At 36.7% G+C, this 137,353-nt stretch overlaps 3 protein-coding genes across 10 annotated transcripts; 2 read left to right on the forward strand and 1 right to left on the reverse strand.

Moving 5' to 3' along the window:
* The first annotated feature begins 11,856 nt into the window (after positions 1 to 11,856).
* On the forward strand, positions 11,857 to 18,285 carry LOC131168324 (ubiquitin-conjugating enzyme E2-17 kDa). The gene is made up of 5 exons (XM_058127664.1): positions 11,857 to 11,972; positions 12,797 to 12,905; positions 14,559 to 14,686; positions 17,442 to 17,546; positions 17,843 to 18,285. The coding sequence occupies exons 2-5, from the start codon at positions 12,836 to 12,838 to the stop codon at positions 17,984 to 17,986; spliced, it is 447 nt and encodes a 148-aa protein (XP_057983647.1). The 5' UTR covers positions 11,857 to 11,972; positions 12,797 to 12,835; the 3' UTR covers positions 17,987 to 18,285.
* Positions 18,286 to 21,092: 2,807 nt separating this feature from the next.
* LOC131168335 (phosphatidylinositol/phosphatidylcholine transfer protein SFH13-like) lies at positions 21,093 to 28,160 on the forward strand. 6 transcript variants are annotated; one of them, XM_058127702.1, is made up of 15 exons: positions 21,093 to 21,462; positions 21,979 to 22,271; positions 22,468 to 22,762; positions 22,896 to 22,995; positions 23,506 to 23,772; positions 24,151 to 24,228; positions 24,306 to 24,410; positions 24,488 to 24,537; positions 24,630 to 24,729; positions 25,228 to 25,326; positions 25,415 to 25,528; positions 25,699 to 25,861; positions 26,056 to 26,441; positions 26,529 to 26,603; positions 27,895 to 28,160. In XM_058127702.1, the coding sequence occupies exons 2-15, from the start codon at positions 22,265 to 22,267 to the stop codon at positions 27,910 to 27,912; spliced, it is 1,857 nt and encodes a 618-aa protein (XP_057983685.1). In that variant the 5' UTR covers positions 21,093 to 21,462; positions 21,979 to 22,264; the 3' UTR covers positions 27,913 to 28,160. The 6 variants fall into 6 exon arrangements, with proteins under 6 accessions (XP_057983685.1, XP_057983658.1, XP_057983675.1 ...); XM_058127718.1 differs by having other exon boundaries at positions 21,096 to 21,462; positions 22,204 to 22,271; XM_058127710.1 differs by having other exon boundaries at positions 21,105 to 21,462; positions 22,176 to 22,271.
* Positions 28,161 to 28,864: 704 nt separating this feature from the next.
* LOC131168361 (actin-related protein 8) lies at positions 28,865 to 98,711 on the reverse strand. 3 transcript variants are annotated; one of them, XM_058127730.1, is made up of 12 exons: positions 98,049 to 98,711; positions 97,671 to 97,756; positions 96,870 to 96,940; positions 96,635 to 96,702; positions 92,893 to 92,954; positions 75,767 to 75,864; positions 63,617 to 63,698; positions 46,655 to 46,797; positions 45,183 to 45,328; positions 30,035 to 30,168; positions 29,616 to 29,734; positions 28,865 to 29,201 (listed from the first exon to the last, which is right to left on the reverse strand). In XM_058127730.1, exons 1-12 carry the CDS (start codon positions 98,411 to 98,413, stop codon positions 29,112 to 29,114), a joined length of 1,464 nt encoding a protein of 487 aa, XP_057983713.1. In that variant the 5' UTR covers positions 98,414 to 98,711; the 3' UTR covers positions 28,865 to 29,111. The 3 variants fall into 3 exon arrangements, with proteins under 3 accessions (XP_057983713.1, XP_057983721.1, XP_057983727.1); XM_058127744.1 differs by lacking the exon at positions 28,865 to 29,201 and adding an exon at positions 29,830 to 29,867; XM_058127738.1 differs by lacking the exons at positions 63,617 to 63,698; positions 75,767 to 75,864.
* Positions 98,712 to 137,353: the final 38,642 nt, after the last annotated feature.

Below are 137,353 nucleotides of genomic sequence, written 5' to 3' on the forward strand. Positions count from 1 at the left end.
TTCTTTTTTTTTACTCCATTTAATTAATTAATTAATTAATTAATTTTTTTTTGGAATCACTCCACTAATCTTCTATAACCCTTTTTGGGGTTATTACATCAATTGTATTTGAAGAATGTTATTTTTACACAAGTGCGTGGATGGATATGCTCAATTTGTAAACAGGATTCTGCCGAAATTATTATAGTATTTTGATAGGTCGAATGTATACGAAACTTGTGAATGTAATGTTGTGAACATACTAGTATCAATTGTATTTGAAGAATGTTTTCTTTGTGTAAGTGCATGGATGGATATGCTTAATTTTTTAAGAGGACTTTGTCAAAATTTTTTTAGTATTTTGATAGGTTGAATGTGTACGAAACTGGTGAGTTGAATTTTTATATGCTCAATCTTCTTAGAAGATATATTACTTTTGTAATAGAGCTCTTAAGTATAAAACTAAATTGATTTTTTGAAACCTTAGCTTCTAACCTTAATGCTAGTTCCACTAACTTTTACCGCAGTTCCATTCCATGAGTCATAAACGTAATTGCAGAGTAATTAGTACAATTGTAAATATATTCTTTATTTTTGTTTATAGGTATTAAAGTGTTTTCCTCGATTTGTTTGACATTTTCTTGATTTTTATAATTGTGTTAAGTAAATTAGATAACATATAATTTCGTATCATCTAGGCATTTGCAAACTTCGATGTCTTCATACTTAATAATCTTAGGTACCAAGTCCATTAGCTTCCAATGTCTTCATGATTCTAAGCCTCTTCACTGTGTTGAGAAACATCCTATACACAAATCAACAAACATATGTTTACCATCTAAATTTTCAAAGACAATATTCTCTTTTCCAACGACATAGGTCTCTGCCTGTCCAAAGTACCTAGTAACTTGAATGAAACAGGCCTTAAAAGCATGGTCCAAAATGTTTAATATTACGTTACTAGTAGTGGAGCTACTGCTCCTACACCTTAAAATGTTGCTCGAGATAGACCAACTACTCTTCCATAAGGCTAGTCTTGTCATTTGATGGGATGCCATTTAGGGCTTAGTAGTGCATATACAAACATCAGTCATAAATATGTGCATATAGACACACAAAAACTCATTCACATAAACATATAGACATAAGTATAGATATATTGCACTTGTATAATCATTTAAAATGAAATGAAAGGTGCATACTCCCAAGGAACATCTCGTACGAGCATCAAGTCCCCCTCCTTATCTTCATAAGTGAGCACAAATTCCGATGATCCGTTTAAAAGCTTGGTGGCCTTTCTTGATTGCTCACTCTCTCCACTTGAACCTAGTTACACAATCATAATTACATTTTAAAACTAGAAAGGAATTATCTATGCAACTCATTACTGTCCTAGTCCTACTAATTTGACCTTGATTATCAAAATGTTTATATCATCTTAAACCATTTGGTTCTAAAAGTTAGTCGTTAGATTGAGGTGCAACAATGATTTAACAATAGTTTCACATCAAAACATTTAAGATTGAATTTATAGAAAATAAGTAAATTATACATTACTGATAAAAAATATAAAAAAGAAAGATTACACTCACGAATAGAAGTGATGCCTGTGGTTGGATTAGCGAACATGTCCTCCTGTGCTTGGGCTAAAGTCGCATATATAGAAGAAGCATTTAAATCCACTTTCCTCCCTATTGACAATCCATCCATGTTAACCTTAACAAACTTAAGATGTCCTTTTTCCATAGCAACATTATTGTTCTTATTGGTACCATTATACACTTTTTTCTTTGAAGTTTGCTTCAATTTATCATCCTCGCATGTCTCATCTTCTTTAGAGGTCAGAGTCTTTACCTGGTTAGCCAAGTTATTCATCCTATAAGCCATATAAGTGGTTTCCTGACCTGGTTAGCCAAGCAAGTTGTTCATCCTATAAGCCATATAGATGGTTATCCCACAACCTGACTGCTCCCAAGGAACAAAATTAATTATAGTAATGACTAATGAGTAATATATTAGTTGACACATGGAGAGACAAAATAATGGAGACAGCCATGATCCCAATCTTTTAACAATCCAAATTAATGGAGGCATATCCCAATCTTTTAGTTATCCTCATGATCAACATTTTATTCTCTACTCTTCATCATTCCAATTTTCTCAGTAATTTAAGAAAAAAACGATTAACCCTTAACAAAAGAAAATCAAAACACCCATATCAGTACAATAAAAATGACGTTAGAATTTATAGGGAAAATGGTTGAACAGAAACAGAGAGAGAGAGAGAGGATAATAAAGGAACAAACACAAAATACGAAATGCCAAAAATGCGGAAATTAAAATCTTAACTCCATCAAAATGAACAGTATGATAAATTGATTGATCATCGGCTCTCTTTGTGCTAGAGATAGCGGCAACAAATGAAACATGTTAATATTTAAATATTTCCTACTCAATAAAATATATAAAGATTTCCCTATTTAATTAAATATAATTAGTGTATATTTATAGTATATGACTGTTATAATAATTTTTTTATAAAAAAACATTTTTAACTAAATTACAAACTGTAAATGATAAGTGAAAATTTAAATTAATAATTGATTCTTCACTCAAATAATTCAGAAAACAATTTAATTAATAATGAAAACCTTGTGCACAAAAAATCTTGCTACTTGGAGTAGCGAGATTTAAATGCCAAGCCCATTCTCGCAAAGATGCGTGGCAACCAAATCTCGCTACTCCAAGTAGCGAGATTTGCTTAATGTCAACACGTGGCAAATCTCGCTACTTAGAGTCATTCTGGAAAATATTTCCCAGAAATAGGTATTATTTAATATATTTTTTCAAAAAAAAGATAATCCGGGAAAAAACTCATCCTTCGCATCCATTTTGTAAATTTAAAAAAAATTAGTGACAATTTATAATTTTAAAAAAATATATTAAAAAATAATCATATACAATGTATTATAGTATATTAGTTATTAATAAAATATAATTTAATTCTGAAATGAAGAAATTGATTTAAATTAATATTAAAAATTAAAAATATTAATTTAATTAATAATATTATTTTGACATAAATTAATATGAACATACTATAAATTAAGAATAAAATTATTATTAATCAAACAATAATATTATATTATTTTTACTTAATAAAAATATTTAAATATTAGTTAAAATAACATTAACATAAATATTAATTAAAAATTAATCATATATTATTTTATCATCCATTATAACCTATTAATTATTAATGAAATATAATTGAATTTTGAAATGAATAAAAAAACATCTATAAATTTAAATTAACATTAAATAAATTACAAATTTTAATTTAACTAATAATACTATTTTTAACATAAACTAATGTAATTATCATACATTACAAATATACATTAGTAATAAGATTATTTTTAATTGATAAATAATATTAAATTATTTTAGTTAATAAAAAATATTTAGATTTTAATTAAAAAATCAATATAATTATCATATAAATTTCAAGTTATAGAAATTTACATTCAAAATATATTTAAAAATAACTGCGCATTATTATAAATCAATTAGTGATTAAACAAAAATTATTTATTTACTTAAATTTGCATTAAATAAATTTAAATTTTGAATTTAAATTTTTTATCATAATTTATGTTATAAATATACATTAATGACAAGATTATTACTAATTAAAATACTAATTTAATATTATTCTTAATGAAAATATTAAAATTTTAATTATAAATAATAAAAATAATTATTAATGGAATTGTTAATTAAATAATATTAGTATTTTTAATTTAAAATATGTTTAATAATAATAATATAGCATCTAAGCATCGAAATATAACTTATTTAAAACATAATAAAATACTACTTATAACTTTAAACGCTTTTTCAATTTAAGCACTTATTATTAGCACTTTTTCTAGAAAAAATATTTTTACATAATATTATTTTGACATAAAAAGAGCTTTATTAAATAAAATTAAGAGTTTCAATAAATTTAAGCGAATAATATTTTACTATGGTTGACCAAAATTACCATAGATGAGGAGGTGGGCCACACTCACGCGTGGAGCGAGCACGAGCGGCCACCCCACCCCCATCTACACGAGCGACGGACACACTCGACGGGTCTAATGCGAGTTTTTGCCCGGATTATCTTTTTTTTTTTAAATATATTAAATAATACCTCTTTCTGGGAAATATTTCCCAAAATGACTCTGACATAATCTCGCTACTCGAAGTAGTGAGATTTGCCACGTGTTGACATTAAACAAATCTCGCTACTTGGAGTAGCGAGATTTTGCTGCCACGCGTCTCTGCGAGAATAAGTGTAACGACTCAGAAAATATTGATATTCAAATATTAAAGAGAGAGGAAAATGGAAACAAAAACAGAAGGAGGCAGTAGGTTTCGTCAACGAATATAGGGCTTCGTCGACGAGTGCATAAGGAAACTCGTCGACGAATACAAGGCTTTGTCGACGAGTACATAAGGAAATTCGTCGACGAATACAAGGCATCGTCGACGAGAAAATACCGAGAGGGGGTATGGAGCAGCTTGAATTTCGTCGACGAATTTAATGAAAGACTCGTCGACGAGGTGATGTGTCTCGTCGACGAATCTGGCAGTATAAATGGAGGGAAATCGGGAAATTTCGTAATTTTCAGCGCCTCTCTCTCTCTCTCTCTACGACTCTCTCTCACTTCTCTCTTCGTTTCCGGGCCCGTTTCTTGCCGGATTGAAGATCTGAAGCTACCACAACGCTCCTGGCGGAATTCTCTACAAGTCTGCTGAATAGATCGTCGGGAAAACGAAGTTGGATTTCATCCCAAATTCAGGGTAAGTTCTTTTATTCAGTTTTTGACTTCCTGGCAGACTGGTAGCTATAGGAAATGATGTAGGTTAAGAAATACTGATATTTTGTTCTGGGGGATTGTGTTTTCAGGATGTTGATCTAGGAATCCTGCGGGTATAGAGTCAGAATTTTATAAGGGATTTTCAAAGTTAAGGTAAGAGAAATATGCTATGCTAGGAGTTTTCATAATGCTATTAGAGAATTCATCGACACATGCTTATACCAGTTTATTATACAGTATTTACAGATTATGAGTTTAAATACTTGTGTGGCCTAAGTAGACTTTTATGTGACAATGCAATTTATATAACTTTTATAATATATATATCATACTATACTGAATGCATGAAAGTAGACAGTGTATACAGTTTACATAGTTTTTCCCAATGTATGGAGTTATACAGAATATGCAGATACAAATATATATTCACAGAAAATTACACAGAGAATTGTACATGCATACACAGCTTTTATACGAAGAGTTTCATGAAACAGAGATATATATATATATATATATATATACATATACATGTATACAATGTTATTCAGATCAGTATTTATATCACAGCTTTATACAGAACAGTATATACAGAGTTTAGTATGCCGTGTTGCTATTACCATAGCATACAAAGTATATAAACAGAGAATATAGACAGTGATATAGACAGATATATATATAGAGAGGTAGCATCAAGATGCCACAGATACAGTATACAGAGTTTATAGTATTTACAATACAAAAAGATAGCATGATGGTAATTTTGGAAACATGGCAAAAATAGTAAATGAGTATATATGTATATAGTATCAGATCCCTGTGGAAAGATTACAGACAAATACAGTACAGATATAGATTACAAAGCACGGTACCGTTGCTATATACAGATAGAGTGCAACCACATATCTCAGATAGTGTGTGGGTACCGTCTAACTGTGCTCGGAGAGGATGCAGCTCCCCAGTACGCTGGGTAGAGGGGGCCAGTTAGACGAGGTAGCAGCCAGTCCCGCGCCTAGGAGAGGATGCAGTTTGGCCGGGCTGAGGTAGTGTAGAGTATATTGACTTATCTGGAGGGCCGACCAGATAGAGTCCCGCCTATGGGCCGCACAACCTTATCATGAGGGGTCAAATCATGACGTACAGAGTCCCAGGGAATAAGCACAGATATGTATATGTATATAGTATTACAGTATATGATGAGTATAGTATGATATTATCAGTATGAAAAGTAGAAAATACAGACGTTACAGTATATTTTAAATTGAAAAAGATAGACATGCTTGAAAGATATGTTTTACAGATTGTTGCATTACAGTTCAGTTGCTATATTTTAAAGTACTTTTAACTTAGTTGCCACACACTAGTAATAGCATATTTCCACTTATTGAGCGTCGACTCACCCCATTACTCTTAACATTTTTCAGGTGAGCCAGTTAGGCGAGCAGATCAGGCTCACAGATAGAGAGAGTGTTTGATCACCCTGGTTTAGGGTGAGTTTTTGATAGAGTTGGGTATATTTTTTAGTAGATGATGATAGAAGGGCATTTTTGTATGGATATAGTTTGTAGATATTGGATTCTGGTGTTGTTTTGTACATATGTAAATGGTTATATGATTTGTGTTTCCGCTGCTTAGGTATGTATGTAAATGCACAGATATATTAAATATATATATGAATTTTGTGGATGTTACAATAAGGCTGGCATTTAAATCACGCTACTTGGAGTAGCGAGATTTGTTTAATTTAAAATTTGTAATTTAGTTAAAAATGTAATATATAACAGTCATACACTATAAATATACAGTAATTATATTTAATTAAATAGGAAAATCTTTATATATTTTATTATTGAGTAGGAAATATTTAAATGTTAACATGTTCCATTTATTGCCACTATCTCTAGCACAAAGAGAGTCGATGATCCATCAATTTATTATATTGTTCTTTTGATCGAAAAGTAAATATATTAATCAAAATGAGTATTTACATGGAACACTTGGCATATATAGGGGGGAGCTAGAATGATCGAGGTTATAGCAAATGGAAGAGCTAGAATGATCGAGGTCCCATTCCTCAAAAAGCTGAAGCACTTCATCTAGGTGGTTGGCACATCTTGACATAATCTGGTTGTTAATTCCAATGAGCTTTTTGTATAGTGGGGATTCATCATTTTTTATCCTGGCCTCCCACAGACTTGAACCTTTCAAGTAGATTTGATTGATCCATTTGGACCAGAGAGAGTCTTTTTTAGAGTGGATATTCCAAAGTGTTTTTGTGAGCAAGGAAAGATTCCAGGCTTTCAGATCCAGCACATCCAGACCATTTATCATTTCACAGTCCTTCTCCTTTCATTCAGTAGTAGTTGCAGGTCACCATCTGAGGGATTCTCATGCAGTTGCTGTTGTGAGCTCGATCACATCATTCCCAGCCTTCTCTGCTCTAGCCGAAATGTGGGAGAAATGGGATGCATTAAGAGCCTTAAGAGGTTTTTTCAGGTCCTGAAGTTTCCTCATCAATTTGAATTGCTCAAAGACCTGGACCTGTGCATCCCAACCTTGTTTGATAATGTGCAGAAAATTATGGTTTAGAGTCCACATGTTGAAAATTTTTAAAGATCGTCTTCCCAGACACCCTTCTTCAAACAGGGAAATGAGGCACACCGAGTGATCAGAGAGAATCCCAAGGAAAAGGAATTCAACCTTAGCCCTCAGATCCTCTAGAATCCATCTCTGATTAGCAATCACCTTGTCCAATTTGCTCTAAACCGTACCATTTGTCCAAGTAAGGAAACACCTTGATGATCTCAGATCAGATAGACTAGAGTTGAAGAAGCAATCACCCATATCTCTAGTATCATAATCAGAGACAGGCCGACCATTCTCCTTCTCAGCATCTGAAAGGACACAATTGAAATCCCCCTAGTAGAAGCCAATAGCTTATAATTACTAAATTTATAGGTTGCCTACACCTTCAAATCTTAACATTTTATTCATTACTCCTCCAATGACTACTACAATTATGCTTATCGAGTCTTCTGCTCATTTCAAAACTTATTGTTCTTGATGTTGGGAATTAACATGAAATTCCCCAAGTGCCAGCGAGGAAGAAAGTATCAAGGGCTGCAGCACAGAAAAAGCTGTTAACTGTTACAGAGATATCTGATGGGGAAGATGAAAATGATGCTTTTAGTGATGAAGATTTTAAGGTGGAGGTGGAAGTGGGAAAGAATGGGGGTAGAAGAAGACAAGCAGCAACAAATGCCAAATCGGCAGAGGCAGTAGCATGAAAGAAGAGAGGACAAGATAATAAGCAGCAGCCTCAGCTAGTAGGGTAGAAGCTGGTGACGGACATTTTGAAGCCTGCAAAGAATCCAGGGATTTCACCAGAGAAGAAAAGTAGTTCAGTGTTCGGCAAGGTAGATGGTAATGAAGAGAAGGCAGCGAGTAGTTGAGAGAAGCTAAATTCTGATTCTGCTTCTCCTTCAGACGACAATCCCCGCTTGGATTGTCTTTACATTTCCGACTGTTAAAACCCTTTCACCAAACGAATCGTACAAAATTTAGAGATTTGTAAATTATTTCCTTCTTCTATGCTATTAACATGTTCTAGCATACAGAGTTGGGACAACACTGTCCTGCATTTAATGTTTTTTAACTTTGATTTCTTCATCATATATGCCTCCATTATCGATAGGAGTTGATAGAACTTCCTCCTTTACAGATCGCAGGTTATTATTTCCGTCTGACTCATGTTTAACTTTCTACATTTTGGATTGTCATTACATTTCTGATTTTATGATTGGTTATATTATGCCTTTGCTTGACATTTGGTTTGTGCATTCAATGATTCCAAAGTATTCCAATGTTTGCCCTCGTTTGGTTCGAATTCCATTATCGAGAATAAAGATTTTTCATTGAAGCTGTTCATTCATATCTAAATTCGCAACTTGGTAATAATTACCAAGAATTATGAAGTGACAAAAAATATTAAATTATATTTAAAAAAGTAAGACATATCCTCCTTTCCATATCAATCTTATTATCAAGAAAAGATTAATGCTCCATGCCAAAGAATCTATTAGCAATGTTTGTGATCAAAACATTAAAATTCTTATGTTCATGAAAATTTTGTATCTTGAGTAACACAATTCTTAAGCATCCGAAAGTGGAAGGAGACAATGATGCCACGAACCAAATGTTGTAGAAATACAAATGGCTTGGTATGCACTTTTTAGGATTTTATTTTTTTTGGGTAGTTTTAAAGATAAATCATCATATCATACACCTCTTTTACTGAGTATACATTTCCACCCTATTCAAGTTGAATTGCAGCTAATTGAATTCTTTGTTTTTTCCTCAAGGCCCGTTTGGTGTTACTTTCAATACTGTGAAAATAAAAGTAGAAATAAAACCTAAAAAGCATAAATAGAGAGACTAAATTATATTTCACAACGTTACATTTACGGTATTCGTATACATTCAACCTATCAAAACACTATACTAATTTCGGTAGAGTCCTGTTTACAAATTGAGTATATCCATCAACGCACCTGTGCAAAGAAAACATTCTTCAAATACAATTGATACCAGTATGTTCACAATGTTACATTTACGAGATTCGTATACATTCAACCTATCAAATTACTAATACTAATTTCGGCAGAGTCCTATTTACAAATTAAGCATATCCATCCACGCACCTGTGCAAAGAAGTTGAAAGGATCTTTTGGAAAAATGTTACTTAGGACGCATAACATTTCGATTTATGAAATGGGAATGGGATCGTCTTATGGCAAGTGCTTTAAAATGTGAACACTAGGGGTACATTTATATCAATATATTGGTGAAAAATATATAAATTCGGGGAGGATCTTCAATTTTCACAAACATAATAAATGTGGTGTTCATTCTTAGTGATAATTTCCACTATATTTTTAAAATATGCTCATATTTCTACAAAGATTTTCAATATATGAAATAATCTTAAGCATCAAGTTGCTTAACTCTTCAATGTCCTTAATATCTTAGTGTCTCAAAATATTTAATTTACTTTTTTTTATAAAAAAAAGGGACAAGATCAACTCCACAAAACATGTGCAATTATGCTATGTGCTCAAATTTCACACCATCACAATATATCTATTATCAATATGTTCAAGATTCATTCACAAGGGTATTTAAATGTCCAACTCAAAATGCTTTTTATTATGCTCAATAGATTAAAAAGAAAAATGCAATTTTCCTCAAATAAGTTCTCAAATTGAAAATTTCCACGAGAATGGCAAATGAATGTTTTATATACTCCCCTTAAACCAATGGAGTCTATTTATAGAAACTTTGGCAAAATTTTAGTTTCAAAATCTCAATAGTCTATATACATTCATCAGGTTGCACTCAAAATTCCATATCAACAATTTAGTATAGCTTCTAATCATATATCCCAATAACAATCAATCCAAAATAAAGCACTACAATTATAAAACTACTTCCATAACACATCCATCAATTAAAGTTCATAATTACCAATTTTTGCACAAATCACAAACATCAAGGAAATAATATTTTTAATTACCCTATATGAAAGATATTAAAGATCTCTAATCAACATAAATAACATTCATATATTATGCAAATACAGCTACTCCACACATATAATGTTGTAGTTAATGAGTACAGTATGACATTCAATTTCAAGAGGCTTAAAGCTATCTATCACTCCTATCCTTTTAAGGGCTTTTTATTAGTCCGAGATAATCACACGGTTGAATACTTGTTAGAGGTCGAGCATCAACGCTTCCATCTGATCAAGAGATTTATTTAATGAAATTGAAATTTCATCTGAGAGATTATCAAACCCTAAATGATTTTCTTCAAAGTCTTACAGAAATTGTGATATATTGAGTTTTTAAATTGGATGTTTGAAAAATCAAATTTTAGACTCAAGGAAATTTTGTTCCATGGTGCAAATTTTTTGTAAGTTTTGCTGATATTTTAATAAATTTCAAATGTTTTGTATGTCAAAAGAAATTTTGTAAAACAGACATTAACCACCCTTTTTCAATTTCAAGATGCCAGAAAAGGAGAAGAAAAAAAATATGTGAATGGAAACTTCAACAAATTATAGGGCAGGCAATTGTCATTCGAGAATAGAGCCCTTGACAGCATCTCAGTCCTCATAGTTGGCAATTTACGTAGAGGTACATTACATGTCCCAAAGAGAAATTTTTGCCAATATGAAATATGAAAAACAAGAAAGTCAATGCATTTTACAATGGAAACAACAATCCAAAAAATAAAATAAAATATTAAACAACAGTTTGAATGGAAAAAATTACATATTCTCTGCAAAAAATCAAATTCAAATACAAAAAAAAAAAGAAATACTAACCTTAAGAAAAGTGCTTATGCACGAATCTTTCAGCACTCTGAACTCACACTCTCCGATTATCAAAGGCTTTGGATGAAATAAAATTAATTTAAAAATTTATGCACCAAACATTGAAAATATAACTTACCCCATCTCGAGTTTATATAGCTCTTAGTTTGAAGCCCGCAACGGTCACCTGCGCTTTGGAGTCTCCTTCAACGGTAACCTGCGCTCGGCTCTGCAAAGGTACTGGCTGTCTGTTCGCGCAAGGAAGGAGGAAGAACGGGCGAGGTTAGTTTGAAGAAAATCTCGCTACTTGGAGTAGCGAGATTTTTCCATGCGTCGATAGTCGGGTGGATGGTCATTTCAAATCCGAAACAAATCTCATTACTTGGAGTAGCGAAATTTACCACGCGTCAAACGGCGGTTGGTAGAGCATTAAGTATCCGAAGAAAATCTCGCTACTCCAAGTAGTGAGATTTGCCACGCGTCGGCACGAGCCCTTCAATCAAAAGTAAATCTCACTATTTGGGGTAGTGAAATTTATCTAAATCTCGCTACTCCAAACAGTGAGATTACGTTAGAATTATTCTGGAAAATATTTCCCATAAAGAGGTATTATTTAATATATTTAAAAAAAACAAAGATAATCCGGGAAAAAACTCGGTGTAATGCCATGTCCACGCTTCCCACTCCAACCTTCTTTTCTTTCATCTCTCTCTCTCGGGGGCTTTGATACCCGTGGGAAACCCTAGCGCAAGGTCAGAACCGATTCTTCCCAAACTTCTTGCTCCATCTCTTTCCTAGATTTTTTCTTATTCTACTTTCCCCTATTTTCTTTTCTGTCTTTCTCTGCATCAGTATTCTTGGGTTTTTTTTTTTTTTTTTTTTTTTTTTTTATGGTTTTGATGATTGATTTGAAAGGTATTATTTTTTTTTTCCTTTTCTTTTTGGGCTTCTGCTGATTTTTGATCATGTTTAGTTCTTTCCGTCTTCTGCGATTTTTGTGTTGCGAAGAAGATTGTGCCGTTTGTCTTGTTGCAAAAAAACGATGATTTCTTCTCCGAATTTTTAATTAAGTTTTGTACCAGCTATTTTAAAAATCGATATTGGGCGAAGGCATGGAGGTTGGGTAGAAAAGCTATCATTTTTTGTTTTTATGTATTTAATATTCATTAAAAATCCCAAATTATTATTGGGTTTGGAGCGCCATGGGTGCTGTACACTCGTGCTTTTGCGCGTGTACGAGCGCTGCGTCTTCTATGTTACCAGACTTAATCGATTATCAGGTGTTTATGAAAAAAAATCGATTTTGTATGAAGTTTCCGAGTGATTCTAAACTTGGTTTTTAACTATTTGCTTCCATGGCAACCTAATGGACTGTTCTTTGTTATAAAATTAACTTGAAAATTTGAAGTTCATCCGTGAGGTTTCTTTATTTATTCATTTTTTTTTCTTTGGGATTTTTTTTTGTGAGGGAAGAGGAGGGGGGGGGGGGGTGAGATGGGACATCTATAGACTCTTGATTATGCATCATGGATGATAATTTGGTATTCATACTTAGCTATTGGGTGATTTCTTGCAGTGTGAACCATATTTCTGTTATAACTGGAGAAAATTTGGGATGGCTTCCAAGCGGATTCAGAAGGAGTTGAAGGACCTGCAGAAGGATCCTCCTGCCTCTTGCAGTGCTGGTTTGTCTTTATTAAATTAGTTTTTTTTGTAGTTTTAATACTTTCTTAATGGTTATCCTTTCTTCTCATCTTATCTATGCGTCATCTGAACACTATCTTCTGACTACTTTTAATTGCTTTTAAAAGCTCGTGATCACTTGCATTGAGGCCTTTGAAACAATGTGGTTTGAGTCGTTTCACCAGCTGACCCTTTCACTCTTTTTGAGTTTATTGTATATCAATATTTCTTCTGCAGTAACTTTGATTTTCTGTTGCTTCATATATCTTCAAGAATTTTTTTATTTTATTCTTTAGGGATATAAAATTTCTGTTAAGGAGTTGAGAAAATCACTGTAGTGATTTATGAATCTAAAACTCAGCTAAGACCTAACCACAGCTCTCTTTGGGTTGAGAGTGAGGATTGGATGGCTTTCCCTTGCGCTTGTGCTGAAGGTGGATTTTGGAGAGTTTTGAGAGAAACTTGTAGTGTAGTTCTTTAAATTGGGAATACAAGGATGTTGCTTTGTATAAAAAAAAAGAATCAGGGTTAGGTGTTGTTTAAATTTAAAGGTGGATTTTAGAGAGTTTTGAGAGAAACTGATAGTGTAGTTCTTTAAATTGGAAACAGTATAGTGGTGCTTGGGGAAAAAAATATGAAGGTTAGGGTTTTGTTTAAATCTTAGAAGTTGCCCAATTTTGTGCTAGTAATTTCTACCTCAAAAATGGCTCAATTATGCTTAATTTAAACCCTTTTTTGATGTGGAGGCAGAAGTGTACTTTGTGAACTACCATGACACTGTTGTTCTCACCGGGCTAAAATTAAGCTTGCAAATATTGTTTCCAAAAAAAAAAGGGGAAAAACTATGGTTACTAGATTTTCCAAGGGAACAAAATCTAGTACTTAATTCGAGAATGAGACTTATTTGATGAATCCTAGCCATATGTGTTATACAACATTGATAAAGGTCTTGGAAATGCCTCCAATGATTTATTGTCATTTTTGTGTCCTACTTTTGATAGGTTATAATCCTAATAATTTAGTAGCAATGACCATATATTTGTTGTATTTTGAAGAGTCCAGCATTATTTAAGAGGATATATGGCCTTAAGTCATTTTTGCCTCAGCTCTCAAGACCTTAGATTTTTGCATTTGTTTGAAGGATGACTTGTTTCCCTGGCTTTTCACATTTGTTATATTTGATGTGAGTCCCCATTTTGTCTTTCTTTTATGACTTTTACAACATTTCTTAGTAAGGTTTTCTGTCAAGATTAGTTGGTCATCATATTCAAACCTGCTAGAACCTTAAAATATAATTGGTTTGGTTTCCACAATGAAATGGCTTCAGCTGCTTGTCATAGAATATTTAATCTCTCTCTCTTCTCTCTGAGAAATGGAAAACGGAAAAATGAGTGCACATTCCCAAACCAAAAATAAAATTACAAATATAGAAAATGGTTCTTTTTCCACGTGTTCTGTTTGAAACTGGTTTGTCTACCTGTGTTCACTTCTGTCTGATACTCATAATTAAAAGCTTTGTTTGTATGTAGATCCCAAGCCCAAATGACAAGGTGGTTTTAAAAAAAGAAAGATGCAGATTTTTGTTATCATGCTTCCAGGAGAAAAAATTATTGCAGTAAGTGGGTACAAGTTAAAAGTTTTACATGTTTTTTCAGGCCCTGTTGCTGAGGACATGTTCCACTGGCAGGCGACCATAATGGGCCCAGCTGACAGCCCATTTGCTGGTGGTGTTTTTCTTGTTTCTATTCACTTCCCCCCAGATTACCCATTCAAGCCACCAAAGGTAACATCTATTGTCATTCATTCCTGTATATATACATTTCTTTCTCAGCGGCACGTGTAATCCATATGTGCAATACATCTCATTTTGTTCTGCCTTTTGAATTGCATGTTTTGTGCAATAATATAGAAGAAAACACTTACAGTTTCTAACTAAATGACCAACTTTGCTTCTAATTTTGAAAGAAATATTGAGGGGGGGAATGTTAGCTGCTTTAACAATTCTATTAAATGGAAAGTCTATCATGATTTGAATGTTGTATTTTTTTGTTTAAATAAGATGAATTTGTGAATTTTTTATGTAGAAATAGTTTCAAATAAGCATAAAATTTTAAATCCAATATTAAATGTTGAAACCATCCTACTGTTCAATTAATGGTTTATAATTTATAAATGCTGGAAGTTTTGACCCATAATGTAGATATCCGTTGCCCAAGGTCACATGTTGTATGATTTGAATTAAGTAGCAGCGCTGTTGGACAGGCACCTGAACAGAGTGGTCCTACTGAACCTATATTAGTTGTTTGACTAATGCATTGTGTATCTTCCAAATGATTCTTAATTAGGGGTGCCCTGCCTCTCTTTTTCTGTGAGCTTCTCCCTTTCAAAAGTAGAAGAATAGATAACCTTTTAAGCTTTTGGAAAACTATTTTTAGCTTTTACAGGAGCTATTAAAAGTTTTAGAGTTAAAGCTTATGAAAGATAGAAGGGTGTCTCCGGGCCACAAGGCACCTCGCATTTTGAAGGCTATGAAAAATAAGAAGTTTTTTCCTTTTTGAATGCTCTACCCTATGAGCGTCTTTTATTTTTCACAAAATATGAAAAAATTACTCATTATTTATGTCTCCTAAAGTGGCAGAATCCATTTTGGTCATTTGAAACATTTCACCCTCATCGCAAGCCTTTTTGTTACTCATTCAATATAGCCTTTTCTTTTCAACAACTCCTTCAATAGAGGAGTAAGTCCTACTGCCATTGATTTTTTCATCTCATCCAATGTTTAGAACTTGAGATTTCGAGTTTTGAGTTATTAGGTTTGAACCTTAGTAGCATTGTGTTGGCCAGATGTGGTTCTTTTTCATCAGCAGATTAACTTATTTTCTTTAGCCTTATTAGATGACACTAAGACTAGATCTTGTAATTACTCATAGAAATACCAATGGCTATTTTATATATCTCAGATTCTCAGGCAGTAAGAATTTGTGTATGATTAGAGTCAAGGACTCAACACTTCATTCAATATATAAGAAACTACAACAGTTCAATTCTCAGTATTTGAGTATCACAGGTGGTGTACGCAATGCACCGCATATTTGGTGATTCTAAAAATACCATACTTGTTGGTCATTTTAATAATACTAAAATTCATTAATACAAATTTGATACTGTGAATTCGTGTAAATTTGAACATGTTTCAATACAAAACTGCATTTAGTTTTATCTGGAAAAGGATAGTTAAGATGGTTTGGGCACTTGCAACGAGGCCAAATAATGCACCAATGAAGAGCTAGTCAATGTTTGTGGCAGTTGGAGGATGGGCGGATGGGCTTCGAGCTATGTGACAGAACACTTTTGGAGGAAATTACCTTAGATCTTGCAGAATGATGGAACAGGATTTATATAGCCAAAGCCAACCCACCTAATGGGTAAGTTTGGATTGGCTCTAGAGTAGCATTACTAATTCAATTGCGGCTTGTTTTGAAACTTGAATAAAGTTGAGCTACAGGCTTGATTGACAAACATTTATATATATATATATAGAGGTAATTGCTCCTTTTTCAAATTAAAAAAACATTATTTTAATGTCAAAACATAGAGAATGAGATGGGACAGTATTGCACCTAGATATAGATAATCACAATGCGTCAGTACGAGGTATTTCTGGATGTTCCCTACACGCCCCAAGCCTTTTTAAACCATTGAGGATCTTGCTTGCTTGTTCTAGTCATAGATTAGCCTTAAATTGTTTAATTGTTTTTGATTGGTTTTTAACAAGAGCTTTTTGAATGATTCCTTTTGTTTTAGTGGAGATCACACCAATTGAATTTAAATCCATTTCTAATATTTTTTTTTATAGACTTTCATCTACTTGAAATTTCAGCAACTTTATTTCACTAAAAGCAGTAAAAGGATTCTGTGCAATCAAGCTGCATTTGCGCTTAAAAATTGAGGGGGCCAAACTGAAAACTTGATGCCTTCGACAAGGATTATTTTTTCTTCACCATTTATTTGAACAGAAATGCAATTCTATTTCACAACAATAGCAAAAGGGGGACGTAGGAGATAAATATGATGGAAAGAAGGGAACCAGTTTTCAACCAACTTTCTTTTAATCCTTCTTGAAAGTTCAGATTTCTGGGCATGTCATTTGGCTCCCTTTTAAGACAAGTACTTGATTGTTGGTACCTGAGGTTTCAAACCACCTTAAGAGATGATAACATTTTGTTCTTGTTGATCAATTAACTTTGGCCTCTGCTGGTTGTTAGCAGGTTATTGAGTCTCCATGTGTATATTTACTAGTTTCCTAGTTCAAAACATGTTTTGTGACTAGTTTGCACGGGCTTTGATTATTGCATCCTCCTTTTCTATTTCAATATGGCATTTTTAGAGGCATGATGACTTATTCTGCTTTAGCAATTTCATTTCCAGTTGCATGTGTGAATAGTTACAAGTGTAATTGTGTATTCTAGTTATCCAGAGAGAACCCCCCCCCCCTTTTTTTTCCTTGTGACAAATTTGAATAATAATGCATTGGGCAGGTTGCATTCCGGACTAAAGTTTTTCACCCTAATATTAATAGCAACGGCAGTATTTGCCTGGACATTCTCAAAGAGCAGTGGAGCCCTGCCCTGACAGTTTCAAAGGTATTTTTGCTTCTGCCTGATCCATGTATCAATTTGTTTCTTGGGTGCAAATCTAGGTTGATAAGGCGACGTAAATAGGCTTTTTGATGTTGTTGAAATAGACCTTAGCCTTAGGCTCGCTCCTGTTCAAAGAATTTCAGTTTGTGTTCCTTACTGTGGTTTACAAGGAGTTTTTGGGGAAGCATTGTGAAAAAATTTGGTTGTGATGCCATGTGACCCCGGTGGGGGGTTGGGGGGTTTAATATTGTTGATTTAAATCAAGAACTGAGTTGATGAAAGAGTGGAGTTGTGCGCAGGTGCTGCTTTCAATATGCTCACTGCTGACCGATCCAAACCCAGATGATCCCTTGGTGCCTGAAATTGCGCACATGTACAAGACAGACCGAGCCAAGTATGAAGCAACTGCAAGGTCTTGGACCCAGAAGTATGCAATGGGATAGGAAGCTTATCTTCTGCATCTGCTGCGTTTAGGAACAACATTATTATTATTATTATTATTATTATTATATGTTCAGCAGTACAATTAGTAAATAAAATAGAAAATGGGTTGCTCTATGTGAAGAATTTAATACCTCTGGTAATTTTATTTTGATTTTTTGGGTTTTCGTTTTGGCTTGGGGTTACAAGTTTTATGTGTATGGGTTTATGTGGGAAGGGGGAAGGTGTTCTTTGGATATAATTGTGGTTGAACCGTTTTTACAGTATTTATGGTCGGTAAGAAATTTAGCAGGGTTGTTTATGGTTTGAGTCTGATGAAAGCAATAATATAACGAAGAGGGAAGGGGGAGGCGTTGGGACAGAGTAGAAACCAAGCGGTAAATGTTGGAAACCTATTTTTCTGTATGTATATATAATATATAATATAATTACGGTAGGAAGAGTGGGGTGGGGTTTGGCTCATTGTGTTGGTGGTTGAAATATGGCGAGGCTCGAGAGAAGAACCAGTGGGCTCTACTTGCCGCTGCAGCAGTTGGCTCATTGTCTTGGCTTTCGTCGTATTGGGCGGAGCCGACGAGAGGCGTGGAGCGGACCTCTTCCGCACATGCTGTTGCTGCCAACTGCTAATCTGCTACTGTGCTCCCTCACATATAGCTGTCCCAATGCCCTAAGGCCTAAACCCTACTCCCCTCCTTTCCAATTAATTCGACTGCCTCCTTATGTGAACTAATAGTAGCATGCGCCCACCCTTCGTATCTTGAAAGCGCACACGCCCGCACATTTCCAGTAAGAATTTGGATTTTAAAATCAGTTCTTCTTCTATGCAAAACAAATCCAAAAAATAATATTTGATTAACTAATATCTAAAATCTTATTGCACAAATTTTGTGTTAGCATGCTATTATTGCTACTATCATTACTATTTTAAGGGTAAAAGTATTATGAAGGTTAAAAAAAATTATATTACATTTTGTTATATGCTTGCATTTTATTTTAAGGTAATCAACGTATTGATTCCTTTTCAACTTCTCAGTTTGCTCTCTTTTAAGTGGAATAGAATTTTAGGGTGGGATTTAAGATTTATTTCACAAATTCAAAGAATAAATTAACAAGTGTATTGGATGGGGACGGGAGACCGGAGTACACGTCAGCTCATACAAAATGAGATTAAAAAATTCATCCTATATAATTATAAGGCCCAACATACTTCTATATTATTATTAAGAAAAGAAAGGAAGAAGGAACTAATAAATAAATGGTGAGGAATTTTTTAGAAAATTAATAATTAAAAAATAAAGATAATTAGTTAATTGATTAATGGGGTAGGTACCAAGTACTGCATGGAAAGCGACTTGCCTAGGGCTGCACTTCTCTCTCTCTCTCTTCGTTACGAATTGTCACCTCCACTTCGTTATTATTCTCCACTTTGTTATTATTTATTACTCTTTTCAACTTTTCTTTACCACGTATCCATATAGTATGACATACACCAAAATTCCTTTCGGTAGATCTATATTTATTAGCTAACTTTATGAATTATAATCAAATAATTAACTAAAAATACAAAAAATAATTCATTGATATCATTTTATCAAGATAATCAAGTTTTTATGTGAGTACTTTTAATATTCCTTTTAATTAAGTCTAATCAATAATATAGAAATTACTTCATCTTTTCTTCTCTAACTCATTTTTATTTTTTTGATTTAATGGTGCAAATTCTATTAAACTTAATACAGCAGAAATATTTGCAAGCTAGATCCTAAGTCTGTGGCCGATCTCATAACAATCTTTAGAATTTGAGTAATGTTCTTATGGACTCCAAAACACAAACTCAACCTCAGTGTTCACATGTCACGATGATCACTTGCAATCAAGTGAAAGAATAAAACTTGGAAGCCGCACTCTTGATAGCCTCCAGAAACCTTCTTTGATGCTTAGTTGGAAATGAAATAACTAAGTAAGAATTAATTAAGTAGCAAGAGTATTCTAAGAGATATCAATTGTAAATGTCTAACATTTCCCAATAAAACTTTTTTATTATAAATGAGATATCTTTTTGGTATTTAATGTTAAGCACCTTTTAATTCTTAGGAGTTATACACGGTCCTAAGGGGTTATGTCCCTTCCTTACTCTCCTTGAAGTAGGAGTTCACCCCTTTTACTTTCCTCCTCTTAGGTTACACCAAGGTGCCCTTATTGTATTTTTCTTTGAAATTTTTTATTCGCTCTCCATCGATCGCTCCCCACTTCCAAGCTTTGAAAATCACTTTCAAGTTTAGGAGTGTTCATTTTTCAGACCAAAACTTGAAAGATGATTGAAATGATGTTAATAGCAACAAATTGCAATTTTTTTAAGAAAAAAATATTATGACAAATTTATACTGATTTGGTAAGAGAAATTTGGGAAAGAAAAGAAACTATATTAACTATTTTCTAAAAGAGAATGAGGCCCACAGACCTTCATGATTTAATTTTTAATTTCATATTTGTGACGTTGGTGTGTATGTGTATAGATAGGGTGGAGGAGAACAACTAATTAACTCCTTCGTCTCTCTCTCTCTCTCTCTCTCTCTCTCTCTCTCTCTCTCTCTCTTTGATATATTATTATCATCCCTAATTGCAATACATAGCATAATTAATTAAGGCCGAATTTAATTAAGTTAATTTTAATATATGGGTGCAGCTCCACATGCTTCAACATTCATCCCTTTACTTTTTAGCCTTGGAGGCCTTCTGCTGCTATGCTTGTTTTTTCCCCCATCCCCTCTTTTATGGAATGTTGAGAAAGGTTTATGAAAATTTTGAAATGTAAAAATGGGTTCATGAAATTCCACTTCACTATTTCTACTAATTTATTTATATTATTTAATTAATTAAATATAGAAGAAGCTGCATAATATATATTTATTTTTATGTATATTTTCCTTCCTTCACTCACTCTATTTCTTATTCCTTTTTTTTTTTTTTTGACTTTGATCAACACCCCTTTTTAAAAAGCAGAATAAAATAAATTATTTTTCTTTTAAAAAAAATTATAAAAACAAGAAGAAAAAGACACGTGTAGCGACAGCGGTGACGAATAAAACCAAGCAATGCAAATGCTGCGCTGGAACCTTCTCCCACTTGGAAACAAAGAGAGACAGAGAGAAGAAAAAACCCAAAAAGAAACGAGAGAGAGAGAGAGAGGGGAGAGAGAGAGAGAGAGAGAGAGAGAGCACCCAAAACCAAAACCAGATCTCGTCTTCCTCTTTCTTCCTCCTCCCCACCATTCTCCTCAAACCCTAGAATTCCACCCCCCGCCCCCCACAACACACTGATTCCTTCCCGCAATTCGTTCTCACTCTTTTTTTTTTTTTTTTTAAATCTAGTTCTCCCTTTCGCCTCCTCCTCAACCCCTTCCTCATGCATCAAGTCATGGCGCTGAAGCCCCTCCAGGTCGTGATCCAGCTCTCCTTTTAAACCACCCCCTCCTATGGTACGCTCAGCTCTTCTTCGATTTCAAATTTATGGCCTTGCATCTTTTTCCCCCTGGTTGTTGTTTTAAATTCTTCGCTACCCCAAGAGTTAGGTATGGTGGATTACGCTTCGCTGTAGACAACTCGTTTTTATGCGGGTATTTACTGCGAGAGCCGATGGGTTGTTTAGCGCCATTGTTCCCAGTCACTGCTTTTTCAGTTGTTCCGCCACTGATCATGGTTCAGATCAGATGCTGGCCCTTATTTTTATTTTTATTATTATGATTGGCGGCTTGCATGATGTATTGTTTAATATGAAAATAAAAGTAACGAAAATTCGCAGTTGATTCCTCCAACATAAACTGTTTGTAGTTCTATTTGCAATGTCTGTACGCTTCAGCTACTTAAGATGCATTTATTTCGATACATACTTCTGTCTTTTTGATGTTAATTTTACAAATTCCCATTATATCTTCAACTTTGTTTGAAAGATTTAATTTGTGTGTGTGTGTTTTTTTTCTTTTTTTTTTTTCCAGACCTTGAAAATCGACATCTTACAGTGGAGTAGCCGATTCTTTTTTACTCTCCAAATCTCTTAACCAACTCAGCGGCCCACCCACAACATTGTTCACAATTTCTTTCTTTAATAGATTTTGCCTGTAGTCATGTATATTGGTTTCCATAGTTTTTCCATTGGATGCCATGTCAGTTTTTACACATTTTAATGGAGCAGAGCTGTATGGATTTGGATGGGTCTGCAGTGGATATCTTCTGTCTTTTTGAAGCTTAGGGCCGAGTCTATGCGTTTGGTGTTGGATTGAAATGTCAGGTACACATGCTGTTTATTGGATTCACGTCATGTATTTTCATTGAATTAACAACAAAGTTATCCATTGTAATTTAAGGGCGTTTGGAGATGGATTTTTTTTTGGAAGAATGCAATACAGTTGGAAAACTGCTCAGAGTTGTTTACATTTTGTAGACTAGTTCTTAAAATTTTCATCCTGTGCTTGTTTGATTTGAAGGACTAGAAGGGCTTGATGAAATTAGAGAAAGGAGATCAGATTTTGAAAACTCTGAAGATGAGAGACGGCAATCAAAAATTTGCTCCCTCAAAAAGAAATATATAAATGCTTCAAATAAGTTCACTCATTCTCTTAAGAAACGAGGAAAAAGGAAAATCGATTACAGGGTTCCTTCAGTTTCCATAGAGGATGTACGAGATGCAAAGGAGGAGAGTGCTGTCCATGAATTGCGTCAAAAACTCCTTGACGGGGGTTTGTTGCCGGCTAGGCATGATGACTATCATACTTTGTTGAGGTTAGTTAATTTTTTGGCAATAATTTTGAGAAATAATAAGAATGTATGAAGAGGTTTTGGTTGGAAATTATTACTGTTGTCATATTCATCCTTTTATATTTATTTTTTATGTACATGTATTTTATCTTTGTAGATTCTTGAAAGCTAGAGAATTTAACATTGAGAAAACAATTCAGATGTGGGGAGAAATGCTTAATTGGAGAAAAGAATATGGAACAGATACGATATTAGAGGTAATTACACTAATTTATGACACGAGGTTCATTTTCCAGTGATTTTATTTTATTATTTCCTTTTTTTTTTTTTTGGCTTGAAAGCCCAGGCATTATTGAGTAGTTAATTATATGTTGTGTTTTCATCTACTTTGTAATGACTCTGGAATGCTTCAATATTCTTAGTGGCTGAGATTCAGTGCTAGTTTTTACTAGAAATCATGCTAAAATGCTTTTTGGGAATTAAAAGCTTTTCAGATTTTTGTGGGGATGTCACTGTCCGACTGCCAAAGAGATTGGAGGGCAGCGTTATTGTAGTTAGTTGATTTGTGGAGGATGTCTTATCCTCCATCCTTTATACTTCTGTTTAGTTTTTTTTATGTGAATTTTTGTTATCTAAAAGGAATATTTGGATTTTAGGTCAATAGTACTTTTTGTCTTCTAGTACATGCTTTGTGGGTGTTTTATCAATACTAGTTCAATGATTTTGTTGTTTGACACTAACACCTTATTGAACTGTTCAATGGGAAGGAATTTGAATTCGAAGAGCTAGAAGAAGTCTTGCAATATTACCCTCAAGGGTACCATGGAGTTGATAAAGAAGGCCGGCCAGTTTACATTGAAAGGCTTGGGAAGGCTCATCCAAGTAGGCTAATGCGCATCACCACGATAGATCGCTACTTAAAGTATCATGTCCAAGAGTTTGAGAGGGCAATAAGTGAGAAATTTCCTGCCTGTTCAATCGCAGCAAAGAAACAGATCTGTTCAACAACGACCATTCTAGATGTAAATGGCTTGGTAGGTTGCTCTAGAGAGAATTTCTCAAAATTGAATCTGGTCCATTATCATATCTTTTCAACTGCTTTTAGGCCCTAGTTTCAAGTATAGACTTAAAAGAATTTATGGTATTTTTTAACTTGTTAATGATTCACATGTTACTCTTTGCTCTAAAGTACTTAATTTATGCTCCCATATTATATAAACCACTTTCTCAATTATATTCTATGTCAAATTGTTGGCGAAGCACGGTAACACATAAGCAATCTGTATTTTTAAATGACAAAATATTGAGATATTTTCTTCCTCTGTTTATTGCTGGTTGGTTTTGGTAGTTGCAGCTGCAAATATGAATAGTTTTTACTAGTTATTGATATATTGTGAACTCGAGATATACAGGGAATTAAGAACTTCACCAAGACAGCAGCAAATCTGTTGGCCTCCATGACAAAAATAGACAACAGTTATTACCCTGAGGTATCTGATTCTTTCTGACAATAATTCCTTTTCCTCTGCTGTATTGACCTATAATTCTCCTCCATGTGTATTTACAGACGTTACACCAAATGTTCATTGTTAATGCTGGTCCTGGTTTCAAGAAGATGCTTTGGCCTGCAGCACAGAAATTCCTCGATGCAAAGACTATTGCAAAGATTCAGGTGATGGGGGTGCATTCGGGCCTATCTCTCTGTGCTTATGCTGCAGCCTTAACTGACCCTTTTTTCTAATATTGCAGGTTCTGGAACCCAAGTCCCTGTGTAAACTGCTGGAAGTCATCGACTCTTGGTTTGTGTGTTTACTGCTCAGTCTGTTTTGTGTAAATTTCCATTTATAATGTCTAATGACTTCTTCCTTCTTTGTTTGATTTTTGTATTCAGTCAGTTGCCCGACTTCTTGGGTGGTTCATGCATGTGTCCCGTTGATGGAGGGTGCCTTAGATCTAATAAGGGTCCATGGAGTGATCCTGAAATATTGAAGGTTGGCATTATTGTTTAGTCGTCAGTATTATTATTATTATTATTATTATTATTATTATTATTATCTCTAATACTATAAAGGGGATTCTCCCTTGGTGCCTTATTTCAAAAATGTCAAATTTATCCCTATAACTACCAATGATTATTCTAAAATACTCTTTTAACTACCCACAACTATCCCAAAATGCCCTTATAATTATGTCAAATTTATCCCTATAACTATACATAATTATCCCAAAAAACCCCTACTATTCCAAAATGACCTTATACTATTAAATTATTTATTATTTTCTTTGTAATTTTTTTAAAGTTTAAAAAAATGAAGAGTCATGTGCATGCCTATGGCTAGATATTATTATTATTATTATTTGATCAATGTGATTCTGTTTCTCAAGTATGGAACTTTTATTATGCCTGCATTATAAATTAGACTGGCAAGTGCAGTTTTTAAGTGTTTATCAGGGGCAATTCTAAACAATTATTTATTTATTTATTGTAGCTTGTACATAATGCAGAAGCAACATTTGTCAGGCAAATCACCAGAGTGTCTAATGGCCAACAGAAATTTGAATCTTATATTCAAATACGACCACTGAAGGCATGTCTCAGTCCCTTGATAAAAAGTATATTGATGTGTCATGATCATATCCTGTTCTTGATTCCTTAGATTTATTTTGACTTGTCAGGGGAGAAGTAGCAGTTCATCAATAGCAGAATTAGGGACAGATGTTGATGATCCCTGTTCTTCAATTGGGCAAAAAGGCTCGAGGCTTCCCCATTTGGATCCAGTTGACGAAGAAGTGAGTTGTGCCACGTGTTTCTTGGATTTACTTCAATAATTCTCTCTTCCTGTGTGGATGTGCGGGCATATGTGTGCGTCCCCACATAAGCTCAGGTGCCTGTGTATGTCTGCATGTGTGCATTTGTGGGTCGTCAGGGTGGATAACGCATAAAATTATGATTCATTCAGTACAGGGCCTCAGATCCAAGTTCCTACTACAGTTGTGATGATGACATTACATTACTTGACAAAGCTTCTGATTCTGACCGTGGAGCGGAATATCCTCAGGAACAAACTTTTAAAATCAATGATGTGGTTAATTCTTCTAGTGAGGCACCACCAATTCCAGAAGGTAGTTGTCAGTAAAACAGTGCAATGATAAGCATTTCTGTTCTTTGTTTAGAAGGTGACAGATCCATGGTTATTTTGTGGCTTCGTGGAGGTTGAATACAAAGCAAAGCTGCATCTGGCATAGATTCTAACCATGCTTTTACTAAAGATCCATATTCTTGGAATTTGTATCTGAGATTTATGTGTCTTTTGCAGGACGCTTGGCCATTCGGAGGTTCAATACTGTTAGACACAGAATTGAGAAGATTAATTTCCTGGGTTTGGCAAGAGCATTGGTCTCTTTTGTAGTCAAACTACTTGCTTTAATACGTAGTCAACGGTTTGAATTTTGGAGATGGCATAACAACATTCATCCATGTGATTCAATGGGAGGCACTGTGAACGTCCATTCACCAGCTGCTGAAGCAGTTGAGGAAGAAGATCGTGTCATTCCATGCATACAACGTCTTCAGAGACTAGAGAAAGATCTTGAGGAAATTAGCAACAAGCCGACCGAAATTCCTTTGGAGAAGGAGCAAATCCTCATGGAGTCATTGGATCGAATCAAGTCTGTTGAATATGACCTTGAGAAAACAAAGAGAGTAAGCATCATTCTAGCAGCTCCTGATGCCTGGAGTTGAGCTGTTAATTCTCTGATGGTTAACTTATTCAAAATCATGTTGTTTTAGGTACTACATGCCACAGTGGTGAAGCAACTTGAGATTGCTGCGTTGTTGGATAATCTGCGAGAGTCCAAATTTCATGTAAGTTCCTTTGTGCAAACTTTTTTAATATCAGACGCGGTAAATTTTATATCTAACCAAGCTTTCCTAAGGTCCCAGTTGCGTTGCATTACATCAATTAGCCATCCTATGTGGGATTTGGGGCTTGAATTTATGGTGTGTCTGTTGTGAAATGGCAATGCTATTCAATTAGGGTGCATTTGCTTGGTGGCTTGGCTAGGCTAGGGTAGGATAAGCACCCCTAGCCTATGTAGGCTATGTTTGAGGCAACACAAGTATGTGGTAGGTCTGGTCAAGAGGGAGGAAATTAGTCCATTTACATGGTATAAAGCTGGCCTGTACCTTTTCATTAATCCTATGTTTGGGGAGCCCGTAGATATAGATTTGTATTGGATTTGGATAAGATGTAATATAAAATTGTATTGAAATTTGTCAAAATCCATCCAAATCCAAATCCAAGGTCTGAAATCCCAAACGCAGCTATAAGGGTATATTGGTAGCAATCCAAACATGGGACAATATAACTATCATAGCCATTTTAATCCAGTATCATTTACTCCAATCCACTCCCTCAAACCTTTGTGTTGGAAACTAACGTCCCTAGCCAAAAGCAGCGAGTATAAAACTCGAAAGGGGTGTAAAAGACTATCTTTTCACTTGTTTTAATTTTTTTGTCACTAGAAATATAATTTTTATGACCTGTGCTCAGCATAATGCTTTATTTAGTTTGTGAATTTAAGGATTTCCATTATGTTGGCCTCTGCTAAAAAAAAATGAAAAGGCTATTGGTCTGGCTCACATAAGAAACTATTTGAAAAAATTACTCATTGTCTTTCCACTTGCCTTTGTATTTTAATTTATTACTTAAATTTTGTGCATTAGCTTCTTGTCTTGTTGTGTTGTGGTTCCAACTGCCATGTTATTTGTTGGTTGAAATTTCACAAAGAAAATGATAGTGTCTGCTAATACCTTAAGTTAAATGAGAGTGGAACCGAAGCGAACTTGAGCCATGCCTGTGGTTCCAAAACGAATGTGCAAGTCCACAAAGCCAAAACATACTTGCAAGCGAATTGCGATCTAGTTGCATTTATGTTTACTGCTGCTAGCCAAAACATGTGGAAGCCCGCAAATCCGAAACATGCTTGCAAGCCAATTGTGATCTAGTTGCATTTATTTGTTTGCTGCTGTTATTCAAAACATGTGGAAGCTTGCAAATCCAAAACATACTTGCAAGCTAATTGTGTTCTTGATGGATTTATGATCACTGTTTTATTCTCTATGACAAGCTATGACACGTGTATTCTTATTGCAGCAAAGAAAGTTCTGCTGAAACGATGAAAATCATAAATAAGCTGCTTGTGCATATTGGAGTAACAGGGGATGGATGAAGACAGTATGCCATTCTGAGGACATCAATACACAAGTGGCACGTTTATGGATGAAACTAGATGTACATCTGTTTCATTTCACCCTCATATATGTTTTTACCCAAATTTGACAAAATTACATGTATAACTATGTAGGTTCCTCAAATTTTAGATGGTATAGAGAAGAAAAGGCTGAATACAGCGTTTAGCACTGCGGCATTTGTTTTTGCATGAAATGTGTAGGATGATTGAATTTTTGAAGAACACACTGGGCATATAACATATTATTAATGAAATTTGAGAGGTAACTTTGGCATGCGTGCACCCGTATGCCATGTAGGTTAGTCGATGTCTGGTGGACTATGAGGTGCTATTCTAACATGAATAAGCTTTAGCTAGACAAAATACTCTTCTCAACACAAGGCTACAGCCCCACACGGCATGTAATTTTCGTATTGCCGCATGTTCGGTATTAGAAAAGTGACAGTAGCATCTTAGCCAACTGCATTTTCAAATTGTCAGTTTGCTGTCTCATCTGACTCTGGAAGGTAAGTGTCACGAATTCAATTCATTTGCAATAATGTGCATACATATCTGCCGCATCCCATGTAAAATCAAGTGAAGTGAAGTTAAATAATCTCCATTTTATTTATTTTTATTTCAAATTAAACTTTATTAGTTTGAACTTATTCTGGGTGAGGAAATTTACATCCAGCATCCGTGTAAAAACAAGGCAAATTTTACTTTAAATAATCCAAAAAACAAATTGTATCAATTTCTACAAGTTGCATACAACAAGATATTGGGTATCTTTTTGGAGTTTAATGAATTGAAGCAGAGAAGAACAAACAGTTGAAAATATGGTTTACTACTTCAGGATGAGGATGGGGTGTATCTTAAGAAACAATCCTTATGTTGAACTCAAAGCGAAGTTCCAAGCATGTATAGTTGTATAAAATGTTATACATGATCCATATATATAATCCTCCCAATATCTATTGCTAATACATGAATTTTGACGACCTTATTCCAAGATGATCAGGATACATACGTATGAAGTATCCTGTAATATATATATATATATATATATATATATATATATATATATAGAGAGAGAGAGAGAGAGAGAGATTCTTATTTTATTTTTTATTTATAAAAAACTTCACCATGGGCCCATAAGGGAATGCCGCCTCTTGCACTTCTGTCGGAACTGCTTCTTTGTCATACACCAGGGTCCCGGGAACGTACTCAACTGCATTCATTGAAAGACAAAATATAATGGGACTACGTCATGATGAGATAACAAAGAATGAAACCTGTGCGGGTGCGTGGGTGAATATATTGGCAATAGCTGCTCTCAGGCTGAACCCCAATAACGTTAATGTCCCCAAAACTATGATTTACTTGGCCTCACCAAAGATTTCAAATGAGCCACTAACCAAAGTTGAACTCAACCAGATAGCATCACAAGAAGCATCATTACTAAATAAATAAACTACCACCAACTTAGTCGCAGTTCAAGCTGGAAGAAGTCAATTCGTGTGGGATGGGCAAATGCTCCCAATCAATTGGCAAAAAGTAAGCACGCTAATATAAGGAAATAAACTTGCACTTTCATTCATGAAGTAACAGATGCATTGACACAGAAAATAGGCCAGTAGCTTACATTGCTGATAAGCTTCGCACCAAACCATGCAGAATCTGCCCCATATGGCGGAGGAATAACCCTAATACCATTGGCCATGAATGAGGGAAGAAGTACACGAACTTCCTTCTCTAATCTCTCTGAAACAATGTTCAAAAAATGCAGTTAAAACTTCTTCTAACAGTAAACAGATGCACCCCATCATGTTCCTTGATGTCATTCATCTTAATGCTACCTGATTTAAAAACCTTTTTTACGTCCCTCAGTCAATATCTGTCACAGGTGGAAAAAGCTCAAATAAACAAAGCATGCTTATAGGTTTCTTTTTAACTTTTATAGTTAATGCTGCCAGACTCAAAAAATATTCTCATTGCTTCACTTTTATTTTATGCCTGTGTTGTACAAATGGAAACTAGTTCAAATAAACAATTGATTCATACCTGCTAGTCCAGGTAAACAAGCAGTTCCCCCAGCCAAGACTACAGTCTTGAACCAACCATGATCAGCCGTTAATTCTGCTGCTTGGCAATGATCCATGCAAAGTGCCACTGCTTGGTGCAAACCCATTGCACACCTGCACCATCAGGCACGTGGTATATTTTACACAGCCATCAATAGATAAAATTCTAATATATAAGACTCCAAATGCCTGCTTGGTGAACAATAAAGAGAGGTTAGCGCAAGCAGAAATCATACAAGGAGGCAGCCTTTCCAGTAAGTGATGTTAAAAAAATGCAATTGGAGAATAATTATCCAATTATCCTAGATGTGTGTTTTTCTAAAAAATATTTAGGAGGTAAGAAGACTATGTTAAGAGCTAGACCTGGAAAAATGGATAAAAAACCGTTAAACCGACCCGTTTTAACTGACTTATAATCAATCGCTTGCTAAATGAGTCGAATATGGTTTTTCATTTCTATATCCGCTTCCTTAGCGGGTCGGGTTGGGTTTATCTAGTGGATATCCGCCAACCCGCTTAAAAGCCTATTACTAATTAACCCATAAAAGCCCAACTACCCTGCCCAGAGCCCAATGCGGCAGTGCCCACACGGCTCACACGCCACAGAGACAACCTACACAGCCAACAATCCGTCAGTCGCACTCCCAGGCCAGCCCAATCCCAAATCTCAAAGTCCCACTCCCACTGCCGTCGCCGACTGCTATCCACGAGCCACGATTCCCTTGCTCAGTCACTCACCCAGTCGGCCCTTGTCGGATGCCCATCTCTGTCCTTGCTCTCTTCTCTCTCCCTCGTGGCTTTTCTGATCTACGATCCCAACTCCAAAGGCGATTCGGGTTCTTCTGGGGGATTTTGTTGTTGCGTGGTGTGGTTTCGGAAGACGACGACTCCTTCTTGTCATCTTGGCGACCTCCTCCTTCGATGGCGTTGATGACGAATCAGTTAGCCCAGATCCTTCTTCTTTTGAGGAATGGGAAGGTGTTGAAATGGGGAGGGGATGGAGATTAATGAGATAGAGAGAGTGAGAGTGAGGGGTGTAGGTTTTTGGGTAGCTGCGGGAGATGCTATCGGAAACGAAGGGATAGGGGAAGCGCCATAGCTGTGCACACTGATTTTTGACACACAAAATCACATTACTGTATTTTATCAAAACCACTCTCCTCTTTTACCAAATTATGGGGCAATGGGCTTTGCTCTTATTTTGGGGAGAAATTTTATTTATTTGTTTGCTAGGTTTGGTTCCTCAGAGTAATGAAACTAAATTATCATTAAAGTCCTATTTTTTTTTTTAAATACAAATTGCAATTTAATTTGGTTTTTTATAATTTAAATTGTGATGCAATACTCGTGCTGAAATTTTTAGAAGGGCTTGACTTGAGAAGATCATGGAGACAACAACAGACTTTTGTTTATATGTTTGGTACATATAAATAGAATGAAATATTAGGGATGGTGAATAGAATTGAATTTATTATCTAATTTTATCCTTTTTTATATTCAAATTTTCATTCCGTATCTTTCTACTCCCATTACATTCGACAAAACTAACATGAAGTTAGAGGGCACTATAGTTACCCATCCCACATATTTGAGTCAGCTCGAATCTTTTAAGACTATTAGGTATTATACATACATACATATATACATATATATATATATACACACATATATACATATATATATATATATATTCTTAATAAATTAAATATAATTAAAAAATTGATTTATGATCAATCGATTGATTTTTGGCTTATATTTTACCCTATTTTTTTTTAAGTTTTTCCCACACGGGGTTTTGTTGGTATGTATTAACTTAGTTACTTCCAACGTCATCTTAAAAGTTCGTTTGAGGCCATTGAAGACGATTTAGCATGGTATGTATTAATTTGATTGCTTCGATGTTATTATTATTATTATAAAAAATAGTCTATAAGTAAAATTGTGTCACTATGATTAAAGTAAAATAGGCAAGAAAAATTTTCCATGTATTTTTTATGTGATGTCTTAACTGTTTAAACATGAGTTTTTCACATTAAAAAAAAAATGAACTTGATATTTTTAGTGTGTGGTTGTTGATCAACTCTTGATCCAAGAGTTTGCATGTGTTCGCTCTATTGAAAGGATTAAACTTTAACATTTTTATAATCCTAGGAATTACCACAAAAAAAAATATTATAAAAAGGAAAATAAAATATCATGGAATCCTCATATAGTGAAATAGGCATAGTTTAAGCAATGGACAAAATATCATAAAAGAAAATATTACATGAATCAGGAATTGTTAATTGGTATAAACGATTGAATGATTGATATAATTACTAGAAAAGTTAATACACAAACTAATTACAAGTTATCATATACAACTTAAATTATTATGATACAAAATAAATTTTTAATAAAATTATATTTGAGAATGGCGGATTATCCGCCCATCCGCCATGAATTATCCGACCTGAAACCGCCTAATCCGCTATTTAAACGAGTCGAATATGAATTGTGATTTCTTCACCCGATAATCCGCCTTATCTGTCACGGATTATCTGACCCGATCTGCTTTGCCAGGTCTATTAAGAGCATGAGGAAGAGGGCAAGTGGACACCTTAACAAAGGGTAGGAACAAGAAACAAAGAACAAACTAGTGCCTACACAATGAGAAGAGAATATAAATCTATCTTAAGCCCTAAAGCCTGAGATCTATTTTGACATCAAAGACAAATATGATTTTCTGAACCATATCAGAGAGTTCCTTGCCTTCCAAATGTGGTAAATTAGGGCAACCCAAGCCAACTTATAAATAACAGCAGCAGAATTTGTGCCCAGAGCAGAAAACCTGCTCATTCAAGCAAGATCTCCTTTGAAATCCAAAAGGCATTGAAATCCTGCAGTATGTCTTCTTGACAGCATTTCAACCAAATAAAAGATGGTATCTCTACTTTCAACTGAATCATAGCAATTTGCCAAATAAGGCAAAGCAAAGAACTGACCATCCCCCAAGAGAATAGTCCATCTAAAATCATAAATCTGTCCAACACAGCCAATCAACAAAGAAAAAAACTGCCTAGGAATGTGACGTTTGAACCAAACAGCAGAATACCAGCTTACAGCTGAATTTCTCTCTCTTATTTGGCCCCAAGCATAGTAAGAAGAAGATTGCTCCAGCAGCATTCAAAATCCAGACGGCCTTTTTTGTTTTGGTATTTTAGGGGGAGGGGGAGGGGAGGGGATGGGGAGGGTTGCTTGCCCATATACTCCCTATCGAATAATTGGGTAAAATGGAAGACCTAATCACAATAGTTCTCTCCCTCTCTTTATAATATATGTCAAAGTACATCCCAATGACCATAATACCCTTACTAACCCTCACTAATGCATCACTAACACACTAATAATGCAAAATGACTAAAATAATAATCAAGACACCCCCTCAAGCTGAAACATAGATATCATGTGCTCCTAATTTGTTACAAATGAATTTAACACAAGCATCACCCAAGGCTTTAGTAAATAAATCAGCAAGCTACAAATCAGACTCACATGAGTGGTGATAATGAGGTTTTGCATGAATTTCTCCCAAACAAAGTGGCAATCAACTTCAATGTGCTTTGTTTGCTCATAGAAGATTGAGTTGGAGGCAATATGAATGAAACCTTGATTATCACACATCAACTCCATAGACTGGGAATACGGAAAATCCATCTCTTCCAACATGTTCTTCAACCAAACAAGTTCACATGTAGCGTGAGCCATGACCTTATACTCTTAACTCAACACTTGACCTAGCCACCATAGTTTGTTTCTTACTCCTCCAAGAAACCAAATTACCACCAACAAAAATACAGTACCCGACCCAATCTACATTAGTATATCCCTACATATTAGAGACTTCTCCTAGGTGCACCTTTAAAATATCTCAGGATGCGAATTACTACATCCCAGTGACTTGTTCTTAGAGAATCAAGAAACTGGCTCACAACATTTGTTGGGAAAGATATATCCAGCCGAGTGACATCTTGGGTTGGGCAACAAATCACCCATATTTGCACTACTAGTTTACTGTTAAAATCCATAGCCATATCAATGATCCCAACATCCCATTCTCATCTAAAACATCAATAATATACTTCCTTTGTGGCAAGACGGTTCCCATACAAGATCTTGACACTTCTATACCCAAAACATACTTCAATGGTCGCAAATCTTTGGTCTAAAACTTAGTCTGCAAGAAATGCTTTTAGCCCTGAATACCTCTACCCTTAATTTGAAAGTGTGGATAACTAACCCAAAGAAAAACCTTTTGAGACATGGATATTCCAAAGCACCGTAAGAGCAGAAACTTGATAATCAACTTTAAACCCAAGCCACCCTCCTTAATATCCTACCAGCTAACCTCATAGCTCTCTGTAATCCAGACATTGCCCTTGCAGAGGAAAGCTTTACAAATTTGCTCTAAACCTTTACTCACAACCTGAGACAAAGCAGAATGCTGGTACCCTTGTGTTGGCCTAATGAGGCTTAAGAATCTTATTTTGATGATAACAAATCAAGGGAACTTAACATATTTGGTTAAGTGATGATGTTTTAGGATTCAAATGGTTTTAATAAAAGGTTCAAGATCTCAAGTGCTCAATGAAGTTCATTAAAAGCTTGGACTCAAAGATAGAAGGTCAAATGAAGCTTAAAGTCTATTGAAGAATGAAGACAAGATAGACTCAAAGAATGGAAGCAAAATGCATGAAGACTTAATGTTTTAGAAAGTTAGAATCTTAAGAAGTCTCATGTAAGTACTTCGCAAATCTCAATGTAAGTGTTTGAAACTCTTAGGAATCATTATGGACTTAGAGACCTATTTTTGAACACCTCGGAAAATGTTTTAAAGACTCAATTAAGTTTTCCAAGATTAAAGATTAAAATCAAAGTTTTTGGAAATTTCTGAAAGTTGTAAGATCAGGCGACTGATAGTGTTTCATCAGTTGATTGACTTAATTAAGTTGTTAAAAATTTGAGCAAACATAATAGAATCAGGCGACTGATCTCTCAGGCTTAGGCGACTGACTCAGTACTGACTTTTGAAATTTACTGAACTGTAAAAGCTTAGGCGACTAACCATTCAGGATTAGGCAATTGACACTACACTGACTTTCAAAATTTGCTGTTTTATAAAAGATCAGGCGACTGACCCCGATAGTCTCAATCGACTGACCTTCGTAAATTGGATTGCTTGGTCCCCAAATCTTGTGAAAACTTGGGAAACACTCTAAGAAACTTGGGGAATACGAAAATTAACTTTTTCTATCTATAAATACATGGTAAACCTAAAGATCATACATACCTACAAGCAGCAATCAATCTAAATTCTTTTAACTGTTCAAAGCTTTCTTGCTCAAATATTTTCTGAAATCTTGTTGTGTTCTTACTGATACAAACTCACAATTTATGATCTCTTCTACTGAGTTTTTCAAATCTAATCAGAATCCCGGTGATAAAAATCTGAGATGCACGCTTTTATATTAATTTTTGATTGAAATATATTGGTATTCAACTGTACTAATCTGCTCTTGTTGAGAGCTTTTCTTGTACACAAGTTGTTTCTTGTTTCTCTTGTTGTTTGACGATTCAGGGTTGTTGAATCGTTGGCTAACGAGAAGGGCCATTCTTATTAGAGAGGGATCTCCACTTGATACGGAGAGGTTGTAACTTGGTCTGTAAAGAAGTTGGAAGGGGAAATCTTCACAGCAGTTGCTTGAGGCAAGGACGTAGGCTGCTGGTCGAACCTTGTAAAAATCTCGTGTCTCTCCTCTTTCCTAAATCTCTTTAAATTTCTGCAAACATATTAACTGCGTGGATGTTTTAATAGTGCAGGAAGTTTGGATTTTTTTGAACACTGATTTGAATCAAGGTTTTTGATTGGATTAAATTTTTGAAAGTTGAAATTATTGAAATACACAGCTGACTTAAATCTTGTGCTTATCTCATCTATTTTACAAAGAATCTCCAGATTGATTTATTGGAATTATTCATTGAAGCTATCATTATTCATTGTTTATAAGAAAATTTGATTCTGAAAATCTGATTATATATTGAAGCATTAGATTCAAATACTGAAGTGCTGAATATTAAAACTGAGTTTAATACATCATTCTATTGAAACAAAATTGCAAGGACACTTAAGATAATTTTTTGAAATTAATATTATCTTTGGTATATAAATCTGATCTGATATTTTATCTGTTTAAATTCTAGAAGCTGAATAAGCAACATCTTTATTGGTTAATATAAATAAGTTATTTGATAAGAATGGCGTTGCTGATTAGAGAGTGTGGTTGCAATCAACAAGGATTAAACTAAAGTTTCTAAAGAAGTTTTAAAAATCCAATTCACCCCCCCTCTTGGGATTACACCTTACTTCTCACCCTGTATACTTGGAACAACTTATTTTATGAGCTGGAAAGACAATCAGCATAAGAGGGAAAAGGATGAGGCCAACTGTGGATTTTTTGACAAATTACCTCAATTAAAACAGCACAATCATACTTACTAATTTTCTTAGCAACCAGGACAAGATCACAATACTTAGATTACCTTCAGGAATTCCCAGAATACAAATAATTTCAAGCTTGACTAGATCAGGACTACCAGAAAGGAAATTTTCCAACTTGGCAGAATCAAACTTCAAACTAGAGATAAAATAAAAGAGTCAAAGCATGCTTAATACTTCTCGCAGAATTTGCATCACCGCAAGCAAATGGCAAAGAACAAGTTAGTGATACTAAGCTTGCTACATTACTGCCAAAACATAAATGTCCATGAGTGGCAGCTCTCATAAGGATTTTGGTTAAGAACCTTCATTACCATCAGAAATAAGTACGGGGAAATTGGATCCCCTAGCCTCCTTTTTGCCCTTGAAAAAGCCTTCAAGAAAACAATTAATAGCTCAAGAGAAATAGGGAGTTCAAACATTGTAAAATCCAATTGACAAAAATTAAGCGGGCAATCCAATTCAACAGAATCAAAAGCTTTCTCTAAGTCCACTTTTAAAGCAAATTTAGGAGATTCCAAATTAGAATAGTAATTGTGCAAGAGCTCTTGAACTAAAAGAACATTATCTCGAATGTACCTTTGTTTAACGAAAGCAGTCTGATTTGGACTTATAAAAGAAGCCAGGCAACATTGAAACCTATTACTAAAATTTTTATTATATGCTTGTCTAGGATATTACAACGAGCTATAGGTCTGAAATTAGAAGGAGAAGAACTTTTTATCTTAGGCACTCGAACCATCATAATGGCATTCGCCTAATTCACAGCTTAGAATCTTCAATATTTGGCTTCATTATGGGCTATTTCTGCTGGTTGTTTCAAGGGAATCGGGATTGTCAGCTGTTCTCTTTAATTTTTTTAGTTTTTCTATTTTTGTTTTTTGTTTTCTTATTAGGAGGATTTCTTTCCTGTTTTGTACATTCTTTTTCTATTTAATGATATTCTTCTTTTTCAATAAAAAAAATTTATGCAACTATTACCATATGGTAGATGAGGTAGTTTAAAATATATTTCCAGTTGGGTAAAGGTTCAAATTTTGTATTCAAGAATAATTTTAATTTCAGTATTTAGAATCGGATAGAAAAGAAAATAATTTTATTGCTGAAAACAGTCAGTACTATACTATTATCTCAAATATATAATTTTTTGAAGGAGCATAAGTAATCCCCCTTAAAAAATACAAAACAGAATCAAAATAAATCAAAACCCAACCAATCACATGCTGCAAATCAGAAAACAAAAACCCTACGAAACAGTCACTGCAAAATGCCCTCAAAGAGGCCAAATACTGAATCCTATCCGAAAGCATAACCAAAGACATCTTCTTCCCCGCAAAATATGAGCATTCCATTCCAGCCAAATCCCCCCCAAAACTGCAAAAATTGCACATCTCCACAAGACCAAAGCATCCTTACCCCTTCGAAAACCTGAAAATGGATAGCAAAGAAATCTTCCACCGACTGCGGACACACCCAATTCTCTCCATATAAACCAAAAAGGTTGTTCCACACCCTCCAGGAAAAGGAGCAATGCATGAAAAAGTAAGAAGCAGATTCTTAATTTTGAAAGCAAGGAACAAACATCCAGTGATAAAGCCTTAAAAGGCCTCCTACTGTGCAACATATTGTTAGTGTTAACTCTGTTGAATAATTCGGTAAAATGGAAGACCTTACCTCAATGATAGGTCTTTCCCTATATAATATATGTCAAGTAAAATACCAATGACCGTAATACCCTTACTAACTCACACTTATTAACATAACTCTAATACATAATAATAATAATAATAATAATAATGCTAAATGACTAAATAACCAGTGATACTCCCACTCAAGCGGGAACATATATATCGTATTCTCCTAGCTTGTTACAAATGAATTTCACACAAACACCTCCTAAGGCTTTAATGAATAAATTAGCAAGCTGAAACTCATACTTCACATTAGTGGTTGTGATGAGCTTCTGTACAAGTTTCTCCCAAATAAAGTGACAATCAACTTCAATGTGCTTTGTCTACGCATGGAAGAATAGGTTGGAGGCAATATGAATAGCAACTCAATTGTCACACATTCATTCAACATGTTCTTCAACCAAACAAGTTTACATATAGTGTGTGCCATAGCCCTATACTTTGACTCAGCACTTGACCTGGCCACCACTTTTTGTTTCTTACTTTCCAAGACACCAAATTACCACTGAAAAAGATACAGTAGCCAATTGTGAATCTTCGGTTGTAAGGTGAACCAGTCCAATCTACATCTGTATATCCCTGAATATGAGCATGAACCCGATCCTAATCAAAGAGACCTCTCCTGGTGCACCTTTGAGATATCTCAAAATGCAAATTACTACATCCCAGTGACTTGTTCTCGGGTAATCGAGAAACTAACTCACAACACTGGTTGCAAAGGATATATCTGGTCAGGTGACTGTAAAAATAATTCAACTTTTCAACAAGTCTTTGGTACTGTCCTAGGTTAGGCAACAAATCACCCACATCTGGAAGCAACTTATTATTGGATCCTAGCAGCACTATTTCATCAAAAAGATCAAGAACATACTTCCTTTGAGACAAGACAGTTTGTGTACAAGATCTTGATACTTCTATTCCCAAGATTCCAAGAAGTACTTCAATGGTCCCAAATCCTTTGTTTGAAACTTAGTCTGTAGGAAATGATTCAGGCTTCGAATACCTTGATCATCATCACCAGCAATCACAATATCATCCACATAAACTATAAGCAAAATCTTTTTGGACAGAGCATGTCAATAAAATACAAAATGATCTACAACACATCGTTGAAGGCCAAACTCAAGTACTACAGTATTGAAGCAACCAAACCATGCCCTTGGAGGCTATTTCAAACCATATAGTGACTTCTTGAGCCGACACACAGAGACTGACTCCCCCTGAGCAACAAACCTAGGTGGTTACTCCATATAAACCTCCTTTTGAAGATCACCATGTGGGAAATCATTCTTCACATCTAACTGATGTAGAGGCCAATGATGGGTGGTGGCTAAGGAGATGAACAAATGTACTAAGGCGAGTTTGGCTACAGGGGAGAATGTGTCTGAATAGTCCAAGCCATACACTATAGTACATCCTTTAGTAACAAGGCGAGCCTTCAATCGAGCCAAGGAACCATCTGGATTAACCTTCATAGTGTACACCCAACGACAACCAACCATAGATTTATCAGAAGGAATACGTACTAAGTCCCAAGTATCATTATCCTGTAGAGCAAGCATCTCTTCTATCATTGCATTTCTCCACCCAGAATGGGACAAGGCTTCAGAAATAGATCTTGGTAGACCAACAGAAGACAAAGTACGAACAAAACAGTAATATGAGGGTGACAAAAAAATCATAACAAACAAAATTAGAGATTGAATGTTGGGTACAACTATGTTTACCTTTTCGAACAGCAATAGGCGGATCAACATCTTGGGAAATAGGATCATCTAACAAGGGAACTAAAGGCGTAGAAGTGGAAGCTAGAGCAAGCTCTCCTCCCTTGAGTCACCGTGTGTATACCTGCAAATTGGGATGATCCAAGTGACGAGAAGAACTCAAACTAGATGAATATGTTGGAGGATTGGGCACAGATATTAGGTTAGGATATGGAAGACAGGGTAGAGGAAAGGGCTCATTAAGGTCAAAAGAACTCAAAGAATCAGAGTAGTATGGTGTAGATTCAAAAAAGGAAACATCAGCAGAGACAAAGAATCGATGTAGAGTAGGGCTATAATGTTGATATCCCTTTTGAGAATAGGAATACCCTAGAAAAATGTATTTGATAGAACAAGGATCCAACTTATCCATTCTTAGAGTTAACTGATGGACAAAAAAGACAACCAAATATACGAGGAAGGGAGAACAAAGGAGCCTTACGGAACATAACTGAATATGGGATTTTACCACCAAGGACAGAGGATGACATTTTTTTAATGAGAGAGCAAGCAGTGAGCACGACATCACTCCAAAAAACTTTGGGGAAATTCATCTGATAGAATAGGGTATGAGTAACTTTGAGAATATATTTGTTTTTCGATTCTGCAATTCCATTGTGCCGTGGAGTGTCGACACAAGAAGTCTAATGGATCATACTAGAATTAGTCATATAGGTACTGAATTGGGTACTAAAGTACTCCTTAGCATTATCACTACGAAGTATCTTGATTGGCATAGCAACTAAGCCTTTATTTGAGAATAGAGGGCACAAAAGATATTAAACTCATAACTATCTTTCATTAAATACAACCAAGTCATCTTGGAGTAGTCATTGACAAATGTAACAAAGTATTGAAGCCCCAATTTCGACATGGAACAACTCGGACCCCAACATCAGAATAGACGAGCATGAGAAAGATTATCTACCCGTTTGTTGACTTGGGAAGCGAAGGGAACACGATGATGTTTTGTCAACTAACATGACTCACACTCGAGACTAGACACAAAACTCAAGGTAGGAACTAGTTGTGTTAATTTGTCCAAGAATAGATGGCCAAGGCGACAATGGATTTGAAGCGGTGTAGCAGTGGCTGTGCAAGCAATGGGAGAAGACAGCGACTCAAAGTGGTAGAGTCCACGAGCCTCACGCCCTGTACCAATTGTCTTCCTCGTCTTCAAAACCTAAATAATCATAGAATTAGGAAAGAAGGTTATAGAGTAATTTAGTGCCTTTATAAGTTTACTAATTGACATAAGATTGAATGGGGACTTAAAATGTATAAAGAAGGAGATAGAGAGATGATGAGAGTAGGATTTACTGTTCCTATCCTTTTAAACTGTAGTCGTGGATCCATCATCAAAAATAACTTGAGATAGATTTTTAGAATATTAGAGGGCAGAAAAGAAGTTGGTTACACCTGTCACATGGTCAGTAGTAGCAGAGTCAATAATCCAAGGACTAGTGGGAGAGATAAAAGATAACATACAAATTGTAGGATCACCCTTCTGAGCAAAAGATGCAATGTGATGAGATGCCTGTGGGGATGTTTGATACTCTAGGAATCTCGAATACTCTTCCTCCGAGATAGTTATAGTATGCTGTTTCACCTGAACAAATGCCTGATTATGGAAATATGCTTTTGGGAATTGAGGACACCATCACAACACACACACAACCTCGAGACAGCAGCAAATCAGAAATACACAGCAAACAAAATGCTCTTGGGATTCCAAAAGTGAACTTCTAGACCAACCAAAACAACCACAAGTCAATTTTTTTTTCAGACCAACCAAACCAAACACAAACAAGCCACCTATTGATTCAACCACGAACGAGTCACCAACAACTGGACATAGCACTGCGACAACCCTACGAAATCAATGTATAAATGCTGCCACTGCTCCAGGAGGCTTAAACAACTGGACATAGCACTGCCACAACCCTACAAAATCAATGTAAAAATGCTGCCCCTACTCCAAGAGACTTAAACACATCCCCAACAAACTAACATGCAGCTGTAACAGTACCAAACAGCCTCTGAAGTACACAGCGAACGACATTCTCCTTGAATTCATGGACCGTCCCAACACACAACGTTCTACAACTGGAGCAAACCACAAGCACACAGTGAACAAGATAAAAAACAAATCAAGAACACAGCAATATTACTGTTTCAGGCCTCAATGAACTCTATAATTACTGAACAACAGCTTCAGGCATTAGCAAGCAAACATTTCCGGAATGCCGCACATGATCAATTGAAAAAGATGATCCCTTTGGACCAAAAAGCAACTTGGTATTATGGTGTGAGGAAGGATTCAAGACATTAGGGAGAAAATCAGAGCAAAATAGCTGCTCCAAAAAGTCTCATGTGCGGCACCATCAGCTTACTGCCAGCGTGTGGGGGCACATGGGAAATCCTCTGGCTATGAAATTTTAAGGGCTGGCAGATCGGCAGGTCTGTGGCTTGCTATGTGGTTAGTTTTGCAAAATATGAGGTATTTCTTGAGGTGTTGAAGACATCAGCAGCATCCAGGATTTTTCCATGACTGCAGTATTTTCCGGCAACTGGTGAAGCTGTTCCTGGACTTTGGTGATGCTGATGACCCTTCTACTGCAGCAAGCTGCGTGGTATTATGATGTCTACGGTTTGATTTAGCAGCGGTTATGCAATTAGGGTTTAGGTCAAATCTTGCTTTGATACCATGTTGAATAATTAGGTAAAATGGAAGACCTTAACTCAATGATAGTTCTCTCTGTATATTTATAATATATGTCAAGTACAATACCAATGACCATAATACCCTTACTAACTCACACTTATTAACATAAATCTAACACATAATAATAATGCTAAATGGCCAAATAACCACTAACAAACTCCATTACGAACAACCAACCAAATAAAAGCCTTAATTTTAAATGGGTCTTTAACTTTCCAAATGGAACTATAAAGCGGGAAACACAAGCTTTTGTTGGTTAAATGCTGAAAAAAAAAAAAGATTTACAAGAATACTCCCAAGAAGAATCAAGAATTCAAGATGATAGTCTCTCCTTTGGGAGAGGAACATACCATCCAATAAACTAAGGAGGCTAGCTCCAAGACTTCCCTATCATTAAGAGCCCTACAAAATTGGAAACAATAGAAACCAGCACCATTAGAAATAAAGAAAGAAGAAATTGGTTCATTGTGCAAAGAAGACAATCTAAACAAATGGGGAAAAGATGAACATGTGAACTACCCTTCCAAGGACTACGACAAGAACATATGAAACAATTATTAGCATCCCACACATTATCTTGCAGGCCAAATTTACTTTTAATAACTTTGTACCAAAGGGAAGATCCCTCTAAGGACAATAACCACAACCATTTACACATCAAAGAAATGTTCTTAGACACCAACTTACCAATACCCAAAACCCCCTCCTTTTCATACCTACAAACAACCTCTCACCTAACCAAATGATCTTTATGCTCCCTGACCCCAGACCAAAGAAAACTTCTCATGATCTTTTCAATACTACTAGCTACCCTCAAAGGTATTCTATAGATAAACAAGAAATAAGGAGGAATACTAGCAAGGCAATCCTGAATGAGTTTAATACACCCACCTAGAGAAAATAAAGCACCCTTCCACCCGTCCAATCTCTTAGGCACCTTCTTTGCCCCTAAGCGTGTAATTGGATTTTTTCGGTTTGGTAATTGCCAAATAACCAAATTGCTCAGTTTTCAAATATAAAAAATCAAAACTGTACCATAAACCATCGGTTAATAAAAAAACCAAACCTCCAATTTTCAAATATGGTTCAGTTAAATTCAATTTTGTTTGAACTATAGGAACAAATAGTAACCTTCCATGGGCTGGCTGAGCAGTGAGCTCTTACGCCTACCTTGAACAGCCACAGCCTTAAAATTGGGCTATTGGCTTGGCTTTAAGGCCCACCATGTGAATTGGGAGAGCAAGCAGGGTGGTGTTGGTATTTTAAGAAACCGAAACATATTCCCTTCCCATACACAACGGATGGAAATCAGAGTTAAAATATTTATTATTCATTGGATGGAATAACTAATTATAATTAAACTATTAAAAAATGTATGAATCTAAGTATACAAAAAATCATCATAAATATTAAATAAAATTATAACATAATTTAATTTACTCAGTTTTTCTTGTTCTTCGGTTCATTGTTCTGATGGAAATCAAAGCCAAAGTTTTTATTTTAAAAACTGCAACTGAGAATTGAAAAACCAAACTGAAATGTATTTCGCTCTGCTTTTTGGTAATTTTTGTACACTCCTAGATACCTACCGTAGGAACCCAAAAGACCCAAGGGATCTAGGATTACCACCTAGAGGCACAACTAAATAACTCACAGCCCAATCAAGAATACCACACCAAACTAAAGAGGACAATTCCAAAGATCTAGAAATATCCAAATTAATACAAGCTAACCCACTCTTCCCCAAATTTATTTTTAAACCAGAGATCCTCTCAAACAATTGCAAAATAGAAAGTATATTAACAAGAGACTCCCTATGATCTTATAAAAAGAAAATAGTATCATCATAAAATATATAAATTGCACATATAAAATGAACACTAGCTTGGTTGTGAGAAGCCCTCTAGCATGCCAAGTGTGGAGAAGGTTTTGAAACTCTTGACTTGCATTTTAAGTGATTTTTTCGAGTAAAAAGTTGATGTCAACCAGCTCCAAACTCACTGACCTTTTGAACCCAGATTGGACTGGTCCACAGTCTACTAGTCCAGTATACAACATTTAATCGATTTTCGCACAAAGTGAAACGAGGCTAACGAGCTATATTTTAAATTAAATTTCCAATTGCATTCAAATTTCATATTAAAAATTGAACACATTGCAGTTTTGGATAAACATGATCAATGATCAAATGATTACAACTGCCAAGATAAGGATCATGCTTTAGCCCTTCATACGCATCAGTTGTAATTGTAACATACTTATGAGGCAACTCCCAAAAGAAATGTTGGCTTTTAAAGAACATTTAAAGAGAGTAACTAACTGAAACTCTGAATCATTTAAATAACACCAATTGAGTAAAATTTTATGCAAGTAATTCACAATGCTTAATCAAAATGTGATAGAAATGAACTTACACTCCAGCAATGCGTGGCTGGAATAAGATCTCTCCTGTTTTAAAGCGTTCATTTGAAAGAGTAAACCAACTTTCTGAAACTTTAAATGAAGCATTTGTATCTTTAGATAGCTCAGCTTCATAATCAACAGCAACATAACATAGGTTCTGCACATTCAGCCAACCATCAAAATATCAGTCATCATGAAGAAAAATGTCACAAATGAAAATACTTTATTTGAGAAGCATTGTACACAAATTTGAAAGACAACAGAAAAATAAAAACTGCACATTTTCATCTTCCCTCAAAAGATTCAGTCTTTTCAAGCTCAAGGACCGTAAATCTTCTAGGAAATGTTGGATTAGGACGATATACCAAGCTCCAGGCATATGAACCTTCAAGTTTTTCCCTCATCATATTAGATTTTCTAGGGATTCGTACTCCGTATTTTGTAACGAAAAGGGATCACTCCCTTACTTAGCATTTACACCCACCACAACCTTGGTGAAGTTGCTAATTTTCTGAACAAACATAATGGGATCCACTAACGTCATTTGGAAGACCTCAAATATAAAACTAGAAATTTACAGACCAGCAAATTGTACAAATTGAAAATAGAGCTAGCAATGTACCATTAAGTGGATGTTAAGACAGTTAATTTAATCTAGCCAAAAAAAAACTAATTTACAATTACTGAATCAGTGTTACATATAAACAAATGTGCGTGGCATTTGTCATACAAACAGGCACTGCTTATTATGCACCTAAAATCCCCATGTATGACATTATTTGCATGTGTATATTTTTTGGACATCGGTAAGGTCTGGAGGATCACCATTCCCATACCATTCTTTATTGCCTAAACCAAACCTCAGGAGTGAAAAAATTAAGGATCGCCATTCCCATAATGCTTTATAGCCTAAACCAAACCTTAGGGGTGAAAAATATTAATTCTTACTATTTTTTGTACAAGTTAATTTTATGATAAGGAAAACCGAAGTAGTGCACTCTAAGAAGGCCTTCTTGTTATATTCTACGCGGAACAAGGAATCATTTGCTTCCAGATCCAAGGATCTGTAGAGTAGAGACCGTTAAGAGTCATCTAAAAGCACATGAAATTTACTCCACAGCTCATTCTTAACAACCCATTCAGTAGAATATCCAAGAATCTGTAGAGACTAGAGACTCTTAAAGAGTCATCTAAGTGCATGTGAACTTTACTCTATAACTCGTTCTTGACCACCTTCTCTGGTAGAATCTGCACTTTTTTTTTTGGTCACTCCGAAATGTTTTACCTAATTGTCAAGAGTCATGTTAAAATTTGAAATTTTGGACTAAATCTATACCCCCCTCTTCCAAAAAGAAGAAGAGAACAAACAGTGACTCCCATCCTGTTCATGGGATGCCGCATTAAACACTCACATACTGAACAAAGAGCAAGAGAACAAATTGCTCAACTTTTTGCATAAAGAGAGAAGACTCAATCATATTACCTCTTTAAGTGTGCGAACAGTGTACAATGACTCAAAATCCATGTTTCTCTGTTGCATCTGTTCTTTGAGGAATCCTGTAAGCTTTAATGCTCCAAGTCCCGCAACTTCAACACCCACCTCGCGCATTACTTTACCATTCAAAACTGTTAAGCAGAAAAGCAAAGGTACAAAACAATGATGTGATTTACATGTGGAGACATAATTATAAGGAAATGAAAGCTCAAAATGGGAAGTTAACAATAAGTAATGACATATAAGAATAAGTGACCCCAAAGGAGCAATTCAGTGAGGAGAGAGCCAAGATAAGCACTTTGAGAAGTGTAAGCCCTTGGTCTGAGTTCCACTAGGTGCAAACGTTTCCTTAGGGAGGGTCACTCTAAAGCCTTTCTTGCTGGGTTTAGCCAGTGCCACAGGTTGGGCACTATGGTACCTAGAGTAGTAATCTCATCCCATCCCTCTTTTTTTTCTTTTTTTCCTTTTCTGATAATCAAAGAGTAACTACTGTATTAGCAGGCACTAAGGGGGGTACAAAATCATATCAAAGAAGAAAAAAAATATTTAATAAGTAAAAAAAGAAAAAAACAAGCCAAGCAAGGAGGTGTGGTTAGGGCTGTAAACGAACCAAGCTGCTCAAGAGCTCGGCTCAGTAAGAGCCTATTTTGGCTCCTTTATTATCTAAATGAGAGATTCCCAAGCCCAGTTTTCAGGCTCATTTGCTAAATGAGCCAAGCCTGAACAACAATGGGCTCAGCTCGTTTCGGCTCGTGAATAGCTCGATTAGGCTAGGTAATTTGCTCATTAAGAGACACAATTTCAAATTTAATACTTAGAATGTTTTATTCATTTCAGTTATTAAATAGCAAGCCAAACAATAAACTACCAAATAATTAGTACCATTGGTTCATTAAACACGTGGGAAAGGGGGCTCATATAGAAGAGGGTAGACCTATGAAGACTTCCATATTCCGATGTGGGAAATGGGAATTAGGAGCAAGGTTGTTAGAATCGGGATCCTACACAGGATCATTGGGAGGGTCCTTAGAATCGGATCGTGGATCATAAGATTCTACTTACAATGTAAAGTAAATTAAAAATTTATATATTTGGAAATTTATGACAACTCTCAATAAAATAATCCTAAAAACTTGGTAGTAAGTTTAAGAAATTAAAATACATTTCAGGAATGTAGCTAGCATGCTAGCTAGCACCTAGCAGGTTTTTCCTTCAACAATTTTGACCCTATAACAAAATCTGAATAGCCTGAACTGCAAAGTCTCTGCAAATGCTAGCCTGTTGCTAGCTTATTTATTTAATAATTATAACTAAAAAGAAAATAAAAAAGAATGAAGAGAGGAAGGAAGGACAAATTTTTAATATTAATTCAATGAACTGATGTAAATTTCTCAATTTCGGCAGTTTTGTCATCAGACACAAGAAGAAGAGGAGAAACAGGAAAAAAAGAAGGAAGAAAGAGGAAGAGCATTTTGTTAGTAGCAAAGAAAAGAAGAGGAAAAAGAAAACTACATGCTCTCTGCTTTGGGAAAAAAATAGGCCTCTGGCTTGTCGATAATAAGAGAAAAAGAAGAGGACGTAAAAAAAACTACAAAGATAATGCATAACTACTACAGGCCTGCAACTTTAAGCTCTTAGCCTGACTGTGCAACAGCTTATATGTTGAAGCTCTCTGCTGATCTCAAAGCTCTCAGCTGGCCTCTATTGTTGCTGGAAGAAGGAACTATCCAAGCCTACTGATAGACAACCTAGGATCTATCCTATCAAGAACTCTAAGCTCTGAGAGAGCTTTGCATTTTGAAGAAAGAGAGCTTTCAAGAGATGCTCAACTGCTCTCTTGACTTGGATCAAACAAATCCTAGAACATGCTCATTATTTTGCCCTAATTTTAATGCATTTGAGCCAAATAGACCAAATTTTGTGCCAACTGCAAAAGTAAAGTATTTGGGCGAACAAAAATATATATTTGGCCTTTTTCCTTAAAATCCTAAATAGGAAAAATCCATATTCCATTGCAAAAGTAGGATCGATAGGATCACAAGTAGGATCACTATCCTAAGATCTAAGATCCTACTAGGATAGTAGGATCCTACTTTATTAAGATTCTACCTAAGATCTGGATCGATTAGACAAGTATGGATTGTAAGATCGTAGAATCACAAGATCCAGATCGGGATCTTAATAACCATGATTAGGAGTTGAGTGGGAGGGAAAGCTAGAAATGAAATGGGATTTGGAAGTTAGTGGGGGAGAGAGCTGCATGATTGGGATGCAAATTGTCCCACATCGAAAATCCAAGAAAGAGTTGGCTCCACAACAGCTTATAAAAACCATTGCCTAGGCTAACATTTCTCTCCATCTTCCCATGACTTATGGGCCTGCTTGGTTTCCTATTTTAGTTGTGGGCCTGCTTGCTTGCAGGCCTACTTCAATTTGCTATTTTACTTGTGGGCTTGCTTGCTTGCGGGCTTACTTTGGTATCAGCTAATGGGCTTCAGTGCAGTTTTAAAATATTGATTTCATATGAAAGATATTAAACTGGTTTGGTTCATAGTCATTTGTCATTTTGAATATTGTATATTTTAAATAGTGTTTTTCAAGATAGTTACTAGTGATTAGTGTTTGGAACTTGTGAAAATAATTATCAATGATAATTATTTAGTGTTAGTTGTTTGAAAAGATTATTAGTGTGCAATATTTTTGTTGGTTAGGTTAAGTATTAAGTGATTTAAAGAAATCAGACTTAATATTACACTAGTTGTTTTAAGTTTTGAATGAGTACAAGATTTATTGACATTTTTTCAGTTAAGTATTAGTGATATCATTTGTGTTATGTGATTTCATTTGTAATTTGAAATCGAATTTATATAACTTAGACTAAAAAATTATAGATTTAAGATTGTTAAAGAAGTTACTATAACTTTTGAGTTAGTAGTAGATTTATTGACACTTATTTTGTTAAATATTTGTGATATTATTTGGATTGTATTTTTTAAGTTTAGTTATTTAAATAAGGTAGGTAGTGATTTAATTAAAGGTTGCATAAGTCAAGATTTATTGGGAGACTTACTGAAATCACTAGTGCATGAAATTTTGAAAATAAGGGTTATTTGAAATTATTTAAAAATATATTAAGATTTATAAATTAGAGTTGAATAAAAATCCAAAATTTTAATAGGAAAATATTTATCATTAGGAGAGTCTTCAATAATGCACTTAATGTCCTAATTTTTTCACACACAGCCGGTCCCAAGCCCGGGTTAAGGAGGAGGGTTGCGTTAGGTAGCTAAGAGCCAGCGTAAAATTTGTCAGATCACTATGATATAAATCCTTACCGAATATTTGCTGGGGCGTCCCCTACGAGCGACGCGTTGCACTTGAACCACCCGGGTGTAGCGAAAAGTGGGCGAGGGTGGGCTAGGTCGTCGCCCCGAAGCGACGCGCCGTGTCGGCGCCCAGGTACGGTGTCAAATATGCGAGGGTTCCTGCATCATTCTGGACGTGGGCAGGTAAAGACGTTAGTTCAGGAAACTAGGATTAGATTAGCAACTTGGAATATAGGGATACTTACGGGTAAAAGCATGGAAATTGTGGATACAATGATTAGAAGAAGAATTAATATAATTTGCCTTCAAGAAACTAAGTGGGTGGGGGAGAAAGCTAGAGAAATCGATAAATTAGGATTTAAACTTTGGTACACTGGAAAAGAAAAACATAAAAATGGAGTAGGCATTATTATAGACAAAAACTTAAAAGATAGCGTTGTAGATGTAACTAGAGTAAGAGATAGAATTATAAAAATCAAAATAGTATTAGGACAAGAGATAATAAATATCATTAGTGCTTATGCTCCTCAAGTTGGCTTAGCAGAAAATCTTAAGAGACAATTTTGGGAAGATATGGATAGTATTATACAAGGCATACCAGGGACTGAGAAAATATTTATAGGAGGAGATTTGAATGGACACGTTGGAAGAGATAATAAAAATTATGAAAGGATACATAGAGGATATGGCTATGGAGACAAAAATGAGTCTGGGGAGATGATCTTAGACTTTGCTATGTCATATGATTTTAGTATAATAAATACTTGCTTTAAGAAGAGAGAAGAACACTTAATAACCTTTAAAAGTGGACAAAATAGAAGTCAAATAGATTTTTTTTTAACTAGGAGGGTAGATCGTTTATCATGCAAGGATTGTAAAGTTATTCCAGGTGAAAGTCTAACCACACAACATAGAGTCTTAGTATTAGATATATGCATTAAAAAATGGAAGAAAAAGGATAAAATAAACCAGTGTAGGAGAACTAGATGGTGGAACCTAAAAGGAGAAAATATAATAAAATTTAAAGATAAAATGATCAAAGATGGGGATTGGACCTTAGAGGATGGGATAGATTCAAATACTCTTTGGAATAGATTAGCTAGCTCTATTAAAAAGATAGCAAAAGAGATTTTAGGCGAATCAAGGGGAAGATTCTCAAATAGCAAAGAAAGTTGATGGTGGGATAAAGATGTACAAAAAATCATAAAGACAAAAAGAATTTGGTATAAAACATGGCAAAAATGTAGAAACAGAGATAACTTTGAAAAATATAAGGAGGCAAGAAAAGATGCAAAAAGGGCCGTTAGTGAAGCTAAACATAGATCATTTAATAATTTGTATGATAGATTAGGTACAAAAGAAGAGGAAAGAGATATATTTAAAATTGCTAAAGCTAGAGAAAGGAAGAACAAGGACTTAGGAAATGTAAAATATATAAAAAGTGAGGATGATATTGTCTTGGTTAAGGACGAAGATATTAAAGAAAGATGGGGAAGTTACTTTAGTAAGTTGTTTAATGAAAACCAAATAGAAGACTTAAATTTAGAATTGTCTAATGAGGAAAAGACTAAAAATATAAGATTTATTCGCAAAATTAGAGTTAACGAAGTTAAGTTTGCACTAAAAAAGATGAAAAATGGGAAAGCTATAGGACCAGATAACATCCCAATTGAAATTTGGAAATGCTTGGGTGATAACAGAATTATATGGTTAACTAATTTATTTAATACAATTGTAAAAACTAAGAAAATGCCAGATGAATGGAGAAAAAACACTTTAATACCTATATACAAAAATAAAGGAGATATTCAAAATTGTAATAACTATCGTGGAATTAAACTTATGAGTCATACGATGAAACTATGGGAAAGAGTAGTTGAACAAAGATTAAGGTTAGAAACAAAGATCTTAGAAAATCAATTTGGTTTTATGCCTAGGAGATCTACCACAGAAGCTATTTATCTTTTAAGAAGATTAATGAAAAAGTTTAGGGAAAAGAAGAGGGACTTGCATATGATATTTATTGACCTTGAGAAAGCATATGATAGGATACCTAGGGAAGTTCTATGGTGGGTTTTAGAAAAAAAGGGTGTATGTTGTAGGTATACCGATGTCATTAAGGATATGTACGATGGAGTAATGACTAGTGTAAAGACTATAGATGGAGAAACTAGAGAATTTCCAATTACCATAGGTGTGCATCAAGGATCTGCTTTGAGTCCTTATCTTTTTGGTTTAGTGATGGACCAATTGACTAAGAGTATTCAAAAGGAGGTTCCATGGTGTATGTTGTTTGCAGATGATATTGTATTAATTGACGAAACTAGGGATGGAGTAGAGGCTGAGTTAGAATTATGGAGAGAAGCTTTGGAATCTAGAGGCTTTAAGATAAGTAGAAATAAAACAGAATATATGAAATGTAATTTTAGTAATGATAGGAGGAATATTGGAGACAAAGTTAAACTTGATGATGAAGAAATAAATAACACTTGTAGATTTCGATACCTTGGATCTATTATGCAAGCTGAAGGAGAAATTGAAGATGATGTAATGCATAGAGTTAAAGCAGGTTGGGTAAAATGGAGAAGTGCTTCAAGTGTTCTATGTGATCGTAGAATACCCTTAAAATTGAAAGGGAAATTTTATAGAACAGCTATAAGACCAGCCATGCTATATGGATCAAAATGTTGGGCGACGAAGAAACATAATATCCAAAAAGTAAAAGTTGCCGAGATGAGGATGCTTAGATGGATGAGTGGTATAACATTGAAAGATAAATTAAGGAATGAACATATTCGTGGTAAGTTAGGTGTAGCTCCTATAGAAGATAAGATAACGGAGGGACGACTCAGATGGTATGGACACTTGCAACGTAGGCCTTATAGTGCACCTGTGAGGAAGAGTGACTTAGTTACTGTGGGGGGCAGTAGAAAGGGTAGGGGTAGACCTAAAATAACTTGGGAGGAGATAGTGAGTAAGGATTTAATATCTTTGAATCTATCAAAAGAAATGGTCCATGATCGCATAAATTGGCGGAAAAGGATTCATATAGCCGACCCCACTTAGTGGGACTAAGGCTTGGTTTTGTTGTTGTTGTTGTTGTTGTAGAGTCTTCAATAAATCAAACTAGACACATGAATCTATTACCAAGAATTTGACTGGTATTGAATATAGCACAAGCGCGACAAAGGCAATTTAGGTTAGAAGGAGAATAAAGTTACAAAACAACAACAACAACAAGAAGCCTTAAGTCCCACTAGGTGGGGTTGGTTACATGAATCATTTTCCACCAATTTACCAGATGGAGAGCATTTTCTTCTATTAGATTAAGGGCTATTAAATCCTTCCTCACTACCTCATTCCAATTTATTTTAGGCTTACCCTTACCCCTTTCGTGCCAAAATAACCAACTCACTCCTCCTCACAGATGTTCTACTAGCCAAAGTTTCAAATGCCCAAACCATCTAAACCACTCCTCCTTAATTTTGTTTTCAACCGGTGTTATGCTTCTATTATTGTGTATATGCTCATTAATTTTGTTTTCAACCGGTGTTATGCTTCTATTATTGTGTATATGCTCATTTCTTATTTCATCTTTTATTGATAAACCACTCATCCACCTTAACATTCACATTTCAATAACTTTACTATTTTAAAATGTTGTTTCTTAGTTGCCCAAAATTCTAAACGATAAAGCATAGCTAGCCTTATAATTGTTGTATAAAACTTTCCATTTTAATTTTAAAGGTATTCTATGATTACACAACGCGCCTAACACACTCCTTCATTTTACCTATCCTGTTTTAATTTTATATATTACATCTTCAATTTCCCCTTTCGTTTGCATAATAGAGCCAAAATATCTAAATCTATTACTACTATTAGTTTTTTGATTATCAAGTTTGATCTTCTCTCCACTACTACTCCTTACATTATTGAAATTACATTTCATATATTTTGTCTTGTTCCTACTTATCCTAAAACTTTTAGATTCTAATGCAGTACTCCAAAGTTCTAGTTTAGATTCCACTCCACTTCTACTATCATCAATCAACACAATATAAAAAGACAAGGACTCAAAGTAGAATCTTTGATGTACATCTATTGTGATTGGAAAATCTCTGGATTCCCCTCCAACAGTACTAACGCTAGTCACTACACTATTATACATATCCTTAAGGGTCTCAATATACCTTCTATAAAGCCCCTTCTTTTCTAAAATCCACCAAAGAACTTCCCTAGGTATTCTATCATATACTTTCTTTAGGTCAATGAAAACAATATGCAAGTCCCTCTTCTTTTCCCCAAATTTTCCATTTAACTTCTTAAAAGATAAATAGCTTTTGTTGTTCATCTCCCAAGCATAAAACCAAATTGATTTTCTAAAATCTTCGTTTATAGTCTCTTATTATATGTTCAATTACCCTTTCCCATAATTTCATCGTATGACTCATAATCTTAATTCCACGATAGTTATTACAGTTTTGAATGTTTTGTTTTTGTATAAAGGTACTAACATATCCTCCATTCTTCTGGCATTTTCCAGGTTTTTATAATAGTGTTGAATAGATTAGTTAACCAAATATTTCCTTTATCCCCTAAATATTTCCAAACTTCAATTGGTATTTTATCTGGTCCTATAGATTTCCCACTTTTCATTTTTTTAATGTCATCTTAACTTCATGGACCCAAATTTTGCAAATAAATCTCCTATCATTAGTCTTCTCCTCATTTATCACTTTCAAGTTCAATCTTTCATTTTGGTTTTCATTAAACAACTTATCAAAGTATCTTCACCACCTCTCTTTATGTAATTAAGACATCATCATTCTCGTCCTTTATGCATTTTACATTACATAAATCTTTGCATTTTTTTTTCTTCTAGCTCTAGCAAATTATAAATGTCTTTTTCTCCTTCTTTCGTAGCTAGTTTAGTATATAAAGTGTCATAAGCTCTACGTTTAGCTTACTAATAGTCTTTTTTGCATTTTTTCTGGCTTCTTTTATATTTTTTAAGATTTTCTATATTTCTACAATTTCATCATATTTATACCAATTTCCTTTTGTCTTAACGGTATTTTGGACTTCTTGATCCCACCACCAACTTCCTTTACTACCCGAATATTTTCCTTTAGACTCGCCCAAGACCTCTTTTGTATCCTTACGACAAAATTAGCCATTTTATTTCGAACAGTATTTGCATCTACCTTACCCCCTACTGCCCAATCACATTCTTTGATCATTTTATCTTTGAATTTTACTATATTATCTCCTTTCAGCTTCCACCATCTAGTCCTCTTGTGTTGATTTATGTTAATCCTTCTCTTCCATTTTTTAATATGCATATCTAATACTAAGACTCTATGTTGTGTAGCCAAACTTTCATTTGGGATAGCTTTACAATCCTTACAAGATAGACGATTTGTAGTAACCCGAATCCAAAAAATAAAATATTAATAAATAAAAGAAAAGGGAAATAAATAAAGGAGAGGAAAAATAAGAAAACGGTGAAAGACAGGACAAAACCGTCGACGGTTTGGGGAACCCCAAACAAAATCATCGACGGTTTCCTCCAGAAAGGCTTTCGGGATTCTCTAGCTCAGGTTTTCTGTTGACGGTTTCAGGGTGGCCAAAAAAACCGTCGTCGGTTTTCTGCGGGGTCAACCTACTTATAAATAGATCTTAGGTCTTTTTTTTTAGGAAATTCATTCTCTCTCTCTCAACTCCGAATCTCTCTCACCTCTCTCTCTACTCTAAGTCTCCTGATAGCTCCCGGGTGCTCCACGATCCATTCCTCCTCTCTTCTCGACGCATAGGTCGTCAATCCTCGGCAAATTTGAGCAGCTAGGGTTTCGGTTTTTCCGTTCGTTTCAGGTCTTTTTCAGAAAAACAGGTAAGGGAAGTAAGTTATACCAGTTTTTATTAATTTTAAACCGGTTAGTTTCGAGTATAAAAACTGTATATTTATAGTATGATTTTCTGAACGGTTTAGGCATTCGAAAAATGATGATTTTGAATTTGGGAAAAATTGTGTGGCATGAGAATAACCTTTTATAATTAAATGGTTGTGAATATTGTTCAGTTGAAAATCCTGTCTGCTTATGGAAACTGTTTGTTTGTGAGTACTACTTGTTTGTGGATACTGCTTGATTGAGAATACTGCCTGGTTGTGGATTCTTTCTGGTTGTACATATTGTCTGGTGGTGAATAATGTTGTAAATGCATTGGATGTGTAATGTGGTTCATGTAAATTGCGATATAGCATTGGCAGTGGTATGAGGAGGTCGTTATATCGTACCTGATATAAATTATCATATAACGTTGGCAATGGCATGAGGAGGTCGTTATATGGTCATTTATAAAGAGGGTAAAACGTTGGCAATGGAATGAGGAGTTCGTTTTACCGATTTACTATGAACAGGGTTGTGTGTGTGTGGAATGGTAACCTATGTGGTTGTGAATCCTGCGTGGATATAGACCTTGTGTGGGTGTGAATGAAGTGTGTAGTATCCTGTATGGATGTGTTGTGGCATTGTATATAGAAATTCTAGGATATGTTAGACTTGATTGTGTGTGAGCTTATGTACTTGGATTTAATTGCATAAATAAATAGGGCGAAGTAAAACTCTCCGCACGAGGGTCTACTGAGTAAGGTGAATGCCCTAATAAGTATTAGTTGTGGCCGCACTTGAATTTAATCGGCCAAGGTTACAAACGGTATCAGAGCAAAGGGAAGGTACATGTATGGGTGTGTAATCTTCCCTATCCTCAGGAACTTTCACCGGTAAATATTCATGTATGTGTGCTTGGATATGCATGTGTATTCTCTGTTGTGGTGGTTTAAGAAACGGCTATATTTTATATATATTGAAACTTATTTGCCACACACTATTATAGTTTATTCTTCCTTATTGAGAGGTGTCTCACCCCGGCGTATTATTATCTTTTTCAGGTCCTTCAAGTGATCGAGCTTAGAAAGCTCTTGGGGCAAGGTTTAGAATTTTGGTAATATTAAGCGGTTAAAAGAACAGTTTATGTTTTAGAATTTCTAGTTATGTAATATATGTGATTGGATACTCCTTTTTGGGTTGTATATAGTACTCTGGTATTTTATTTGGAGTATGTTTAATTATTTTCCGTTGCGTGAATGGTATCAGAGATGCGCGTGAAATGTCTCATCACACCCCGGGCCCCACCTGGCAGGTTCGGGGCATGACACAATTCCCTTTCCTAGTTACAAAGAAATCCATTTGGCTTTTATTATACCCACTTTTAAAAGTTATTAAGTGTTCTTCTCTTTTTATAAAGCAAGTATTCAATATAACCAAATCGCAAGACATGGAAAAATCTAAGATTGTATGAACAGCCTCACTTTCATCTCCATATCCATGGCCTCCATGTATCCTCTCAATCCTATATTATCCTTTCCAGTTTGACCATTCAAATCAACTCCTATGAATGTCTTTTCAAACGTTGGTATCTCTTGTAAAATATTGTCCATATCTTCCCAAAATTATCTTTTAAGATTTTCATTATCTCCAGGCCTAAAGCTATCCTAGCTTTAATGATCTTATCCCTTACTCTTTTAACATCTACTACATAATCTTTTAGGTCTCTGTCCACAATAATTTGCACCTTATTTTTATGTTTCTCTTTATCAGTGTACCAAAGTTTAAATCCTGATTTTTTTTAATTTCTCTATATTTATCTCCTACCCATTTCATCTCTTGAAGGCAGATTAAGTTAATTTTCCTTTTAAACATTATTTCCACTATTTCCATACTTTTGCCCGTAAGAGTCCCTATATTCCAAGTTGTTATCCTTATCTAAATTTTTTGGGCCAACTTATTAACCCTCTCCCTTCTATATTGGCCTAGTCTATTGCCTTGACCTAAGTGAAACTGGTAAGAATTCATGATAATAAGATCTGACAAAATTTTATGCTGGCTATAAGCTACTTAACACAACCCTACTCCTTTATATGGGCTTGGGACTGACTGTGTGTACAAAGGGTTTATGTTACACGGGCGAAGCACATGTTTGAGCATATATATATATATTTTACAAACTTATTACACGGACAATTTTCTAAATCACACCCAACAACTAGCAGAAACCACACACATAATACAATGCATTAAAAAAAAAAAAAAATCCAAAGCATACAATTTGATTTTGAGATATCCACAAGGGGGCAATGGAAGTCTAGTGTATGTGAAAGTATCGGTAAATGATGATTCAAACGTTCTAATTACGTTGGACCCCCAAAGTTCTTCTTATAACGTATATATAGCTGAAAATTTCGTAAAACACATTCCCTGATATAGGAGTATGGGAGAAAGTTCAATAGTGCACAAAGAAGCATTCCTTCAACCTTGATCATATTTCAATTTTGATACTGCTGAAACCAATAGATTGGGCGATCACGTATCAAAAGTGATTGTACGTTGTTTTAGCCAGATTTTCTGTCAATGGAGTTTGGAGTTGAGAGATAAATTTGCAGACATACAATGCGGGTGTGAATTTTGATGACGAACCCTGGATGTCCATGGAGTATAGAGCCCAACAAAATCCGGGTGCATCTATGTCGGTACCAAACTTTAAATTGATTCAGTACGTACACTTAAGGAGTCAATGGACCCGACCTTGAAGGTGACCTTGAAGGAGGAGGAGGAGGAGGAGCAGGAAGAAGAAGAAGAAGAAGAAGAAGAAGAAGAAAACTCAGGTAGAGAGGCAGCTATGCGATTATGTCACAGTTTGTTCACCAACTTTTGAACCTATTTTTGTAAAAAACTCCCAGTTCATTCCCCTCCAAATACTCCCAAAAACACTGTTAAGAACCCTCATCCAGATCTTCTTTGAGCTGCAATCAAAAGGCACCGTTCTTTTCAGCCAAACAACTAGGAAGGAACAATGCTTGAGTTTCCAGGAAGAGTAGTAAGACGGCATCTGGAGTAGCCACCTAATTTAAGGTTGCGCCTTCCACTATCAAAACAGGATAAAGATAAATAGAACTACATTAAAAAACTGTTAAGAGCTATGTTGAGTTTATTACAAAGTATATTAGGTTAAAAGGGCATTATAGTCTTTATGAATTTATGTACAGATTTTATTATAAACACAATGAGAGGCTGCCACTGTAAATACATTTGGAGGCTGCCACAATGATTGTTGACTCGTTCTCCCTTTTCATTCTTATTGTTTATTATTTCAAATGAATGTCAACAAAATCTTCTGAAGTGAAATTATTCTTTCAACTTGTTAAATTTAGGGTTGCAAACAACTCTTGGCTTAGTATGACCTCGTTTAGGCTCATTGATTACATAAAGGAGCAATTTCTGAGCCCAAGCCCAATTTTGAGGCTCGTTAGTGAACGAGCTAAACGGAACATGAATGGTCTCGGCTCGTGAACGGCTCGATTATAGGCTTGGTTTGTGCTTGTTCAATAAGCTTGGATTAGGCCTATTTATAGGTTTGTTTAATAAGATTGAATTAGGCTTAGGCTTGATAGAGTAGTGTTTAAGAGTACAAACTGTTTGGACATGGCTTATTTAGCTCAAACTCCATAACCTGGATTTAGTGATAGGGCCAATTCCCAAAAGGCCAATAAACTAGCTTGGTGGAGGCAAATAAACTCTTAAAGTAGTATTACTAAGCCCCTTTTTACTCTTTTTTTTCCTAACAAAACCATGAGAGCCTCTTGCCTCTCAAAGCGAGAGGTTTCAAAAGAACCAAACCTTTCGTTGTTGGATTGATTAACAATAATCAAATTAAGATGAGTTTTACGTGAATAATTATGTGAGACACAAAGAAAGTAATGCAGATAATGCACAAGAATGAAATTGTGTGAATCACGCAAAAGCATCACAACTATCTAATACAATCACCGAGATAGTTTATTAAGTAATTGAACTAGACAAAATGCACTCTTAGAGTGTAAATAGGTGAGGCTTAAAATGCCCCATCCCTGGTTCTCCATTATTGGAGGAGTCAAATGCATGCAACCATGCAAAAGCAACTGGCTTTGAACTTGGTGATACGAAGACAATAAAAAAAACACAAAGAAAATATAAACACCTATTTGATTTTCTAATAACAATAACAACAATGTTAAAATGCTTCATTAATGAATTGAAATTAACATGTGCACATTTTTTGACAGTAAATTAACATGTGCACATTAACATCAACACACCTGTGCTCTAATTAGGAAGAGAATGGTATCGTTTGCAAACTAAAGGTGTGAAATGATGCAGCCCTTGTTACCTACTTTAATCCCTCTATCTACACCTCTCTCAATCACTCTGCTCAAACCGTCTACCACAATGGTAAAAAGAAAAGGAGAGAGGGGACTACCTTGTCTTAAACCCCTAGACGCAAACCAAGTTTTAGCCTCGCCATTAACTAAAACAGAAAATGCCATAGAAGATCAACACCCTCTAATCCATTTCCTCCACCTCAAACCAAAACCTTCTATGGCCATAACCTTCGTTAAATCTTGATATACATTGTTGGCCCACAACCTAATAGCTTAAGCTTTTAGGTAAAGTGGTCATCTAACAAGGTTTCGGGGCATGGTCCTATCTAAACCCTAATTCCCTCGGCCGTTGCCAGAAAACACAATTCCTGTGGCTGTTCTTCCCAGATCCACCTCCATTCTTTACTAAATCACAAAACCAACCATACAGGCATAATCAGACACCCCCCCCCCCCCCCCCGATGATCCACCCCACAAAATCCCATCGCCAGAGGGCACTCCACACGCCCCCATGCGCTAGCCAAATGCTGATAGGGCCAACCCCACGCACCAACGTGTGAGTGAAGTTCTGGTCACTTTTTTTTTTTTTACTTCTGCCATGCTCTGATTCCTTCTTTAGACTATATTATCAAGCTGTTAGGCTAGTTTTTAGCTTAAAAATTCAACCGTTTTCGACCATGCACTCGTGGTATCCTATTAATTTCTATTTAGAGTTTGCTTCCTTGTGAGTGTTTTGGCGCCATGGCAACGTTCATATATTTAGTTGTAAGGTTGTGGCAGTCTATATCCTTCGGTGAGTTGTTCACCTTCTCCGTGGTTGTGTTGGTGCTTCACATGGTTTGTGATTGTTCCGATTATTGATTGTTCTTCTTGTTTTTGGTGTGGTTGCTGATTCGCGAGTGTTGTGGCAGTGCTATATCTATCAGTGAGTTGTTCACCTTGTCTGTCCTTGTATCGGCGCTTCACATAGTTTGTGATTGTCCTTATTAGTTTTGATTGTTCTTCTTGTTTTGGGTGTGATTGCTGATTTGTGAGTGTTGGGATGGAATCTATGAATCCTAGCCGCCTCTGGTCTATCCTCCTCCACTTCCTCCCTTAGTAGCATTAATTTATCATGCAGATCTGTCTGCAGGATCTCTTCTTACATCTTCCCCCGATATCAAACACACACCACCTCCGGCACAACCTTAGGGATCAAGCAATCTCCATCCTTAAGAATCGAGCAAACTCCATTCTTAAGAATCCTCCATTGTTAGGAATCAAGCAAGCATCAACCTTAGGAATAGAACAAATTCCATCAACATCAGTTTTTCCTAATACTATCTGACTCAAGAATTTATTTTCATTATTCTTTTTACTATCAACTCCATCAATACTAGACAGACAAGAGCTCACAAAAACATCGAACTCTTCCCCAAACTGAGACCACCCGGAGCCTTTAAATCTTTCAGGGACAAAGAATATCTTTTGCCTCTCCATCCATGCCCAAATTCCAGGAACTTCCCTGCCCCATCACACAAATCACCATCCAATAATCAACAAGACCCACCCAATAGCTATGCAAACCCTTGCTTAAACTTCCAGCAAGAGATGAGAACCCTGTGAAAACCATTTTGCTGCAACTGACAAAAATCAAACCCACTGATTGCACTATCGACTCTTCTCAAGAATGAACAAAGCTCCCTCATTTCCTACTTTGGATTTCCCTTCAATCTTTACTGAACGAATCCCCATTATCAATAATTAACAGCAGCATGGTCTTGAATCTTGATCAAGAGAGCGAGAATGAAAGTCATTTGCAAAAGAGAGAGAACCATCCCCTTCACCCAGTAGTGTTTTATATTAAATATGTATATGATGTATTGGAGTTCATGGCTGAGTTGTTTACACTAGATGATATTGGTGGTTCTTCCTATTGCTACAAAACTGAAGGGAGGTTTCTCTCTGTATTCTTCTATAAGTTTGGTAATTTGGTCTTCGCTCCATGGTTGTGAGAATGAAGTGAAAGATGATAGAAGTAGTAGTAGTAATATGGGTGGACTGAGGCACTGTGGCATAGGAAGATGTAGGCATGGAGAAGTGAGATTGCCACTGAAGATGAATCATGAGGAAGTAGGACATGAGTCGAAGCTCTCATGGCCAAAAATGGTTTTGTTGCAGTCAAGGAAGATGGGATATGATGGAGCGACAAGGGGCCAGATATGAAAAGAGAGCATGAATAAGAGAGAAGGATTTAAGACTTGGATTTTGTTTGAAATGGACTTTGGACTGTACTTGAATTTAATTTTTGTATTCAGATTAGGTCAAGTGAATTCTGGCTTTCAACTAAATTGAATTTTAACTAAATTAAATGTAGCTTGAATTTTATCTTAATTTAAATGCCATTTGAGTGAATATGCCAATCCATGTGCGTAAGCTTATGCACCAAGGAAAATAAAAAGGGAATCTAAAATAAATGAGATTTTTTTTCATTTTTTGTTTTTTAATTTTTTTTCCTTTCTTTAGGGAAAAATAAATTGAAGAGAAATTTTTGTATGTACATGTCTTTTAAAAACATTAAAGAAATAAATTAAAGAAAAACAAAAGGCATTTTTTATAGTTCAGGATTTTGAGCATTTTATAAAATTAAATCAACAGCACCATGTGGCAAAACAAGAACTAGAAAATGGAAATAATATGAAATAAAGAATAATATTCGGTCAGCTTCGGCTTAACAAAGTTATGTGTGATGTGTAATACGCAAGCAAGGAAAACGCAATTTAAATTTTTGCCAACCAATAAGTGAAATTGAATTTAAATTTCATTTTTAGAGGTTCCAGAGATGACCCTGGAAAAATTTAGGCATTTACACATGATATACATGCTCTAATCCAAGGAAAAGGATTAAAAAAGTGTGTTAAAAAGTATTCAAGGTTCAAGGACATTATAATCTTTATGCCTTTCCATACAGATTTTACTATAAATACAGCGGGAGGCTCCCACAATGGTAGCTCTTTCTCTACCATGAAAATCAACGAAAACAAAACAGACAGAATTAAATAGTAACACATCGTCTATAAATATAAATGAAAGCAAAGAATCATTAGATCTCAGTAAGGAGTACAATGGGAGGATTAATCTAAATATTGACCAAAACTTAGAGAAGCTGATAGCACTCAACATAAATTTATCTGAACTCCAATCCTTGTAGCTATATTGATTCTACTCACGGTGTTTCCCCTTCCCATATGTGTGTGTGGGTATGTGTGTGTGTTGCCATAGTACGGAAAAAAAAAAAGGGCTCAACTCATGATGAGCAGCTGAGTCTTATATCTTGCATTATACATGATAGGGATAGGGATAAAGAAAAAGAACAAAGTAGCTTACTTGGAACAACAGATGCTTGATGGAAACCAATATTCACAACAATTCCTGAAGTTTGTTTTGCTGCAAACAAAACTAAAGTTGCCTACATTTCATACAAGATGGACAATGCATTAGTTGATTTAAAGATAATGCAATAACAACAATGGAGACAGTTTTCCATTGCCCAAAAGAATACATAACTTTTATGGAGTTGGGACATGGGACTTTTGTCCATCCAAATTGTTAGCCTTAGAGGCAATGTGAGCTTAATTGCATTGTTTTGATGATAACAACCCATTAGTGGTTCTAGGTTAGCTTATCTTTGCATAATAAGCTATGGTAAGTCAAACTCAAATGCAAAGATTAAGCAAATTAGTAATAGGTTAGACATCATCAAAAAGGGGGAGAATGTTATCCTTGTTGGCTACAATATCATATTTAATGTGTTTTGATGATATTAACCTATTTGTGTGTTTCTAGTGTTTTCCTATCTTTGCAGTTATGGTTAGTAGAGGCACAAGTGGCAAATGTTTGAAGTACCGAGTGAGACGCAAAGATCGGACCGAGTAGGCATAAAGAAGGAAAGATCAAATGGATACATACTCGGAAGGACCCAAGCATAACCAGATGTTCTATAATTGTTGAATTATTTGTAATAAGGGTTGTGTGAGTGGTAGGTTCAGTTTGTAACTCTTGCGTTTTGTTTCTGCATGATTTCTAAGCAAAAGTTAAGCAAAGCACATGCATACTAGGACACATGAGTTTATAGGATTACACTAAAGACATAAACACAAACTCACCTTTCATGGTTTTCAAAATTAAACTTAAAGAGTTTGTTAAATGAATCCTAAACTCAATATGGTTTTCAAAGAGACAAGTTTTTAACATCTTGGTTTTACAAACATTTTCATACTTGGTCCCAAATGTGTCAAAACGAGTGGTATGTCCAAAAGCTTCAAAGAAGTCAAGCATTTTTCATAAAAGGACATAATGGCATATAAGATATCAAACAAGCTTTCAAAAGGGTTTTTATTAACAAGATATCTTATAATCAAGGGGAAACTCACTTGGACAAGTTTTGAACTTCATTAGACTTAATATCTTTCTTATATTTTGTCCAAGAAATGTTTTAAGTGTTAAAAGGCCTTTTAGAACAAGGAAAAACAATGTGTGAGTTTCAGCCCCAAAACACTCGTCAACAAATACAGGGGATTCGTCGACCAGTGTGTGAAGGCAACTCGTCGACTTACACAGAGTACTTGTCGATGAAAAGATCCCGAGAGCACCTGAAATTGCAGAGGTAACTCGTCGACGAATACAGGGGATTCGTTGACTGGTGTGTGAAGGTGACTCGTCGACGTATACAGGGGAATCATCGACCAAGAGATACCAAGACCCACCTAAGACTTGCAGAGGAGTATCGTCAATGAGGACAGGCATTCGTCGACGAAGGTACAGAGGTGTCTCGTCGACATTACAGGGGACTCATCGACGAGCGGTCTCGAACCCAGCATCCTAACGGGCAGAAAACGGCTAGTTTTGTTGGGCATTGCTCCCAACGGCTAGTTAACGGCTATTAGGGGCTTTGGGGGCTATAAATACAAGTTCCTAAACTTGTTTAGAGGGGTTTTTTAATATTGTTGATCATATTTGTGAGAAATACCTTTAAATTCAAAAACCTAGCACATTGCACCTTGCATATAGTTCATATTCACAAAGTGCTCAAACTCTCTTATCCTCTAAATCTTGTTTGAATCATTTCTTGAGAGAGTAGTGTGAGGTTTGAGTTGTAAATCATATTTGCTCATTGCAAGGAGCATTCTTTGTAATCTTCCATCTTCTTGTGAAAGGTTCTTTGTGAACCAAGTTGTAAGGTTCTTTGTGAGCAGAATCGGTAAAGGCTCTTCGTGAGCGGTAGGAATTTGTTCTCGAGTTTGTAAGGCTTGTTCCACCGGGGAAGGAGCGATTATAGTGGATTGTGGACCTTGGCTTGGTGCTAAGTCGTGGACGTAGGCTGGGTGCCGAACCACGTTAATAACTCGGTGTTAAGCTTCTCTCTCCCTACTCTTTATTGTTTATCTCGTGCATGATTTAAATTCCATATATTGTGATATAATTGCTTGAATCTTGCCAAGTATTTTGTTTTGTAGAGGGAATTTTTTAAAATGCCAAAAGAGCCGCTCACCCCCCCTGACTCTATTGTATATCCGCTGCGGGGCATATCGTATATACTCCTGAGCTACGACGTCTAACAAGTGGTATCAGAGCCGGACGCTTGCTTTAACAGAGTACAATCCAAAGCGTAAAGATCATGGAGTATACGTTTGAAGCACCCATTACTCAAGGACAATCCGTAGATCGTCCACCACAGTTCAACAGGGGCAACTACCCGGCATGGAAAAATCGTATGACAATCTTCATTCAATCTTACGATTTCAAAATGTGGAGAGTGATCACCAAGGGAAACTACGAATTCAAAAATGAAGAAGGTGAACCGAAACAAATGGAGGAATTGACGGATGCCAAATCAAGGTTAGCACAACTCAATTTCAAAACAAAAAATTTCCTTTATTGAGCTGTTTGCGATGAGGAGTACAACCGCATTTGCGGATGCAACACCGCAAAGGAAATTTGGGACTAACTCCAAGTAACGTATGAACGTACGTCACAAGTCAAATAGTCTAAAATTTATATGTTAGTTAAAAATATGAAATGTTCAAAATGGAAGAGGGTGAATTAATTGCTTCCATGTTTACACAATTCACACACATAACAAATGGCTTGAAAGCACTCGGTAGAACATTTTCTATGGAGGATAATGTTCAAGAAGTTCTCTGATCTTTACCCGAATCTTGTCATGCAAAATCCACCACGATTAAGGAGGCAAAGGATCTAACCAAAGTCACACTTGATGAGCTTATTGGGTCACTTATGACTTATGAACTTAAGAAAAATACAACTTTGGATCCTAAAAAACCTAGGAAGGATAAATGCCTTGCTTTTAAATCATCTAGCCCAAATTCCAAAGAAATTCTAGAAGATGATGAAAATAATAAGAATGTCATGGAATCACTCATAAGTGACATAAGAAAATTCCTTGTAGGTAAACAAAACTTTAGAAATGAAGAAATAAGCAAATTTGAGAAAGAAGCACATCAATGCTTCATGGCCAACGAACAAGAAGAAGAAGGAACAAGCTCGGAAGATGATGATGATACTCCTCCTTATGATGAACTAACAGATAGTTGGGCTAAATTGTATGATGAATTAGTCTTAGCAAAAAGAAAGAACAAAAATGTTGAGAAAGAGCTTGCTATGGTTAAACTTAAGGAATCCTCATTAAAAGAAGAAAACGAAATATTAGAAGTCAAAATCAAAGGCTTGGAAGATAAATTGTCAAAATGGAAAGGAAAAGAATCTTGCCTTTGTTCCATCTTAAAAGAGGAGAATACTTCTCTTAAAAACGAAAATGAGGAGCTTTCAGAAAAGGCTCAAAAACACCATGGATCTTTTCAAATTGAGGTAAAAGATTTGAAAAATCAAATTGAAAATGTCTTGAAAGAAAATGCTATCTTGAAAAATAAAAATGAAGATCATGGCAAAGTCATAAGAGGTAAAGAAAATTCAAATAAATTCCTAGGAGCTAAAAGAAACAACTTTTCCAAAAAGAATTTGAAAACCTCTTATAAGTCACATGGGTATGCCTCCACAAGCAAAAATAATGGAAATAAGACTCTCACATGAAAACAAAATTTGTCTATATTGTGAAAGGAAGGGTCACATAAGATATTTTTGCCCTTATAGAGGAAATAGAGGCAAACAAAAGAAGTTGGAATGGGTAGTAAAGAAAAACTCATTGGCACCCAAGGAAGAATGGGTACCCAAAGGGAACACGTGATTCTTGAAGTGCTTCCTTAGGACCTAAGATTAGGAATTAAGTTTAGGACCTTAGGTAGATTCAAACCACACCTAGGTGAATAAGTGTTGAAAAAGTAAATTGTCTTTATGCTAAAATAAAAACACTTATTTTTGGTTTGTGCTCAAAACATGAAAATTCCAGTTTTTGCTTTTTAATTTGTATTAAATTATTTTTCTGGAAATCTCTTGAGAATCATGTCAATATTAATGAGTTCATTTGATTAAAACCAATTCAATGCTTTAATTGTTTCTATCTTGAAAATTGGTTAACCTCCTTTTGAAATATTGGCTATTGCTTTATGGGATGAAATAGCATGTGCTCCAAGCTTGGTAATTGAAAAAAATCTTGTTTTCTCTTGTGAATTTCTAAGGTTTCGATTCTTTGATTCAAAAGCATGCTATGATGTGTTTTGATGATTTATGCTCTTGCTTGGATATATAGTAGAATTCATAAAAGCGTAGCATCCCATACATGGACTTGAGCTTTAGTAAAAGCTAATCATAACAACTTTTGGAAATTTTGCATTGAATGATTGATCTACATCATAGGGTATAATTCTTAGAGATCATCATTTATGTTTTTTTTGCAAGAAAACCATTCTTGGTTTTTCAAGTGTTATGGTTTAGCAAATTTTTGACATATGTGTTTAGCACACACTCACCTCACCACCATGGAATCTTAGATTAAGGGGGAGAAATCATTTTTAGGTAAAATGAATTGTGTCTCTCTTTTTTATGATGATCAAAGGGGAAGATGATTGTTTGGTGTCCTCTTTGTTAAAAGAATGATGTGTGGTGTTACGTGAGGGTGAGGGGGAGAAGTGAAATGCATTTGGGGTAGAATGTCCTCTTTGTTAAAAGAATGATGTGTGGTGTTATGTGAGGGTCAAGGGGAGAAGTGAAATGCATTTGGGGTAGAATGCATATGGCTGCATGAAAGTTCAACTTGCTTATTACTTGTCCTATCTTACATGAACTTTCTATCTTATGAATTGCATGTTAAAGCTCCATGAATATGAAATGCTTTTATTGTGCCTTATATGCATATAGTAAAGGGGAGCAAATGTTAATCATTTAACAATATGCATATTTTGAGGGAGAGTTTTAATATATACCCTTTAGGAGAACACCAATGATTTGCCATCATCAAAAAGGGGGAGAATGTTAGCCTTAGAGACAATGTGAGCTTAATTGCATTGTTTTAATGATGACAACCCATTAGTGGTTCTAGGTTAGCATATCTTTGCATAATAAGCTATGGTAAATCAAACTCAAATGCAAAGATTATGTAAATTAGTAATAGGTTAGACATCATCAAAACGGGAGAGAATGTTAGCCTTGTTGGCTATAATATCATATTTAATGTGTTTTGATGATATTAACCTATTTGTGTGTTCCTAGTGTTTTCCTATCTTTGCAATTATGGTTAGTAGAGGTACAAGTGGCAAATGCTTGAAGTACTGAGTGAGAGGCAAAGATCGGAACGAGTAGGCATAAAAAAGGAAAGATCAAATGGATACATACTCGAAAGGATCCAAGCACAACCGGATGTTTTATAATTATTGAATTATTAGTAATAAGGGTTGTGTGAGTGGTAGGTTCAGTTTGTAGAGAGAATTTTTTAATACACGAAACAAGCCATTCACCCGCCCCCTCTAACTCTATTGTATATCCGCTGCAGGGCATATCGTATATACTCTCGGGCTACGATGTCTAACACAAATCCTTAGAATTTTTTTTTCAACAAATTCTCAAAAAAATTGAAATGTGATCTACAAAAAATTCCATTTTTCTCTGTAGTGTATTTCTCAATTGGATCCGATGGGAACGTCCCCCACCATATTCATACAACAACGACAACAACAACAAAAACAACAAGCCCTAAATCCCACTAGGTTGGGTCAGCTATATGAATCCTTTTCTACCAAATCACATGATTCAGAGCATTTTCTACTCATGCATTATGCAAACATATGTGTGAACCATGGGGGTAAAACTGAAAACAATCCACAGAGGCTGGCTCACTTGTTCAATGGAAAACCAACCAATGACACTCTTTTTGTGTTTTTTCCTTTTCTAAATCCTTAGGGATGCAAAATAAAAGGGAAACATCAGCTCTTGTTGTTAGTAGGAAAAACCAACTTCCTTTAGTTTTGGCATCATATGATCTAAAATGAATTTTCAAGAGAATCAGAATTTTAATGAACTCCATCCATTTATAATAGCGAACAACAAGAATCTTGTCGTTATTTGGAAAAATCAAATTTATTTCTCATTGGCATCATATGAAAATAGGTTTTCAAGAAAAGCAATTGGAATCAAATTCTTAATGAACTCAATTCTCATAGACTAGAGAACCACAAAAACGGCAGGGGGGAGGAACTTCCTCTCTCTGACAGCATATAATTTAGATTGTTTTCATGAAATTAATTCAAATCAGAATTCAATGGCGTAGTGCTCTTAGACTAAAAACATGCAGATCTTCAAGTCTCACAAGGTGAGGTCAACTATATGAAATGTTTCTCTCCATTTTGCTTATCTATGGTAACATCAACCAAAACTGGAGTGCTGTCAATCCTTTTTCATTACTCTAGTCTTTCTAGGTTTATCCCTCCCCCTCCTACAACCTCTTAACATCAACTAAATTACTCTCTCACTAGTTGACTAATTGATCTATGCTGCATTATCCAAACCATATTCATCACACTTCCTTTATCTTCTACAACAACTACTTGCACTCTACTATAAATGTTCATTTCTTACTTTGTCTTTATAGCAATACCATCAACTTGACATTCATATTTCAGCTACACTTACTTTCGTATATTTCCTTTCTTAATTAGCAAGCACTCTGATCCATAAAGCATAGCTTGCTTGTCATACAATTGTCCTATTAAATCCTTTGTTTCAGAAGTATCTGGCAACTGCACTCCTGAAGCATTTCCATGTTTTAACCAACTAACTTTAACTCTACACATGATATGATTAATATCCTCTTCAACTTCTCCCCATACTCACAAGATCTATCCATAACAGAATCTATTATTTGTATAAACAATAGATTATGTAGAAATTGAATAAAATTATTATGAGCTTTCATGCTTTATGAATAACAGAAGCAGGAGCTTAATATGATGACTAGGTAATAACTAGTAACTACACTACCAAACAGCGTCTTTTTTCAGTTAAATCACCAGAAGCAAGGCTGTAATATATGCCTACATGTGGCAGTGCATGTCCCTCCCAACCCTTAGCTTACTGTTTGCTTCTTTGATACATGCAAGTTGTAGCAGAGTGTCGACAATTCGTCAGCCAATCTCCAAAGTCAACCAATCATAGACTACAACATTGTTGAAACTTCAATCTAGGATGGGAACCAGATTATTGGATGGATCACTTTGACCCAATTTGGAAACTATTTTGGAAGAATAGGATCAAGGGATTGAACTCAAATATGTTAGTTTATTAGTAGTTATCATGCGTACACAGTTTAATTTGTAGTCGTGTTATGAGTATTTGGGTTTTGTCTATAATAGAGGTGCCTAGTAGTAAGTTAGTTGTAGCTCCTATAAAAGATAAGATAAGGGAGGGACATCTCAAATGGTTTGGGCATCTACAACATAGGCCAAATAGTGTGTCGCTGAGGAGGAGTGAGCTAGTTACTATGAGGGGCAGTGGAAGAGGAAGTGGTAGACCTAAAATAACTTGGAATGAGATAGTAAGGATTTAATAACCCTGAATTGTCGAAGGAAATTGCCCATGATCGTGTAAATTGGTGAAAAAAGATTCATGTAACTGACCCCACTTGGTGGGACTTAAGGATTGGTTTGTTGTCGCTGTTGTCTGTAATAGATGTATCTTTTAAATATTTATTTCTAATTCATTGTGTTTTTAGGGGTTTATTTGCATTTTTTTACTTTAAGATTTCTTATAAATAAGGTGTGAAAGCCACATAAGACTCATTTTCCGTGAATTTGAACTGAAAAATGAACATGTGTTTCCCCCCTTCAATGTCTACTTCTCCCTTCTCCCTTCCTTCTTCGTCACCTCTCCTCTCCTTTATTTCTCCCCCAATGTCTCTCTTGGCAGTAATTCCTCATTACTACTCTGCATCAAACTTGAAACGAAATTCTCAATCAATGACATGACTAGCAACCTACCAACAATATATCCTTGTAAGCATCTCTTTCTCAACCCTCAATGAGCACTCCTATCTTGAACTCACCATCAATGACACTAACAAGGCTGACCCCACCAATATCAATTTAGTCAAGGGCCGTGGTGGCACTTTGCTACAAGAGAGAATGGTGGAGGCATCGATGGCAACGCCTGTTGCTAACAACAAAAAATTGGTAGAGTCTTGGTGTTGTCCACTTTTGTCGGTAATAATTCAAATTACATAGTGGATTCATGTTTCAAAATTCCAATTAGGCATGTCAACGCTAAGAAGGAGATTTAAACATCGGAAGGGGTGGTAGAACATGGATCATTCCTAGACATGCTTGCAACAGTGATTATTGCTGAAAAAGAGGGTGGCAATGTGGAAACACTGGAGGAAGGTAAGAGTGCACCAATTGTGGAGAGTGGATTAGGCACTTGAATGGGGACCCTAACCCCTAGGATTCCTTTTTACAAACATTTTTAAATTTTTAGCTAAAGTGACACGCTGGTCGGTACCTAGGTACGGTGTCAAATATACGAGGGTTCCTACATCATTCTGGACATGGACAAGTAAAGAAGCTAGTTTAAGAGACCAGGATTAGATTAGCAACTTGGTATATAGGGACACTTATGGGTAAAATCATGGGGATAGTGGACACAATGATTAGAAGAAAAATTAATCTAATATGACTTCAAGAAACCAAGTGGGAAAGGGAGAAAGCAAGAGAAATTGAAAAATAAGGATTCCAACTTTAGTACATGAGAAAAGAAAAACATAAGAATGAGTAAGAATTATTGTAGACAAAGACTTGAAAAATAGTGTTGTAGATGTCAAAAAGAGTAAGGAATAAAATTTTAAAAACCAAGATGGTCATAGGCCAACAGATAATAAATGTCATTAGTGCTTATGCCCCTCAAGTAGCCTTAGCAAAAAACCTTAAGAAACAATTTTAGGAAGATATAGATAGTATTATACAAGGGATATTAAGGACTAAGAAAATATTCATACAAGCAGATTTGAATGGACATATTCTAAGAGATAATGAAAGTTATGAGAGGACACAAAGGATATGGATATGGAGATAAAAATGAGTTTGGGGATATGATTTTAGACTTCGTCATATCATATGGTTTTACTAAAATGAATACTTGCTCTAAAAAGAGAGAATAACACTCAATAACCTTCAAAAGTAGACAAAATAAAAACCAAATAGATTTTTTTCTTAACTAGCAGGGTAAATTATTTATCATGTAAGGAATGTAAAGTTATCCCAAGTAAAAGCTTAACCACAAAACATAGTTTTAGTATGTATTAAAAAATGGACGAGAAGGGATGATATAATTCAGTGCAAGAAAACTAGGTGGTGGATCCCAAAGGGAGAAAATATAGCAAAATTTAAAGATAAAATTATCAAAGATGGTGATGGACAATTGAGGATGGTGTAGACACAAACACTCTTTGGCAGCTTTACTAAAAAAAAAATAGCAAAAGTCATTTTAGGTGAATCAAGAACCAGATAATCTCAAAGCAAAGAAAGTTGCTGGTGGGATTGAGATGCTCAAAAAGCTGTAAAGACAAAAAGAATTTGGTATAAAACGGAAAATATGTAGAAACATGGAAAACTTTGAAAAAGTATAAAGAGGTGAGAAAAGATATAAAAAAAGGTCATTAATGAAGCTAAACATAGATCATTTAATAATTTATATGCTAGATTAGATACAAAAAAAGGAGAAAGAGACATATTTAAACTTGCTAAAGCTAGAGAAAGGAAGAGTAAAGACTTACGTAATGTAAAATGTATAAAAGGTGAGGATGATATTGTCTTGGTTAAGGAAGAAGACATAAACGAAAGATGACGAAGTTACTATAGTAAGCTATTTAATGAAAACCAAATAGAAGTCTTAAACATAGAATTGACAAATGAGGAAAAGAATAATAATATGAGATTTATTCGCAAAATTAGAGCTAATGAAGTTAAGTTTGCATTAAAAAAAATGAAAAATGGAAAAGATAAAGTACACGATAAAATTCAAATTGAAGTTTGGGAATGCCTATGTGATAATGGAATTAAATGGTTAACTAATTTATTTAACACAATTATAAAACTATGAAGTGCTTGACGAATGAAGGAAAAAACACTTTAATACCTATATACAAAAATAAAAAAGATATTCAAAATTGTAATAACTATTATGGAATTAAACTGTGGGAAAGGGTAGTTGAACAAAGATTAAGGCTAGAAATGAAGATCTTCGAAAATCAATTTGGTTTTATGCCCGGGGGGATCTACCATAAAGTTATATATCTTTTAAGAAGGTTAATGGAAATTTTAGGGAAAAGAAGAGGGACTTGCATATGGTATTTATTGAATTAGAGAAAGCGTATGATAGGGTCCCTAGGGAAGTTCTGTGGTGGGTTTTAGAAAAAAGGAGTGTATGTAGCAAGTATACTGATTTCATTAAGGATATGTACGATGGAGATTAGGAAATTTCTAATCACAATAAGTGTACATCAAGTATCTTCTTTGATCCCTTATCTTTTTATCTAGTGATGAATGAACTTAATACAAGTATCCAAAACGAGGTTTCATGGTGTATGTTGTTTGCAAATGATATCATCACGATTGATAAAACTAAGGGTGGATTAGCATATAAGTTAGAATTATGGAAAGAAGTTTCAGAATCTAGATGTTTTAGGATAAATAAATAAAAATATAAAATATATGAAATCCATGGTCCTAAATTTCCACAAAACTGTCGAAATTTCCATCGAAATTTCTGATTTTAGTCACCCATGAAATCGAAATGGTAGTCGATTTCTGTCTTGCATTATTTCCATCAAAATCTCAACAAACTATCTAAAATTTATCAAAATCTCAAAATTTTAGCGAAACTTGTTGAAATTTGAACTATGTAATGAAATTTTCTCAGACTTCAAATGAAGGATTTAAGAGTGAAATGAAATTTCTCTTTTAATTCATTTTTATCGAAACAAATGATTATTACAATTGCTTTTGAAATTATATGAAAAAATAAACTTATAACAACATTTTATTTAACCACTCATTTCTAAATTATCATTATTTGTATAATAAATCATATTTAAATGATTTATCAATTTCATTTGTATTAACTGATTCACTAAACATGTTTAATGTACATTATCTTACAAATATGTTTGACGCACATATTATATTACAGCTTCTCCACCTTATACACAGCATAGATGTATTTACTTGTAATATATTAGTCCTAAAACTTACATTACTATGTCTATTAATCATTTCTAAAGCTTCATAAAAGAATTTCATGTTCTACTACTTGTTTCCGTTATTTTTTCAAATCGAAATCAAAATTTAAGACCTTAATGAAATCTAGAAGATAAGATAAAGGAGAGATGGCCCAAATGGTTTAGGCACCTGCAATATAGGCCATAGTATGTCAGTGGGGAAGTGTGAGTTAGTGACTGAGAGGGGCAGTAGAAGAGGTAAAGGTAGACCAAAAATAACTTGGAATGAGATAGTAAGGATTTAATAGCCCTAAATTTGTTAAAGGAAATTGCTCATTATCGCATAAATTGGCGAAAAGAACTCATGTAGTCAACCCCCACCTAGTGGACTTAAAGCTTGGTTTGTTGCTGTTGTTGAGATTTTTAGCTAAGCAAAACTAGGAGAATGTTCGAAGACAAGGGAAAAAATATCTATCTATCTATCTATCTATATATGCAAATGAGAATTTCAATTAAGGGACCCAAGTTTTTTGGGAGCAAAATTTCATTGATACGTCAAGTTCAACCCAAATATTTATACATGACTAGTATGAACACCATGTGCACTGAGACGACAGTAAGGTTGCTCCTTTATGACTGGTTGGTCGTGGGTTCAAATCCAAAGAAACAACCTCTCCGCATAAAAGTAGGGTAAGGCTGCTTACACGACCCCCCCCCCCCCCCTCTTGCAAAGCAGGGAGCCTTGTGGCCTGGGAATGATTTTTTTTTTTTTTTTTTTTTTACTAGCATGAAAAGCACAGAATCACTCAAATTTATGCTCACAATACATCTTCCAGACCACCAGTCTCATTTATTTACTCTACCTGATCTATGGCACAAATAGTAGGAACTTTCAAATCAAACAAGGCTGAATAGATGACTTCCTTTAGCTGTCTTCTGGCAGCTTTAGCGGATTCGGTATCTGGAATGAACAAAAGCAACCCAATAAAATAATTATATAGTGAAAGAAAGCATATATGAAAACATATTCAAAAATTATATATCATATGAAACATACACAACCAACTCCAATCTTGAATTGCTATATGAACCAAGAGGGAACAGCTCTAGCATTTTACCAGGACTTCAAAAAAATCATACCAACGGAGAATGGTGAGAAGATGGTTGAAAATCTCCGCATGAACCAAGAGAGAAAAGCTTGTTATTGAAGTCAAAAGCTGATATCGTAAGGCTCCTGTGAAAGGGAGATAGATTATGGGGAAAAGTTGTAGGTTGAAAGATGGTGTTATCTACCGGAGATGGAATCTGGCTGTGAAGAGAGTTTCTCGTGGATTTGGATTGTACAACTATAATTGCAGTTTTAGAAAGAAATTTTGGAGGTCAGAATAGAACGGGTGTCTTTTTCTGGCATGATATGTTGCATGGATTTTCAGCTCTTAAAGAGCAATACTAGACTTTTTGGTTCAGCACAGAATAAGGACACCTTTGGCTCCTGATTTGCTAATCTGTCTGGTGGTTTGACAGCTTGGAATCCTACATTATCTAGAAGACTTAAAAGGGAAGAACTTGAGACGCCATCACCTTTGTAAAGCTGTACACAATTAAGGTGGGCTCTGGGAGGTCCCATACTTTGTTTTGGTTGGATAACAGCAATTGTCATTTCAGTCAAATCATTTTGTCAAGTGTTGCGGATCAATGACAGGGTTGTTTTACCGCAAAGACCCAAATAGGTGCCTTCAAAGTTTTTTTTTTTGGATAGCAGCAATAGTCCTGCAGTGGATAATTTGAAACCAAGAAGCTAGAGTCTTGCAAATTCTTGTTTATATAATTCATTGAGGAAGAGACAGACACCTGATAATTTACTTCCTGTGCATTTCCCAAAAAAGTTCGGGGTTATTTTTAACATACTAAGTGTATTTTGGGTCTCCCAGCAAATGTGAGTTATTCCTTGAGTAATGGAAGTCAAAGGATAACAGAAGATGTTCTCTGATTCTATCAGCAGAGTCATACAGTGATATGCTTTTTATATAGAAACGAAAGAAATTTCATTAAGAGATTAGGAATATATAAAATAATAAGACATCCTCCTAAAAATAATCTGGAAGCCATTCAATGACATGTTGACCCAATAGAATTAATATAATTCCTATAAGAAATCAAAATTTTTAGTAAAAGGATGACATATCATCTCGCCAATAGGAAATTGATTATTATATATTTATATTTCATTTGATTCATGTCAACCATAAAATAATATAAAAAATTTAATTCTAAACAAACTCTTATTAAATTGTACCAAACCCTTTGCTTCTTTTTTTTTTTCTTTTGGCTTTTGGTTTCTACCTAGCGACACCTACATAAAACATACACTTGGAACTCAACTTGCCTCACCTACTATTTCACTTTCTCATGTATTAAAATTTTCTTTAGCTCTAAATTAGACAAAGGTAACTGCTCAATGCAGATGAAATTAAAAATCTGTATCATATACATTAGGTGTAAAATTTATGAATGGAGAAAATAAATTTGTCTTTTGAAAAAAAATAACTCTAATTATGTGCACCTAGCACTAATGGCTACTGTCTACACACCTCTTTCAAAGTGCCCTAAATATATGCCCCAGTAATACAACAAACTACTGTCTCAATAGTCACTCATCTCATAACAATTTAAAAACCCTAATTTTTTTTTTTCTTGTTTGCATCTAATATGGTTATGCAATATAACTCTAGAAGAAAAAAAAAAAATGAACATGTCTGTGGTAAGATAAGGACAGCACCAATAAAAGATAAGGGAATGAGATGGTTTAAGAACTTGCAACGCAGACCAAATAATGATTTAATAAGAATGGGTTATTTAGTTATCGTTAGAGGCACTTAGTAGACAAATAGACCTAGAATAACTTGGACTAAGATAGTAAGGATTTAATAGCATTCCTACTTTCTGAAATATTTCCCAAGGTATTTCCTTTTCACTAGAAAGGAAACGATTGGATTATTGGAATATTAGTTTTTGTAATGTTAGTAGGAAATATGTTTGCAACCCCAAAAAAGAAATTGGTTTGGGCTTGAAAATGGTTTCTGAATGCAATGCAACTTCTTTTTTCAGATTACTCTAGAATATTTTCTCTTCCAAGACTTTCCTTTGGGTTAGAATTCATGCTTACAAGCTATGAGGACGAAGGTATACTTTTAACTTGGGTAACAAGGATTCATGCTCACAACCTCTTCCCTTGCCTCTAAAATCATTGATAATGGAAAATGTGCCTTTTCTAGTCTTCCACAAATGGCACCCTTCCAGTCCATTTCTGGAAAGGGATGGCCTCTACTTTCCTATGGAGTTTGAGAATAAAATAAGGTTATATCAGATAGAAAAAAAGAAATTACAATGAAGGAGGACAAGAAGTCCACCTTATAAAATAAAATAAAATGAGATGAAAAATAAAAAATTAAAATTAAAAATTAAACAAGGAACCCCCTCTTCAATCCTTTTCCTTCATAATTCACCAAACTCTTCAAGTTAACCGACTCTCTTTGGCCCTTCTTAGCTCTGTTTTTACACCCATCAAAATGCACTTCATTTCCCTTAGGATCACAAAACTTTAAATTCAATTTATACATGAGATCTTGAACTTTAAAATCCTTCCTTGAAATCTCCTCCACTAGTGTTGGTAAAATACCGTCTCGGCACTGCAGCTCATTAACCAAATCATCATTTTCAGACCCCCTCCAATCCTTCCAAAATTGATGGATGTACATATGATAAGTCCCCTAAAATGTCACGGGAATTAGAAACATATCCATATTATTGCCTAATTTCATCCAACAGTAAACCCCCACCATAATCAAACTCATTAAGACCATCGCTTTCATTATCAGATAAATCCCCCCATTTCATTACCTCCTCTACTAACCCCATCACAAGAATTGCCCATCTTTTTATTAGCATTTATGTCTTCCACAATAACTATCCTTCTAAATTCCACTTGCCTTATTATCCTGATGCTACTTCAGCTGATAGGAATCACTTAAAATCTCTTATGGCAAGTCCATGTCTCCTACTTGAGATCTTTCCAAAGAGGAATATGAAACCATGGACAACTTTTTCTTTTATCGCAAAGTATCATCTTGAATCATTGGCTCCTTCTCTTATTTTATAATTTTAATGGATTATTCCTCTTGATTCAAGGAACCAAGCATATACTTCCATTTGCATGCTTTCTTGGACAGCATCTATCTACCGCAATTGGAGAGCTAACTCCAAAATCTTTCACAATACACCTATTATCATTAATTCCATTTTCCAGAATATCACATCTAAGGTTAAAGCAACGTGTTCTAGCAAAGTTGCATTAGATGGTTACTTTATTTTGTTAAATTTTCCCCATTTTCTTGTTGTAGCCTTTCGTGTGATTCAATAAAATCTTCCTACCTTCTTCAAAAAAAAGTCTCATTTGACTTCTTAATCATGCAAAAAATACAAATGCAGATATGCCTATGATAAATTGTTAATTATCCTTATACTTTTTACATTGCACATCACAAGCCAAGCTTGTTTAGGGCATTCTGCTTGCCTATCACCGCTTGTCTCTTGTGTTTGGGATGGGTTTCCATCATGTAAATACTAATGTAGGGTTATTTTTCAAAGACAGTTTTTCCCTAGGCTCAAAAGGAGAGTATGAATCCTTGGGCACATTTATGTTTCCTAGTACCAGAGTGAGAATTGCATTGAAAGCTCTTTCGGGGAGGGTGTGTGTTCATCAACTTATAAAACTCACTAGTCATTGTAAACGTGTTTAGCCTACTAGCCTCCCTCACTAGACACACACTGTTACAGATGTGTTGCTTAATGAATTACGTTGCTATGATGTTCACCTTTTGTGTGCCATTGTTTTTAGGAATTGCTTAATGTTTCCGCTTATATTTCTTTTAATGACAATGAAAGTGTTCTGTTGGTAGATTGTGGTAAATGTTATGCTGCAAGAATGCTTTAGCTAGCGCTAAACGACCCTTCACAAAAGTGTGAAATATTTGGGCCCCATGACACCTGGTATCAGAGCTCGATTAATTGCTACGTGAATTCAATTGCCCTCGTTTTGGGATTGGGAAAGATTTGGTAAGTGACCATGCTGACCAATGTTGAAAGAATTGGTGTGCTAGAAGCATAGGCTAAGACGACAGCCAACAATGTCGCCGTAGAGATGGCCCGAATAACTGAGCATGTTGATGAATTGGAGGGATCACAAAGATGTCAACAAATTTTCATGGTGGAATTGTCAAAGGACCTTCAACATGCTGTGGAAACCTTGCAGGCTTAGATAGTTGATCTAACTGTGAAGGTGAATGTGATGGTTCTTGCTATGAGAAACTCTTAACACTCCGAAGTTTAGCACAACCAAGGTACCAAAACCCATGATGTATAGGGGTGCCCATGATGCCAAGCAGTTGGAGAAATTCTTGTTTGATATGGAGCAATACTTTTGCTTTGAGGACAAACTCAGAACAGGTGAAAATGAATAGTGAATACTACAATGATGTACTTGGTTGGTGACACTAAATTGTAGTGGCATACCAAGTACGATGAAATTGAGAATGGACATTGTGTTATCAATTGTTAGGCAGACTTGAAGAGAGAACCCAAGGCCCAATTCTTTCCTAGGAACGTTGAGTACAATGCTAGAAGAAAGCTAAGAGACCTCAAGCACACTAGGTCAATCAAGGAATATGTGAAATAGTTTTTTGCTTTGATGTTGAATATCCGTCAAAGAACGACAAGTTGTTCTATTTTCTTAAGGGGTTGAAACCGTAGGCAAGAACCGAACTTCATAGAAAAAGAGTTGAAGACTTGTCTACTGCACAAGCTACCGTAGAATGCTTGACTAACTATGCTAGAGATAATTTCGCTTTGTCCAAAGAGAGTGGCGTCAATGGAAACAACAGAAAGTCTTTCAAGAAGGGTAAACCCAAAAGTGGGGGAGCAGATAGTAAGGTGTCAACTTCAAAGAAAGCTTCATTGTCTCGAGCATCCAACACACCCAATGGTAAGGGTAAGATTTCATGCTTCTTATGTTAAGGCCGACATAAAGTTGGGGAATGCCCTCACAATTCATCACTTAATGCTTTACAAGCTTCCATCGCAGAGGGGGCACTCAAGGATGATGAGGAAAAAGAGGATACCTCGAGAATGGGTGCAATGTAGCTAGTGAACACATTGGAAAGGTAGGCAAAAGCATCGAAAGTTACACAGGCGAAAGGGTTGATGTTTGTGGACTTGAGAATCAATGGGACAAGCAACTGTGCTATGGTTGATACCACAGCTACCCATAACTTTGTTTCACAAGCAAAAGCAAGGAGACCTAACTTATCCTTGGAGAAGGATTCAAAACGCATGAAAGCAGTGAACTCTATCGCCTAGCCTACTCTAGGAGAAGCCAAGCAAGTCACTGTGAAGCTTGGGTAGTGGGCAGGACATGCAAATTTCACAATGGTGCCGTTAGAAGACTTCCAAGTCATTTTTGGAATGGAATTCTTAAGGGAGACCAAGGCAGTGTCGATGCTTTTTGTTGGTTCTCTGCGTCTGATGGGAGACCACCCTTGCGTGGTGCAAGTCGTTGCAAAGGAAGATGATGATGAGAAGTTCCTTTCCGCCATGAAACTCAAGAAAGGATTGAGGAGGGGTAAATAGACGTATCTAGCCACGATGGCGGTAGATGGAGTAGATCAAGAGCTGGTGCCTACAACCATCCAAGTTGTGTTGGATGAGTACAAGGAGGTGATGCCAGATAAGCAACCTCACAACTTGCCTCCACGACGGCGTGTGGAGCATGAGATCAAGTTGTTCCCAGAAGTGAAGCCACATGCTATAGGGCCATATCGGATGGTGCCTCCAAAGCTACCAAAGCTAAAAAAGCAACTTGATGATGTGTTGGAAGTGGGATATATTCATCCTTCCAAAGCACCATTCGGAGCGCTGATGTTATTTCAGAAGAAACGTGATGGAAGCATGCGGATGTGTGTAGACTACTACACGCTCAACAAGGTGACAATGAAGAACAAATATCCTATTCCGTTGATTGCCAATCTGTTTGATCAGCTGAGTCATGCCAAGTACTTCACCAAACTTGACTCAAGGTGAGAATAGCTTATGAGAATAGCATATGAGTTCTTGGTGATGCCATTTAAGTTGATGAATGTGCTTGCAACATTCTATGCCTTGATGAGCCAAGTATTTCGTAAGTACCTCGACAAATTTGTCATGATATACCTAGATGATATTGTTGTCTATGGTTTTACTCTGGAGGAACAAAAAGAGCATCTAAGGAAAAATTTCAACGAGCCGAAAAAGAATAGCCTGTATGTGAAGAAAAAGAAGTGTTTTTTCACTCAATGGAGCATAAAATTCTTCAATCATGTGATTGAACATGGTCACATTAGAATGGATATAGAGAAGGTAAGAATCATTCAAGAATGGAAGATCCCAAAGACAATGAAGGAGCTGCATCCTATCTTGGTCTTGCCAATTATTACAAGAATTTCGTAGAGGAGTACTCGAGGAGAACTGCTCCTTTAATTGAATTGTTGAAGAAAGGTCAAGGGTGGAACTAGATAGAGAAGTGCCAAGGAGCCTTCGATGACTTGAAGGATGTCATGATGAGAGATCAGGCACTTGCTCTTCCGGACATCATGAAACCCTTCGAGGTACACACACAGATACATCAAACTATGCCCTTGGAGGAGTCTTGTTACAAGAAGGACATCTTGTTGCATGCGAGAATCATACACTTAGTGAAGCAAAACGGAAGTACACAACTCAAGAGAAGGAGATGCTAACAGTGATCCATTGTCTCTGCATATGGAGACATTATCTACTTAAGTCAAGGTTTGTGGTGAAAATGGATAACTCGGGCGTTAGCCACTTCTTCACACAACCGAAGTTATCACCCAAGTCGGGCCAATGGCACGAATTCTTGGCAGAATTTGATATCTCATTTGAGCACAAGACAGGGCGTATGAATCAAGCTATAGATGCATCGAGTAGAAAGGTCAAGCTAACAGACTTACAAATGGTAACACACTTGACACTAAATATGTAGAGACCTGAACCAGGAAAAAAAGGAAAATTAAATAAGAAAGAAAAAGGGGATTTTTTAGCAGGTTTCGTCAATGAACTCCATGTTCTCATCGACGAAGGCCCTTCTGAGGTTCATCAACGAAATTCAGAGCTTTGTCAACGAAGAGATCCAGAATGTCCGGAAAATATCAGACTTAGGATTCGTCGACAAGGTCCTTCCTTCGTCGACGAACGCCAACATATCATGAGCAAGCCCAAGCGATATCCACTTTTCACAGTGAGGGGGTGAAACACAATAAAGCGGAAAAGCAGCTGAGCAAGGGTGAGAATGAGGAGGGGAGGAAAGGAGAACCTACCATTGAAACTTGTGCCACCTCCTCCTCAAGTATAATGGCCAACCCCAAGATTTCCATGTCTGTTGCTGAAGGACCAAAGCCTCACAATGTCCCACATATGGCATTTCATGTCCTTCCAACACCATGTCCTGCAGCTCTACCCTAGCCCTCTTCATCTAAGAAAGAGACCACAACTGAGTTCATCTTGGACGAATTTAGACGACTTCAGGTCAACAAGCCCCTCGTGATGAGATTAAGAAAACACCTAAGTATGCCAAGGTCCTCAGGAACTTATATAGGTTGCAACAAAAGTCAAGGGCACCTATGGATGAACAAGTGAGGCTGACCGAGCACCTGAGCTCAATGGTTTTAGGTCATCTCCCTCCTAAATTAAAAGACCTCGAAACACCAACCATTTCGTGTGTAATTGGCAATTACACCATTGATGGGGCTCTTCTAGATCTAGGATCGAATGTGAACATTCTCCTGTACTCGGTGTACCAACAATTTCACTTGGGGGAGCTAAAGCCCACCTTGGTCACCTTGTTTTGCCGACTGATCAATGAAAAGATCCCGGGGTGTGGTAGAGGATGTATTGGTCAATGTGGAATAGTTTTCCTATCTGGTGGATTTCATTATTTTAGATATGGAGCCTTCCAAGAATCTGATCCCTGTCCTATTAGGACGCCCATTCTTAGCCATGGCTAACGCTCGCATTCAATGCAGGACAAGGGTTATGGACATATCCTTGGGCTACAAGCAACTCCGGTTGAACATATTTCATGCTCCCCAACATCCACCCAATACCGTCCAAGTCATGGACGAAGACATGATTGATATAGTTGTTGGGGGCGAGGCTCCCTCAATCCTGTGGGGGGACCCATTGGAAGAGACTCTTCAGCCCGGGAGCCCATTTGTTGCTGACCTGGACGACCCATACGATCAAGGTATAGCATTTCATGATTTGGACTCCAGGGTAGAGGGCAAGTTGGGGGTAAACCAAATAGGGTGTGACAAGGAAATGAGGGGGGACACTCTGAACTTCGAACCCGGATGAGTTCGAAATGAGCTTTAGTGCATCTAACTGAAAACGGTAAACTTAACATTTCCGGGAGGCAACCCGAGAGTTTTTCCTTTCTTCTTGAGTCCTTAGGTTGTCCATAAGTAGTGTGAATAGAGTGTGAGATTTATAGGATAGGTCCTAGGTTAGTTGGGGGTATGTATAGTTTTCTGATTTCCTAAAGGCTTAAGGAATTCGACCAGGGACACGACCGTCATATCGTTGGTGCGACCTAGTCTAGCCCTTGAACTCCTCTGAGCTTACAAAGTGCCGAGAGCTTCGACGATGTCTACAACTAGCACTAGTGCTGGTGCGATTTAATCGAGAAAATCAAAAGTCGGTTAAAATCCCTGCTTCACCCGCAACTCTTTAACTCCCGCCTTCATTGATTCTTGGTCGAATCGTCAAGCATCTCTTCCTCTTTACTCCACCCATACTCTCTCTCTCCAAGCATGACCGAGTCCTCTCCATCAACATATTCACCCCCGCCTACTTCCCCCTCTATGCCTCAGGCAGGGGATGACCTAGACCGCCTATGTCATGATTTTGAACTCTTTCATTCCATGGTACTTCGTGAGATAGCAGAGATGTGTGTGGAAATACAACAGGATTTTAGAGCAATCGGCAAGGTGCTTTGTCACTACTTCCCTGATGTAGCGTCTGCCTACCCTCCAACACCTACGCCGGTTCCACAAGTTCTTCCTTGGGTGCATTTCCTGCCCCCGCTCCACCCATTTCGCCAGCTGTGTCTGGCAATGTTTCCAACAAAGGGGAGGCTACCACGAGTGTCCAGTCTAATGCAGCCCGCTTATCTGACGAAGATACTTCCTCCGATGCTTCCGGTGTTCTAAGGGATAGCGATTCCGCCTTTGACGTCTGCCAATCTCCCACCAAGGACTAGGATGGGCTAGGTGTCCGGATCATTTTGCTCGCTTTTGAGTCTTGTACTGTGCTTCTCCGGCACATGTTTGTTGTCTTTCTTTTATTTTCTTTTCCTTCCTTTTTTGTTCTTTCACCATGATTTTGTGGCATTCCCAATGCTTGTAACGACGAAACATACAGTGTAATGCCATTTTGCAATCAATGCAATCACATGGTGTTTTTGGCCTGAGTCTTTTGTGCTTCAGTGTATCTATGCATGCTTTTATTACTTTTGGTTTTATGTGTTGATGCACGTACACCATTTACTTCTCATTGCACCATGCCATGTTTCCTCTACCATGCACACCAAATTCTTTCTTTCTACACTTCAATGAGGACACTGAAGTTCTAAGTTTGGGGTAGGGGGTAGGAAACACTACATGACACATTTAAGCACAAAAATGACAAAATTTAAAATTTTCAATGAACAATGTTCCTTTTATGCCACGCTAACACTATTCACACCCTTTATATACTTCTATACCACTTACATGTTACATGCATAAGCTTATTAGTCACATGATTTTGTTATGCTCACTAATGAAGTAGTGAGTTACTGGAGTTTAGTCTTACATACTATGGTCAATATAAGCTTTGAAACTCTAGGATAATTGACTAATAACTCATTCGCTTTAATATGGTTGTGTAAAGGCTAGTATTTACATGGGATTTCACGAGGCTAGGATACACTTACACGTGATTTGTAACACTTAGGATTCCTTAAGAGCATTGAGAGAACAACCGTGGCGACTATGACACCTTGTGAGGTACTATTGACCCTGTTGATCAATTCTTGAGTTGTTGATGTCAAACTCTGAGTTTATAAAACTCAACTTTCCTTCTATTTTCTGGATATTCCTTGTACACTAGTCTCTGTTCTTGCATTTGCTAGCCTAGAGGTGACATCAAGTTGGGAGACATAAACCTAGGTCTTGTAGCTTACTCAAGATGCGAAAATTAAGCCACCCTTAGAGACAGACTTACTTCGTGGACTCCTGTTCGACCTCAACTTCCATTGGTGGTATGAAGACAACATAAGAGTGTAATGATTGTCCTAGCTGACCATAAAAAGAAAGAAAATGAAAAGAATGAGCAGAAGAAAGAAAAAGAGAAACAAAAATGCAGAAGAATGAAAATAAAAATATATATATGCTCCAAATAAATATAAAAAGGTAAACTAGGAACACGACACCACATTTCTACACGTATGAGAGTTTTCAGCTGACCAATGCAATTGTTGTATTCACGCCTAGTCTATGAATGAGTCAATCTAGGGTGGTCTTGGTTGGATGTGGCAAGTAAGTGAGAAGATGCTAGGGTGAAGGACCTGACACCTCATAAATAAACTAGATTCCTTTCGAGACTAGTTCACCCATATTTTAGCATTGTTCCTTAAAATATGTCGGATGTTTGATCATGACATTCTTCCTCACATATGAGAGTGAACTCATTTGCTTTGAGTGATTTTGAAGGAATACCGGTGAGGCTGAGTCAAGACGACCATTCTATAATTGTCCAAGGGTACTTTAAGTGTGACAAATCATACACCCTACACATGCCTTGTGATATTGCCTATTTATTCTTGAATTCACATGACTATATTAACTCTGAATTGCAGTTGCTGGTTGATTATCTGTAAGTTATGCTTTTCTTGATGACTATATCATGTTGAGACTTGCATGAGTGATTCGTTTCAGAGTTGTGTGTACAGTGAAGTCATGAAGGACAGAGCTTGCATGTAATTTGGTGATATACGTGTATGTAAAATGGTATGACTATGTTGCATGTGCTTTTATCTTATGTTCATTGGAAATGGTGTTTGTGGGTATCGCCCTGGAAACCCTCACGAGACTACAACTCATCCACTAGGGTGAACCTAGGGATTTGAAGCCTTGTTGCATATGGTAAATGCAACCGTGTTTCCCACGAAAGAGGAGGTAAGTAGGATTTTCTTAGTTTTCTTAGTTTTTGCTTTACTCGATGACTAGCAAAGTGTAAGTTGAGGGTTGTGATGAGTCCCTAAAATGCATGATTTTAGACCCTCAATTACCTTTGTTTATTCTCTTTTATCTTGTAGGTAACCCTTTATTAACATAGTTCAGAGTTATGCAAGGTTTGTTCGTGTTTCAGGGAAAACAGGTTAAAAACCAAAGAGTTAGGCATTATGAGAAGCCAAGGGAATATTTGGGACATTTAAAGGTCAAGTCAGATGTTTAACCAAGTCCCTAGAGCTTCGGTGCATTCAAGGAAGAAAGATCTTGTTCGACCATGTGGAGCGACTAGCTACCAACAGGGGCGACCAAGGCAATAGATGCAGACTCCAAGGTTCAAGCCTGAAATAGAACAACTGCAAGGTTCGACCAAGTCCTTAACACAGTGACTCTCTAGGGCGACTAGTTCCAGAGACTGAAGCTAACTGAACACAGAACTACCGAAAGTCTCAACCAAATGCTCAACCAAAGAGACCATTACGGGCAACAGAGTCAAGTTCCTGAGATTTCCTGAAGCCCGAGATACTACAAGTCTCGACCATCTACTCGACCAACAAGACCCGATTGTGCGACTATGTCGAGAAGAGCTGAATTCAAATTCTTGTTTTCCCAAGAGCTCCGAGCAGGGTGCAATCGAGGAAGAATATGGATGCTACCTGGTCGAAACTGACGATTTGCGTCACAAGATACTTGCAGAAGTTGCCATTTTTGAATCCCAAATCTTGTAAACCCTAATGGGTATAAGCAATAGCTACGAACATGTTCTCTAGGTTCCTCTTTGGTCGATTTTGGGTTAGTGACAGAACTGAAATGCCATTGAGAACCACTGTAGATTAAATTTACATGCTTTTGTATTTACATTCTTGCTCTAATTTTCATTGTGTATGAGTGATCGTTAGTGACAGACGATTTGTTCTGCAATAAAGAAGCCATCCTTACATGCTTTTTCTTTACTGCTTTCCTTTACTACTTTGATTTACATGCTTTCTTTTACAGCTTTGATTGTGATGAACACTTAGTAGATAGGATAACACTTCTACAGCTTCAGTCAGGTACACGTAGTAGGCTACGGTCTCCCATAGAGGTTCTCGTGATCATTGTGACTGAGTATACTCAGGTTCCCGACCGTACTCCGAATGGTTGGTGCACCCTTGCTACCCTATGCCATCAAATGGCTCCTTGGACCATTTAGCCGATTCTCGGTTAGCTTAATACGATAAACTATCAGGACTTAGATTACGCACACGACATCCTAAGTTTTGATTCATGATTGACCACTGCTTTGTAGGAGTAGGGATAATATGGATTTTATTCGCTTTCTAGTAGATTGTTAGAAAACAACTTGAAAAATACCATCTTTTTACTTTTCTTTTACACATGGCTACAATAAACTGATTTGGAAGTGGTTTGATAACTGCACTTTAAGTCCCTGAGGATCGACACCCGACTTCCCCTACTCTCTACAAACTTGGGATTAGTTAGGTTTTATAAATATTATTTTTGATAGTTAAGGACCCAAACCTTGGCAAGCCTACTAGCGGCCACACTACAAACAATAGGAGAGAGCAACTCAAAGTAGTAAAGTCCACCAACCTCACATCCTGTGCCAACTGTCCTCCTCATGTTCAGATCCTAAATAACATAATTAGAAGGTTACAGAACAATTTAGTGACTTTGTTATCTTATTGACAAACATGAGGTTGAAGGGGGGGTTTAGGAATGTACAGAACAAAAGAAAGAGAGATGGAGGGAGTAGATAAAAATATGCAAATTAGGCTCCAACTATAAACCCCACAACACTGCAAAAATGCAAAAAAAGAGAATTACGCTCTTTTGAATGAGCACATAAAGGGTAGGTACCCCTTTATCTGCAGCAGTGGACAGCAACTCAAGGTAGATTTTTAGAATACTAGAGAGCCGAAAAAAAAACAAGAAGAAAGTGGATAGCCGGTGACGGTAGAGTCAATGTACCAAAGACTAGTGGGAGAGATACAACATGCAGATTGTAGGATAATATTTTTTTGGCAAAGGAAGCAATGTGATGATACGCTTGTTGCGATGCCTAATATTGCAGGAATCTTGAATACTCCTCTAAGATAGTTATTGTATGTCGTTCACTAATAATCAGAGAAGTGACTAACGAAGAAAACATACTTTTGGGATATGGGGACTCCATCCCAACACACACACAAACTCGATACACAACAAACAATATACTTTTGGGATTCATGACCATGTACCAACACACAACCTTAGACAGCCAGAGCAAACCACAAACACTCAATGAAATGAACAAATCACTAACACAGCAAACACCACTGTTTCAGAACCTAAAGGTCTTAATAAACATTGACAAACAGCTTTGAGCGGTACCAAACAGTCATTCTCTAAGTGCCACACATGAGCAACTAAAAAGGTGAGATCTTTGGACAAAAAACCATCACCAAAAACTACATAGAGATTTGAACAGTGGAGGAGCAACTCAGGCTAGAAACATGCCTATAACCCCGCTTGCCTTTGACCCACGCATAAGGGAGTGTAGGAGCAGCTTCGGCAATGGGATCTCAATACTGGGTGTTGATAGTCATTTTTTGACAAAACAAATTTAAACCCAAATGAAGACATTAAGAATCAAAAGAAAGGTAAAAAGAAAGTAAAAATTTTCATGAGACGGTCGATCGACCACTTAGGGCGGTCGACGGGCCTTCCCTCCAATTCCATTGCTTGGCACCACTCACTAGCAGTCGACTAGCTTCTTCAAGCAGCTGACCAGCCCTGCCAATTTTAGAATTTTTGACTTATTTGCATGCAATCCAGTAGGGATTTTGGGCTTGCCAAATACCCTAATAATACCACATATCAACCTCCAATATTGGCAACTAGTGGTTGGTAATTATTGGAAGTTATTATTGAATTTGAATTTTCGATATTCAAATTCAATGAATTCAAAGAGGCTTTTCCCTCCATTCCATCGGAGGTCTATAAAAGGACCTCTTTAGGGAGAGATTGAGGCAAGTCCAAATGGGGGCAAGGCGAGGCTTTCAAAGTTCTCTAAGGGATCAAAAGGGGATTTTATTTGAAAGAGAGAAACCACACTTTTCTTCTTTTCAAAGGGGAATTTGGGGTGTGATTTGAAGGGTGTCATCCACTTGATCTACAAAGGTTTATTCTCCAAAAAGGTCAGTGCCTAACCTTCTAATTCATTCATTTCCACTCATTTTATGAATTTTGGCATGTTGAAGCATGTTGAGGTTTCTTTGAAAATTATGATTAATACTTCATGATTTCTCCATTAACCCATGTCAAAAATGTTGTTAGAAGTCAGTGTTTTTAAAGGCGTAAATGAGGCGCGCCTTGAGACATTTTAGGGAAAAAACGCACCAAGGCATGAGTTAAAAGGCGCAAGTCCACAAAAGCGTGCGCCTCAGGCGAGAAGGCGTACTCATCAGACAAAAAACCTCGCCTTTTTACGCCTCAACATCCAAGCGTAGGCCTTTCAGTATCAAAACCCAGAATGCAGCCTCTGCTCTCTCTTGAAGCCTCAATGAAGCCTCTGCTATCTCCAACGAAGCTCGACGAAGCCTCTGCTCTCTCTCTCTCGAAGCCTCAACGAAGCCTCTGCTCTCTCCGACGAAGCTCGACAAAGCCTTTGCTCTCTCCAACGAAGCTCGACGAAGCCTCTGCTCTCTCTTCGAAGCCTCGACAAAGCCTCTGCTCTCCCTTCAAAGCCTCCATTCTTCTCCTCTCTTAATGATTCCTCTCGATGAAGCCTCCAGTCTTCTCCGACGAGTCGATAAAGCTTCCGTAGCTTTCCTCCAACTCCTTCTCCCTCTCCGACGACTCGAAGAAGCTTCAATAGCTTTCCTCCAACGCCTTCTCCCTCTCTAACGATTCCTCCAAGCTGTCGTGGACCCTTCAATCTGATCTGCCTCTATTTATTTAGTTTTATATTCTTAGAAATTAGTGGATGACTTAATTTGGCTTTTTCTATTATGCTTTAATTTGGATTTTTTTGTATTCTTTTGGTAATGTGGCTCATGTTTATTTTTTAACATGTATTATTCGTGTTTTTTTAATCTAAAATTGACTTATATGAAATTTAAAAATTATATTTTTTTTCTCCATTATTCTAAAATCTTTCTCATTTTTTCACTATATATAAATTGATTTTATTTATTAATTATTTAAAAAAATACAGTCCCAAAATGCTTACGCCTCACCTCAAGGAGGGTAAAACGCCTCACCTTACGCCTTCGCCTTTTAAAACACTGTTAGAAGTAGTAGAACATGTTTGTCTTGATTGCACAAAAAAAAAAACATGTTTAGAAATCAAAATTGCATGAATATGTGCAGGTGTACCTTCAAGCAATCAACTGGCCCATGCAGGTGGTCAACCGACCCCCTTTCGTTTTAAAGAAGTTGCCATTGGCTACAAAGTGGTCAATCAGCCCCTACCGGTGGTTGACCGCCAAATCTCTAGAGTACTATTTCTTTGAATAGGTGTTTCAGGGTGCTAATTCTTTGAATTTCAATAAAAAGGGATTTAAAGTATTACCTTCCCCATTCACCAATGTACTCCTGAACATAATCTCTTTTCAACAGGTTTTCCCTTATTTTGGTTTGGTTGTCTGTACTTGTTTTGCTACCCAAATGGGTCTTCAAAGTCCAATGTCAACAATGGGCAGTTGACAATGTTTGTGGGTGGCTATGGTGTTGGCTTTTTGCAAAATCTGATGGGGTTTTGTGTTCCTAAAATGGCAGTGTCATCTAGGAAATTTTCAGCAGCTACTACAGCTTCCAGCTGATGCAGCAAATCTCCTACGATGGTAGACATGCAGCAAATTTAGGCTTTTAAGCTTCAGTTTGACAGTGTCTGTCACAATTAGGGTTTAGGCCTCAAAATCATGCTCTAACACCATGCTCAAGAATTGAGTAAATGGAAGATCTAATTGCAATGATAGAACTCTTCTTCTATTTATAATATATGCCAAGTACATGACAATGACCATATTACCCTTACTAATGCACTAACTCACACAGTCACACTAACACAGCAATAACACTAAATAATTATAGTAACTAATAACAATTCCGAATAGCCATGAGATGATCATGGAACTCTCAATTCTCTGGCAAATACAGCCTTTTGATCATCTCTTCACACATACATAATTATAATTGATGATTTATTTTAAATTATTTTTTTATAGATATAATTTGTTTAAATTTAATATGGATATATTTACAATAAAAGAAGTCATTTATTGAGAATTTTGTCTGATATATTGTGTAATATATATATATATATAAGAAAATTTATTTATACATGATTCCTTGTTTTTTTGTGTCCTACATATTTAAAATTACTGTGTTAACATGCCTGCGTTTGTCATACTTGTGTCCTTGTGTCCTTGTCCATGCTTCCTAGGGCCACAAACATATTCATGCAAAAGAAAGTTAAAGTTACAATCCCTCAGGGCCAAAACAACAGCCTGTATCTATCATCACATTGTCTGTCATTGCAATAGGACTATCAAATCAGCACTAACAAGCACACATAAATATCAGCAAGCAAAGCAAGATACATTCTCCTAAACTAAATAGTGGCTCACCATCATAATGGCAGATAGGAAGGGACACGACAATTGGTTGTGTAGAAGGTTTCACCTGCATCCTGTAAAAAGATTTACTTAGCATCTTATGTGAGGCACAGCATTCAACCAAACACAACCCAGGCAAACACTTATCCCAGATAACCATCTGTTTCTTTTTTCTTTTTCTTTTTTTTTTGTCATTTCAAAAGGGCTAAAAAAAAAATAAGTAATTGGAGTTGACCAATGTTGTTTGAGGTTCATTGCACTGGTTGATCAACCTATAATCAAATGCTAGACAGCTCCAAGCCCAAATGGGCTTTGATAAGGGACGTGGGACCTCATACGAAGGCGGGACCTCATACGAAGGCCACCCAGCAAAATACGTGAATGGGACAGAAAGCTCAGCCCCCAACACAGCTTCAGAGACAAGACAAATGCACCTGCTCACCCAACTTCCCCAAAGGAAGTGGCATATAGAATTGCTAAACTTTATCTTATCCTGGAAGGCTAGCGTCCCAAGCTTCACCTCAACTCAATCACCAAATAAGCAGATAGGTATGTCACTAGCTCTATCCTCGACTGGTCGACCAATCCAATTTGGACAGGTCAATAGATCTTGGCTACTGCAAAAACCTGATCTCTGTCTATTTGGTCGATGGAGCTTGGATCAGTTGACCAATCTGTGCCAAATGAAACTCTGATTTGACTGCTTTAAGAGCATATTTCATATGGGAACTGTGACAACTTCTGATGTTTGTTTAGAGGTATCTTGAGTGTGACAAGACTTATTGATCAGTTTTTTTGTGACTGTGGGTGCAATGGGGCTTTAGGGCAGGAAAGCATAGTGTATTTTGATATCTTATGGGCTCTACTTGTTTCATAGTGGATTTCTACTCAATTTTGCACCCATGAATGTACGCTTTAATGACAAACATATATATGTGTTTGCATTCTCTCTTTTGTTTTATTCTTGCACTTAACCGGTCAATTTGTTGTTTTGCACCAATCCATCAGTTTTAAGTTCCAACTGTTCCACAACAATTCACAACAACCAGTATGTTTCATGATTATAACTATAGAATACATGGTTATAATTAGAATCACAGAAGCTCAAGACATCACTAATACAAGCTGTAAAGAGCCTAGTGTACTTGTTAAATACTTATTGGAAAGCCTGAGTGTATATGGTGTTCCAACTTCATAATTACAGCATTATTCTTGTCATTTACAAGAAAACTATTCATCCCAAAAGAGGAAAAAAGAAAAGTCAACTAGATTTTTTTCTTAACTAAGAGGGTAGATCATTTATCGTGTAAGGATTGTAAAGTTATCCTAAGTGAAAGTTTAACCACACAACATAGAGTTTTAGTGTTAGATATATGTATTAAAAAATGGAAGAGAAAGGATTAAATAAACTAGTGCAAGAGAACTAGGTGGTGGGAACTAAAGAGAGAAAATATAATAAAATTTAAAGATAAAATGATCGAAGATGGCGATTGGACTACAGATAATAGTGCAGACACAAATACGCTTTGAAGTAGGATAGCTAACTCTATTAAAAAATAGCAAGAGGGATTTTAGGTGAATCAAGAGGAAGATTCTCGAGTGGCAAAAAAAAAGTTGGTAGTGAGATTGGGATGTCCAAAAAGCTATAAAGACAAAAACATGGCAAAAATGTAGAAACATTGAAAACTTTGAAAAGTATAAAGAGACGAGAAAAAGATGCAAAAAAAAGTGTTAGTGAAGCTTAACATAGATCATTTAATAATTTGTATACTAGATTAGATACATAGGAAGGGGAAAAAGCATATTTAAACTTGCTAGAGCTAGAGAAAGAAAGAGTAAGGACTTAGGTAATGTAAAATGTATAAAAAGTGAGGATGATATTGTCTTAGTTAAGAAAGAAGATACAAAAGAAAGATGATGAAGTTACTTTAGTAAGTTATTTAATGAAAACCAAGTAAAAGACTTAAACTTAGAATTGAAAAAAGAAGAAAAGACTAAAAATTTGAGAATTATTCGCAAGATTAGAGTTAACAAAGTTAAGTTCGCACTAAAAAAAATGGAAAATGGAAAAGCTATAGGATGGGATAGCATCCCAATTGAAGTTTGGAAATACTTAGGTGATAACAAAATTATATGGTTAACTAATTTATTTAACACAATTATAAAAACTAAGAAAATTTCAGACGAATGGAGGAAAAGCATTCTAATACTTGTATACAAAAAATATAGAAGATATTTAAAATTGTAACAACTATCGTGGAATTAAACTTTTGAGTCATACAATATAAACTATGGGAAAGGGTAGTTGAACAAAGACTAAGGCTAGAAAAAAAGGTCTCGGAAAATCAATTTGGTCTTATGCCTAGGAGATCAACTACAAAATCTATATATCTTTTAAGAAGATTAATAGAAAAGTTCAGAGAAAAAAAGAGAGACTTACATATGGTATTTATTGACTTAGAGAAAGAGTATGATAAGGTACCTATAGAATTTATGTGGTGAATTTTAGAAAAAAAAAAGGTGTCTATAATGGGTATACTATGATAAGGTACCCATAGAAGTTATGTGGTGAATTTTGGAAAAAAAACGGTGTCTATAATGGGTATACTAATGTCATTGAGGATATGTATGATGGAGTAATGACTAATGTTATGACTATAGATGGAAATACTAGAGAATTTCCAACCACAACAAGTGTACATCAAGGATCTACTTTAAGTCTTTATCTTTCTACTTTAGTGATAGATGAACTAACTATGAGTATCCAAAATGAGGTTCCATGATATTTGTTGTTTGCAGATGATATTGTCTTGATTGATGAAACTAGGAGTGGAGTAGAATATAATTATACAAGTTAGAATTATGAAGAGAAGCTTTAAAATCTAGAGGTTTTAGGATAAGTAGATATAAGTCAGAATATATGAAATGTAATTTCAGTAATAGTAGGAGGAATATTGGAGACAGTTAAACTTGATGAAAAAATAAATAGCACTAGTAGATTTTGATACCTTGGATCTATTATGCAAGCTGAAGGAGAAATTAAAGAAGACTCGATGCATAGAGTTAAAGTACATTGGGTAAAATGGAGAAGTGCTTCGAGTGTACTTTGTGATTGTAGAATACCCTTAAAATTAAAAGGGGAGTTTTATGAAACGGCTATAAGACCAACTATGTTATATGGATCAGAATATTGGGCAACTAAAAAATAATATATCCAAAAAGTAAAAGTTGTCAAGATGAGAAAGCTTAGATGGATGAGTACATTGAGTAGTATAATATTAAAAGATAAAATTAAAAAAGAAACATATTCGCAGTAAGTTAGGCATGAACTCTTGTAGAAGATAATATAAGGGTGGGACAACTCAAATGGTTTTGGCACTTGCAACATAGGTCACATAGTGCACCAATAAGGAAGAGTAAATTAGTTATTTTAAGGGACAGTAGAAGGGGTAGAGGTAGACCTAAAATAATTTGGAATGAGATAGTTAGTAAAGATTTAATAGCCCTAAATTTGTTGAAAAAACTATTCATGATCACATAAATTGGCAGAAAAGGATCCATGTAACCGACCTCGCCTAATGGAACTTAAGGCTTGGTTTGTTGTTGTACAAGAATATTAGTTGTACACCAAAACTCTTATTTATAGTTTCTCACAAAACCAGATTCAAGATAATATCGATGGTTTCCTCGAAGAAGAAAATTAACAAGCTCAAAATTTTTTAGAGATGCACTATAGTCAAGCAAGAAAACAAACCTGCCATAAATTGTTGCAAAAAAATGTTGAAGCCTAGAAAGTAATGGAGTCTCTATGTTACCAAACTCCTGCACATCAGCTAAACTTCAGAGCAGCAGACAGAAAAAAGAAGTTTCTGCATGCCTTTTTTATGAAACAAATAAAGGATCTACAAGAGCACATTTGGCTGCATGCTGGCAGAAAACTAGTAGTTGTTATTGAAACTTCTAAATAGTTGTTTATCTCAAAAACTTACCAAAAACGTTGCTGATCTCCCAGATGGGGAATCATATTTGCTCCAACCAAACTTGCAATAGCCAGAACCCCCTTGAAAACATGAAAATCACCCATTAATACATGAAAATATTTCAGGTTTAGACAGAAGATAAAAACAAATGAGATAATTGAAAGACTTAGATGGGAATAGCAATAACGTCATGTTTGGTTTGCATAATGGAATGGGGAAGGAGTGGAATGGAATGAAAATTTGAATAAAAAATATACAAAAATCAATTGACAAATTTGACTCCATTCAAAGCTCTTAGAATGTTATGCAAACCAAAAACATCATGTAATGCTCAAAAGCTTCCAAGCAGGTGTCTTATGCATGTTACGCTGACCAAAAACAGCAAAGCTTTAATTTATGTGACTAGGAAATTAAAATTTTGAAACTTAATTTGTTTATTAAAAAAATATTAAAAACCATAGGTGCATTTTTAATATTAAAATTAATACTCGTTGGTGAGTATAATGTGAAAAAGGGAAATTTGTCTTAAATCGAATTCATTAATACAAGTATTTCATTGAATATAGGGGGAGACAAAGCTTGTGCCCTAAGCCTAAACCCGTAAATGGCTTGAATCTCATTAAGGAGAATGAGATTTCCACCCCTCTGCCTAATAGGATTTGTATTTTTATTCCAATCTCTTCGTTATTTATTTTCAAATATCTGTACATTTCAGAACAAAAAAATTTCTAAAAACATTGAACTAGAAACAGCCTTCGTCGACCTTGACATGGATTATATAACAAGCATAGAGTGCATAAGGCTCCATACCGTCAACAATGACAGAACCAGTGACTTTTGCCCGTAAGCCATAGACACGCATGAAAGATAGCTGGGGCGTATGATTGGGTTTCGCCCTGCAAACGAAGTTGGAATTAAGAACTCGGAACATAAATATGCCAAGGTACAGTACTTGCAGTTGCAGGTGCCCAGACAAATCCCGTGAAAGCATCCACAAGATGAAACAAATTGTGCGGACTTTGGCAATCCAGTACAAAGGTGATCTTATCAGAAATCAAATCAATATTGAAATCGATAAAACCCCCCGGAGACTAGTCAAAAACGGGATCAATAAAATCAAGATGAAAGCGCTACTAGCACTAGCTTAATTGGGAGTATTGATGAAGTAGACAATTATTAGAAACATACTGAAGAGGATATGCCAATCCCAAACGCGTTTCGGAGAAGAATATGGAGTCGCAGGAGAATTCAGACTGCCGATTCTGAAGGAAGAAAATCCAGAGGCGGTCGTCGGAGACGAGGACTCTCCAGCATTTGCAGACTAGGCTGAGTCTGGCAGCCTCCCCGGGTTCCAACAATTTGAGGATTTGCAATAATATATCAGAAGGTATGCGATCAAAGGGCCCCGCGGAGGACATCGAGGAGTCCTCCAAAGAAGAGTGGCGAAGAGAAGAAGAATCTCTGTTGGGCTGGGAACGATTGGAGACGGAGTCCCAGATCTTTCTGAGCAAAGTGGTGGCCATCGATTCGCGGGCACTTGTGTTTGAACGCATCCTCCTGGTTTTGAGGAAGGGAAGAGAGCGATTGAGCTCTGTCAAGTAGCGATGGAGTTTGAATTTGAAGAAGGTGGAAGTGGCGGTCGCGGAGATGGTGCTTGGAAGAAGGCACTCCAACTACAACATCAGCTCATCGACTAAGTTACGATACACGATGCGAACGGACAGAAAGCATCCGTCGGCCAGTGTTTCCATGATTCTCCTCCCCTCTCCTCTCCTCTTCTCTTCTCTTCTCATGGGAGAGAAAACTGAGGAAATGAATAATTCAACGTCGGCGATTGGATCCCTCGTCGCTGGTTTTTTGGCCCGCCCAATATTATATCATTTATAAGTATTGCATAGTCAGAGCTGTCGCCCAGCGCTGCTACGTCAGAGCCACTCGACTAGTCAACTTGTCTGCACTTACTCTGGTTCAAATTATTCAGATATTTACTTGAAAAAAATAAGTGAAAATTCCTCTTTTTTATTTTGATTATTATTTTTAAAATGAGAAAAAAAAAAAAATAAAGTATGTATTGATCATATGAACAAAAATTAATTTTACATATAAATAAAATTTAATATTTTTTCTATTTATTCTTAATATTTAGTGATCATATAAAAACCAAATTTTATAGTATTTTGAATTTTGAAATAGAAAAAATTAAATTTTTTTTTGTTTTCTTTCTATTGTTAGTTGAGGAAATCTTTCCTAAGTATTGACTCAAGCTCTCGTATCATTTTGTTACGATCAAATGAGTTTTAACTACGTATGGTTGAACATTAACTTAACTAAAAAGTTTAAGTCATTAGATCTTAGGTTCAACTATGTATATCAAGAACATATAAAGATTCTTTCGATGCTAAAAAGTAGTATTAGAGTCAAAACTCATGCAAGGACCCTCCTAATTCTTGCAAGTGCTATCAAAGTTCATGTGTAAAGTTAATTTTTCATATATACTAATAATTAAAGGATCAACCCTCATGCTGAAACCAATAAAAATCTAAACTTGACAAATAGATTCAAAAAATGTCAAGATATGAAAAGTGAAATTAACTCAAAGGCACATAAAATGCAATTCAAAACACGCAAGGCACAAGAACATGACATACTTGAATGATTATTGAAAAATTGAACTTACTCCCATGAAAGAGACAATTTTCGGTTAAGGAAGAGATATTCAAATTGGGTTCAAGAATTAATACACGTGTTTCTACAAATATAGGCCAATGGAAGAGTAGGTTCAAGAAGGATAAATACCAACTCGATATAATGAAAAAACAAATACTCAATTATACCGTGCTAATGATTCAAGATTACACATATGTGACGCCTCGATTTTCATACAATTTTTTTTTCAAAAATAATAAATAATTACACGTCATCCACAACACCCACAAATTGGCCACGTCAACAATCCTACTATCATTTATACGGCCCAACCCGCATTGGGTACCAGGTAAAAAGTATTTTATTATACAACCTAACAGCGGAAGACAGTATATACATATCAGTCAAAATACAATACCCAAAATATCAATATACACATATACACAATACTATCTCATACCAAAAAAAAAAAAAACAATAGAACCCTAGTCCAAACTCACCCTGTACATCAGGGTTCCGGCACCCTACTATCACGGAACTCTATCACCCAATCGGTCTCTATTCTCTGAAAAAAATTTAGACAAATTGGGTGAGACACATCTCAGTAAGAATGAATAAATTATTTATAGTGTGTGGTCATATGAGTTCAATTATAATACACTTTACTTTTCAAATCATCGTTTCATCTGAGAAAATACACCGATATACACATTCTCGTAATCATATAGATATACAACACAAGCTTTTATAAGCTTTAAAATCATTTCTCAAATTCAATAATTTTCAACACATATTTACCGCGAAGTTCCTGAGAATAGGGAAGATTACCCGCCCATACAGGTAGCTTCTTTTTGTCCTAATACATTATGCAACCACGTATGACCATATCTGATACCTTACTCGGCAAGCCCTCAGGCGGAGAATTTCACTTCACCTCAAATATGTATATTATCAACTCACACATTTTCATTTCTCAATTTTATCATTCTTTATTTCTCAATTTCCATTTTTTCTTTCATTTTTCATTTTAGCCAATTTTATCATTCTTTCACTTTCCATTTCATTTTACTTTCTGACTCATGAGTATCATTGGTATCAAATACCAACATCGTGTCTGTAACTCATGGCCACCCTGAGGATCTTTCTATCCACGCCACATTTCCTCCCATGGTCAAGGTTGTGCGGCCCAAAGGCTGGATCTAACCGCGGTTGGCCAACCCGGTTAGATCAAATATCATATCACATATCGCATCTGTAGTACGACTGGCCGGCCTATAACCCTGATCCGGACTCAGGAGGCCCAACAATCCTACATAATGGCACAGTCGACTATCAACCCACATGCTCCAAGGGTCCATGTGGTTGCACTAACACCACTAGCAACGATACCGTACTCAATATCATAACCATCCAACAGGGTTTACCACCACATACGCGCAATCATTATGCGGTATTGGCATTTTATCATTCATATTTCACGTATTTCCACATTTCTCATTTTCATATTGCAGAATTAACATTGCAATATTTTCATTTCACATATTCACATTTCAATATCAGTATTCTCAACGCATTTCATCATTTAAATAATATTTTCTCAATTCATAATTCATCTCATCTCATACTATCATATACATATCTTATTTCATAATTACTCAATATTTCTCAAAACACATTTTCATATTTCACCTTTCTTCATTTTCTTAGATAATACATTTCTTACACATTTCACTTTCATCATTTTCCCACATTTCAATTCTCATATTAAAACACATTTTAGTGTCACATATTTCGCAAGGTAAATTATCTAACTCAGTTTAAACATTTCTTAATATAAATCATCTGCCACACAAATTTCATCTGATATTTATATCATAATAAATTTCAGGTAAAATGACATACGTCATTTTCACATAATTCTCAACTCATAGCTTTTATAAAAAGACCGTTATAATTTATTCCCTTTACTTGGCTTATGGAGAGTCTCACTAGAATCCAAAATCCTACACCTTTGGCGCCCGAAATTCAACTCCTGTAATTTGCACTTTCCCCAGGTTAATTAATCCATTTCTCCAAAATAATACTCATCTAGCCTTCCCTAGGCTTCATATACCTCAAATTAATATTTAAACTATTATTTAACACCCCCACTTAATTTTTTTGAATTTTGCTTGCGAGTCCCAAAATTACACCCACAGCGCTCACCCAGACCCTAAATTTCAGAAATCTTATTTCAGCCACAGATGCTCAATATTTTAGCATTTTTAAATTAATGCTAATTAATTAAAAATAAGTCCCTTAATAACCCCTGCACCCCAAATTTGGGGTTTTGGCTCAACACTCTCACGCGAATTCCGTCCTATTAGACTTGTAGAGAATCATCCCTAGATACTCGTGGTGGTGTTCGTTCGTCAATTGGGCTTATAATTTTAAAGAAATTAAAGAAAAAATGAAAATTGGCTTACCCTAGGGGACACGACTACGACGATCCTACCACCAATCCGCTCCAGTAGAAATGACGGCAGCGGAGAATGGAGTCCAGTGGTATCTTTGGATTTTTGATCGGGTGAAAATCCGTCACGAAATCGATAAGAGAGGGAGAGAGAATGAGAGGAGAGAGAGAGAGAGAGATTCAGAGCTGCACAGGAATAAGAAAAGAAAAGAAAAGAAGAAGAAGAAAAGAAGGTGGGGGGGCAGCTTGTTCAAGATTCATTCCTGAAGCTTCCAGCTTTAGGAATGATAATAATAATAATAATAATAATAATATTTAATTAATGGTAATAATAATATATATTTATTAATAAAAATAAAAATAAATTTTAATTATTATTATTTTTTAAAATCTGATTAATTATTTATTTATTTTTTTTTTTTTTTTGGAATCACTCCACTAATTTTCTATAACCCTTTTTGGGATTATTACATTCTCCCCTCATAAAAATTTCGTCATCGAAATTTGTCATTCCCATGTTTTCCTCCCTTAGTGAAAGCACTTCTAATTTTTATTAATTACCCTCACTTATGGCGGAAGAATATCGTGGTTACAATGAGGGTTCTGGGAGATTACAACTATTCAAAATTCTCCCAAAACCATTCACGTTTCAAAACTAAAAACCTTATCTATCCTATGTTACACTATACAAATAAAAACTATACAATATTATTCTTCCTACTTTGACTGGCTCGGCTCTAAACTCCACTGAATAAGTACGGATATCTCTAGCGCATCTGATCCTCTAGTTCCCAGGAAGTTTCCTTAACAACATGATTGTGACAACCCAAATAAAAATGGAATTTGAATAATTAAGAGGGAGAGAAATAGAAACAGAAACAGAAGGAGGTCGTAGACTTTGTCGACGAATACAGAAATTCATCGACAAGAAAATACCGAGCGAGGTTTGTGGCTGCTCTGAATTTTGTCGACGAATACAAGGTATCATCGACGAATTTAATGAAGGACTCGTCGACGAGGTGACGTGTCTCGTCAACGAATCTGGCCCTATAAATAGCTAAAAGTCCTATTTTTATTCACTTTTAACGCTCCTCTCTCTCTCTCCTCTTTCTCTCCTACGTCTCTCTCTCACTTCTCTCTTCGATTTTGGCCCCGCCAGTCGCTGGATCAAAGATTTTAGGCTACCACGACGCTCTTGGCGAAGTTCTCTACAAGTTTGCAGAAACAGATCATTTGGGAAACGAAGTTGGAAATCATCCATAAGTTGAGGTAAGGCTTTCTAAGCCAAATTTGGTCTTACGATAGTTATAGGAAATGATGTACGCATGAAAATACTGAAGTTTAATATTAGGAGTTTTAAGTTTCAAGGTATTGATCAGGAAATCGTACGGGGGTCAGGCTAGGATATTTTAGAGGCTTTCTCAGTAGCCAGGTAAGGGAATAAACTAAAGCAGTTACTTTCCATGCAAATTATTATTATTTATGAGTAAATTTATTTTCAGAAAAACATATGTTATATTTGTATAATATGGATGAAATGTACGTTTGGGAAATACTAATGTTATGTTGAAATGTATATGTATATATATGAGATGCCAGAGAATTATGATTTTAGAATAATAAGAAGTATGATTTTATACAGCGCATGTGTGGCATGAATATAATTTTACGTGAAAGTATTATGATATGAAAGATCTTATGAGCAAAGTACGTTTTCAGATATTATGAAAAGATATGTTATGTTATGATGATTTTGACGAATACATGATAATTGATTTATTTTTAGAATGTATATATCTGAAATGATTCTGGCGCAAGGCTGCGTATTTATGTTATGATCGGCACGAGGCCGTAATTATGTTATGTTCGGCACGAGGCCGTAATGATGTTATGTCGGCATGAGGCCGAAATTATGTTATGTTCGGCACGAGGCCATAATTACGATATGTTCAACACGAGGTCGTAACGATGTTATATATGATCATGTATTATATGTTATTAGAATCCGGATGTTAGTTTAGTTCAGTTCAATGGCTCGGTACCATAGCTTATAGATCATATATTTATGATCAGATTAGTGCTAACCACCCCACGAGGGGGTGGGAGATGGATAGTCGATGTGGCTTTCAGTAGAGTGTGGACGTCCACCTGGCAGTCCGGACCAGGGTGTGGCGGGCCCATTGTACTTACAGACATATTTGACTCGGCAGTGGTTGGCCAGCCATTGTCGGGTCCCGCCTTCGGGCTGCACAACTTGTTGTGGGGGGTAATACATGACACCAGCTAGCTATTCATCCTGCGTATATTTTTAGTATTACAGTTATAACATATGTTTTATGTATGTTATGATTTATTAACAAATATGAAATTATATGATTATCCAGTATGATATGATGAATGTCTACAGAGTTATGAAATGTACTGTATACTATGTATAAGTGCCTTAAATATTCATGTTGTCATACAACTGTATTTAGTTTATTTTCTCTTACTGAGAAGTGTCTCACCCTCGAATATTAAATGATTTTCAGGAAACCCAGAGGGACCGGGGGTCAGGGCCGCCGTTAAGTGGGTTTAGCTTCCCTACTAGAAGGGTAAGCGTTGAACTAGGATCAGGAGATTTTTGTTATACGATCCTAGTGTTATTTTGACTTTTTGGCAAATTGTAAATAAATACAATATTTTGGGAATGTAGGTATTATATTTCATGGTTGAATGATTGAGATTTTATTTTACTACCATTTAGGTTTTCGCTGTAATTGATAGGTGTCCCCATTACCCACGGGTTCAGGTTGACTTCTCAATTTATTATGTTATAATTCTTATTAAGAAATTAAGGTCACTACAATGATTGCATCACAAAACTTTTACTAGTGGAATCTTCTTCGTATGTAGCTCCTGTTCATTCCAGTTAAGAATCTGCACTAGCACTTCCTTATAAGCTAAAGTATCACCCAACTCCAGTGCTTCATATCTGATCACATGGGAGGGGTCTAGGACGTATTTCCTCAGCATAGAAACGTGGAATACGTCATAGATCCTAGATAGGACTGGTGATAATGCCAAACGATAGGCAACTGACCCACTCTCTCAAGAATCTCGAATGGTCCAATATACCTAGGGCTCAGCTTACCCTTCCTCCCGAACCTTATAACTCCCTTCATTGGCGCCACCTTCAGAAACACGCGATCGCCTGCGTCAAACTCCAATTCTCGCCGACGAGTATTGGCATAACTCTTCTACCAACTTTGCACTGTCCTGATCTTGTCTCCGATGAGTCTGACTTTATCCTGAGTTTGCTATATCAGATCTGGCCCAAATACCTGTCTCTCTCCAACCTCATCCCAGTACAACGGGGATTGGAACCTCTTACCATAAAGCACCTCATATGGTGCCATCCCAATGCTGGCATGATAGCTGTTGTTATACGCAAACTCAACCAATGGCTGATACTACATCCAACGACCTCCAAAGTCCAGCACACATGCTCACAGCATATCCTCCAGAATCTGTATCGTCCTCTCCGTCTGTCCATCTGTCTAAGGATGAAAAGCTGTGCTGAACGACAACTGAGAACCCATGGCCCCTTGTAGACTCTTCCAAAAACGAGATGTAAATCGTTGGTCTCTGTTTGAAACTATGGACACTGGGATGCCGTGGAGCCTAACTATCTCATGGATGTATAACTCAGCCAATTTGTCTATGGAGTAGCTAACTCTGATTGGCAAAAAGTGGGCAGTCTTCGTCAGTCGATCCACCACTACCCGAATAGCGTCCTATCCATGCAATGCCGGCGGTAATCCTGAGACAAAATCCATCGCTATATGCTCCTACTTCCACTCAGGAATGTGGAGTGGCTGCAATGATCCCGCCGGTCTCTAGTACTCAGCCTTCACTTGCTAGCACGTCAAACACTAATCCACATACTGGGCTATCTCCCTCTTAATGTTGCTCCACTAAAAGGACTCTCAAAGATCTCTGTACATTTTAGTGCTATATGAATATACAATATATAGTGGCCGATGCGCTTCCTCCAGAATGACCCTCTTGATCTCAAGTTCAACGGGAACTCATAACTTGGTACGGAACCTCAAGGCTCCATCATCGAAGATGCTAAACTCTGGTTCCTGACCATCTGGTACCTTTCCCATAAACTCTACTAGTTCTGCATCATTCCTCTGAGCTGCTTTAATCTTCTCTTGTAAAGTTGGCTGCAAAACCAAGTCAGCAATGAATGCCTGGTGATCGTCCTCTACCAACTCCACACCGAGCCTCTCTAGATCCATCTGGATTGGATGCTGAATCTCCACTACAGACACAGATGAATCCACTGATTTTTGGCTCAAAGCATCAGTGACCACATTAGCCTTTCCCGGGTGGTAGCTGATAGTGCAATCGTAATCCTTTATTAGCTTCAACCATCACCTCTGCCTAAAATTCAATTCCTTTTGCGTGAAGAAATATTTTAAACTCTTATGGTCAGTAAATATCTCACAACTACCCCCATATAGATAGTGCCTCCAAATCTTCAGCGCGTAAACAACCGCCGCCAACTCCAAATCCTAGGTAGGGTAGTTTTTCTTATATTCTTTCAATTGTCGTGAGGCATAGGCTATCACTCTATCTCACTGCATCAACACGCATCCGAGCCCTTTATGAGACGCATCACTATAAATTACAAACCCCTCTTCTCCTGAAGGAATCATCAACATAGGCGTAGTGATGAGTCGCTGCTTCAATTCATGGAAGTTCTATTCACATTCATCAGACCACTCAAACTTCACTCTCTTCCTGGTCAATCGGGTAAGTGAGCCTGACAATCTAGAGAAGCTCTCAACAAACTTGCAGTAGTACCCAACCAATCCCAGGAAACTCCTGATCTCGCATACGTTCTTTGGTCGTACCCAATCTACTACCGCCTCAATCTTACTCAGATCAACAGAAATACCACCCCTGGATATAACGTGTCCAAGGAAGCTAACCTGTTCCATCCAGAACTCACACTTCTTGACTCAAATGCTTCTCATGCTCCCCTGAGCTCTTCGAATACACCAGTATATCATCAATAAATACTACAACAAATTGATCAAAGTACTGGTGAAAAACCATGTTCATCAGATCTATAAACGCTACAAGAGCATTCGTCAACCCAAACGGCATAACTAGAAATTCATAGTGACCATATTGTGTTCTAAATGCCATCTTCGAAACATCTTCCGCCCTAACTTTCACCTGATGGTACCCGGAGCGTAAATCTATCTTTGAAAAGATTTGTGTCCCCTGTAACTGGTTAAACAAATTATCGATACGTGGGAGCGGGTATTTATTCTTAATAGTTACTTTATTTATTTCTCGATAGTCGATGCACAACCTCATCGAACCATCCTTCTTCCTCACAAACAAAACTGGTGCTCCCTAGGGTGACACACTAGGCCGAATGAACCCCTTATCTAACAGTTCCTGCAACTGCTTCTTTAATTCTTTCAGCTCTGCCTGTGCCATTCTATATGGAGCCTTCGAAATCGGCGCTGTCCCTAGAACCAAATCAATGACAAACTCTACCTCATGATTAGGAGGTAGTCCCGGCAAATCCTCTGGGAATACATCAGCAAAATCCCTCACCATTAGGATATCCTTCACCCTCAGTTCCCCTTCTGATACTACCTTCACCTAGGCTAAATATCCCTAAATGCCTTCTGATAGCAATCTATGCGCCTGAATAGCAGATAATAACTGAGGCGGGGTGCACACACGTGATCCCACGAATCTGTACTCCTGTCCCTCTGGAGGTCTGAATACTACCACACTCTGATGGCAATTAATGCTAGCATAGTGGGCAGCTAGCCAATCCATTCCCAAGATTATCTTAAAACCATGCATGTCTAAAACCACTAGATTAGCCAACAAAGACCTCCCTTGAATATCCATTGGACAGCCCTTGAAAACCTTTCTACATACCCCTACAACCCCAGTCGGCGTAGCAACAAACAAACTAATTTCTAACTATTGAGGCTCAAACCCACACAATTTAACATAATCTCGGGGTGATAAACGAATGCGTCGCCCCAAAATCAAACAAAACAGTAACTTTAAATGACAGTATTGAAACCATGCGTGTCACCACATCTCCCACCGCCTCAGCATCTCCTGGCGTCAGTGCATAAACTCGCATCGGCGCAGTATTCCTCTATTGTCCTCCTCGAGGTGCCTGAGAGCCTCCTCTATATGGTCGAGGAGCAGCCGCCACCATTGGTGGTGCCTGGCAGTTTCTCGCAATATGCCCAGGCTGGTGGCACTAATAGTAAACAACCTCTCCTACTCGGCACTCTCCTGGGTGCCTCCTCAAACATCTGGGACAATGAGGGGCCATCTGTCTGCCCTGTACTGCTCGATCTCCTCCTCCCTGTTGTCGTTCCCCCTAGTATCATATCTCCTCCACGGCCCTCGACTGGGCCCTGCTTGAAAATCAGAAGGCGCGGGCCTCTTCCTATGACTCTGGGCTGCTGCGCCTCTCTGTATACTGCTCTCAATCACTACAGCTCTGTCCACTATCTCCGAGAAGGTCTGAGCTCGGAAACCTACCACCTGCTCATACAGTTTCTGCCTCAAGCCCTCCTCAAACTTCCTCGCCTTCCTCTCCTCATCTGGCACCATATACGGGGCGAACCAGGATAGCTCAACAAACCTCGCTGCGTATTGCTGCACCGTTATAGACCCCTGTGTTGGATATAGAAATTTCAATGCCTTTGTGCTCTTGACCGTAGCGGGAAAGTACCGCTTGAAGAAAATCTCCCTAAAGCGACTCCATGACATCGTTATAGGATCCGGTCTCTACTCATCTAGTACTCTCACTAACCTCCACCAGCGCTTTGCCTTTCCAGTCAATTTAAATGTGGCAAATAACATCCTCTGCTTGTTTCTACGTGAGAGGACTACCAGTATGTCCTCTATGTCCTGAACCCAATTCTCTTCCACTAGTGGGTCCGCTCCTCCAACAAAAGATGGGGGTCGCATACGCGTGAACTGCTCGATCGTGCAGCTCCGCTCCCCTAAGCTCCTAGCCATCTCAGCCATCACCTGTTGAGTGAAGCTACGCAATACCGCGTCAAGGTCTGCACCACCCATACTAGAAGGTTCTACTCCATCACCTTCCGCACTCATGTTACTGTTTCCTAGATCCATCCTACAAAGGAAGCAACTAATCTCGGCATACAATTATTATCACATATCCCATACACCGCTATAACTCATAAATTACTCTTTTATCCACATCCTTAACGTCTATTTAAGATTCAGTCCTACCACTCAGAAACAAGACCCAGCAGTAGTATCCATGATTTTCCTGAAATTGTCACCCTAGGAAAAACACAGAAACAACCTCGATACTCCTATCTCTAGGCCGTAAGATATAATCCAAAATTCGCACCTCATCCTCTAACAACCACTAACTCAAATTTCAATCTACCCATCTTTTATTACCCTCAAAATCCACTCCTATACTCTGGTATTGTATTCTGCTGTCGACTAAAGTCTACAGAACCTAGCAATATAGGCTCAGATACCAAACTATGACACCTCGATTTTCATACAATTTTTTTTTCAATAATAATAAATAATTACACATCATCCACAACACCCACAAATCGGCCACATCCCTCAATAAAATACAACATAATAAATAAATGGTCAACCTGAACCTGTGGTAATGGGGACACCTGTCATACATAGCGGAAAACCTAGCAGCAGTAAACATAAAAATCCATACATCCATCGATAAAACATAATACCAGAGCTTTCTATTAACATCAATATAATGTTCATATGTACAATCTCCAAAAAGTCAAAAATAACACTAGGATTATGCAACAAAAATCTCCTAGTCCTAGCTCAGGGCTTACCCTTCTAGTAGCAAAGCACCAATCACTCAACGGCGGCCCTGACCCGCCGGTCTCTCTGGGTTTCCTAAAAAATATATTAATGTTGGGGGTGAGACACTTCTCAGTAAGGGAAAGTAAACTAAATACAGCTGTGTGGCAACATGAATATTTAGGGTGCTTATACATGTATAGTATATTTCATAACTCTATAAATAATCATAATATCATATTGGACAATCATGTACTTTCATATTCGTTAATACGTCATAACATACATACATAAACATCTGTAATAACTCGTAATACTGAAAATCAACCCAGGATGAATAGCTAGCTAATGTCATGTATTACCTCCCATGACGGGTTGTGCAGCCTGAAGGCGGGACCCGACAATGGCTAGCCAACCACTGCCGAATCAAATATGTCTGTAAGTAAGATGGGCCGGCCGCACCCTGGTCCGGACTGCCAGGTGGACGTTTACACTCTACTGAAAGCCTCATCGACTATCCATCTCCCATCCTCTCGTGGGACGGTAGCACTAATAAGGCCTTGTGCCAAAATCAACCCATAGCTACGGTACCGAGCTCCTGGCCTAAACTAAACTAACATCTTGGTTGTGATAACATATAATACATGATCATATATAACATCATCACGGCCTCGTACAGGAAACATAGATACGGCCTCGCGCCGAAATCATACAAATGGCCTCATGCCAAAATCATAGTAAATATGGCCTCGCGCCAATAACATAAATACGGCCTCATGCCGATAACATAAAATACGGCCTCGTGCCGATAACATAAAATATAGCCTCGCGCGAAAATTGTTTCAGGTATATACATTCAGAAAATACATCGTTCATCATACGATCGTCAAAACCATCACAATATAACTCATCGTTTCATAACACCTGAAAATGTGTTTAACTTATAAAAGCATTCCTATCTTATCTCATTTCACGTAAAATAATATTCATGCCACACATGCTCTGTTAAAAGTCATACTAAAATCATGATTTTTTTGGCATCTTATACATACATATACATTTTTCTCATAATGGCAGTATTTTCCAAACATACGTTTTATATATGATAAACAATTATAACATAGGCTTTTCTGAAAATAGATGTGCTCATAAATAATAATAACTTGCATGGAAAAAATCTGCTTTAGTTTATTCCCTTATCTGGCTACTGAGAAAGCCCCTCAAATTTCCTAGCCTGACCCCCGTAGGATTTCCTACTCAATACCCTGAAACTCAAAATCCCCAGTACTAAACATCAGTATTTCCATGCGTACATCAATTCCTATAACTACCATAAAGTCTAATTTGGCTTAAAAAGCCTTACCTCAACTTTGGGATGATTTCCAACTTCGTTTTCCTGACGATCCGCTCTAGCAAACTTACAGGGAACTTCGCCAGGAGCGTCGTGGTAGCCTTAGATCTTCGATCTGGCGTAAAACTAGCCCAAAATCGAAGAGAGAGAGTGAGAGGGCCAAAGAGGAGAGAGAGAGAAGGAAGCTTATATGAAATAAAATCAGATTTTTCCTATTTATATAGACAGTAGAATTCGTCGACGAGTCCTTCATAAATTTCGTCGACAAGACCCTGTATTCGTCGACGAAATTTAGGCTGCCTCATAACCCTTCTCGATATTTTCTCGTCGACGGAGCCCTGTGTTCGTCGACGAAATCTTTAAAGCCTCCGTCAATGAAACCCTCTGTTCGTCGACGAAGCTTGGCAGCTTCCTTTCTTTTCCCTTTTTCAAATTTTCCTTTCTTTATTATTTAAATTTCATTTAAAATTCAGGTCGTTACACCTACTATCATTCATACGACCCGACCCGCATTGGGTACCGGGTAAAAAGTATTTTATTATACAACCTAACAGCGAAAGATAGTATATACATATCAATCAGAATACAATACCCAGAGTATCAATATACACATATACACAATACTATCTCATACCAAAAAAAAAAAAACAATACAACCCTAGTCCAAACTCACCCTATATATCAGGGTTCCAGCACCCTACTATCACGGAGCTCTATCACCCGGCCGGTCTCTGTTCCCTGAAAAATTTAGATAAATTGAGTGAGACACACCTCAAGCCCTCCTCAAACTTCCTCGCCTTCCTCTCTTCATCTAGTACCATATATGGGGCGAATCGTGACAGCTCAACAAAACTCACTGCGTACTGCTGCACCGTCATAGACCCCTGTGTCAGATACAGAAACTCCGACACCTTCGCACTCCTTACCGTAGCGGGAAAGTACTGTTCGAAGAAAATCTCCCTAAAGCGACTCCATGTCATCACTATAGGATCCGGCCTCTGCTCCTCTAGTACTCTCACTAACCTCCACCAGCGCTTTGCCTCTCCAGTCAACTTAAATGTGGCAAATAACACCCTTTGCTCGTCTGTACATGAGAGGACTGTCAGTATATCCTTTATGTCCTAAACCTAGTTCTCTGCTACCAATGGGTCCGCTCCTCCAGCAAAAGACAGGGGTCGCATATGTGTGAACGGCTCGATCGTGCAACTCTGCTCCCCCGAGCTCCTGGCCATCTCAGCCATCACCTCCTGAGTGACGCTACGCAATATAGCGTTAGGGTCTGCACCACCCATACTGGAAGGTCCTGCTCCATCACCTCCCGTATTCGTGTTACTGTTCCCCAGGTCCATCCTGCAAAGGAAACAACTAATCTCAACAAACAATCACTATCACACAACCCATACACTACAATAACTCATAAATTATTCTTCTATCCACACCTTAATCCCCATTTAAGATTCAGTCCTACCACTTAGAAACAAGACCCAACGGTAGTATCCATGATTTTTCTGAAATCGTCACCCTAGGAAAAACACAGAAACAACCCCGGTACCCTTGTTGCTAGGCCGCAAGATTGAACCCTAAATTCTCACCTTATCCTCAAACAATCATTAACTCACATTTCAATCTACCCATCACCTATTTTCCTCAAAATCCACTCCTATACTCTGGTATTGTATTTCTCTGTCTACTAAAATCTACAGAACCTAGCAACCTAGGCTCTGATACCAAATGGTGATGCCCCGATTTTCGTACAATTTTTTTCCAATAATAATAAATAATTACACGTCATCCATAACACCCACACTTCGGCCACGTCAACAATCCTACTATCACTCATACGACCCGACCCGCATTGGTTACCGGGTAAAAAGTTATTTTATTATACAACCTAACAGCGGAAGACCGTATATACATATCAATCAGAATACAATACCCAGAGTATCAATATACACATATCCACAATACTATCTCATACCCAAAAATAATACAACCCTAGTCCAAACTCACCCTGCATATCAGGGTTCCAGCTCCCTACTGTCACAGAGCTTTATCACCCGGTCGGTCTCTGTTCCCTGAAAAAAATTTAGATAAATTGGGTGAGACACATCTCAGTAATAAGGAATAAATTATTTACAGTGTGTGGCCATATGAGTTCAATTATAATATACTTTACTTTTCAAATCATCGTTTCATCTGAGAAAATACACTGATATACACATTCTCATAATCATATAGATATACAACCCAAGATTTAATAAGCTTTAAAATTATTTCTCAAATTCAATAATTTTCAACACATATTTACCGCGAAGTTCCTAAGAATAGGGAAGATTACTCGCCCATACAGGTAGCTTCCCTCTGCCATAACACATTATGCAACCACGTATGGCCACATCTGATACCTATCAGGGAACTCACCTTACTCGGCAAGCCCTCAGGTGGAGAGTTTCATTTTGCCTCAAATATGTATATTATCAACTCACACGTTTCCATTTCTTAATTTTATCATTCTTTATTTCTCAATTTCCATTCTTTCTTTCATTTCTCATTTTAGTCAATTTTATCATTCTTTCACTCTCCATTTTCATTTTACTTTCCGACTCATGATTATCCATTGTATCAAATACCAACATCGCGTCTGTAACTCATGGTCACCCTGAGGATCTTTCTATCCACGCCATACTTCCTCCCATGGTCAAACTTGTGCGGCCCGAATGCTAGATCTAACCGCGATTGGCCGACCCGGTTAGATCAAATATCATATCACATATCGCGTCTATAGTACGACTGGCCGACCTATAACCATGATCCGGACTTAGGGGGCCCAACAAGCCTACACAATGGCACAGTCGACTGTCACGCCACACGCTCCAAGAGTCCGTATGGTTGCACTAACACCACTAGCAACGGTACCCTGCTCAATATCATAACCATCCAATAGGGTTTACCACCACATACCCGCAATCTTTATGCAGTAATTGCATTTTATCATTCATATTTCACGTATTTCCACATTTCTCATTTTCATATTGCAGAATTAACATTGCAATATTTTCATTTCACACATTCACATTTCAATATCAGTATTCTCAACACATTTTATCATTTAAATGATATTTTCTCAGTTCATAATTCATCTCATCTCATATTATCATACACATATCTTATTTCACAATTACTCAATATTTCTCAAAACACATTTCCATATTTCGCCTTTCTTCATTTTCTTAGAAAATACATTTCTTGCACATTTCACTTTCATCATTTTCCCACATTTCAATTCTCATATTAAAACACATTTCAGTATCACATATTTCACAGGGTAAATCATCTAACTTAGTTTAAACATTTCTCAATATAAATCATATGCCACACAATTTCATCTGATATTTATATCATAATAAATTTTAGGTAAAATAACATACGTCATTTTCATATATTTCTCAACCCATAATTGTAAGAACCCGAACCGTAATAACTGGGTTTAAACGAATAAGAAAGGGGCAAATTGGGAATCCGGCATATTTTGTCGACAGAGCCAGATTTCGTTGACGAAGCCTTTGTTCTTCTCGGTAATGAAATTCAGAGACTCGTCGACCAGGAGAAACCGAGGAGTCTTGAAAAAACCAGTGATCTCAGATTCGTTGATGAGACACCGATTTGTCGACAAAGTTAGTGAAAGATTCATCAACGAGAACACCATTTCGTCAACGAATTGGGCAGGTTCAAAGGGCTATAAATAGGAAATTTCATTACTTTCTCACTAAGTAACTTCAAATCTCTCTCTCTCTCTCTCTCTAAACCTCTCCCTACTCTCCTTCTCTCTAGATTTCTTCGCCGATCGTTGATGGAATCGGAAATCTAAAGTTACCACGAGGATCATGGAAGGATTCTCTACAACTTCTACGGATCATAATCTCGTTCTGGAGATTTTTGGGTTTTGGCCAAAAATCGAGGTAAGGCTCGGTTTTCATTTTTGATGTAGTAGTTTGGTAGGAAACTATTTTGTGAGTATATTCTGTATTGTGATTTGTAGGTTTTGGAGCTCAGTTCGCTGTTTAGGGGCCTTCGAGTTCGAGATTTGTTATTCGAGGAAAAGGTAAGGGAAACTGTGTTTATATCGGTTATTTTTGAAATCGGACTCGGTGGAACTATGATCCATGGTCTTGTATGTGTGTTTTGGCTACTCATTTGGGGGAATCTAATGGGGAAAAGTATGAGTTTTTCATTATTACAGTTTTGGGAAAAGGGGGCGATGGGTTGCATCCCTGGTTTTGTTGAAAATCGTGGGTATATGATGATTTATACTGTGATATTGAGATGGTTGTGCCTTGACTTGTTTAAACTGTATTTTTTTTTTAAAACCATGATTTATATTACCAAATGGGTGTAGTTGTTTGGTTATATGAGCATGCATATGTTGTATTTTGGTGAAATAGGAACGAGATTCCGAATTGTTCCAGGTTTGAAAATACGGCTTTTGTTGAAGAGTGCGCAATACCACTAGATTGGCCGGCTTTCGAGCCAAAGGGTGCGCGGACACCAGATCTGCACAGGTTCAACGTTGATGTTATGCCAGGTTACCAGCGGCATCGGCGTTTGCCGAAGGGTGTAAGATATCACCAGACTGCTGGCGTTGGCTGAAGGGTGTGAAATACCACCAGATCACCGATTTTTACCGAAGGGTGTGAAATACCACCAGACAGTCCGGCTTCAAGCCGAAGGGTGTGACGACACCAGATTGTATTGCTTGGTTTGTGAAAATACTAGAACTGTTTTGATTGTTTTGATTGTTGATCTACGCATGTTAGTGTATCATGATAACACTCAAATGTCGCACACCGATATAACATGTGTTCTTCCTTACTGAGAGGTGTCTCACCCCTATTGTACGTACATTTTTGCAAGTCCTTTGAGTAAGCGGAACTAGCGTCCTGGTGTAGGGAGCGTAGTGGCCAGTGTACTGCGTTTAGCGCTTGGGTAAGTGCTAAGATTGTATTTTTGTGGATTGTCATTTTGAGATGTATTTGGGCACCAGTTGTACGTTTTGATAGAGCCATGTTTTGCTCTTGTATAGACTTTAGCATGGTACTGTATATGTTATATATAGATGACCATTTTTCTGCTGCGTATATGATTGCGATTGAATGTGTTTAGGGTGCCTAGGAATCCCACAGGGTTGGACCCTCATCCATCGTACTGTATCTTTGGATGTTTGATCGGATACAGGAACAGGTTAGATTACACTTTCACCCTTGGGTCCCATTTCGCGGTTTAGGGCGTGACAGCTTGGTATTAAAGCTAACCAGGTTATTAGATCTTGTAGACTTGGTCAGGCTTGGCTATGAGTACATACCAGAGTATATGATGTGGATATGGGTAGAGTTGGTTGAGGCTTGTTTGGTTGCTAGACCGGGATTTGTCGACGGTATTTCGTGTTTTTCTTGGGATGACGATTCTAGTAAAAGTAGGGCAGATCATTGATGACTTTCGTGTCAGTGTGATAGGACAGACCTATACCTGGCAGGGAGTAGTTAACATGATTAGTGTACATCATTATGTTAACTGTATGTGTTGTAGGGATACTGATAGATTCCTATTGTGATTCAGTATGAAGCCCAAGGATAATGACTTCGGAAGTGGCTCCGAGGAGACTGTGAGTGATGAGTCCCCTTCTGTGCCTCAAGGTTTGACGAGGCAATTATTACGGGAGTTTGGGCGGAGTGTGAGGAGATGCGAACGCTCTCTTGTTGCTGCGGGGTGCACCATTGAAAGGTTCACACGCATGCATCCTCTGACATTCTCTGAAAGACCTAACCCGACGATGGCAGAGGATTGGGTGGAAAGGACTGAGAGAATCTTGGAGGTCCTGCACTGCATGGATAGGCAGCGAGTCCTTTATGCCACCTTCCATCTATCTGGGGAGGCAGGTCGATGGTGGACTGCGGTGAGTCTGCTTAAGAAGTAGAGAGCTGGTTCAAAGGAAATGACGTGGAGCCGTTTCAAGGAGTTATTCTTTGACAAATACTTTTCGGCTTCCGTACGTGATGCGAAGGCAGATGAGTTTTCCACTCTGATGCAGGGGAGTTTGACAGTGCAGGGGTGTGCAACTCGATATGTAGAGTTGTCCCATTTCGCACCATGTATGATCTCAAGCGAGTACGAAAAGACTCGGAGGTTTGAGAAGGGTTTGAGGAAGGATATCTGTATACTGGTGGGTATGCTTCAAATTCGCGAGTTCTCGCTGTTGGTGGATAAAGCCATGGTGATTGAGACTGGTATCCGGGAGGATGAGGCGGATCAGGAATCAAGAAAGAGGACAGTACCTTCTGGTTCTCAAATAGGATCTCGTCAGGGATGGTGGAAGAAGAGGAGTAAGGGCTCAGGTTACCGCCAGAATACTGAGCGCCGGGATTCTCAGGGGAGCCAGACTCATGGACGTTGTGTCAAATGCCACAAATGGCACGAGGGAGAGTGCCAGTTATTTGGGGGTAACTGTTATAACTGTGGCCATCCAGGTCACATGTTTCGTGATTGTCATGAAGCGAGATATGCCTGTAATCAATGGGAGCAGAGGAAGCAACCAGATACCTTGGGGAACCGTTCAGGCGAATACAGCTCCGGCCAGAGTATACTCTCTTACTCCAGCGGACGTTGAGCATGCAGGTAACGTGGTGACAGGTACCTTATTATTGCTTTCAAATAAAGTTTCTGTTTTGTTTGATTCGGGTGCAACCCATTCCTTTGTGTCTATGAATTTTGTGGGACGATGTGGGGTTGAGACTCGAGACATGAATGAGATGTTATCTGTTACTGCACCATCTGGGAGTGTATCTTTCTGTAGGAAGATGTGGGTAGATTGCCCAGTGGAAATTCAGGAAAAGCTACTATCAGCGAATCTTGTGGTATACGACATGTCAGCGTTTGATATCATTCTGGGGATGGATTGGTTGTTCTCCAGTTATGCTATGATTGATTGTCGTAGGAAGGTGGTAGTTTTCAGACCTCCTGGGGAGCAGGAGTATGAATTCGTGGGATCGTGTGTGCGTTTAGCGCCACAGATTCTGTCAACACTACAGGTGAGGAGGCTACTTTTGGACAGATGTCAAGGGTACCTAGCTTGTATAAAGGAACCGCCGCGGGATAAGTTGAGACTTCAGGACATTCGGGTAGTTATCGAATTCTCGGATGTATTTCCAGATGATTTACCCGTTATACCTCCAGATCGTGAGGTAGAGTTTGTCATAGAGTTGCTGCCGCTAAGGCACCAATCTCTAAAGCTCCGTATCGGATGACTCCAATAGAATTTCAGGAGTTGAAGGAGCAGTTGCAGGAATTACTGGACAAGGGATTTATTCGACCTAGTGTTTCACCCTAGGGAGCTCCAGTACTGTTTGTGAAGAAGAATGACGGGTCGATGCGGATGTGCATTGATTACTGTGAGATCGACAAGGTGACTGTGAAGAATTGTTATCCTTTACCTCGTATAGGTGATCTATTTGACCAGTTGCAGGGCAAGTAGGTATTTTTGAAGATCGACTTGCGATCAGGATACCATCAGGTGAGGGTTAGAGCAAAGGATGTAGCAAAGACTACTTTCCGAACCAGATATGGCCACTATGAGTTCTTAGTCATACCTTTTGGGTTGACGAATGCTCTGGCGGTGTTCATGGATCTGATGAACAGACTTTTCCATGAGTACCTAGATCGGTTCATAGTGGTATTTATTGATGACATTCTAGTATACTCGAGGAGTACGGATGAGCACGTGGAACATTTGAGATTAGTGTTACAGATTCTATTCTACGGGAGAAGAAGTTGTATGCTAAATTGAAGAAGTGTGAATTTTGGTTAAGTCAGATTGCGTTCTTAGGCCATGTGGTTACTGGGGATGGTAAATCAATTGATCCTAGAAAGATTGAAGCTGTAGTCGACTGGGTAAGGCCAAAGAATGTGTAGGAGGTTCAGAGTTTTCTAGGACTGGCGAGTTACTATCGTCGATTCGTAAAAGGTTTCTCTAAATTATCTGGACCTCTGACACGATTGACCAGGAAAGGAGTGTAGTTTGAGTGGGCTTGTGATTGCGAGCAGTGCTTTCAAGAATTGAAGCACCAGATGGTTATTGCTCCAGTGTTGACCATTCCTTTGGGGGATGGTGGGTTTGTGATTTATAACGACGCATCTCTGAAAGGATTGGGATGTGTGCTTATGCATTAAGGTAAGGTAGTGGCGTATGCCTCTCAGCAACTGAAGGAATATAAGAAGAATTACCCTATGCACGATTTGGAATTGGCTGCTATGGTTTATGCATTGAAGATCTAGCGACATTATCTGTACGAGGTGCAGTGTGAGATCTTCATTGACCATAAGAGCCTTAGATATTTCTTCACACAAAAAGAGTTGAACATGAGGCAGAGACAGTGGCTAGAGTTTATTAAAGACTACAATTGCACGATCAGTTATCACCCGAGGAAAGCTAATGTGGTGGCTGATGCGTTGAGTCAGAAGTCAGGGCCTACGACTGTATCTGCTGTTATAACTCAATGTCACATCAGACAGGATTTGGAAAGCTCAGGTATAGATTTGGTGATTGGTGATCATCAGGCTTATCTTGCTGGTTTGGTGGTCCAGTCGACCTTGTTTGAGCGTGTAAAAGCCGCGCAGACTAGTGATGGAGAGTTGGCAGAGGTTATAGGAAAGGTACAGCAGGGACTGGCTACAGGGTTTAACATCTCTGAGGGGGGGGGTGTTGAGGTTTGGGACCACATTGTGTGTTATGAAGGATGATGAGATCAGAAGGACGATTCTAGAGAAGGCGTATCGTTTTATGTATACGGTACATCCTAGTAGTACAAAGATGTATCGGGACTTGCGTGAGACCTTCTGGTGGTTGGGTATGAAGAGGCAGATTGCTCAATTTGTGGAAATCGAGAGAGAGCGACGTGTGTCACGGATATCGAGCAATGCGTTTTGCACAAATCGAGAGAAAACGATATGTGTCACGAGAATCAAGAGAGGGCGACGCGTGTCACGGATATTGATCAACGCATTTTGCACAAATCGAGGGAGAACGATGTGTGCCACAAGAATCGAGAGAGAGAGCGACGTGTGTCACGGATATTGAGCACGCGTTTTGCAAAAATCGAGGGAGATTAATGTGTGTTGCAAAAATCGAGAAAGAGCTACGCGTGCCTCGAGTGACGCATTTTTCAAAAATCGAGGGAGAGCGATATGTGTCGCGAAAATCAAGCGAGCGACATGTATTGCAAAATTTGCGGACTTTAGGTTCTTTTTATGTTTTTACATCTTTATTAATGCTTTAACTATAATTAATTTCATCCTTAAATCACCACTTGGGTGGGTGGCCTAGTGGTAAGGAACCAGCCGTGCATCCATGTGATCGCGGGTTCGAGTCCCCACTACGCCCAAGTGGTCTCATGCCCTGACCTTGTTTCGGGGGTAAATGAGCTATAGCCGATGATTTCCACCCATGAGGCCCCCCCCTTTTTTTCTTTTTTTTTTTCTTTTTTTTTATAACCACAAGAGTACCCCTTTTATATATATATATATATTCCATTAACATTAGTATTATTATTATTAGATCAAATATATGTTAGGCATGTTTAGCCGATTGATGATTTGACATTGGTTAGTTATTTGAAGGAAATTAGTAAATTTTTATATTGCTTTCATTAAAAAATATATATTTTTTTTTTATATAGAAAAATTTTAAGTTGTATTAACTTTTATAAATTTATACAAAATTAAAGATTTCATCAAAATTTGTACTCCTAAATTAAACTTGGATACTTGATGGAAATTGAATATGTAATGGGAAAAAATAGATATACATATTTAACTTGCACATGCTAAGGGATTATATATATATTGAATTTAAATATATATAATATTTAAATTATATTTAATTCCTTATAAATTAATACAAAATTAAAATTAAAGATTTTGCCAAAATATATTTTCCTAAATTAAGCTTGAATGTTCAGTTGATAACTGAATATGTGATGTAAAAAAAAAAAATACATATTCATATCTAACTTATACATGAAAAGAAATTTTGGATAAATTCAGATTTCGTAATAGACCATTTGTTCATATCTATTTGTATGTGTAGCACATTTAAACTCATTAGGGTCTAATGTTTTATTTCCTATATATTTAGTGAAAATTATAACAATGAAAATAATTAAATCTCAGATATTATTATATTATTATATATATAAATTTTAAATTATTAATACATTTGACAATTAATTATAAATCATCAATATGGGTACGTGTTTTTACAAACATAAATAACATATTTAAATTAATTAACGTGTCTTCAATAATACTACTATTTTTCTTAAAGAACTTATAATTATTACCTGTCCTTGGGAGCCTTCACGTAAATCTCATTTCCTCAAATGCTACTATCTTTAGGATCCATTCTTAAATAATAATCAAATGTTATTTTAAAGTCATAAATCTATTATTAACGTATAATAATATAACAAACTAAAATAAATATTCTAAGCTACCCAATCCTACCCAAATCATATTTTATACCTAAGTTTTGGTAAAATTTATATATTAGAGTATGCAGAACTTATATCCTATGCTCTGGTAAATTATTTCTTAAAGTCTACAGAACCTATAACCTATTGCTCTGATACCAAATATAACACCCCGACCCCGAGGGGTCTAGGATATTAACTTTTTATTACTCATTTACAACGGAAGCAAAATAAACTAAATTTTTATTAAACCTGAGCGCTAATATTCCATATTACAATCATTTATTTCAAAAGAAGAAAAATTACACAAACATAAATATCTGAAACCATACTAATATTTCTAATCAATCTTTATTTTTCTAATCCCCACCCGCATGCTTGCTAAGCCTGATTTCTGACATGTCCTTCAGAGTTATCTGAAATAAAATATGATTAGGGTGAGACGAAGCTTAGTAAGTAAATAAGATTATGTTTAGTATGTGGCTAAAATGAGTTTTTAAAGAATTTCGTAAAACAATATTTAATACTATAACTTCAATACTACTTTTAGAATAAATATAAATTTAAAAATTTCTGCATAAAACTTTTGTCATCAATTTCAACAGTAAATTTTTATAATCATATATTATAACTGCTAAATTAAACTTTTAACTTTAAAACTGTAAAAATATTTAATGATAAACATACATATACTTTTCCTTATACGTTTTCCTTAGATTGTCATTTAAGCATCAGAATGATCATTTTCACATAAACTTATATTTTTCCTTCAAATCATCAGTAACTTGTATACGTAATTAAATATATATAAACATATATTATAAAAATCACCCTTAGGTCTGTTTGCCGTAAGTCATGTTTACCCCCATGACTGGGTTGTGCGGTCCGAAAACTGGACTTAGCTGGCTGGTCGACCAAACTAAATCAACGTATGTAAACTTTAAGTGAGATTTTCCTTATTAAGTCCTGGTCCGGAACCGGATGTGCACTCAGGAGAAATCCATTAACATAAATAACCACTCTGTAAACAGTGTGGGTGCACTCTGATCTGTATAAACTTTAAGCTGCGGTACCGAGCATCTGTAACTTTGAACTTTCGTTGCCATAAGGGGTTTTAAAATCATCTTATTATAATTTATGCAATTTAAAATAATATCGTGAAAATCTCATCTTTACTTATATTTTCATATAAAAATGTAACATAGAAATAAACTCATGCCACACAATTTTTGTGTTAAAAATATATATAATTTTATTTTTGAATAAAAATAAATGTTGAAAATTTACCCGAGGGGATTAGAACATTTCTTAACTCAAAAATAGATGCAAGTATATTAAAGATAGAACTGGTATAATTAAATACGCGTAAAATAAACTCATGGAAATTTTGTGGAACTAATTAACATAATTAAAATTTACTTATAAAATAAACTCGGGTATAAATTTTAAATAAAAAAAAAAAAAACTAACATAATCAAAATTTACTTACCTTCTTCTTTTACCGTGTGCTACGAACACAATAACTATCTTTAAGAAATGAGATCGGAAAGAGTGGGTGATTGAGAACTTATTCAAAAATTCTCTCTCCACCACAAATTCTTTCACTCACTAATCCTTCTCTTCCTTGGAAAATTATTGTGAAAAACGAAGGTTAAGAGCTCCCTATTTATAGGAAAATTTTGGGGAAATAATGAAATTTATAAAAATGTGGGGAGATGGGTGAAATTATAATTTTTAAAAATTAAAGAATAGGCAAGGTATGGGTTGAGTATGGGATAGGGATGGAGGCCATGTGGGAGTGCTTGCCACCATTCCCACTAAATAATTTTTTAATTAATTACTTACCTAATTAATTAATCAATTACTTAATTAATTATTTTATTATTTTATTATTTTTTTTCTAATCATTATTATCATTGTTATTAATTTTAAACTACTTTTAGTATTTATTTATTTTATTATTTATTTTTGAACAAGAATTAAATTTAAAATTTGAAAACTCATGTAGACCCCACATGGTCTTGTGGGCCCCACACAACTTCGAGACCCAAATGGATCGTACCTAACTCCAATAATCCTCATACGATTTTATGAGCCCTACATAATTTCGAAACTCGTGTAAACCTCCATACGGCTTCGGGACTCATGTAGGCCCCGCATAAGATACCTATATTATTATTATTTCTACAAATTATATCAGTTAAAAACATTATTTTATGTACTTATTTACGTATATAAACAGTGTCTTGTGACTCCGGGACTCATGTGGACCCCACATAGTCTTCCACATATGATACCTATATTATTATCATCTTATTATGTATTTCTACATAAGTTCGGTTAAAGATAAAAAAAATTTCGGTTAACCGATTAACCGAATTACTAATTAATTAGATTTTAAATATAATTTATAAATATAAATTTTGCTTATGCAAGTGCATTAAGGAGTTTAATTAATCTATTTGGATTCTTTGTTCTATGGTAAAATATTATTTTCATTAATAAAATTAATAAATAAGGTATTTAATTAAGTTGGATTTGGTTTTAAAAAAAATTATAATTGTATTATATTTCTAGCAATTAATTTTCAATGATTTCGGTTAAAATCGGTTAACCGAATTACCCGAATGGGCAATTCGGTCGGGGTCGGTTCAGTGTCCTTCGTCAATTCGGTCGGTTCGGTTAATGGTATTATTTAACCGAATTTTTTGGTTAATTCGGTTAATTACCCGAATTTAATCGAACCAATCGTTTGCTCGCCCCTAATTGGGATGGTCGTGTCTTGACTTGTTTCAACAATATTTATTTGGAAAACCATTATTTAGATTACCAAATGGGTGTGGTTTGTTCGGTTATATGAGCATGCATATGTTGTATTTTGGTGAAATAAGAACGGGGTTCTGAATTGTTATAGGTTTGAAAATTCGGCTTTTACCGAAGAGTGCGCAATATCACTAGATTGGCTGGTTTTCGAGCCGAAGGGTGTGCGAACTCCAGATCTGCACTAGTTCAACGCTGATGCTATGCCAGGTTACCGGGGGCACTGGCGTTTGCCGAAGGGTGTGAGATATCACCAAACTGCCGGCGTTGGCCGAAAGGTGTGAAATACCACCAGATCACCGATTTTTACCGAAGGGTGTGAAATACCACCAAACAGTCCGGCTTCGAGTCGAAGGGTGTGACGACACCAGATTGTATTGCTTGGTTTGTGAAAATACTGGAACTATTTTGATTGTTTTGACTGTTGATCTATGCATGTTAGTGTATCATGATAACACTCAAATGCCACACACTGATATAACCTGTGTTCTTCCTTATTGAGAGGTGTCTCACCCCTGTTGTACGTATATTTTTACATGTCCTTCGAGTAACCGGAACTAGTGTCCTGGTGTAGGGAGTGTAGCGGCCGGTGTACTGCGTTTAGCGCTTGGGTTGGAGCAATCTTGGGATGGGTGACCACCGGGGAATTTTTCTCAGGAAGTGTGTGAGTGAGGACCAAAACACGCTGAAAAGGACATGTGTTGGTTTGTGGGGCCAGTCATTAGTCCGATAAGGCCCGCCCCCCTGTTGTCTGGTCCAAGTGAGGAGGAGAGCTGAAGTGCACCCTGGCTGACCCAGGTTGGGGCGTTACAAATGGTATTAGAGCCAACACCCAACCGGAAGTGTGATGAGATTCACATCGCCTGGGTTTGGAAATGTGGGTTCGCAACGAGGACGTTGCGTTATATAAGTGGGGGAGAATGTGATACCCCATGGATGAAAGGCTTAAAAGACTAGATGTTACTACCCATATCACAAGTGTAAAGACCCGAAAAATTAAAATGATTGAAATAATAATAAAAAAAAGATAAAATAACAAATAAATAAATAAATAAAAGAAATGGGGTGGGAAAAATAAGCAAACAAAATTAAAATTAAAGAAATTAAATTAAATTAAGATAAATTAAACAATTAAATACTTAGTTATTAAATTAAACATTTTTACATTGGATTTAAAAAAAAAACTAATTGAAATAAGAGAAATATATATATATATAAATTAACTGAAGAAGAAGAAGAAAAAGAAGAAGAAGTCAGAGGCAGCCACCCCCCCCCCTGAAATTTCTTCTGCGAGCCTCAGCTCGCTCCATCTCCGTCTCTCTCTCTCTTTCTCGATTTCTCGGTGGATTTGCAGCGGATCAGGAAACGGAAGGTGCCGTTGGATTCCTAATTTCGCTGCCAACATTTCTACGGGAGCAGATTTGTCGTGGAAACAGCTTAGGCACTGCTCCTGGGGAAAAGTAGTTTTTTCCCATTTTTCCAATTTCTCTTTAAATATGTTGTTAAATCGACGATCGGGTACCACCACGTGGTCCTAATCACGGTTGTCGTCATTTTAACATAGGTAAACTTCCAATTTGGGTATTCTAGGCCCCACTCCAAAGCGAGAGTGAGATTTGGGAAATATGACAAATTAGTTAAATTTGCGGGCATAACTGTTAATTTGAAAATTATGGCCCTAGAAATATTTAAATAGTATTTTATTCAGGAATAATTTATTGGATCTAGGAATTTTATTCAGGGTCCGGGTAAGCGCCGCAGGTATTTTTTGAAGTCCCTATTGGTGTAATTTAAGAAATCAAGTAAGGGAAAAAATATATATTAAACCAGATTTTTTATGAATTTAATGGAAAAATAAATTGTGTTATATATACGTGTATATGTTTCGGTATGGGTAAAATGTCATCTGTTTAAATTATATTTTTTCGAGTTTAGGGTTGTTTATTAGATATGTATATGTGAAAATGAACTAATGAAAGTGGAAAAATATTTTCAGGATAATTATGTAAGAAATGAATGGTATTTTCAGTATATAAACGTTAAATGTTGATTGGCTTATTTTACAGACAATGTATGAATTTTACTGCTAAACTATGTGACATGAGATTCTGTGCAAATATATGTTAAATGTATGAGATACAGGCTAAGTAAGTAAGACATTATAAATAAAATGTGATATGGACAATGTTGCTTGTGTATGTTAAATGCAACCATGTAAACGTAAGACAATTGAAAGATAGCCATGTTAGCATATTCTAACGCATTTCTATGTGAACTAACTGTAGCAGATTGTAGCGCATTTTTATGTGGACTAACAAATGATGGTTAAAGAGTAGCTGTAGTACAAATGAATGAAATGAAAATGTTATGCAATGAAATGACAATAAAATGACAATGCAATGAAATGAAATGTGAAACGTGAATGATACAAATGGGAAAGAGTCACTTAAAGTAAAACACAATAAAATGTTAAGTTATGAACATGAAAGGATGTGAATGATTGAATAATGATAGAAAGAATGGTGTATTATGATATTAGAAATATGTATGTACGTAGAACATGTTATGATTGGGCGAGGTGTACCTTTCGCCTGAGGGTTTGCTGAGTAAGGCGAGTGCACTAGTAGTTACATATGTGACAGTAGCCGCATAACGTATTAGGGCAGAGGGAACCTACTTGTATGGGCAGGTAGATTTCTCTATCTTTAAGGCCTTTGCTGGTAAACTATTGTTGCACTGTGTGAGTACGAGATTAATCTTACACTTAAGGGCTTACTGAATAAGGTGAGTGCTCTAGTATGTTTTAATTGTGACCTTAGGGTTACCTAAGTATCAGAGCAGAAGGGTGCTACTTGTATGGGCGGGTAATCACCCCTATCCTTGGGTAATCTTGTGGGTAAATCTCTGCATGTGATTGTTTAGGTTCAGAAAATGGTTTTAATGTTATGATAATGATTTGCAAATGTATTTAAAATGATATTTATGAACCTCATGTTAGCCACACGTTGTGTTTAATATATTGTTTCTTCCCTTACTGAGATGTGTCTCACCCGAATATGAATTTATCCTTTTCAGGATTTATTCGAGATCGAGCTTTGAGAGCTCGAGGGTTTTTAGCCTTTTGAGGATTGTATAAAGAAAACGGTCTATTCCTATGTTAGTTTTGGGGAATGTAAATGTTTATGTTTTATGTCCTTATGTTTTAAGTCTAGAAAAGAATGTTTGTGAACATACTGAAATGTTTTGGAGATATATGTAATTATGAAAATGCAAGTGTTGAAGGATATTATGGTTTATGGATAGAACTAGAAAACTCTCGTAATATTTGTATGATTAAGGTTCATAGTTGTGTTTTCCGCTGCATATGTATGGTTTAATTATGGAATATCAGGGATTTTATCAGGTATAACGCACCAGACCCGGGTTTAAGGGTTCGGGCTGTTACAACAAGTGAGAAGTAAATTGTCGAAATTTTACTTGTTACTTTTTACTGCATTAGAAAAATTCACTATACTTTTAGTTCACAAAATATATATTCATAATAATAAATTAACAACAGGTTAGTTACATTAGTTATACAAAAAATATATGTTGCTTTTATAAAACAAATAATAATATGAAACTTTTTACGAGTCCGCAATAATGAATAAACGATGAATAATTATGCTCAAATTTCACCATGTATTCTGACTATCTATTGAACATAGAGTTCTGCCAGCTTATTTATGGAATAACTGGTTTTAATCGGAATGAAATGGGAAGTCTTCGTCAATCTGTCAACCACTACCCATATGGTATTTTGCCTATGCAACGCTGAAAGCAATCTCGATACAAAATCCATAGAGATATGCTCCCACTTCCACATAGGGATGTTTAGTGGTTGAAGTGGTCCCGCTGGCCTCCGGTGTTCTGCCTCCACCTACTGACATGTCAAGCACTAACCCACAAATTTAGCAATTTCCCTCTTCATGTTACTCCACCAGAATGTTTCACGCAAGCCTCTGTGCATCTTTGTGCTACCCAGGTGAATAGTAAAGAGAGAGCAATGAACTTCCCCCAGAATCGTCCTCTTTATCTCTGCGTCATCTGACACACACAATCGAGTGTGAAATCTAAGAACACCATCCTTAGCAACATTAAAGTATGTGTGTTGCTCATCCTGTATCTTCTCTATAATCTCCACCAACTCAGCATCTTTTAACTGAGCTATTCTGATTCTTTCCCATAAAGTCGATTGAACCACCAGACTAGAAATGAACGCCTGATGATTCCTTTCTACCAATTCTACACCAAACCTCTCTAGGTCCTTCATGATATGGTGAGAAGCCATAACTGCTGAGGTTGACGTACCCCCAAATTTCTAGCTCAATGCATCGGCTACCACGTTCGCCTTTCCTAGGTGATAGCTAATGGTGCAGTCGTAATACTTTATCAATTCGAGCCATCTGCGCTGCCTCATATTCAATTCCTTCTGGGTGAATAAATACTTGAGATTCTTATGGTCAGTAAAGATCTCGCACCTTACACCATAAAGGTAATGTCGCCAGATCTTCAATGCAAACACAACTGCTGCTAGCTTAAAGTCGTGCGTAGGATAGTTCTTTTCGAACTCTTTCAACTGGCAAGACGTATACGCAATGACTTTCCCCTAATCCATTAGAACACAACCAAGTCCCTTCTACGATGTGTCACTATAAATTACAAATCCACCCTCACCTGATGGAAGGGCCAACCCTGGGGCAGTAACTAGACGTTGCTTCAATTCCTGGAAGCTCTACTCACATTCGTCGGTCCAGTCAAACTTTACATTCGTCCTCGTGAGTCATGTAAAAGACCCTGATAATCTGAAGAACCCCTCGACAAATAGACGGTAGTATCCGGCAAAACCTAGAAAACTTTTGACTTCCTACACGTTTTCGGCCTTGCCCAGTCAACTACAGCCTCTACTTTGCTCGGATCCACTGTAATCCCTTCCTTGGATACCACATGACCCAAAAATGCAACCTGCTCTAGCCAGAATTCACATTTCTTAAGTTTAGCAAATAATTTCTTTTTCTTGAGTACCTGAAGTACTAGTCTCGGATGAGCTTCATGCTCCTTAGGGTTCCTCAAATAGACCAAAATATCATTTATGAACACAATAACAAACTGGTCTAAGCACTCATGGAATACCCTGTTCATCAGATCCATAAATACCCCTGGAGCATTCGTCAACCCAAATGGCATAACCAAGAACTCGTAATGGCCATACCGAGTCCGAAAAGCAATTTTCGATACATCATCTGATCTAACCTTTTCCTGATGATATCCAAATCACAGATTGATTTAGAGAAAATTTGCGTACCCTGAAGCTAATCAAACAGGTTGTCAATTCGTGGTAATGGATACTTGTTCTTCACTGTTACTTTATTAATCTCCTGGTAGTCGATGCACGTCCTTATCGACCCGTCCTTCTTCTTCACAAACAACACCGGTGCACCCCAGGGCGATACACTTGGTCTGATAAACCCCCTGACTAGAAGCTTTTGCAGTTGCTCCTTTAACTGCTTTAATTCAGTTAGAGCCATTTTGTATGGGACTTTGGGGATTGGTGTTGTACCTGGGATCATATCAATTGCAAATTCCACCTCCCGATCAGGAGGCAACCCCGGTAAATCCTCTGGAAAAACATTAGAGAACTCTCTTATCACTAGGATATCATCCAACTTGAGTTCCTTCTTCGGCACTTCCTTCACCATTGCAAGGTAACCCTGGAATCCCCCCAAAAGTAACCTCTTTTCCTGGATAGCTGAAAGAATCCGTGGTGCCGAACGCACACACAACCTAACAAATACAAACTCCAGCTCCCCAGGAGGTCTGAATACCACCTCCTTCATACGACAGTCAATGCTCGCGTAGCTGGATGCTAGTCAGTCCATGCCCAGAATAATATCAAAGCCATGTATATCAAGGACTATCAAACTAGAAGGCAGCACTTTCCCCTAAATCTCTACTAGATAATCCCTAATCACCTTACTACATACTAACACTGACCCTGTCGGTGTGCCCACTACTAACTCTGTCTCTAACAGTTGAACCCCTAACCTATATAGTTTAATAAATCCCCGAGACACAAACGAGTGGGTTGCACCTAAATCAAATAATACAACAGCACTACCTAATAGTATGTAAATAGGATATAACCCGACTTAGAAATTCACCTTTAACATAATTAATGTAAATATAGAATAATAGAATTGATACAATATATAGGTTCTAATTTAATAATTCATATTCCAGTTCTATCACCAAACCATTGAGGTAAAAATCTCAATCCTAACCTTAACTTCATACACATGCCCATTCATACTAACATTCCAACCTAAATTTCCCTAGTTCAAGTCCCTCAACCTAGAAACGAAACCATCGATGGATTTACTGTGGTTTTCTGAAACTCGCGTCTAATTCAGAAAATCATAAAAATACGTTAATTGATTTTCGCCTACAAGCTTCCAGAATAAAACTCATCTTAACCTACCCAATCCTATTCCTATCTTATTTCAACCTATACTCTGGTAACTATCAATCCTCAAAGTCTGCAAAACCTAACAAACCTGGGCTCTGATACCACCTGTAACAACCCCGACCCGCCACGTGGGCCTGGAGTGCTACTTTAGTGACGTCAGTGTACCTGATACCTTATTCATCAAATATAAAACACACATACGCAGCGGAAATAAAATATAAATCCTCAAATTACATTACCAGAGTTCTAACTATCTTTATACACAAATATATCCATTTTCACATAATTACATCCCATAAAACTAAACAAAAATAAAATCTCTATCTCCACACTACTTACATAAATTTACACCTTTAGCCCAGCTACTCTAGCCCGCTAGACCCAATCTCTAAGATTTCTTGAAAAGATAGTTTGTAAAGCAGGGGTGAGACACAGCTCAGTAAGGGAAAGACTAAGTTAATCAGTGTGTGGCCAGCATGCATTTAGTGTACAGAAAATAACTAGTTCACTAAGTAAATAAACACATTTATGAAAACATTCTTAATTTACATACACACACACACCATTAGTCGAGGATAGGGAAGATTACCCGCCCATACAAGTAGCTTCCCTCTGCTCTAGTACCATTACTGCTACCAGGGCACTCACCTTTCTCTGTAAGCCCTCGAAGTTATCTAATTAATTAATGTCCTTAGGGATCCACCCAGACAGTAGTCATCTATACTCTCCGCTAACATACTCCGCGGGTACACGCAGCTCCAACTGTTGGTACTATTGCCCTCACCCAGGGGTGCATTTTCCTCACGTAGGCAAATCGAACAAGGCCACCCCACACCTCTTGGCACAGGTGTGGGCGCACACAGCCACATAACAAATCTCTAGCAACGGTACCGTGCTCACACTTCACTGGTCCCCAGGGTTCCTAAAGCATATCATGCAATTTAAATAATAAAAAATATCATTTAAAACATCATTTCACATATATTTCTTGTTATTCCAAAAACCCGGCCCCCGACCAAAAATACAATCTGGTATATAGCCATCAATTAAAACTCGGTCCTCGGCCATCAAATAATAATCTTGGCCTTTGGCCAATCAAAAAATACCTAGCCACTGGCTGTTAGTTCAAACCCCTGCATTTCATTAACAGTTCCAGTATTTTCATAAGTATTTCCAGTATTTTTCACAACAATTCCAGTATTTCAAAATCTCAAATACATATATACAATAATCCATACAAATTAAATCATTTGCCACATAATTTTTCATATTTTAAAATATCCATATAAATAAACAAGCTTTCCATCGTTCATTTTATTCAAAAATATCATACCATATATCCTACGTTTGTAAAACTCATTTCGAACGGTTGGTTTCCAAAATAGCATTTAAATTCCAAATGAATAAATTAATAAATAAATTTAATCGGTTCAAATTAAATAAAAATCTTGACTTTACTTAATCTCCTTACCTGATTCTTGAAAAAGTCCGCCGTCACAATCCCTATAACAACTTTCCCTAAATTTCCCTAGGTTTTGAATACCCTAAATAGCCTAATAAAAGTCTAAATTATTAAACTTACCCTCAATTTAGGATTGGTACCCCGGGATTCCAATTCAAAAACTCGTTCCGGCTAGATTGTAGAGAATCTCCCCACGAGTCTCCTAACAATTTTCGTTCATTAATGAGACTTATAGTTTAAGAGAAATTGAGTTAAGTTTGAGATTTGACCTTACCTCAAGAGATATGCCTACACGTTCCCATGATAGATTCGCTCCAGTAGAAATGTCGGTGGCGGTGAGTAGAGCCTAACGGTATTTTCGGATTTTTGATCGGCCGAATAACGGAAACGAGATAAAGGAAAGTGGGAGAGAGGAGATGAGGAGTGAATGGAGAATTTGGCGCAAGAGGGGGCACGCAGCTTCTACATCCTGAAGGTAAAGATCCTTCAGGATCTTTCTTTCTTCTTATCTTATGTATATATATATATATATAAATATAAAATATCATTATAATATTATATTATTATTATTATATTTTATTATTTAATTAATAATAATTATGTAATTAAATAATTGATTTATTTATTTTTTATAAATTTTAAATTTTAATTTTAATTATTTTTTTATTTTATTTTTTTATTATTATTATTATTTTTTACGATCGCTACACATGAAACTTCTACTCATTTTTTCTATTACGCAATGAATTAAATAATAATAAGAAACATACAATAAAATGTTAAAAAAATTTCATTCTATTTCATCTTATTATAACAAATCATTATTTCACAAATCAAACAAGCAAATAGCGATAGATGATTATGCACATGGTTTGGTAAAAAAGTAAATGACTTAAACGTTTAGGTCAAGTTTGTGGCTTGGTATCCACCTACGCATATAAGTGTGCATGAATTATCTTGGCTCTAGAACATTTTCCTCGAACATTTCATTAACACAAATGCAGTCTTTGTCATAATTCCCCTAAAAATTCAAATTAAGTTAAGTCTACTGTAGTTTTGAATTAATTGTTACATTAACCTCACTATTGAAATTAGTGTTAATTGATGATTTAATGCTTTGATTTCAATTTCCTTCCACAAGTTCAAACTAATTTTTCAAGTTTTCCACTTGAGTTATACTTGACCATATGAATTTATGGCCTCACATTAACCCAACTCAATTTTATATCTCAATCATTTATTTATAGGCCAAGTTGGATAAAGTTTAATAGTACAAGTTTTTAAAACATTTTTTCAAGTGTGAGTTATGAAACATTAAAAATGAGTCCTAATTACATTTTAGTAAGAAATTAAGCTTTTTTTATTATTAAAAATAAATAATAATCTGAATGGAAGGGAGCTATATGGCAATTAAATTAAAATTACTGTGGGCAATAGTTTGTTTGAAACTTTAGGAGGGACATTGAAAATGATCCTAACCTTTAAATAGACAAAATAAAATATGCAATAGACGAGTCAATACATAATATGCAATGTGTTAGGGTGTGACAATGTAATGGGGAAAAGGGGGAGTGAGATACTGCTATAATTGTATTCTTCAGGGATTTAGAATGAATATATGAATATCTGTGTTATCGCTTGTATGGTGATTCTCTTGTAGATGAATAATACAAGTAGTTCTTTTCATTGTGGTGTTCTGTTGCCTTGGATTATGATGTCTCTGATTGTTATAGTCTTATTCGGTGTATAAGAATATATTGCTCATGTGAAATCCTATTGTTTCTTGTTTTCCTTGAGTATTGAGACTCACCTAGTGCTCGTGCTTGCAGGCTTGAACGTGTGAGAGTTGGCTGACTTGTCGAGGGAGAGCTCTCAACGAATACCACACGGCCTTTACTTGAGTCCCATTTTGGGGGTCCGTGACAGTTGGTATCAGAGCACAGTGTGTGCGAGCACCTTTCGTGGGATTATGAGAAATAAGTCAGGAAGAGTGAAGCGCATTGAGGCGCTTGAGACAAAACTTGCAACCCTGGAGACAACGTGCGGTGACCTCCAAGGGTTGGTGGCAACGTTGATAAAAGAGAAAGGCGTGCCAACAGAGCTTGAGGCCGCCGAAGAAAACCCTAGAGAAAATCTCTATGGGGTATCAAAAGTCATAGAGAGACTTGAGGAACTTGAAAAATTCATTCCAAGTGTGAAATCCCTGGAGAAACGGTCAAGAGAGCTTGAGGCCTTCCAGAAGAGTATCGAGCAGTTGGAAGCCTTTGAGAGTAGGCTACAACATATTGAGGGCATATTGCCATCTCTTTCATCCCAATGGGGAGAGCCAATAGAGCTTGAGGCCTCCTTACGGGAGCTAATGGATAATCTTGATTTCCTTACAGAAGATGTTAAAGTGTTCATTACTGCTTTGAAGGAAGATTTGAAGGAGATGGGCAATGTCCAAAGTGCGGTGGTCCAAGTCCAGAGGGATTTACAAGAGATCACTGCGAAAGTGAATGCAGTGGCACAATTAGCCCGATGGCCAGTTGCACATCCAAATGAGAGTTCTCGATGGAAGGTACCGGAACCTAAAAGTTTTGGGGGTACACGAGATGCAAAGGAACTAGACAATTTCTTCTTTGATATGGAACACTACTTCACGTGCTCCCGAGTGGATTTAGAAGTGGACCGGGTCAATATGGCAACTGTATACCTGGTTAGGGATGCAAAATTGTGGTGGAGAACTAAATGGAATGATATTCAACACAATAGATGTGTCATCAACACATGGGAGGGGTTGAAATAGGCGTTGAAGGCCCAATTCTATCCAGAAAATGTGGAGTATATAGTAAAGTGTAAAGTAATGGAATTGCAACAGACGGGCTCATTAAGGAGTTATGTAAGGGAATACTAAGCCTTGATGTTGGACATTGTAGACATGACTGAATCGGATAAACTGATTCATTTTCTTCGGGGTTTGAAGACATGGCCAAGAAATGAAATATGTCGGCAAGGTACTGGTGATCTCTTTTCTGCCCTCACTGTTGCTGAACGGTTAGATGATTTTTCAGATAATTCTGGGAAGCGAAATTTCCCTACATCCGCCAATAATGATTCCCGTCCCAACAAAGTGTATAAGCCCACAAATGGGGGAAGGGATAGGGAGACAAATACTTCTTGGAAAGATAAAAGAGCGCCCATGAATAGGGAGTGGAGGGGCGGACGAACGGGGGGTGGAGAGCGTCGACCGATCTCTTGTTTTCTTTGCATGGGACCACATCGAGTGGCGGAGTGCCCCGATCGTAAGGCTTTGAATGCTATAAAGGCCCTTCGAGGGGAAACCGAAACCTCGATAGCAATTCCAGAAGAATAACCGAATATGGTGGGAGCCTTGAGATTTTTGGGGGCATTAGAGCGTCAAGTAATTAACAACAAGTCTCAGGAGAAGGGACTAATGTATGTGGATCTACTTTTGAATGGAAAGAAAATCAGGGCCATGATTGATACAGGGGCCACCCATAATTTCATTGCTGATTTTGAAGCTCAATGGTTAGAATTGCAAGTAGATAAAGATGTGGGCAAGATAAAAGCAGTGAATTCTCCAGCATTAACCACGGTGGGGGTGGTACCTAAAGTGGCATGCCAAATGGGATCATGGTCTGGAACAGTTGATTTCACTATGGCACCCCTTGAGGACTTTGATGTGGTATTGGGGATGGATTTTCTTAAAGTGACACGCTCAATGCCGATCCCAGCTGCGGATTGTCTTGTGATAATAGGAAGTGCACCTTGTGCGGTCCCCGCAGCCTACAACAATTTCGATGAGAGGAAGTTGCTTTCAGCCCTCCAATTCAAAAAGGGAGTAAAAAGGGGAGAATCTTCTTTCGTGGTTCTACCAATAGTCTCAGAAGATGCAGAAGTAGGGAAATGTCCACTTGAGATTAAGGAAGTTTTAGAAGAGTTCAAGGAGGTGATCCCGGAACAGCTACCGAGGGTTTTACCACCTCGACGACAGATTGACCACGAAATTGAACTTTTGCCAGGAGTAAAGCCGCCAGCACGTGCCCCTTATCGAATGGCACCGCCTGAGTTAGCTGAACTTAGAAGGCAACTGAATGATCTTATTGCAGCAGGATTCATCCGGCCTTCAAAAGCACCTTTTGGGGCCCCAGTGTTATTTCAGAAGAAACAAGATGGTAGTTTGCGCTTGTGTATAGATTATCGGGCTCTTAATAAGGTGACCGTGCGCAACAAGTATCCTATTCCACTGATTGCTGATATTTTTGACCAGTTAAGTACAGCTAGATATTTCATGAAACTGGACTTGAGGTTGGGATATCATCAAGTGCGCATTGTTGAGGGAGATGAACCGAAGACCACTTGTGTCACACGGTATGGAGCATTTGAATTCCTTGTCATGCCTTTTGGGCTAACAAATGCACCCGGTACCTTTTGTTCTCTAATGAATCAGGTTTTTCGGAACTACCTTGATCAGTTGGTTGTTGTTTACCTTGATGACATACTGGTTTTCAGCGCATCCTTAGAAGAACATAAAGATCATCTTCGAAAGGTTTTTCAAAAACTCAAAGAAAATCAGTTATATGTAAAAGGGGAGAAGTGTGCTTTCACTCAAAAGCGTATTAAATTCTTGGGGCATATCATTGAGGAGGGCCAGATTCAGATGGATTCAGCTAAAGTAAAAACTATCAAGGAGTGGCGAGCACCTACATCCATTAGAGAACTGCGATCTTTCTTGGTTCTAGCCAACTACTACCGAAAGTTTATAGAGGGGTACTCTAGAAGAGTTGTATTGTTAACGAATTTACTGAGGAAGGGGGTACCATGGGGGTGGTCAGAAGAGTGCTAATCAGCATTTGTTGAATTAAAGGAAA

This window comes from Malania oleifera, chromosome 1 (genome assembly GCF_029873635.1).
Source record: "Malania oleifera isolate guangnan ecotype guangnan chromosome 1, ASM2987363v1, whole genome shotgun sequence".
NCBI lineage: Eukaryota > Viridiplantae > Streptophyta > Magnoliopsida > Santalales > Ximeniaceae > Malania > Malania oleifera.

What these genes read in the sequence shown, in the direction of transcription:
- LOC131168324 (XM_058127664.1), top strand. Translation starts at nt 12,836, where the DNA reads ATGGCTTCCAAGCGGATTCAGAAGGAGTTGAAGGACCTGCAGAAGGAT. An exon ending in ACCCATTCAAGCCACCAAAG is followed by an intron (nt 14,687 to 17,441) that starts GTAACATCTATT and finishes TGCATTGGGCAG; the next exon opens with GTTGCATTCCGGACTAAAGT. An exon ending in CTGCCCTGACAGTTTCAAAG is followed by an intron (nt 17,547 to 17,842) that starts GTATTTTTGCTT and finishes AGTTGTGCGCAG; the next exon opens with GTGCTGCTTTCAATATGCTC.
- LOC131168335 (XM_058127675.1), top strand. An exon ending in TGGATCCAGTTGACGAAGAA is followed by an intron (nt 25,529 to 25,698) that starts GTGAGTTGTGCC and finishes TGATTCATTCAG; the next exon opens with TACAGGGCCTCAGATCCAAG. An exon ending in GGCACCACCAATTCCAGAAG is followed by an intron (nt 25,862 to 26,055) that starts GTAGTTGTCAGT and finishes TGTCTTTTGCAG; the next exon opens with GACGCTTGGCCATTCGGAGG.
- LOC131168361 (XM_058127730.1), bottom strand. Translation starts at nt 98,413, where the DNA reads ATGCGTTCAAACACAAGTGCCCGCGAATCGATGGCCACCACTTTGCTC. An exon ending in TCAAGCATCTGTTGTTCCAA is followed by an intron (nt 46,798 to 63,616) that starts GTAAGCTACTTT and finishes TCTGCTTAACAG; the next exon opens with TTTTGAATGGTAAAGTAATG. An exon ending in CTGTTCGCACACTTAAAGAG is followed by an intron (nt 45,329 to 46,654) that starts GTAATATGATTG and finishes CTGAATGTGCAG; the next exon opens with AACCTATGTTATGTTGCTGT.